Source organism: Pyrus communis, chromosome 1, assembly GCF_041283825.1.
Source record: "Pyrus communis isolate YQ-2024b chromosome 1, ASM4128382v1, whole genome shotgun sequence".
Taxonomy (NCBI): Eukaryota; Viridiplantae; Streptophyta; class Magnoliopsida; order Rosales; family Rosaceae; genus Pyrus; species Pyrus communis.
In genome coordinates, this window is record NC_142565.1 from 11,204,349 (window position 1) to 11,324,376 (window position 120,028).

A 120,028-nucleotide genomic window follows, 5' to 3' on the forward strand; every position below is an offset into this window, starting at 1 on the left:
ACATCTTATAAAGTAGAGAATGCGGCATTTCTCTCATTTTCTCCTATCCTTGGATTTGTGGAGGAGATTTCAATAATTTTCTGTAGGATTGGGAGAAGATGAGAGGTGCGGAGGTTTAGTCTAACAGGGAGAGATATTTGGGGGATTTCATGAATCGAATGAAGTTAATGGATTTGGAATTTGGGGGATTTCATGAATCGAATAGAGTTAATGGATTTGGAATTTAACGATCCCAAATTTACGTGGTATGGTCATCGTAACAATCATCTTGTGGAGGCTCGCTTAGATCGTGGCTTAGTCAATAAAGAGTGGATAGAAAGGTGGCCGAATACCATTGTTACCCATGGTACTGTATTGGATTCGAATCATAGTACTGTATTGGATTCGGATCATAATCCAATTACTGTTTAGGTTGAGCCGAGATGCGGAAGAGAGAAAACATAAGAAACACAAGCTTTTCCACAGTTCAAATATTGTAGTTAGGTCTTTAGAGCTATCACTTTCGGCTTTAGGTCTTGGGAGGCGAAAAACCAAGGGGCAACTCAACATATCGTAGCCAACTCGATGACCTACGAGGTTTTAGACGTGCACAAAGGGTCAGAGTAGTTGTTCGTGTGTGTAGGAGTGTGTTAAGGTTCATGCTTTTGTATAAAAGGTACACACATCTTTTCAAATTTATTTATAGTCTTCTAAGAAGTAACCAAATCCGGCAGTGAAATAAGGCTTTTCGGCAATGGCAGAACATCATTTGTTTTACCACTGTAGAGATTTTCAACTGGACTAAAAACAATCCTTGAAGCAGCAGAGAAAACATAAAAATAGACAAGTGGAATGCCGTGCTCATTGCCAATCTCTACAACATAATGAGCAGGGAAGTCGGTTATGATCCAGTCAAGCAATCAATCCCCAATGAACTGCTTGATGGGTTTTTGCAGGAGGTCATATGCAATCTTCAAGTTGTCAAACTTTTCAAAGGGGAGATCCACCGTGGCCTCAGCTCCTTCCGGTAATAAGTTGGGGATCCAACGGTGGAAATGGAATGGGGACTAATTGCACAAAGGGTTGTAAATCTAGAAAGATTTTGGTGAGTCTTTGGATGTTTTTTAAAAATGTAATCTTCATTCTTTTAGTTAATACAAGTTATATTCCTCTCTCTAATATCTCTGTGTTCATCCTTCTGTACATCATTTCTTCTTGATTTTCCGCAATTCCCAAACATTGCAATGTAGTTAACATGGTATCAGAGTCACCAGGCTCACGCCATGGATTCTGGTGGTTTCGTTTTTCACTAGATTTCATCGTTTTCATCGTTTTTTTTCATTAGATTTTATTCAGTGCTTCTTCGATCGTCCTGTAACTTCTCGGTTGATTTTTCTTCTGCGATTTTGAGGTTACTAGTGTGACGTAAATCTTGTTTAAGACACGCCAGTGGATATCCCATGGTTCAAATTTTTTCAAACTCGTAGAGGTGGTCGAGCAGAATGAGAAACCGTAGGTCAAACTGAAGCTGCCATTCTGGTACGACAGCGGCTTCCATGATGTGCAAGCAATTTTGATGTGGCAGCGTGCTTGAACTTCTTTTCGTTGTCGGAGTACGACGAAGACAAAGACTGGTGGATGTAGATCTTATCCATTAGCGAAACGGTTGTTGGTTCTGACTCTGCCATGGATTCTTAGATTGATGAGAGACTTCTGGTTTTCTCTCTCAACGTTCTTGGGTCAAGATTGAAGTTCTTATAAGGTTCTTGATTTCTGGTTTTTACAGTGCACATAATCTGTTTGATTAAATGTTTTAGTAAGAAAATGTTCGTTACACTTTGTTTGTTCATCTTTCTTATGAGTTTTTTCTGAGATATTAGTGTGATATTTGGGATATTTGGCTTGGTGCTATGACTGCACCTACTTTGCTTGTTGTTGTAATCTGTTGCTGCTAAAATTGTATGTTGAGTAGATTCTGATACATTTGATCTTCTTGATCTTGTCTTATATGTTGGTATTGAAGTATACCAGAACTCGAATGAAGAGAATCAATTGCCTGTGTTGTATTAATCCCACTCTGTAATGACAAGGAATTCTTGTTCGCTTGTTGGGGACCCCTGAGAAATGACTGTGGATGCTACTGAAGCATAGATTGTGTTGACTAATGAATGGTAGATTGTTCAGGAGCTAACTGAGGAGCGGTGCAATATTTTCCTTATTACAGCCTACAATGTCGAGTCTAACCAGCTCAGTTGTTAGCATGTATCTATTGTAAGTCCGGTTATATGATGATGTTTGAAGAAGTTGTTAACGGTAAATCCCACGAAGGGTAGAAGAAGTTGTTAACGGTAAATCGCACGAAGGGTAATTCCATGATGAATAGGTAAATCCCACGAAGGGTAATCCTACATAGATGTTGATTTTTTGTTGTTGAAATTGTGAAGGCGGATACTATTGTTAAGAGTAGTTGTTTTTTGGTAAAATTCACAAAGGGCGATCCAGTGATACTATAGTTAAGGCCGATGCCACACTATAGTTTGTTAATTTTTTGTTTTAAAGGCCAAAGCCAATGTTAATTGATATTGTTAATGGTAAATCCCACAAAGGGTAATCCCACAAGAAATTGTGATAATCGGCATGAGGGTGTGTTCCAACGTTATAAGAGGTTGTTCTTTGATTGAAGCCCCTGCAAAAGGCAGAGGAACATTGGACTTTTGGATGTGTGCAGCTTAGCTCATGAAAAGATCGAAATGATTGAGGTACAAGTTACGTATTCAAGTTTTAGCAGTTCAATCACCAGGCTTAAAGAATTGGATCATGGGAAATGAGGGTGGTGTTTCTGTTTATGAAGATACTGTGAAATTGGTTGATTTTATTTTTGATTATAAGAATGTCTCTATTGAGAAGAAAGTTTTTGAATTTAGCGAAAATAATTCTGGGATTGCGAATGATGAGGAAAAGAATGTCGAAATGGAAGATAGGTTCTTCAGGGATGTAGGATATAAAAGGCCGAGATTGGATGAGGAGTCTGTCTCAAGTTATATGCTACTGAATCTGAAGTCTTTGCTGATTCCCTGAAGAAAAGAGAGCACAAGTGCAGGCTTTGCAACAAGGTTTTCGGCACGTATCAGGCACTTGGAAGCCACCAAAGTGTTCACAAATCAACCAACACCACTTATGTGGTAAATATTGAGGATTATGAAGATAGAATTTCGATTAACAAGTTTTTGGAGATGGAGTCCAGTTGCAAGCTTGCCAAGCCTGAATGCAGTCATAATTCAACATGAGAAGAGAAGACAGAAAAAGTTATTGAGAATAAGGGTCACAAGTGCTCCATCTGCTTCAAGGTGTTTGTAACAGGCTAAGCGTTGGGTGGCCACAAGAAAGTTCATTTTGGCAAAGACCCCGAGACAGGTGCAGAAGAGTCCAGGGTGCTGAAGCAGCAGTTTTTCCGACATCTGCCATGCATTTGATCTTAGCCGTCCAATCGAAAATGCTAATGTTGATTTTAAGTCCTGGTGGCCTGGAAATGGACATAAGCAGGAGCTGTTGATGGGTCTGATGGCCAACTGAGAAGTGATTCCATCAAAAGCAGTTTTTGAAGTTTCAAGTGATTACAAGATTGTAGATTGTTCAACTCTGTGTTTTGTTTTTTGGTTTCATAGTAGTGATTGCATATGTTCTTCCAATCTGAAATTGGGTTTCCCTAGTTAAGATTGATGGGGAGTATTAAGGGTACAAATCAGCAATACAGTTAGAAATATAGTTAGCAAGTTTGTTAGTATTTGGTTAGAGTTGTTCGGCTTACTAGTATAAAAACAAAGTATGTAATCTTCATTCTTTTAGTTAATACAAGTTGTATTCCTCTCTTTAATATCTCTGTGTTCATTCTTTTGTACATCCTTTCTTCTTGCTTTTCCCTGCAGTTCTCAAACATTGCAATGTAGTTAACAATTTTTTGGTGTGGATATGAAGGAAACATGAACCTTTTCTTTTGCTAAAGCTATTGAAAGTTGGAAAAAAGGCATCATGTGGCCAAAGGCAGACCATGGGAGCATCACAACACTGAGATGATGATCTTTGTCCATAATTGTATTCTTTCTGAACATGGGATGGAATTTGCAATGAGAGACTTAATATGTAGTTTTGTAGCAGATTGTCGGTGTATTGGACTAAATGACATGCAGTGCCGTTGGCTACTTGTTCGCGTATGGTGTCCCGACCACGACGCGTGTTAAATTCAAAATGCCGATTTAGTCTCTAAACTATAACTTTAGTGAAAATTAGGTTCTTGAATTATTTTTTGGGTAAAATAAGTTTCTAAATTCATTAAAAATTGCTAATTTCATCTCTGCTATTATATTGAAAGCTATTTTATCCAAATTTTCGTCAACTTAAGTCACTTAACACACTTTAAAGTGTAATACCATCATTTTCTCGAATATAAGCCCTTAACATTTCATATAGGTTGTGAATCTAATGTCTAATTTACTCTCCAAACTTAACTCCATATACTATTTCTTTATGAAAAATTACCAATCAACCCTCTAATGTGTATCACATGCAAGTAACGTGACTTAAATTGACTGAAAATTAAATAGAATAGCTTCAAATGTAATATTAGGAATGTAATTGCTAGGTTTTTATAATTCAATGATTGATTTTTCTGAAAAAAAAAATAAAATAAAATTTAGGAACCTAATTTTCACTCAGGTGATAATTCAGGGACTAAATTGGCAATTCATCTTAATTTTTTTAATTTTCAAAAATTTAAAAATTAAAATCTTGTTTGGTTATTACTTTCAAATAAAAACTGAAAACTACTTTCTTGTTGTGAATCTAATTCTAGCAATTGTGTAATCATTAGTAGATTGTATTTAGGATACTAGAAGATCAGTTTTGTATTGCTTAAAAGGTAAAAAATCGTCATTTGTTACTATAAATAAAGGCACAAGGTATATGGGATACCACCAAGAATTTCTCAAGTCTATTCTCCATCTCTCTTTCTGTCTATGCCGCACATCACCCGCTCTTTCTCTCATATAGAATAGGTCACAACATCAACATTCCTTGAATTTTAAAAAAAAAATTCTTTAGTTTTCACTTTTTGATTTTCAGTTTGTATGTTTTGAAACTTGAAAATTAAAAGTAACTACCAAATAAGATTTTAATTTTTAGTTTTCAAAATAGTGAAAACTAAAAACTGAAAACAAAATGTTTATCAAATGGCCCCTTATTAAATTTCATCATGTCATAATATATGTATTTAATTATTGACGTTATACTCTAAGTTGGAAAAGTGCCGCCTCTATTACTGTTATATTATTATATGTAATTAGTAATACCAGGTGACGATGTAATATAAACATTTTGCATTAAGAGAACTCATAGGGGAAAAAAAAAACTAAAATGTATTTTATTAGATGCTTAGTTTGGTTTTAGAAATTTGTAAAAGTTCTATCCAAAATTAGTTAGGAAATGAAAAGTAATGGTAGGGAGAGTACTTATTTAAAGCATATTGGTGTGCCATCCAATTTGCCAAGTGATGCATATACAATCATTACCCAATGAAATAAATTTATTAATTACCATGGCATATACACATCACTTACCCAATCAGATGGTACACCATGTAATAAAAATGTGATTTCTTCAGGGGCCGTTTGATAACCATTTTGTCTTCACTTTTCAATTTTCAGGTTTTCGTTTTGGTTTTTAGTTTTTAGTTTTTGAAAACTGAAAACTTGTTTGGTAACTACTTTAAGTTTTCAGTTTTAAGAAAAATGAAAACTAAAAACCAAAAAGTGAAAACTTAAGGTCAAATGTTAAAAACTCAATAAAGTAATTAATAAAATTTCAGTTTTTAGTTTTCAAAAAAGCAAAAACTAAAAACGAAATAGTTATGAAAAAAAAAAAAAAAAAAAACACCATAATTGATTGTTTGCTGGACTTACTAGAAGTTGAATGCAAAAGAACCTCTTTTGTTGATGTGCTTTTTTCCTTAACAATAACGTGTTCTTGATAGCATTATTCAAATTCAAATGGGGTGTTCTTGATAACATTATTCTAATTCAAATGGGGTTCGGTTTCACCATTGGCCGGCCCCCTCTTTACCGACTTTTTCTTTCCTTTATTCTTCTCAAGGAAATGATTTTTGCACTTTTTCTCCCCTTTGTATAAATGTGTTTAATTATTACTCTTCAACGGATTCTGCGGTTGTTTTACACGAAAAGTCCGTAATTATTTTGATTCTCTTTCGTATGAAAAGACATAACCAATCATAATTGCATGACAATATTTGGTTAGACTTGTGAAACCCGATTTACGCAAGACTATTGAGTGGTCATATCTTGGTAGGTGCTGCCCACCTTAGCACCGTGCTCCTTAATTATCTGAGCTGACCGTAGAATAATCTCTTCATCGGTAGAGTATAGCTCTCCTTTGCTCTATAATCACAAAACAAACATTGAAGCAGATGCTGAAGCAATCAGAGTAGTAAGAATATTGGAGGGAATAGGGCTTACCATATGTTTGAGGTTATCCAAGAATCAATTCTGCAAATAAACTATCTAATCGAAACAGAGAATAGCAGTAAGGGGCCTCCTTATTGTTTGAGTGTGTATGTGATTATATAGTACAGTAAAATTCGTATCAACATTTCTGTAGTTCGGCATTAAGGTTGTTAATGACAGTTGTTACTAGGATTTTGGTTGCAGAATTTGTAGGCTTCAATGATGACTTTTATTATGGTTATCTTTTACTGATTTTGTGTACAAATTTATTGATACTCAAGTGGGAGAATGTAAGGATTACTGTGAGTATCAATAACTTGTCAATCAATCACTTGATTCTCGAGAAACTTATTATTTAAGTGACTTGATATTCAAGTAATCATGCAGCTCCAATATGGCTAGAATAATAGAGTCTTAACTCTGATTAACTAATTACGTAATCCTATTTGGTGAGACTTATTATGGTAGGACAACAATTTGACTTAATAGTGATTTGGTGTATCTCTCTATTAACTATAATATGCGGTTTTAGAGGAACCCTAATCACTACACATAGGATTGTCCCTGCTCTTACAATGTGTGTTCTATTACGTTTTCTATTACGTTTTAAAGCTTCTTCGTAGCAAGAATATGTAATTTAGAGAGAGTAAAAGACATTCTTATTTGCCCAATTAGGTTTTCTGAGTGCCCAAAGAAAAGGGAGTTCTGATAGCTCCAGCCCATGAGCTATCTCAAAGACTTGCTCTTTACTCAACTTACACTCACTCCCAAACCCTACAAATACAACTGACCTGGTTTTTTGCTTATCGAGCCATTCAAAGATCCCATCATAAGTGGAAATTTCCCTTTTAACCCCTTTTGCAGATATCTCAGGAGGAAGCAAACCAGTGGGAATCACAAATTACCCCGTTGACTTAGAAGTAACCAAATCCGGCGGCAAAGTAAGGGTTTTCGGCGACCGCAGAACATCATTTGTATTACGACTTGAGAGGTTTTGAGCTGAACTAACAAAGGCCCTTGTAGCAGCAGAGAAAACAGAAAAATAGACAAGTGGAACAACGTACTCTTTGCCAATCTCTACGGCCGAATGAGCAGCAGAGTCGATTATGATCCAATCAGGCAATTGATCCACAATGAACTGCTTTGATGGGTTTTTGCAGGATCGGAGGTCGTATGCAATCTTCAAGTTGTCAATGTTTTCAGAGGGGAGGTCCACCGTGGCCTCAGCTCCTTCCGGCAATAAGTCGTGATGCAACGGTGGAAATGGAATGGGGACTGACTAATTGCAAAAAGGGTTGTAAAGCTGGTAAGATATTGGGAAGCCTTTGGATGTTTTTTGGTGTGGATATGAAGGAGACGTGAACTTTTGCTTTTGCTAAAGCTATTGAAAGTTGAAAAAAGGCATCATGTGGCCAAAGGCAGACCATGGCAGCATCACAACACTTAGATGATCATCTTTTTCCATAAATGTATTCTTTCTGGGGGAGGGACTTTTGCAATGAGAGAATTAATATGTGGTTTTGTAACAGATTGTGTTTTGTACCAGTAATGATAGAGAAACTAAATTTGTAAACTAAATGATGTGTCACCAATAGAAATGAGCACGTTTATCAACGTTTAAGTAATAAACCAATCATCAATTTACATGTCCTTTAGTTTTCAAAATTTGGTTTACAAATTTAGTCTCTCTAACATTTCCCTGTTACTCAATGACATTCTGTAATGTATTCTGTAATGTTGGGAATTGTACTCCTCCAGTCCTCTTGCCACATGTTCGCTTAGGTGTCCCAGCCAGCCATGCGTGTTGGATTGTTTGGTAGCAATTGGTTTCATTTTTTATTTTTATTTTTTTAAATTGAAATATTTTTCGGTAACTACTCTTAAGTGAAAATTGAAAACTCCTTGAGTTCACTTTTTAGTTTTTACTTTTTGAAAGCACACAAAGTAATTACCATACAAGATTTTAGTTTTCAAAATAATAAAAACTGAAAACTAAAAGCTGAAAACGAAATATTTATCAAATGGCTCCTTAGTAGTTTCATTATATTATAATATGTATTTAAATATTGGGGTTATACTCTAAGTTGGAAAAGTGCCGCCTCTAATACTCCCTCATTAAATTAATAACACAAAGTGACAATTGATATTAACATTTAAGAATGAAAAGTCCAAAGAAATGTGACCACGTTTGTCATAGATTTGACACTCCTGGATGTTAGAATTGGAATTGGGACTCCTGTAAAAACAGTTTGGAGTTGTGTGACCCCTCATTTGGCAAATTTGACACTCTGGTTGCGTATTCTGTCTTGTATTGGTATTCCCAGAAGTTAAATTCCTTTCCCTGTTGTAAAAGGACCTGTATCCACCTCTTTGTTGTCCTGAATTTCCTCTCTGATTAGTATAAGATCGTGAACCAGAATTAAAGTTTGAAGGTGCACTGCCAGTATATCCATAGCCATGACCATATGAAGGCGGTGGCTGCAATTGAACTTGCTGAGGCATTGGAGAAGAGGGCTGAGGTGGAAGCTGTGAGGGCATTGTATTGGGATGGGAAGAACTAGGAGAAATTATGCCAACAGTAGCAGAAGACAAGCCATAATTCTAATGAATTTAAGAACCAGCAGACCCATGTTGAGAAAAAGAACCAGCAAACCTATTTTGAGAAGAAAAACATTGCATATATATTGCAGCCATTGAGTGTGACAAAGAATTCTCAGGACTTTCAATATCCCTTGCAGTATTGAGAAGTTGAGCTCTAAACACTTTAGAGAAATAGTTGTTTCCCTATCCAAAATAACAGTTCACAGAATGGCAGCATACTCTCTTGGCAAACCAACTAATGCAGCAATTATCATGTAATTATCAAAAACTACTTCACCAGCAGCAATGAGTTGATCGCTAATGGATTTAAACGAGACAAGTACTTATCAATGGTATTTGAACCCGTTTGCAAGGTCTGAAATTCAGTCTTCAATATATTGATCATGGACTTAAATACAGTAGTATACATATCCTCGAGAAAAGACCAAGCTTCATGGGCAGTCTTACACCCAAGAACCTGATTAATTTCATCCAAGGTTCTAAAAGACGCCAGGCGCTAGTCGGGCAGCGGGCTGGGGCCTAGCGCCTGGGCGGATTTAAGTAAATCTATTATATTTCGTGTAAATAAATGTTTGTTTATACTTAAAAACAGATTAAAAACAGAGGTCCTGCGTCTTTCCTTTCTCAACCATGCTTAGACCTACTAAGCCTCCAGCGCTTGCCTATTCTCTTCTTCGATTTTCCTCCTGATTTGGGGCGGATGACCACCGTGTAGCGCCTAGGCCGATTTTTAGAACATTGATTTCATCATCTGACAATGTAGCCATTAGAAGACTAAGAAATGCCAGATTAGTTAGTTCCCACTCCTAATGGGCAACAATGATCTCTTTAGTAACTCCTGTATTAGTGTTAATAACAAACTTTGGAGGATAAACTGAAGTACCATCAAAATGATCAAACAACTTATAACCCCTGGCACAGATCGAAACTGATATGCCCATTTTGAGTAATTTGTATCCCCAAGCCTAATGGTTAACATTCCCAAGATACTTTCAACCTTGATCTGTGAACTAGCCATCTTATAGCAACAGCAATGTAAATCTTTTATGCAAGATAACAACTTGACAAACAATCACTGATTGAACCAACAAAACAGAAACACTGGCAATTGGCCTTGATACCGACAAAAGAACGCAGAAAGAAGCACTATATGGCTTTGACCTTCAGAACAATTTAGGCATCGACCTTCATTCAGATTCTTAAAAATTCAATCACAACGACGCATTGGCCTTAACGAATCAAATCATTCAACCTCCATGTATATAATAGAGAACAAGATTCAAGAAATCATCAGAAAAAGTAAAAACCCAAAAATTTCAGATCTGAAGCACCGCCTTTGTTAAATCGAACAAGGTGGTGAATAATGCAGCAAGAAATTGAACACAATGAATCACAAGAAACATGCAACTCAACCTCCAAAAAATTTACAAACCTTCGCAGTGAATTAAACAAAGAGCCCTTCGATCAAGAACTTAAAAATTCCACATGCGAATCACAAGCTCTAGATAACATTATAACAGAGTTGGAAGCTTAGCAACTAAGAAATCTCAAGAACTTTAAAACGAAAGAGAGCTAAAGCCCAGAGAAAGAACCAAAGTTTCTAATTCTTATTAACCTCTTGTGTAACAATACATTTGCAGGTATCACTCTACCACAGTGGTGAAGAGAAGTGTTTCCCTTGCATCATTGCATGAGTTCAAATATCGTCAGCTCTCTAATCTAGTATCTAGTCTTACAAATCTCTTGTTTGACAAAAAAATAAAAAAATAAAAAAAAAACTCATGACTACCCGACTTAACTTGTACTTATCCTGTTTGTAACCTTTGATGGGAGAGATTCGGACCGGATCTCTTCCCATTAATATGCACCTATAGATAAATTTTGTGTACCTATACATATGAACCTATGTGTAGTGTACCTATATACATTCATGTACCTTTATAGTGTATATTGTTTATTGTGTCTCTCATATTATTATGTATTTGGTATTGTGATTGTGTACAAAATTTTATATACAGGTTAATTCTCATTAATAAAATGTTTTTTTAAATAAAATTCATTTTAAATTGCTAAATTTGATCTGTAGAAACAAAAATTCCTATTTTTAAGGCCTAATTGATTATTAAATTAAGAATTTTAGAAAGAAAATTTGAAAATAATAAAAGTGGGCAGCGCAGGCGTATTCAATAAAAGTCCAGCATATATTTATCACCACAAAAATCACTTGAAAGCTTATAGAAACACACGGGATCAGTAATTCATATCCAACATTAATCCAGCATCTCCAATGCTGTGAAATTTTTGGTGCCATTCCAAATTATTAGCTAATATAATTGGGAAATCTAAAAACAGGAGGACCTTTTTGTAGTGTCGTTTTTAAGAAAGTTGACAAACTGGCCAATGTAGTGCTCTTGGTGCAGCTTGTGATCTCCAAAAACAGTTGCAGCGCTCCTAGCATTGGATCTCAACTGCTCTCCTTCCTCCTCCACCATCGCGTGCTGGAGTGTTTTGGCTATGTCATCTTTACTAAACGACCCATCTCCGCGTCGTTTCACTTCGACAGCCATACCCTTCTCCTCCAAAAGCCTTGCATTCAGAGGCTGATCAAGAATGCATGGTAGCACAACAAGAACATGCCCAAATTGCAGAGTCTCAATTATTGATCCCCATCCAGAGTGAAAGAGAGAACCCCCAACCGATGGGTGTGCCAAGATTTCCATTTGGGGCACCCATCCGAGGCAAACAAGCCCCTTCTCTGATACACGGTCAACAAACCCTAGAGGCAGAGCATCGGCTTCACTATTTGCCCAATTGGGTTTTCTGAGTGCCCAAAGAAAGGGGAGTTCTGATAGCTCCAGCCCATGAGCTATCTCAAAGACTTGCTCTTTACTCAACTTACACTCACTCCCAAACCCTACAAACACAACTGACCTGGTTTTTTGCTTATCGAGCCATGCAAAGATCCCATCATCAGTGGAAATTTCCCTTTTTACCCCTTTTGCAGGTATCTCAGGAGGAAGCAAACCAGTGGGAATCACAAGCTTCCCAGAGTTGTTCATGTATGCCTCCAAGTACTCTTCTTCAAACTCATAGCAACTCCGAATGGCGAAAACTTGACAAGCTGATAGAATCTTGGCGTGCCTTTCGGCATCACTTATCCCGGAATCATTCACTCCGTAAAGGCCCGCGTGAAAATCGACCGCCTCGTTCTCTCGGAATGCGACCGTTGACTGAGAAGTAACCAGATCCGGCGGCGAAGTAAGGCTTTCCGGCGATGGCAGAGTATCATCTGTATTACCACTAGAGGGATTTTCAGCTGAACTTATAACGACAATTGTAGCAGCAGAGAATACAGAAAAATAGACAAGTGGAACGCCGTACTCTTTGCCAATCTCTACGACCCAATGAGCAGCAAAGTCGGTTATGATCCAATCAGGCAATCGATCCCCAATGAACTGCTTGATGGGTGTTTGCAGGAGGTCGTATGCAATCTTCAAGTTGTCGGTATTTTCAAAGGGGAGGTCCACTGTGGCCTCAGCTCCTTCCGGCAACAAGTCGGGATCCAACGGTGGAAATGGAATGGGGACTAATTGCACAAAGGGTTGTAAATCTGGTAAGATTTTGGGGAGTCTTTGGATGTTTTTTGGTGTGGATATGAAGGAGACATGAACTTTCGCTTTTGCTAAAGCTATTGAAAGTTGGAAAAAAGGCATCATGTGGCCAAAGGCAGACCATGGCAGCATCACAACGCTAAGATGATCATCTTTTTCCATAATTGTATTGTATTCTTTCTGTCGGATCGAAATTGCAATGAGAGAATTAACATGTAGTTTTGTACCAGATTGTCGGTTTATTGGACTAAATGACATGCTGTACCGCTGGCCACGTGTTCGCGTACGGTGTTCCGGCCACAACACGTGTTGAATTGCTTAGTAACGTCCCGTGTTGGTTTTAATCATCTTTTCATTTTTAGATTTTAATTTATTTTTTTTTTAATTTTCAAAAATGCAAAAATTGAAATCTGTAGAATGAAGGTAAAAAATCGTTATTGATTTATTATGAATAAAGGCACAAGGTATACAGAATTTCTCAAGTGTGTTCTTTGTCTCTCATTTTCTGTCTATGCTGCACTGCACCATCTCTTTCTCTCAAATAAAGTAAGTCACAACATTCCTTTATTTTTCAAAAATTTTCCTTTAATGAGAACTCCTATACTTTGTGGACGTAGCTATTCTGGGTGAACCACGTACATCTTGTGTTTGCTTCCCTATCTCTGTCCATTTACATACGTATCTACACTCATGATTGGAGCAATTTGGTGAAGGTCACAAACTTGACAATTTCTGTTATACTAAAGTTCTCGCTGATTTTGTGCATCAACATTTGGTGCCTTCTATAGGAAACAGACTTATTCCTACTCTCTTCAACTTTGTTAAGCTAGTTTCCAACATTCGTACACTCTCTTTTGACCAGACATCCCTTTTCAACATGAGGAGCGAAGGAAGCCACAACACACAGAACAACACCCCCTCGCGCCTAGTGTGAGACAACGAAAGAAGTTAGCTTTTTAAACTAAAGTCAAAGAGCTGGAGGCTCAAAACAACAAGATAACAATGAATAATGAGGTCCTCCAGGAGCAGTATGAGAAGTTCTTCGAGATGCTTCATGAGGCTAGGCATACTTAAACACACGAGCTCATCACCCCCGTGGAAGTCCACCATCAATTGGGTGCCCCCCAACACGGAGGGTCACCGGTGTTCGACATGGTTGTTCCTAATGAGGAGTGAGCTAATCATCAAGGTGTTGATCAACATGAGGCCTCTCTCAACCCAGCTGCTTCAACCTGAAGCAGGAGAAGTGGAGGAAGGCACCTCCTTGCAGAGGGAACGGAAGGATCGAAAGCTGTTTATTGCGACTGTCAAGACTTCTTGAGACAACGTCGAGAGAATCCATCCACATAAGCTCGAAGATCAATGACCCAAGGGTTTCTGAAAGACTCGGTCCCCTCCCATGACTTAGACGAACTGCCAATCTAGGGAAGGAACGACAGGTCCCAGAGGAACATGAAGGTACAAGGGACTTGGAAGGATTCCGACAGACTCGCTCTAGAAGTCAATATAGCGAGTCCAAGGAAATATCACACCCTCTTGATCAAACTTTCCTACTTCCAAGAGGCAATGGAGACTTACAGAAGAAAACTCCAGTAGTACATGACTCCACTCAGGACCCCTTTGTCCTTCGGCTCCTTGAGGAAGTAAACAAGTTCAAGGCTGAACGTCAAGCCGAGATACCTGACTGGAACCAACCCAAGCCTGGCCCTCTTACAAGGAAGATCCTCAACACCCCATTCAAGCAAAGGCAAAACAGAAGCTTGGCTTACAACTCTATGTTGGAAGGGATGATCCGATTGAACACCTTAATCTCTTTGAGTTCACCATGGTGTACCGAATGCATACCGATGAAGATCGATGTCTCCCTTCTCCTCCACCCTCTTTGGTAGAGCTCTAAACTGGTATTGTCATCTTCCACCTGAGACGGTAGACGTATTTAAGGAATTGAGGAAATTGTTTGTCTTTCAACACATCTTCTAGATTGATCGCTTGAATTCTGCAGATGACTTGTACACTATTTGCCAGAAGCCGGACGAGTCACTGCGAAAGTATGTTGGCCGCTTCAACCATGAGTATTCTCGCTGTGCTGAGGCAGATGATAAGATCGCCCTTAAGGCCTATGTGACTGTTTCTTCAAGTACATGATCAATGCCAACACTTAGAAGACTTACTTTGAAGTGATGGCACAAGCTTATAACCAAGCCTCTACCGAGGTAATGACATATCAAGGGAAACCCTCTACAGCCACCCCTTATCAGCAAATGGGGAGTGGAAGCCAGATCCAGCCAAATAAAAAGACCTCAACCTTCTAAATGGCAACGGCGCCCCTTGCCTTATTTAATGTTTCACCAAGTCAACAGACATATCAATCTTAAGGTAAGAGGAAAGATTTCCATCCTCACCAATCTCATTTTAGTAAAAAGAGTAAGGGGCACTATCGCGATAACCAGGGATATCACCACGATAATGCCCACCCCTAGGCAGTCAACGCAGTGGGCCAAGCGTGTGTTAAGACAGACCCTACCCCGAGGTATAAGACGTACACACTTTTGAACACCACATGCGCGGCTATTTACCTCAGTATAGCTCACCTGATACCGAAGCCAAAGCCGAGGCAACCAGATTACAAGTCCACGAAGAACATGGGCATGTTTTGCTGTTACCATGAGTATAACGACTATGGTGACAAGAAGTGTATCACCCTTCGTGATCATATTGAAGTTTTGGCACGTGAAGGAAAAATTGATTAATTCCTCCTTCACCCTCCAAGAAATAATCGTAACCAACGCCAAGTGAATATGATATATTCCATAAGCGGTGGCATATCCATATCTGAATCTTCCAACAGGGCCATAAAAAACAGTGAATGAACTTTGAGGCCTGGCGACCAAGTGTTTCACGTGGAAGGCATCAGGGGAGGCAAGTATCAAAAGCTTAACTGGGATCCATTATGTTTCTACCCTGAGGAAGAAAGAGGTATCACCTACCCTCACAATGACCCCTAATCGTGGAGGCTCACATAGCTAACTTTGACATACGACGAATCCCGGTAGACACATGGGCTTCGGTTAATATCATGTTTGTTGAAGCTTTCAGGGCACTTAATGTAGCTGAACACTTGCTCGATCATTCAGTTTCTCCTTTGATAAGTTTTTCCAGTGATGTCGTGCAACCTTTAGGGAGCATACACTTACCCTTCACCATCAGTACAGGCCCTTACACAGCCATCATCACCACTAACTTCCTGGTGGTTGACTGCCTAACGGCATACAATGTTATCTTTGGGCGCACGGGCATCAATGATCTCAAGGCCATGGTATCCACACATACGTTATTGATGAAATTTCCAACCCCATATGGCAACGGTTACATCAAAGGAGATCAGCTTAGTGCAAGATCATGTTACAACACTTCAGTCAAACAACAACATTTGCCTGTGCCCAAAGAAACACTTTCTAAACATGACCAAGTCATAAAGACCAGCTCGAACGATGCCAACTTGGATCTTCATGGTGGTAATAGTCAACCTGACGCTCCCCTTAAGATGACTCTTTCACCCAGCAAGCACAACCTGCTAAAAAGTTGGAGAAGGTCTCTATCTCAAAAGATTATCCGAACTGCATAGTGAAGATTGGCACCACCTTGTCATTACCTTGTCACCACCTTGACGGTTGGCATTGATCTCTTTTTTGCAAGAGAACATTGAAGTCTTCGCCTAGTCATACAAAGACATGCCAGACATCTCTCCCGATATCATCTGTCATCGCTTGAGTATTTATCCCAAGACCAAGCCGGCGAGACAGAAGTGAAGATCTTATGACGCTGAATGATACAAGGCAATGAAGGCAGAAGTTGAAAAACTCAAAAGCATAAGCTTCGTTCGTGAAGTCCATTATCCAATGTGGCTAGCAAATGTGGTCCTTGTTAAGAAAAATCCGACCAAGGAAAGTCTCTTGCTTCAAAAGATCTTGTGGAGAATATGTGTTGACTACATCGACTTAAACAAAGGATGCCCGACTGATAGCTTTCCCCTTCCTCTCATTGATAGACTTATAGACTCTACAGTAGGGTGTAAACTCTTGAGCTTCATAGATGCTTACTCAAGGTAAAACCAAATCCTCATGAACCTTTTGGACCAAGAACACACAGCCTTCATTACTGACAGAGGACTATATTACTATAAAGTCATGCCATTTGACCTAAAGAATGCAGGGGCGACTTATAAGAGATTAGAAAATTCAATGTTCGCTAAACAAATTGGGAAGAACATGGAAGTTTATGTTGATGATATGTTAGTCAAAAGCAAACATGCAGACCAACACATCACTAACATGTCTGAAACCTTTAGCATCTTAAAAAGGTATCGAATAAGGTTGAACCCCAACAAATGTGCCTTCGGCGTGGATTCTGGAAAATTCTTGGGTTTCATGATTAGCCAACAAGGTATTGAAGCTAACCCTGAGAAGATTAAAGCAATCATTGACATGAAACAACCAATAACTTCAAAAGACATCCAGAGCCTTACTGGCTAGGTGGCAACCTTAACCAGGTTCATCTCTAAGGCCATAGACAAATGCATTCCTTTTTTTCAAAGCACTTAACAGAAGTAAAAAGTACATTATGTGGACTGATGAATGTGCTGAAGCATTGAAGAACCTCAAAGAGTACATGAGTAAAGCCCCTTTACTTTCCAAACATGAAGTTGGTGACACCCTCATTATCTATCTGTCTATTTCAGCCTCAGCAGTCAGTTTCGTTTTTATTCGAATAGATGGTAGTGTCAAACGGCATGTCTACTATGCTAGGAAGACTCTACAAGATGTGGAGACACGATACTCTAACATTGAGAAACTAGCTCTAGCATTAGTCATATATGCTCGGAAACTTCGCCCCTACTTCCAAGCACACTACATCATCGCACTTACCAACCACCCCCTTTGATAGATACTTCAGAATCCTGACATTTCGGGGTGAATCATCAAATGGACGATAGCACTGGGTGAGTTTGACATCTCCTACCAACCGAAGCTAGCTAAGAAGGGCTAAGCAGTTGTAGATTTCATCTGCAAATTCACTTATCCTGTTGATGTTGCTTCTACACCTAAACCAGTGGCTTCATTACCCCCGGAAGCTCGAAAGGTAAAACCAACATTCCCAGTATGGACTCTATATGTTGATGGCTCATCCAACCAACAGGGTTGTGGAGCAGGACTAGTATTGACTACCCTCGACAAAGTGGCAATAAAGTATACTTTTCGTTTCAAATTCAAGGCATCAAACAATGAGGCTGAGTATGAAGCCCTTCTAGCAGCCTTACGTTTGGCCAAACATCTTGGAGCTAAACAAATTAATATCTTCAGTGACTCTTAATTAGTGGTTAACTAGGTCACGAACAACTTTGATGCTAATGATAGCTCCCTGGCAGCATATCTTGTGCAAATACAACTTTTGCTCAAGCACTTCCACTACCAGATCATCTAAGTTCCTCAAGCGGCAAACAGTCATGCAGATGCCTTAGATCGCCTTACTTCAGCAGTGGAAGACAAGATTGGGAGTAAAATTCATGTCGAATTGATGGCAGCACTAAACACCATGGCCGCAAAAGTGGGTAACGTACAACAGGGGGATAGTTGGATCACCTCGATTTATAAATTCCTCGCTCATGGCACCCTCCCAAATGATAAAGTCCAAGCTAAGCAGATTCAATACAAGTCTACCCGCTACCTGATTATTAATGACCAACTTTATAAGCGAGGTTTTAACTTACTATACTTAAAATGCCTTACACCTGCGGAGGTGGAAATTGTCCTTCAGGAAATACATGAATGATTGCGGAGGTTATGGTGGATCTCGATCCCTAGCACACAAGGCTTTCTGCTAAGGATATTACTGGCCAACATTCCACCAAGATGTCATCAGAATATCCTGCTCGTATGATAAGTGTCAACGCTACGTAACTATTCCTCACTCCCCTCCCGAGCCTCTCACTTCTATGATCAGCCCTTGGCCCTTGGCCCAATGGGGATTTGATTTGATCATTCCAATACCTGCAGGGAAGGGCAAGGTCTGTTATGCAATTGTTGCAATTGACTACTTCACAAAGTGGGCTGAAATAGAACCCTTGGCAACCATTATTGAGACAAAAATAGAAGACTTCATACGGAAAAACATCTTTTGCAGATTCGGCATTCCCAATGCGATAGTCATTGACAATGGACGATAGTTCAACAACAAGAAGTTCAGGATGTTCTGCTCTAAGTTCAACTATTTTGCCTCCCCAACTCATCCCCAGTTTAATGGACAGGATGAGGCATCAACAAGATAATCAAGCGCACTTTGAAAACCAGCTTGGACAAGACTAAAGGTTGTTGGCCAGAATTTGTACCCTAAGTTCTTTGGTCATACCGCACTTTATATCGGACTTCAACAGGAGAAACTCCATTCTCACTTGCCTTTGGCACAGAGGCAGTTGTCCCAGTTTAGCTTGAGCAAGCAACGTTTCGAGTCCAAAACTACATGCAAAGTGAAAATGACAAACAACTCACCTTCAACTTGGGTCTAGTCGAGGAACATAGAAACCAGACTCACTTGAGAAATGTCGCCTACAAGTAACGCATCTCCAACTACTACGACTCAAGGGTCAAACCTCGCTCTTTCAAAGTGGGGGACTGGTATTGAAGAAAAGATTACTCTGCGATATAATCTCGAGTGAAGGCACACTCAGTCCAAATTAGGATGGGCCGTTTGAAGTTATTGGCATCAGTCACCCTAGCTCCTACACGCTCAGAAGCTGTAATGGCAAGACTTTTGGCCATCCATGGAACATTGATCACTTGAAGTACTATTACAAGTAAACTCACATTGTACAAGTGTTAAGCTATAGCCGTTCGGAATCCTATGTAACGAATACCATTTAGCATGAATTCAATAAAGAGGTGATTTAGACAACTTGGTCCTAATTCTTTTACATTCCTAACAATGAAACACTCGGGTTTGGAGCTTCAACATGAATGCTCCCAACATGAAATAAAGGCTAAGTATATGTCAACAAGACTATACCAATAAACGAACAGCTCCATAGTATATTCGTTCAATCATACCCAAGTCATGGCTTATATCCAAACAAATGATCTATTCAAACATAACCAAACATTCATCAATGATGGTGCAAACACTTGGAAATTAACATCAGATTATACGGTGCAAAGTCATAAACATCCATAAACAAAAAGCTCTCAAGCTTATAATATGGCATATGCTATGCAAACAACAAACTAGTATATCCAGAATATATGTAGAAAATGAAGGCACTACTAGTCATCCTCATCTGAGGTCGAACCCTTTACAATATCACTGTGTTCCACCACCATCCTCTGCATCTCCAAGATCATCCTCACCCTGTTGAGTCTGCTTATTAACTCTAGCCTTATCATCAGACTTATTTTCACTACTGGGATTGACTATGAGGACGAAAGTTTCACCCTTTTGTCGATATTCATCTATCTCCTCACGATACTTTCGAATAATGCTTCCATCGTCATAACGCTCAAGGACAACCATCCATTTCCTTTTCTCAAAGTGAACCTCCCGGGTGCAGTGAGGTATAATGGCACTGTGAAAGGCCTGGGAACCCAATAACTCCTGTATGGTAACTTCCCTCTCAGTTGGGATACTCCCCTTTAGCTCAGAAACCTCGACCAAGGCACCATTCAACTCCTTCCTGACTTGCTTCTTAGTCACCTCAAACAGTTTTTTGAGCCTTACGTTCTTACCATTTCGCCTTGTCAACCTTTCCATGGTTTGGTCCTTGAGCTGGATGGCCTCAGTCAAAATTTTCTTATTCTTCTTCGCATCATCCACAAGCTGCTTATTCTTTTTCAATTTTATCTTATACCGCTCAGCCTCTCGTAGTATGTCGTCGTACTCAGTCATGACCTACATGACAAGATGATTATCACTACCAAAAAAAAAAAAAAAAATATAAAGAAGAGAAAGTAAGGAAATGGCAAAGTAACACTCATATAAGAAGATAGTTTCAACATCCGGTCGCGATCTGGTTCATTCTTAGCTATTGGCTTTCCAAGCTCATCAAAAGTGAATCGACGCCCTACCAGGCAATTGTTGACATACCCAAAGCTCTTTCGCTGTATAGCAACTTTCAAGTCCTTCCAAGGGATGCTGCTAGCCTCTTCCTTGTCATTTCTCTTGCGGTTGGAACCATGATCACTTTCCTGGCCAGTGTGCTCCATAGCTGGAAGGAAGAAGGGATCAATAGTAGGAAGATGAGGCAACAATCGCCTCTCTTCCCCTACAACTATGGCAGCAACACATCTGATAGCCTCAACTTTAGCTTTCCTCAAGGCAGCAATCTTGAGGACCTTTTCTTGAGACTTAGGTCTAATGGCTGGTCTCACCCAATGCTTGTGAGCTTCCTTGTGAAACAGAATGTCTTCTGAGGGAATTAACATAGGTGCCTTCCTTTTCTTAATGCTAGTCTCCATTTTCTTGCTCACATTCTCCACTGAACAAGGAAAATCAAAGTAAGGAATACAACTTTATAAAAAAAGAAAGAAGAACAAAGGTCAAGTGAAGGATATAACTTACTCGCTCGTCTCTGACACTTGGAAACTAAGAGCTGGAAACCTTACTGTCAAAATAAGGGTCATAGCTTGCCCAAGTGTCTACCCTCAACACCTTCTCTACGTTAGCTAGCTCATATCTGGACAGCTTGATGGTGCCTCGCATCACTGCATGAAGAAAAATGTTAGAAGCAAGAGAAAATCACAACAAATAGCAAATAATGCGAGAACAATGGATACATTACAACCTACAGTCTGAAAGTGAGTAGGAACACGTCGCTCAGGTATGACACCCTTAGCATGTTCCCAGTCATTATAAAGAAAGCTCCAACAATTTTTCCATGTGTAGTACGTCTTTTTCTTACTAAAGACAATATGTTATCTCTTGCTCCGACATGCACACTCAGCATAACCTGTGCATGATTTCACCGGGCGCATCTTATAGCAGTAACGCCACTAATGGAAGGAAGGCTCACCCAACCCACGCTCCATCCAAATGATATAAAACCTAATCAAGGTATCCCAGAAACCAAGGTTGAGTTGGCCAGGCACATATCCGATAAAAGATAACATCCGTTGCAACCACGGGTGCAAAGGTAGCTTCACCCCTAAGGTCACTAGTATTTGGGTATAGAACATAACATGACCCTTGGGCAGCTCAGATGACAATTCTTCACAATGCACCAAACATATTCCTACACTAAAGGGGATACTATATGATTGCCTTAGGGCCTCAAGATGATTTTCACTATCTAACAAATTGTTCTCTAAATGGTCCACTGTGAACTCAGAGCGAAATATGGGTATGGCGTTAAAAACAACCCCATCACCTACGGACATGAAAAAGGAAGAACCAACATTGGCTAAGGTTTGATAGTTGTGAAGATCATCCAACGTTTCTTTTGTACAAGACTCTAACAAAGGCCCTGAAGGCTCTAACATTGCAGGCTCAAACCTAGAGCTAGAGCTAGCCTTCATCACTAGGACTTAAAGGCTTTGACATCTACAACAAATAGAAACAAACTCTATCACTACACGAAGGATCGAAACATAAGGTAGTCCTTAGGGCATGAAGAAAAGCTTAATCAATTCATCATGTTCTCAACCAAATACATGAACACTCAAACAATTCAACAAGAATGAAAGCATCTGATCTAGTAAAGAAGACTACCAGCCTGAAGATGGTGGAAAACAGTGCCAGAATTCCTCTTAACTAGAGAACACTGTCTTAAAAAATTACTACAAAATGAGCAGATGAAGGCTAGGTAAAGAGTGGAAACTTATCATTTTTATATAGTTCAACCGGGCCAAAGAAATTAAATTCAAATTCAAACCATAAGAAAGCCCCACATGGAAAGTCTTCAAACTTCCACACAAGCTAGGGAGTTTCAAATTTCAAATTTTCATTTCCCCCCACTCCAAAAATAAAAAAAATAAAAAAATAAGGAAGGGGGAACACAGAAGCTTCATCAATAAAGGGCAACCACAAATCTCAATAAAGGGCAACCACAAATCTCAAAAGCTTCACCCACTCTTCATCAAGATAGTGTGAAGCAAAACCAATTTATGGTGCCAACAAAAGCTTCAACAAATGAAGGACAACTACAAATGTCAAAAGCCTCACACTCTTGATCAAGATAGTGTGAAGCAAAACCAATTTATGATGACCAACAAAAAGCTTAAACCACAAAGCTTCACCTACAAAGCTTCAACCACAAAGCTTCAAAGCTTCAACCATAAAGCTTCACCTACAAAGCTTCAACCACAAAGCTTCACCTACAAAGCTCCACTACAAAACTTCAACACTAAAACATGTAAAAGCTTCACACACTCTTGATCAAGATAGTGTGAAGCTAAATCAAGTTTTATGTCCTAAAAATAGCTTCAACTATTCAAGCGATATACCCAAATAAAAAAACCTACAACCAATAAACCTTACCCATCAAACTATTTTCCAAACACAAAACCTTGTTGCAAATAAACAAATTTTGTTCACAAAACCCAAGATTTTTGGCAATTTGTGCAACAACAATTGTGTGAACAAAAAACAAATTCCCTTATCCTTTCTCCCCATTCACAAGTTCCTTGTTACATATTATATAATTATTTGTGTACAACTTCAATCATAAACAAAAGCACAATTAAATATTCCAATAGAGAAGTGTTGAACCTCTTAAGCTTGTAGACCCACAAATTACCCAACTCCTCTACAACCTTCAATCCAGTTAAAAGTCACAGCTATTGTCTTGAAAATCAAAGCAACCACCCACGACTTTTGGGCTACCAGTTAGAAAAGAAAAGGGGGAAGTTTTATTAATTTGGAAACTCGACTACTAGCAAGACACCTCCTTTGTTAACTCCCTCAATTGGAGACTTGGGGGACTCCTACCATATGCTACTACACCTCGGTACTCAGAAGTTTCACAACTACTTAGTGACTTGGATCTTTCAAGTCCCCAATCGAGAAGCTTTCCTTACTCGGGAAATTAAGAGAGTAATGTTTCAATCTACAGGATGCACCCACGAAGTTTCAACATGAAAAATTCAACAAAAGAAAAAATTCAAAGAACTTAGTGAATGATGCCTTAGTGTATTTAGCACAATACGCTGAATGAAGTAAAGCTTGTTTATTAATATCTCCGATAAATTACAGATATATGCATACACATGAATCAAAACAAATGAACATAAGGGAGCCTTCACAAAGGTTGCTCATGACTCTCTGTACGTACTTTTTGCACACAATTGGTGCCCCTATAAAAGAAAGGGCAACATGGCCATTTGTTCAAAAATCGAAGAGGCACCACTCTCCGGATTTTGAGAAGCAAGATTTTCCTGAGTAAAATTTGTCGACAATCTCCACATGCAACATCAGCTTCTCGGATACCACAGGAAACTTTACCAAAGATCTCTGACAAAGTTAAGACACGTAAATTTTGAAGGTTCAACTACCCTACTATTACCCATAAGGGTAAAGGAACAACATCACTGCTTGATAACTGGAAAATCCCGATGTGTGTCAACCTCCATGCTCCGTGGCAAAGCAGACTTGCAAAAATGCCCAACCTTTCCTCACATCCGAGAAAGCACTCCCTACAAGATTGATTGCTCAAAAATCGAAGAGGCACCACTTTCCGAGTCTTGAGAACCAAATCCCTAGCAGGATTGTCTGTTCCAAAAATTAAAGAAGCACCGCTCTCCGAACCTCAAGAGCCGAATTTTCCTGGGTAAAAATTGTCAACACTTTTCACACGTAATGTCAGCTTTCCAGGTAACGTGAACAACTTTGTCAAAGATTTCTGACAAAGTTAAAACACGTGAACCTTGCAGCTCCCTCTACATTGCTATGACCGAGAAGGGTAAAGGAACAACATTACTACTTATTGTTGGGGGAATTCCTATATATGTTAACCTCCATCCTCAACGGCTAGGCAGACCTGCAAAAATGCTCAACCCTTCCTCATATCTGAAAAGGCACTCCTAACATAGCCTCTCGAAATACTCCGCTTTCTTCCCTCTCGATAATACCTCTACCAACCAGCTACACCAGAGCAAGAATATATCATATCATCAGGGTTGAAAGCAAGAGTATCTTATATCATGCTTTTTCCCTACCTTTTCCCTTGCCCTTGCTCTTACCTGCAGAACAAGGAGAAAGAACGCTATCAGTCGGAACCTGAAATCAAACTTTTGATTTGGAACTGATTGCCCAGAACCTTTGCCTGGTTGCGTACATAGCATTGCTCTCGAGTACTCATCCTCAACTGTTGTCAAGGTCACGAATTCTTTCAGCAATTGCCTCAGAATAATTGATATGATGGTGGCCCTTTACACTGAAGCTACCAAGTGTGGATGACTTGTCAATAAGTGATGCTCTGAAGGACCATCCAAATGCAAAGGTTGCGCACCACTTCTGCTATGCACAAGATTGAAGCATAAGGTTCAACGATGAACTAGAACATATCACTACAGCACGATGCCCTTCCTGTAGAGCCGCACAATTCAGACGGAGGAGTCTAAGTCAAATCCAAGCTCGGCATCGTTGCTCTAATTGAAGAGCTTGAGAAGCTTCAACAGTATTTTGCTAGCACCGTCGTCGAAGAACAAAGCCTCGCCATACCATATCCATTACTTTTTCAACAGCAGAAGTATCCCATATCATCAGGATCGAACGTACTCTAGATTTGACGGATTTGTTTTGACCCTCAAATTCTTGAGTCGACTCGCTCATTTGGAGGAGACCAGAAAACCCTCCAGCCCAATTTAAGAGTAAGCCTGTGGAAAGTCAACAAGTACAACAAAACATATGCCAATTCATTTGTTACTTCTTCAAAAGAAAAAGTATCTCATATCATCTATTCTCCATGTCATTTTCTTTGTCCTTATTACAGTCTGCAAAACAAAGAGAAGGAGAACAATCAGCCAGAACCAGAAATAAAACTTCCAATCTAAGACTGATTGCTTGGAATTCTGATTGCTTACCTTGTCTGTTACCTTTTTTGGCAGATTTTCGCTCAGAGACTTGGGGGACTCCTACTATAGGGTTTGTATTGCACTTGACCAAGCCCAAAACTACAAGTAAGCTTCAAATGAAAATGATACATTACCTTGTGCATCAACATCAGCTAAAGATACCATTCCTGGATGGAGGAAAAACACTTCCAGAAAAGGGGCCACATCTACCAATGGGGCAGAGGCAAGTTAAATGATATCACACTTTGGTACTTAGAAGTTTCGTGATTACTTGGTGGCTTGGATCTTGCAAGTCCTCAACCGAGGAGATTCCCTCACTCGAGAACTTAGGGGAACATTGTTTATACCATACTTAACCAATCCCAAAACTACTTAGCACCAGTTAACATTATACCGTTAAGGACCCACAAGAGTTTCTCTCCAACCAAGAGGCCAATCATAACTCGACACGTGTTGATATCAGAGGCCAATCACAACTCGACACGTGTCAACATCATAGGTCAACCACAGCATAACACCTGCCAATGTCAGAACAAAGCTAGAAACTCTCTTCTATAAAAGGGAATCATTCTCCCACAATAATCCCTAATGTCATTTGTACTAAATCATTCACTAGAACTCACTAAATGAGAGCTTGAACCTATGTATTTGTGTAAACCCTTCATAATTAATGAGAACTCCTCTACTCCGTGAACGTAGCCATTTTGGGTGAACCACGTACATCTTGTGTTTGCTTCCCTGTCTCTGTCCATTTACATACGTATCTACACTCGTGACCGGAGCAATCTGGTGAAAGTCACAAACTTGACACTTTCTGTTGTACCAAAGTCCTCGCTAATTTTGTGCATCAACAACTATAAATAAAAACACATAGTATACAGAATAACACACATAATTTCTCAAGGGTATTCTTCATCTTTTTCTTTTTTTTTTTTATCTATGCCGCACTACACCATCTCTTTCTCTCAAATAAAATAAGTCACAACATTTGTATATTTAGAAGGCTTTTAAGTCAAAATGGTCCACGAGATTTGCATAACTCATCACTTTGGTCCCTAAGATTTGAAATCAGCAGAAGTGGTCCCTGAGTTTGTCCACCATCAATCATTTTTTCAAGCAATGACCAAAATGATTGATGGTGGACAAACTCAGGGACCACTTTTATTGATTTTAAATCTTAGGGACCAAAGTGATGAGTTATGCAAATCTAAGAGACTATTTTTACCAAAGAAACCTATTTACATTAATAATACCAAGCGACAATTGATGCTAACATTGATCTTTTTCAATTTCTTTGATGTTAACATAGAACTTAGCTGTTAACATATATTTTTTATTGTGCGTGAATTTTTCTATATATATGCATATATTATGTACTTATGTATGTTTAGATACTATAGTACGTACTGATACATTCGTACCAAAATTTACGTACTGACATTATGTACCTATGAGTAAAATAAGGTACCAAAATTTATTTACCAATACATTCGTACCGAAACTAACGTACCAGTACTTATGTACCTATAAGTACAATAAGGTACCAAAAGTTATGTACCGATACAAATTGTTTTTGTTTTATTGTTGAATTTTTTTAATAATAAGAATTTGCATAAAAAATACATTAATTGTAGATGAGCAGAGAATTTTGATTGGTACGTCTATAAATAATAAGTGTGCTATAATTACTTAAATACAATAAGTTTTAAAAATAAAGACTTATATTAGATATTGAAAACTATTCGGTTAAAATCTAAAAACAATCTTATTAAAGTCCTAAAATCTAAAAGCATTATATAAACCCTACAAATTAGTGAGCTGGTATAAATTTACAGATTATTACAGGCACTCACGCATAAAATTTCTATCATAACTTTTATCTGAAAAGTTATTATCCAAGAAACACAACTGACTAACGACGATGACAACCCTTCCTGCAATTATGACGAACTAACTGTTCTAGAAAATTAAGGACTTGTTTGGTACTCTACTTGAATCCAATTTTTTAGCCTAAAAAACAATTTTCAAGTTTTAGGCCTTAAAAACTTGTTTGGTAGGACTATTTTCAAAAACTGAATTCAAGACTAACTCAAAAATATAGTCTATTCTCTAAAAACATAAAAAATAAATAAATAAAAAATAAAAAAAAAGAGTTTTTAGAGTTTTAAAATTTAAACTCACTCCTTTCTTTTCTCTCCCTCCTCCCCTCTCACTCCAATTCTATATCTCTCTCTTTTCTTCTTTCTCTCTCCCTTTTTTTTTTTTTTTACCTTTCTCGTCTCTCCTTAAATCTGCTCTCTTCATTCTCTTAATTCTTTCTCGCACTCTTGTGACAACCCATCCCTCATTTTCTATGTAATTTCTCCCCGAGCATGTGAATTGACATTTATGCCCTTGTTGGCGAGTGACGTGGACATATTTATCTGCTTTTAAATTATTATTCTTGCTATTGTAATTAAATTGCACTCGTTGTTACGAGTGTTCGTTAATTTTATCAGTGTTAGAAACACTGTTTTGGATAGAATTTCTATTTTGCTTATACTGTAAGAAATTTGAAAACCTTATCCCTAGTTTCTTTAAAACCAGACCCGTGCCCTTTCCTTTTACCCACCAATCAATTTTCTTCCCACTTTCCTGCACCCAATCAAATCAGTATTTCTCTCTCTCTCATCTCTCTCTCTTCCTCACCAACCTCTCTCTTCTCTGTAACAACAAAGACCTTCATCAATCTTCACAGATCGAGCTCGCAAGCACCATGATCATACTTCTCTCGACCTCACAAGCACAACTATACCACTAGATCACGAGTTGACCGAGTTTTGGACGTCGAACTTGGAAGGTCCGAACGCAGTGAGTTTGAGTTCAACATTTTCAGATTGAGTTGAGGAGTTTTGAAGGTCAAAGAAGCTCTCTTACAACTCCCCAAGACTCCTAGACTAGTTTTGGTGAAGAGTTAATGTCAAAAACACGAGGTTTCGAAGAGTTGAGTTTTGGCCGTACCTTTCGAGGCATTTTCAGGCCACCTTCGTCCACTTTTGGACTCCAAAAATTTATTAGGTCCATGACATCGAGTAGATCGATTTCATGTATTTAAACCCTAGGTTTGAGCAAACTATGGGGGCTTTATTTAAGTTTCCGTATATGTGTTTTAATTAATTTAAAAATAGTTATTTCACATATAGGGGAAACATATCTCGAGAACTTAAAGGGTCAGGCAAGGCTTGGGGGCTTCAATCCGACAATGTATTTGCGAGTGGGTAGTTTGTTTTTATATCTATACATAATTATAGTTTCCATAAATGCGTATTTACTTCATTTTTACACTTATATTGTCAAGTATCGTTATTGTGATATTAATTGTGATAAATGTTGCTATATGGTTGGGATATTACTGTCATGACATTCATACATAGTTGTACATACTCATCTTGCTACACCCCGATGTTAGTACTCGCCCTAGGGCCAGGGCCAGTCCTTCACATGCATGTCCATATCTGCACTGTTCGCTCGCCTTGGATACAAGTTAGGTGCCAATCCTGTTGTACAGATTTCATTAGGCAATCCCGACTCGTATGTGACCGTGCTTCTGCACCAACCTTTATGTGATCGTAGTACTAGAGCGTATTAGTTACACCAGTCATGTTCATATTAGAATTTATATGTACGAACTCATGTGTTAGCTTAGATGGATGAGCACTTAGTTATACATGATTATCACATGATTATATTACTGCGGCATTTGATATATCGTGACTTGGCATATTTCTGGTTATATTGTTGTTGTATTGTTATTTACATACTTACGTAGTATGTTTTTAAGGAAACTATATTTGTTTTACAGTGAGGGGTTACTATGTTCAAAAATAAAGGTTTTCTTACAAACGTTGTTTTGTTGACTGACTCAACTTTGTTTTTCACCCCTCCATGATCTAGATAGCTGCACTCTTCGTGGCATTCGAGGAATTTTCGGCAATTCTGACATTATCTCTATTTAGAAGTATGAACTTAACCACTGTTGTGTAATAAGTGTACTTTAGCTACTTTGACTACTTTACTGTAGTCGTACTGTTTATTTTGCTCTTAATAATTGTAGTGGGTTCTTCCCACGACTGTGCACTCTTTCACTGTTTAGTTTAAATTAGTTCTAGTTTGGTTTTAATTTATTCACTTTTTCACATCACTTACCCTTATGGTTATGTCACCTCACGGTGACGCCCATCATGCTTCGACCTTCATCGGTCGGGGTGTGTCAACTCCTCTTCCTCTGTATCTCGTCCGATCCCCTCTCTTCTTTCTCTTTCCTTCAATCATCTCTTACTTTCCTTCCTCCTCTCTCCTATTTCTCCCTCTCTTGTGATCCTTTCTTTTTAGATCTCTTTGTCTAGTTTAAGTCGTAAAATTTAAAAGTTTTAAATCGCAAACCAATCAAGTTTTTGAGTCTTAAAGAAAATTGTTTTCAAGAAATGTTTTCAGAAATGATAAAAAAAATTTCAAATAGGATACCAAACAGATCCTAAAAACTTTCAGAAATCGGTGCAGGTTTCCCAACCACACTTACGTGGCTGATATTTCCAAATTTTAAAACAGTATATCTGACTGATTTCACAAGCTATGCATGTCTTCCATGAGATCGATCTTCCAAATAAAGACTTTCAATAACCGTATCCGGTGTCCCATCTTTCCATATATTAACATGGAAAGATTGCAATCAATTATTCAAATATATCATTGTTTCATATTCTTATAGTCACAATAATGTACAGCAAAATCAAATTATATCCAAAGATAGAGGAGGACATGCATAAGACACTATGCCAAATTGCTTACAAATCAAACTGGCCATGATAATTTTTATATAGGTCTGTCAAGCAAAGAGATAACTAAATAACTTTTCATAATCCTTCAAATCTTGTTTTCTAACAATTGCATATAAGAGAAATTTCTGTCTTTAGAAATTTGGAGCAATATTAGAAATTATGAAAATAATACAAGAATTTCAATAATGATAATTATAAAGAAAATTACAACATTACTTATGTATAAGATCAATATAAACAATTAAAGAGAAAGTTAGAAAAAATTGACAAACTTAGAGATTGAGGCTTCCAGAATGCAATGTCCTAAAGACAGAATTTTTCCCATACTCTTGTGTTCGTAGCTCGGTAGGCGTCTGTCTCCTAGGATTCAATAATCTATAACCCGAAGTTGAAGCATCGCAATCTTCAGATTCTGGCGAATCTTATAGATTCTGTACTCTCAAAATACGATTCAAAATTTGACTAACAAAGAATAAATGACATTGGAGAAAACTCTACTCTTATTCTCTTAGACGGGTGGGATGCTTGAGTTTATGTAGAACCCAAACCACCCCTTTTAAAATATTGTGATTGTTGCCTATGGTTTAGCTGTAGAGATATCATGTACATACTTTTGTATATGCTTTATTTGTTACTTCCAAACTAATCTTGCAGGAAATATGTAAGACACATAGTTTTGAAGAAAAAAAATTAGTTTGAATCACTATTGTTATTTATCAATACTAAACTGATAAATAAAATACGACTAGATTCATATTTAAGAATGGTTAATGAGTATATTCTGCTCAAAAGTGTTTTCCGTTTTTTTTTTTTTTTTTTTTTTTTTTTTTTTTTTTTTTTGCGCAAGAAATTGAACTTGTGATTTATATGTTATTGATGGAGAATTAATCTGCTTGAAAGTGTTTTCTTGTTCAGCCTAACTGTCACATCTCGGCCCGGGGGGACCACTTCCCGAGCCCGCTCCACTACCGCAGCATGATATTGTCCTCTTTGGGCCCCGACCATGCCCTCACGGTTTTGTTTCTGGGAACTCACATGAGAACTTCCCAGTGGATCACCATCATGAGAGTGTTCTCGCGCGCTACTCGCTTAACTTCGGAGTTCCTACGGAACCCGAAGCCAGTGAACTCCCAAAAGGCCTCGTGCTAGGTAGGGATGAGAATATACATATAAGGATCACTTCCTTGAACGATGTGGGATGTCACACTAACTATATATCAATGTACAGTGAAATACGGAATTAACAAGATTGGTATGTAATTCATTTGCTCAAAGTGTTAAAGCTACATATGAATGTCCTTGTGTTTAATGTATTAGCTATGAAAAACTTAATATAATCAGTTTCCGTTTGAAAATGATCGTGGAATTATAAACTTTTGTTACAATAAAAAAAATATTTAGATAAAATTTTCCGCATCTGTCAAATATTTGATTAGCAAAATTAACAATCATTTTTTATAGTTTTTCAGTCATGAATCACTTTCCTGCATGTATCTGTATAGAGTTAAAATTAGAAAGTTAGCAATTGATGTTGATGTTGAGTAGACCTGGCATTCGTGTCATGTTTTCCGTGTTCGTATCGTTTTCGTGTCATACCTGATATCTTAACGGGTCGTGTCATGTAACACCCGTTAAAATAAATGGGTAAAATGACCCAACCCAAAATCGACCCGATAATATTAACATGTAATATGATCCCGACCCGTTACCTGTTAAGGAAAATATACTTTAAACCAATAAATAATCAAATGAAAAAAATAATACTAAATAAGTATATACATACCATATTGTCACATCCAAACCATCAAAAACACAATTTTCTTTTAAATATATTTTCGCTTACCTAAATTGATCAAATGGTAAAATTGGAAAATATTGGAATAGAGAAGGGGATTTTTCGTCCAAAAAAGTTCTAATAATATAAGTAAAATAGAATCCAACTGTACATATTTACTCTCATTTATCTTACGGCTGTTATTTAAGTAAAGTCTTTAATAATTTTTTAATTAATGTAGAAGTGTAAAAAATATAGAAAAAAAAAATATATATATATATATATATATAAACGCTTGTGATGACAATCTTTACAACTTTCATGAAGAGCTTAACTTCGAAATTCACCACTATAATCATATAAATCATAGATCAAAATTTAACCGTTAATTGTTGTTTACATTTACACTTCATTGTTTTCATCAAATTTTGTTTTTTCAAATTTTATTTTTTGAAAACATGATTTATTGAAGGATGCAAGAACATGAACGGTTTGGATTGTTGATATTATATTCAGAGTTTTACGGTTAGTGAAAATATTGCTTGATGTTTATAAAGTTTCTACAAACTATATGACATCGACTCATATTTCAGTTAACCATAAATATCAAAACGTGATATCAAATATTTGAACCGTTCATCTTCTTACATCCGCCAAATGATCATATTTTCAAAAAAGAAAATTAAAAAAATGAAATTCAGTAAAAAGAATAAAGCGTAAATGACAATCGACGGTTAAACATAAATTTAAGGTTTATGGATTATAGTGTTAGATTTCGAAGTTGACCCCCTCATGAAAGTTGTAAAGCTTGTCACTATGAGTGATTGTATATTTTTTTTTAACATTTTTTACAATTCTACAATAATTTTTATTAATTTTATTAATTTTTCCCTCAAATAAAAAACATTATTCATGAGGGTTTGGAGGATTTTAAAAATCTAAACGATAATGTAAGTGTAACCATTATCTACTTGTGGAGGAATAATGATGAATCACGAGTGTTTATATATTCTTTCACATTTTTCATACTTGGTCTTCTTAGTTCTTGCCTATACAAATACTATACTAGTTTATTTTAATTTTGGACAACAACATGTTAAGGAAAATTTATTCTAATAATGATAATAAGGAACTCTCATAATAAAAATAAATAATGACTAAAACTTTTTCTTTTTTTAACTTATATAGAATAATAATGCAAAACTATATATTTAATCTAGAATATATTGTATATATTAATATGGCTATTGTATTTTATAATAAATCTTTTAGTAATTAAACTTTAAAATTATCAAAATAATTTTTTTCTTAAGAGGTCAAAACGGGTTACCCAAATGTATACCCATTAAGAACTTCTTATTAACGGGTTCTTAACGGGTCACCTGATGATGACCCGATTAGTTATCGTGTTGACCCAAAACTCGTTATTTTCGTGTTGTTTTGATGTCGTTTCAAAAACTGTCGGGTCTAATTTTGAGCTCACAAATTTTATGATCCCATGACTAATACTTTGCTAGTGGGGTATTTGAATGGCCTTCGCTTCATTTTACAGGGGATCATAAATTTTGACTCTTTCAATCAATGGGAGCAATAGTTTGTCTATGTGATTTTGTCTCTATTAATTAGTAGGAGTAATAGATTACCTTTTATATATTGAAAATTGAAGTGTTACTGACTGATATTTTAATAGTGAATTTCAGTTAAGTTTTGCTCATAAATTTTTTTATAAGAGATACTAACTTTGTAATGGTATATTGTATTGTACCGTGCTCTTATCCTAATATCAAATTTTGAATTGACTGAGAAGTTGGATTCCTTACCAACTTGTGAGCTACTTTGTTTTAAAAGATTAGTGTAATTAAACAATATCTTTGATGCCGTAATGTTGTCGGCAACATATTTAATTTGAGTGTGCATGTTGTCGGCAACAATATCTTTGATACATTAGAATTCTCATAGACACTTCTATATTTTTGCATACCCAGCATATTTTTTACATGATCTTTTAAATCAACCCAAAATGTCACAAAAATAATAGGTTTTGAGTTAAAATCGTTAACTATTTGAGTCGTTATCGGGTCATACGCTAAGAAACAGGTGCTTAACAAGTTTACCTGCGGATAATTACCCATTTCAACTCGATAAGAAAATGTTAGTTTGATAATTTTAAAATACTAAAAAACTTTACTACAATAGCCATAGTATTTAATCTCACAATTTAAAAAAATTCCAAAATACATTAAAAATACCAAAGCAATGTTAAAATACCAAAGCACATCGTCGTTTAGATTTTTAAAACACTACAAACCCTTGTGAATAGTGTTTTAGTCGGAGTTAAAAATAAATAAAAATTCATAATCATTAATGTAAAAGTGTGAAAATGTGAAAATAATATATAAATGCTTGTGATTGCATCCTCTATGCTTAGACGATGGCTAAATCGTCGTTTAGATTTTTAAACCCTTTAAACCCTCATAATAGTTTTTATTGTTTGATTGTAAAATTAATAAAAATTAATGTAGAAGTGTGAAAAATGTAATATATGTACACACACACACAATCACTTGTGATAACAAACTTTACAACTTTCGGTAAAGAGGCCAAATCCAAAATTCAACACCATAATATGTTGATATGTGCTGCATAAATTCAAAAAGTAAGGAACAATATTACACTAGTAGGAAAAACTACTTGTGCGACAGAATTAAAGCGACAAAGCATATTCCGTCGCACAATGATACCTTGCACAACGATGAACAAATCTTCGTTGCGCAAAAAAGCACGTCGTTGCAGAAATCCAATAAGAAAAACGTGGTTTTTTTGTTTTTTTTTTTGGCAAGAAAATAAACACGCGACGAAACTTTTCCCATTGAAGCTTTGTGCGACAAAGTGTTCGTCATGCAAAGCTTGTTCAGTTTCTAGGGTAGAACATTCAACGCTTGGGAAACCGAGGAACATTTGTGCAACAAAGGCTTCGTCGCGCAAGTTACAGTCAGTTTTCAGTCAGAGCATTCAGTGCATGTGAATCAACACAAATCTGCATTGTATTTTGTGAGGGCCTTTGCACGACGAAGCCTTCCTATAAATATGCGTTGCTGCTCTCCTTACTTTCCACAATTATATCCTCCTATTCTTCACAAGTCTATTTATGCTAAGATAGAGGATAAAAACAAGGATCAGAGTGTGACCGACGCTGACCCAAATGATTTGAGGCAACATTTTCAATTCGCGCATGCGATTGCTGTAGCCATGGGGAACAATTGTCTTACTGCTGAGTGACGTTCTTGGAAAGATGTGCCCGAAAATGCGAAGAAGGTGGTGATGAATGAATAAGTATACTGTTGATGGATTAATAATTAATTTTGTGAAATTTTTTGTTATATGTTAGAATTAATTATTTGCATATATGTGTAACAATGTAAGTATACTCTTGATGATGATAACAGTTGATGAAGTTGATGGAGGATGCGTTGGAGGGAGGTTACAATAGGTGGCGTTATGAAGTCCAACGGAATGGAGGACCATCGAAATAATAGTTTTAAATTTATGTTTTGTATGACAATATTTAAATTTAAGGTTTATATATATATATATATATATATATATATATGTATATATATATAAGTTATGTATTTGGACTTAATTATGTTTTAATTCATGTTTGGTTGTATTAATAATTAATTGAATTGAATGTAAATTTCTTCCTCTAATTCTCCATTTAAAAAAGCTGTTTTAACATCCATTTGATGCACAACAAGGTCATACAAAGAAGCTAATGCAAATATAATTCGAATAGATGTAATTCTAGTGACAGGCATTCTCTCCTTGCCTAAAACCTTCAGCTACTAACCTAACTTTAAACTTGTCCATTGTACCATCAGATTTTAGCTTTTTCTTCAGTACCTATTTGCAGCCAATGGTTTTGCATCCTGGGGGTAGATCAACCAAGTGCCATGTCCTATTTGATTCCAATGAATCAAATTCATCATTTATGGCTTTTTGCCATGAATCTACATCCAAAGAAGTCGAAGCCTCTTGGAGTGTTGCAAGATCTTCTTCCAGTTTATAAGCCTGGAAGTCAGTCCCAAAGTCCTTAGCCACTTTGGTTCTCTTACTCTATCTTGGTTCGAAACTAGTTTCGACCGAATCCTTGAGGGCATTGTTGCTCCTTCCAGACAACGTAATATTAGGTTTGGTTGAACCCCAACGATTGCATGACTTAAAAGTGAACTTGTTCTCAAAGAAACCAGCATCATTAGATTCAACACTAACATGGTTTTTTAAATCATAAAACCTATATACTTTACTATTGAATGCATAGCCAATAAAAACACACCCAAAAGCCCTACTTGCTAGTTTTGACCTTTTAGGGTCAGGTTTTCGTACATAGGCTAAGCAATCTCATATTTTTTAAATAGGACACATTAGGCTTCATATTCTTTCAAAATTCATACAGGGGGATTTTTCTTTTTTGAAGAGGCTTAGCAAGTGGTGCATACGGTGAGATTTTTGTTTAGAACATAACAGACAATTAGCAAGATTTCCCCCCACCAGTATGAAGCACAACCAAAATTAAAAAGCACAGCCACAGTGAGTTCACAAAATGTCCTATTTTTTCTTTCAGCCTTACCATTCATTTCTGGGGAGTAAGGTGTAGTGGTTTCTTGTAGAATGACTAGGTTTTTACAGTGTTCATTGAAAGCACTAGACTCATATTCAAGTCCCATATAGCTACGAAACCTTTTAACCCTTTGATTAAACTGATTCTCCACTTCAGTTAAGAAAAGTTTGAATATGTCAAGAGTTTCACTCTTGTTTCACATACAATAAACAACACAATAATTTGAACAATCATCTATAAAGGTGATGAAGTAACGTTTCCCATTTCTTGTGATTCCACCATCAAATTCACATATATTAGAGTGGATTAAATCAAGTAGTTCAGTTTCTCTAATCACTGATTTATTCATAACATCAACATGTAAGCAGAAGCAACAGTTTTATTCATAACATCAACATTCAGTTTGAACATTCCATCTGTAGCATACCCTTTTTCAATAAAGGCACCATTCTTTGTGAGAGTATACTTGTCAGTCCCAATTGTTTGAGTGAACCCAGCTTTGTTGATCAGGTAACCAGAAACCAAATTCTTCCTAATCTCTGGAACATGCAGCTCTTCCTTCAATATCAGTCTTCCCTGAGATGAACTTAAGCTCGACTCCCCCGACTCCAGTAATATGAGTTGAGTGAGAGTCAACTAACAAAATCCTTCTGTCTTCCGCCTCACTGTAGCACTTAAAAAAGCCCGCGATCATATAGGAGATATGGCACTAAGCGCTAGTGTCCACCCACCACCCCTCAGACCTCTGACACCATAGCAATAAGTTGATCTTCTGAGAGATTGGCTTGAGGAGCAATTCTTCGTTTGTTGCGACAATTACGAGCTAGGAGTCTAGGTTTGTCACAGTGATAGCAAGAATATATAATGGAGAGAGTAGAAAACATTCTTATGCACACGCCAATTTCTCTTCTACAGATAAGTTGAATGTAATTGGTTTATTGTAATTCGGCTAATTGAATATGTGATCCTAATGTCTTGTTGTTCTTGTGATATTAGAATATATCTAACAAGACAAGCATCATAAAATTAGTCCAGCTTATATTGATCACCACAAAAATGACTTGAAGGCTTATAGAAACACACAGGTTAATTAAGTAATTCATATCCAAAATTAATCCCGCATCTCCAATGCTGTGAAATTTTTGGCGTCATTCTAAATTATTAGCTAATATAATTGGGATATCTAAGAACAGGATGACCTTTCTGTAGTGTTGTTTTTGAGAAAGCTGACAAATCGGCCAATGTAGTGGTCTTGGTGCAGCTTGTGATCTCCAAAAACAGTTGCAGCTTTCCTAGCATTGGATCTCAACTGCTCTCCTTCCTCTTCCACCATCGCATGCCGCAGTGTTTTGGCTATGTCATCTCTACTAAACGACCCATCTTCGAGTCGTTTCACTTCGACAGCCATACTCTTCTCCTCCAAAAGCCTTGCATTGAGAGGCTGATCAATAATGAATGGTAGCACAACAAGAACATGCCCAAATTGCAGAGTCTCAATTATTGATCCCCATCCAGAGTGAAACAAAGAACCCCCAACTGATGGGTGTGCCAAGATTTCCATTTGGGGCACCCATCCGAAGCAAACAAGCCCCTTATCTGATATACGGTCAACAAACCCTAGAGGCAAAGCATCAGCTTCATTGGTTGCCCAATTGGGTTTTCTGAGTGCCCAAAGAAAAGGGAGTTCTGATAGCTCCAGCCCACGAGCTATCTCAAAGACTTGCTCTTTACTCAACTTACACTCACTCCCAAACCCTACAAACACAACTGACCTGGTTTTTTGCTTATCGAGCCATTCAAGGATCCCATCGTCACTGGAAATCTCCCTTTCTACCCCTTTAGCAGGTATCTCAGGAGGAAGCAAACCTGTGGGAATCACAAGCTTCCTAGAGTTGTTCTTGTACGCCTCCAAGTACTCTCCTTCAAACTCATCGCAGCTCCGAATGGCGTGAACTTGACAAGCTGATAGAATCTTGGCTTTTCTTTCGGCATCACTTATCCCGGACTCATTCACTCCATAAAAGCCTGCGTGTATATGGACCGCCTCGTGCTCTCGGAACGCGACTGTTGACTGAGAAGTAACCAAATCCGGCGGCGAAGTAAGGCTTTCCGGCGATGGCAGAACATCAGTTGTATTACAACTGTAGAGATTTTCAGCTGGACTATAAACGATCCTTGAAGCAGCAGAGAAAACAGAAAAATAGACAAGTGGAACGCCGTACTCTTTGCCAATATCTGCAACCCAATGAGCAACAAAGTCGGTTATGATCCAATCAGGCAATCGATCCCCAATGAACTGCTTGATGGGTGTTTGCAGGAGGTCGTACGCAATCTTCAAGTTGTCAGTATTTTCAAAGGGGAGGTCCACCGTGGCCTCAGCTCCTTCCGGCAATAAGTCGGGATCCAACGGTGGAAATGGAATGGGGACTAATTGCACAAAGGGTTGTAAATCTGGTAAGATTTTGGGGAGTCTTTGGATGTTTTTTGGTGTGGATATGAAGGAGACATGAACTTTCGCTTTTGCTAAAGCTATTGAAAGTTGTAAAAAAGGCATCATGTGGCCAAAGGCAGACCATGGCAGCATCACAACGCTAAGATGATCATCTTTTTCCATAATTGTACTGTATTCTTTCTGTGGGATGGAATTTGCAATGAAAGAGTTAACATGTAGTTTTGAACCGGATTGTCGGTTTATTGGACTAAATGCCATGCTGTACCGCAGGCCACGTGTTCGCGTACGGTGTTCTGGCCACAACATTTGTTGTATTGCTTAGTAACGTCCCTTGTCGGTTTTGATCATCTTTTCATTTTTAGATTTTAATTTTTTTTTTTAATTTTCAAAAATTAAAAAATTGAAATCTTATTTGGTTTCTATTTTCAAATAAAAACTAAAACTACTATCTTGTTGTGAATATAATTCTAGCAATAGTGTAAATCATTTGTAGATTGTATATAGGATACTAGAAGATTTTTTTGTATTACTTACAAGGTAAAAAATCGTCATTGGTTTATTATAAATAAAGACAGAAGGTACAGAGAATAAGACATAGTATTTCTCAAGCATATTCTTCATCTCTCTTTTTCGGTCTATGCCACACTGCACCCTCTCTCTCAAATAAAATAAGTCACAACATTCCTTTATTTTTATTTTTTTTTTTAAATTCTTTTAATTTTCACTTTTTAGTTTTTTAGTTTGTATTTTTTAAAACTTGAAAATTAAAAGTAATTACCAAATAAGATTTTAATTTTCAATTTTCAAAAGAGTGAAAATAAAAAATTAAAAACAAAATACTTATCAAATGGCTTCTTAAGAATTTCATTATGTTATAATATATGTATTTAATTATTGACTTTATACTCTAAGTTGGAAAAGTGCCGCTTCTATACTCTCATATTATTATATGTAATTAACACCAAGTGAGGATGTAATATAAACATTCTAAATTAAGAGAGGTAAAAAAAAACCTAAAACGTGTTTTATTTGCTGCTTAGTTTGGTTTTAGTGAAAAAAAATCTTTTTTTTTCTTTAGAAATTTATAAAAGTTCCTTCCAAAATTAGTTAGGAAATAAAAAGTAATGGTAGGGAGACTACTTATTTAAATCATATTGATGTATCATTTAATGTGCCAAGTGATACATATACAACTGCCACTCAATGAAATAAATTTATTAATATCCGTGGCATGTGCACATCACTTATCCAATCTGATGGTATAACCAATGTAATTGACTGTGTGTTGGACTTGCTAGAAGTTGAATGCAAAAGAACCTCTGTTGTTGATGTGTTTCTTTTCTTACAGTAATGTGTTCTTGATAGTATTATTCTAGTCCAAATGGGGTTAGGTTTCACCATTGGCCGCCCCCCCCCCCCTCCCCCCTCTTTACCCACTTTTTCTTCCCTTCTTTCCTTTATTCTCCTTTAGGAAATAATTGCTGCACTTTTTCTCTCCTTTCTATAGACATGTTTAATTATTACTCTTCAGTGGAATTTGCGGTTATCTTGCACGAAAAGTCCGCAGTTGTTTTGATTCTCTTTTGTATGAAAAGACTTAACCAATCATAATTGCATGAGAATGTGTGGTTAGACTTGTGAAACCTGATTTATGCAACATTCCAATCTCACCCCCATACATTGAATGATGATCCCGAAATAATTTTTTACAACACATAACAGGTTTAACCTTAGATCAAAGAGTAAAAAAGAAAGGTTTAACGTTGAGACTTGTGTTAACAAAAAAGTCAGTGTCGACTTTTCTACATGTACTACATAGCAATGGAAACCTCACAATGGATCATAGTTTCATCTCTCTTCTCAACTCAACAAAACCTATGACAAACTAGCGTGACTCGTATTTTCATGAAAATTCTTTTCTGTACTGAAATGCAGCGTTCCAAAATATAATTTTCGAGACTATTGAGTGGTCATATCTTAGCACCGTGCTCCTTAATTATTTGAGCCGACCGCAGAATAATCTCTTCTTCAGTAGTGTATAACTCTCCTTTGCTCTATGATCACAAAGGAAACATTGAAGCATATGCTAAAAGCAATATGTGTAATAAGAATATTGGAGGGAACAGGGCTTACCATATGTTTGAGTTACATCCTAGAGTCAATTCTGCAAATAAACTTTCTAATCAAAACAGGAAACAGTAAGGGGCCTCCTTACTATTTGAGTGTGTATGTGATTATAGAGTATTGATACATTACAATTCATATCAAAATTTATGTAGTTCTACATTAAGGTTATTAATGACATCACATGTTCTCTCTTTTAGAACGTCATTGGTTTACAGATCTATTTTGCTCCCTTCCACTCTTCATCTCGAACCTTGTGTGCGGATGCAAATTTCTGCTGTCTTCAGTCTTGACGAAAATGCACCTGCAAAACAATCAACACCTTTGATCAAAGACCTAAGCCTCACGCGTCCACGAGGTTGGGGGGGGGGGGTTAGGTCAACGGATCTCCGATGCCTAAAGTTAGTTTCTCTAATAGAGTAAAGTGTTTAAAGCTTTTTAGGGTTGCAAAATGCCTTTTAATTTGATAGAATGTGGGGTATTTATAGGACTAGGGCTGGCCATATAAGATTTAATGGAGAAATATTCTCTAAATATTCCCAAGATATATAATAGGAGATAATAGGGTAATAATCCTTAATTGAATTAAATTAGGATTACTTACTTGATTGGAGTCAATCTTCAATTAGGAATGTATTAAAGATAGGATTTAGATAATTAATCCTTATCTTTAATTATTTGCCAAAGGCAGGTAAGCTGTGGGCAATTGTGTTCAGCTGCTAAATCTTTCAAGGATGTGAGCTGCGCGTGGGTGCATCTGAGAAGTTTGCCCATTTATTTAGGGCAATCTTGTCCTTCTTGAATAAAAGTTCACGTGTCGCCTCTAGAATTTTTGGGATTATTTTAGGCTCCACAAATGCTCCCATACCTACTGTGCTGCTCCCATGGAAATGGCAATAAGTGTAGAAATCCCAAGCTGCTTAGGTTTGTGGAGTTGTTACCCAATTTGAACTTGATATTCTTCCTTGATTTAGAGATAAACTTCTTCTAGGAAAAAGGAAAATAATTGCCCCCAATACCTATTTAATTCTACCTTAAGCAAGGGATTAAATAAATTTGGAGAACAATCATTATTCCAACAAGAAAGAAAAACCAGAGGATATTTTTTCTTCCCCTTCCCCTAGCGTTCTTCTTTTCTTTCCCTTGCGAAGAGTCGTTTCTCGTTGTTCTTCTTCTTTTCCGTGTCGCACCAAGGTAAGAAAAAATTGAATTTTTTCTTCTTCTTGAATTTTTGGGAGCCTTGGGGCTTGAAAAATTGGCTTGGTGGGTGCCAAGGATGCATGAATGGCGTGGCAGGGAGGCCATGGGCTACAGGTGGTGCGGTAGGGTTGGCAGGTGCGCGGGGGCGTTGGGCTGGGCAAGCCGTGAGGCTCTAGCCCCTGTAAATCAGCTTGGCACAAGCCAAGCTTCATGGTGCAGACTCGGGTCTGCAGTGGCTGGCGAGAAGAAGCAAAAAAGGATTAGGCTATCAGGCCTTTTGGCTTACTTAGAGCGCGCTGTGCGCAGAAGGAGAAAGGGGAAGAAGTCACAGACCCCTAATTCTGGGCTATGACGTCTTGGGCTGCGAGGTGCCTGGTGACTTCGGGCCTTGCTGCTTCTTGTACACACACACACACACACACACACACGTATATGTTTTTATTTTTTTTTGCAAGCTGCCTTCTAAATATTTTTCCTTCGTGCTTTTTGTAGAGACCTTGAGATGTCTTCCTCTAATTGCAAAAGTGACGAATATCCTCCACCTTTGTTTCGTCAAGGTGGTTATTTCGGCAAGGTGGGTTACTTCAAGGTTGCGCATGTCAAGATTAATTCCAACGAGCTGTTTCGAGATTTTCTTGAGGCGTACAAGCATGCGATTTCGTGTAGGGTTCGCGTCAAGCGAGTGAAAGATGATAGCGGCCATGAACCATGTGGAGAGACCTCTACCAGGAAGAGAGCTATCAAATTCCATCCATATTGCTTTGTGTTATGATTTACTTTTCCCATGCTGCGTCTTTTCCAGGAGGTGATTTGCTCCATAAAATGTGCGCCTGCTCAGTGCTCCTTAAATGCAGTTCGTGCGATTGTGGGATTCTCAAACTTGAGCAGGTTCTTTGAGCTTGGCTTGACCATAAATGAGTTTTGGTACTTCTTTGAGATCGGCCACAAGGAGGGCATGGGGCAACTGAGATCTTGCTATAGGCTGGTCGATGCGTCTAGCAAAGGTGACCATGAGTGGACGAGAGATACCTTAGAGGTGAGTGGAGAGTAGAAGTCTAACTCTTATCCTAAGATACGTGTCTTGACTACCTTTATCAGTGGTAAGTGAACTGCTTTATTCCCGTCCTGCTTGAATTTTCGATAAGCTGCTTCATCTCTTCAATTTATTGATCGTATTTCTTACTTTGTGTAGATTCAAAGTTTGGCTCAACTCCAAGGACTTCGGCAAATATGAAGAAAGTGCACATTACCTTGGGCATTCCAGCTAAGTGTCGTGAGTGGCGCTGGCTGTTCAGCCCTCTTCGCCCAATTGCTACTGTAAAGCTTGCTGCCAATGGTGTGGGAAAAAGAGGTTTTCCTCACCTGCTTATGAGCCTTCGGTTGAGAAGAAGCTAATGACTTCTTCTACTGCTCATAGGAGCTCGTCTGTTGCCGAGAAGCTTGTCATTGATCAAACTTCCCCCAAGGGGGTGAAGATGACCATTGAGCCTGAGCCTGTGAAACCTGCTACTCCAAAGGTGACCGCATCCATTGTTGAGAGACTTGCTCAGTGGAAGAGTTCAGTGATATCTCCGGTGTCCGGGTTTGTATCGAATCGTTCGTCGGGACCTAAGTCTGGCTCTGCTTCTGAGAGGCTCACCTCTATGAAGAGTGGGAAAGTGGATTCTACTGCTAAGGTGGCGTATGGGCCTGTTCTTCCTTCTGGCGTGACTAAATCGTCTACTGAGAAGGGGAAATCTACTCGCACGAGTAGTTGTGAGAGATCCACTGAGTCTAAAGCTGGAAAGTTTCCCGAAGTTTATGTGCTGCTGAAAGCTGACCTGCTTAAGGACGTTGATGCATGCACCAAGTTTGTTGATAGTGTTAGGAAAGTTGTCGTCTGTTCAGACTCTTTTGCGAAGCATCCTGTCTACTCGATGAAGTTTTCCCTAATTGCTACAATGCTAAGACTTTGATCCTGGCAGTTGAGTCTATGCGCGTTGATCAGGATGCTATCAAATGTGCTAAGGATGTCGAAGTGGTGTTGGTGGCTCAGCTTCACTTGGCTGCTGAAAAGATCGAGAAGCTCGAATCTGAACCCGCCGTTTTGAAGGGGTCTGATGTCTTTGCCCCCACTTCTTTGCAATTGGAGATCACTCATGAGGAGGCTGCCCATTTGAATGCTAGGCTTAGTTCGACTCAGGCGATGTTGGAAGCTGCAGAGAAGGAAATCAGTCGTGTTTCTCCGGTGGTCGAGAACCTTGAGCGTGTCGATTTGGAGCTACGATCTGCTTGTTTTTCTAAAGACGAGGAGCTTATCTTCATGCATGCTGAAGTGTCTCATCTCAAGGAGATTGCAAGTAAGCTTGAGTCCAAGGAAATTGATCTACAAGGTGCGCTGTCTGCTAGCGTGAACCTGAAAAAAGAGATGGATGAGCTGCAGGGTGCTCATACTGGGCTTGTTGAGGAGAATGCGCAGCTGAAAAATGAGAAAGTTGGTCATGAAATGGCACTTGCTTCATGTCAGGCCGATTTCTACAAGCTAGTGGTTGCATAAGCTGCCAAGGAGTAATCTTTTTGCTTAGACTTAGGAGTTTTCTTATTTTCCTTTTTGTTTTGTTTTGCTTGGACTTTGTTGGCCTTCGAGCCGGTTTATCAATTTGTTAGAAATTTAATAAACAATTTTCCTTGTTTTTGCTTCATCCTCCTATTTCACCATGTCTTTTGCAAAACTTTACCGTAGGACGGGCCACTGGATGAACTTACTTCAATGAAGCAATTCATCCCACGTCATCACTTAGGTTTCAGTTTCTGCTTCGAGGCTTCGGGAGCCTTGCCTGCTTGAGGCGTCTTGCAAAACTTTATCGTAGGATGGGCAGTCGAATGGGCTACTCCGATGGAGCAGTTGACTCGCGCAGTCACTTTAGGCTTCAGTTTTAGCTTTAGGGCTTCTAAAGCTTTACCTGCAAAATGAAGAAATGCGGGATTTCCAACTTATAGAGTCGACGGCTAAACTCGTTGTCTCCATAAGAGGTAGGCGGCCGAACTCGTTGTCTCCAAGGTAAAGGTGGTGCTCCGTGGCAGTAGGGCTCCTCCTGCTGTCGCATTGAGCCTTGAGGATCTTCGTCGTGGGGTTATGTCCTTGTCTCCACTATTCGGTCCAAATCCTTCCATGTATAGGGTTCCGTTTGTCGTAGTTTTTGAATTTCCTACCATTGTATCCTTTCTCTAAGGATTGATCAAGAAAATTTTCTAGGAAAAATTAATTGATACGACGTGTGAGAAATTCAACGTAATAGAAAATTCAAGAAACTAATGCGAAAGGCTTCTTCAAGTATTTTGAATCAACTTTCAATGAAAGCACCAATTGGTGGATGCAAATTTCCGCCGCCTTCAGTCTTGACGAAAATGCACCTGTAAAACAATCAACACCTTTGATCAACGACCTAAGCCTTACGCGCCCACATGGTGGGGGGGGGTTGGGTCAACGGATCTTCAATGCCTAAGTTAGTTTATCTGAGAGAGTAAAGTGTTTAAGGCTTCTTAGGGTTGCAAAAGCCCTTTTAATTTGATAGAATGTAGGGTATTTATTGGGCTAGGGCCAGCCATATAGGGTTTAATGGAGAAATATTCTCTGAATATTCCCAAGATATTTAATAGGAGATAATATCTTAAGATAATAGGGTAATAATCCTTAATTGAATTAAATTAGGATTACTTACTTTATTGGAATCAATCTTCAATTAGGAATGTATTAAAGATAGGATTTGGATAATTAATCCTTATCTTTAATTCCTTGCCAAGGGCAGCTAAGTTATGGACAGTTGTGTTCAGCTGCTAAATATTTCAAGGATGTGAGCTACGCGTGGGTGCATCTGAGATGTTTGCCCATTTATTAAGGGCAATCTTGTCTTTCTTGAATAAAAGTCCACGTGTCGCCTTTAGAATTTTTGGGATTATTGTAGGCTCCACACTGGGTTTTTGGTTGTGTGGCATATGTCCATCTTCACAAAAATCAAAGATGCAAGCTTGATCCCTGTGTGGAGCGGTGTGTGTTCCTTGTCTTTGGTCCTCAACAAAACGGGTATCGATGTTATCATTCATCTACTTGACATACGTACGTCACCATAGATGTTACATTCTCTGAAGATGAATTATGTTTTCCTCCCAGCCATACTCTTTAGAGGAAACAACCTTAATTGATGATTATGGCGAGTTTGGTATAGGGAAGATTTCTTTTGCAGGCTCTTCTGCTAGCCCAAGTGGGCTGCCTAATCAAGACTGTGATAGCAGCAATAACCATGTTGCACCGAGGGACACCCAAGATGGAATATCAAGAAACAAAGGCCCAAATGGCCTAAACAGTGACAACCTAACTGGTCCATGCAATCTATGTGATTGCCCAAACCTTGACAACCCAAATGGCTCAGATCATGACAACACAAGTATGCCATGCAATCCATGTGATTTCTCAAACCATGATAGCCTAAGTCGGCTATGTAATTGTCCCAATATTGGCATCTCAAGTGGGCGTGACCAGTTAGCAACAACCATCCCAAATACTCAGGCATCTTGGGTAATTAATGTGGGCCCAAATGGGCCAGACTTGATATTCCCAGCCGCAAGCCCAAGTGATGTGTATCTAGAACTAAGTGGATATATGCGTAGCTCTATTGAAGCAGAACACATCAACCTCAACTCTTCTCATACTCCTCAATTACACATTCATGATCCAATGGGTATCCTTAAGGTAAGTTCTTGCTCAGATATTGTGAAACATCTTATATGTTGATCCTCGAAAAAATCGAGGAAAACCACTAGATAGATACCCTCCAGAAGAAAAGGTGTGTTACCCCATTACAAACTATGTATCCACTCATCGACTCTCATCGAAATACTATGCACTTGAAAGATCCAAAATGGACAGAAGCAATGCAAGTTGAGATGGAAGCATTACAAAAAAATAATACATGGAATGTGGTTACGCTTCCTAATGGGAACAAATCAAAAGGGTGCAAATGGATGTTCACTATAAAGTATAATGCGGATGGAACAATTGATCAGTACAAAAGCAAGGTTAGTAGCCAAAGGGTTTACCCAGACTTTTGAGGTAGACTACCAGGAAACATTTGCTACTATGGCAAAAATGAATATCATTAGAGTTTTATTGTCTCTTGCTACTAATCTTAACTGGCCTTTGCGACAGTTTGATGTAAAAAATGCATTTCTGCATGGAGATTTAAAGGAAGAAGTGTACATGGGTTTACCACCAGGATACGACATTGCAAACTCTAGTTGGAAAGTGTGTAGACTTCAGAAGGCACTGTATGGTCTTAAACAATCACCTAGAGCATGGTTTAGGCAGTTCACTCAGGCAATAAAAAAGTACGAGTATCGACAGGGTAACTTTGATCATCAAACGCAAAAATGGCATAGTAACATTGCTCATTATATATATAGATGATATGATTGTCACATGTGATAATACAATGGAAATTGAACGATTGTAAGGATACTTGTCTTCTGAGTTTGAGATGAAAGACTTTGGGGGACTTAAATACTTCCTAGGGATTGAAGTTGCTAGGCCTCATGAAGGAATATACTTGTCACAACGCAATATATATTGGATCTTCTGTCTGAAACTGGCATGTTAGGGTGTAAACCAGTGGATACACTTATTGTGGAGAATCATCACCTTGCAATCTATCCAGATCAAGTCCCAACAAATAGGGAAAGGTACCAAAGGTTAGTGGGACAATTGATTTACCTATCACTCACAAGGTCAAATATTGCTTACGCAGTAAGTGTGGTGAGTCAATTTACACATGCACCTAGTAAGGATCACATGCCAGCAGTAATGCGAATATTGAGTTACTTGAAGGGAACTCCATGGAAATGACTAATGTACAAAAAACATAGACATATGGAAGTGAAATGATACATGGATGCAGACTGGGCTGGAAATATTATTGATCGGCTATCCACTTCAGGCTACTTAATTTTTGTAACTGGTAATCTTGTAACCTGGAGAAGTAAGAAGCAGAATGTGGTTGTGAGGTCTTTGGCAGAAGCTGAGTACAGAGGAATGGCACATGGTATGATAGGATTTAAGCCTAAAAAACCTATGTTGTTGTACTGTGATAATCAAGCAGCACGAGAGATAACAAACAATCCTGTGTAGCATGATAGGACCAAGCATATTGAGGTAGATAGGCACTTCATAAAAAAGAAACTGGATATTAAGTTGTTGACATTCTGTTTGTAAAGACAGATGAACAGTTGGTAGTTATTTTGACACATGCAGCCTCAACTAAGAGGTTTCAAGACTCACTCGACAAGTTGGACCTAGGAGATATCTATGCTCCAACTTGAGGGGAAGTGTTGGCGGAGTCAAAGGTTTGGGTGGAATATGAATGTGTTTATGTTTCCTAGTTTGGTTATAATTCTCTTTAATATTCCTTGTGAACAAGGTGATGTTGTGTGTGTGCGTGTGTGTGTGTGTGCGCGTGTGTGTGTGTGTGTGTTTTATATATATTACCTAGGAGAAGAATAATATAGAAAAAGAATATTTGAAATCCTAAAACTACTTTTATCTGTTGTTACAAGGATTTTTGTTACAGAATTTGTAGACTCGATGACAGTTTTTATTCTGTTTATTTTGGTTGCTTTTGTGTACAAATTTATTGATACTCAAGAGGGAGAATGTAAGAATTACTGAGAATATTAATAACTTGTTAATCAATCACTTGATTCTCGAGTAACTTATTATTTAAGTGACTTGATATTCAAGTAATCATGAAGCTCCAATACGGCTAGAATAATAAAGTCTTAACTCTTATTAACTAATTACATAATCCTATTCGGTAAGACGTATTATGGTAAGACAAAAATTTGATTTAATAGAGATTTGATATCTCTCTCTATTAACTATATTATGAGGTTTTAGAGGAACCCTAATCACTACACATAGGATTGCCCCTGCTCTCACAATATGTGTTCTATTATGTTCTAAAGCTTATTCATAGCAAGAATATGTAATTTGGAGAGAGTAATAGACATTCTTATGCATGCGCCAATTCTTTCTTGTAAAATAAGTTAAATGTATTGGTTTAGTGTAATTTGGTTTATTGAATCTATGATCCTAATATCTAGTTGTTCTTGTTTTAGAATATATCTTACAAGACAAGGCTGACAAGCATCATAAAACTTGTCTTATATTGACCACCACAAAAATGACTTGAAAGCTTATAGAAACACACAGGTTAATTAAGTAATTCACATCCAAAAGTAATCCAGCATCTCCAATGCTGTGAAAATTTTGGCGCCATTCTAAATTATTAGCTAATATAATTGGGACATCTAAAAACAGGATGACCTTTCTGTAGTGTTGTTTTTGAGAAAGTTGACAAACTGGCCAATGTAGTGGTCTTGGTGCAGCTTGTGATTTCCAAAAACTGTTCCAGCTTTCCTCGCATTGGATCTTAACTGCTCTCCTCCCTCTTCCACCATCGCGTGCCGGAGTCTTTTGGCTATGTCATCTCTACTAAACGATCCATCTCCGCGTCGTTTCACTTCGACAGCCATACCCTTCTCCTCCAAAAGCCTTGCATTCAGAGGCTGATCAATAATGAATGGTAGCAAAACAAGAACATGCCCAAATTGCAGAGTCTCAATTATTGATCCCCATCCAGAGTGCAACAAAGAGCCGCCAACTGCTGGGTGTGCCAAGATTTCCATTTGGGGCACCCACCCCAAGCAAACAAGCCCTTTCTCTGATGTACGGTCAACAAACCCTAGAGGCAGAGCATCAGCTTCACTATTTGCCCCGTTGGGTTTTCTTAGTGCCCATATAAAAGGGAGTTCTGATAGCTCCAGCCCATGAGCTATCTCAAAGACTTGCTCTTTACTCAACTTACACTCACTCCCAAACCCTACGAACACAACTGACCTGGATTTTTGCTTATCGAGCCATTCAAAGATCCCATCATCAGTGGAAATTTCTCCTTTTACCCCTTTTGCAGGTATCTCAGGAGGAAGCAAACCAGTGGGAATCACAAGCTTCCCAGAGTTGTTCTTGTATGCCTCCAAGTACTCCCCTTCAAACTCATCGCAACTCCGAATGGCGAGAACTTGACACGCTGATAGAATCTTGGCGTTCCTTTCTGCATCACTTATCCCGGACTCATTCCCTCCATAAAAGCCCGCATGCATACGGACCGCCTCGTGCTCTCGGAATGCGACCGTTGACTGATAAGTAACCAAATCCGGCGGCAAAGTCAGGCTTTCCAACGACGGCAGAACATCATTTGTATTACAACTGGAGAGATTTCCAGACGACCCAAAAATGAGCCTTGTCGCAGCAGAGAATACAGAAAAATAGACAAGTGGAACGCCGTACTCTCTGCCAATCTCTACGACCCAATGAGCGGCAAAGTCGGTTATGATCCAATCAGGCAATCGATCCGCAATAAACTGCTTGATGGGTTTTTCCAGGAGGTCGTATGCAATCTTCAAGTTGTCAGTGTTCTCAAAGGGGAGGTCTACGGTGGCCTCAGCTCCTTCCGGCAATAAATCGGGATCCAACGGTGGAAATGGAATGGGGACTAATTGCACAAAGGGTTGTAAATCTGGTAAGATTTTGGGGAGTCTATGGATGTTTTTTGGTGTGGATATGAAGGAGACATGAACTTTCGCTTTTGCTAAAGCTATTGAAAGTTGGAAAAAAGGCATCATGTGGCCAAAGGCAGACCATGGCAGCATCACAACGCTAAGATGATCATCTTTTTCCATAATTGTATTGTATTCTTTCTGTCGGATCGAAATTGCAATGAGAGAATTAACATGTAGTTTTGAAACAGATTGTCGGTTTATTGGACTAAATGACATGCTGTACCGCTGGCCACGTGTTCGCGTACGGTGTTCCGGCCACAACACGTGTTGAATTGCTTAGTAACGTCCCGTGTTGGTTTTAATCATCTTTTCATTTTTAGATTTTAATTTTTTTTTTTTAATTTTCAAAAATGCAAAAATTGAAATCTGTAGAATGAAGGTAAAAAATCGTTGTTGATTTACTATGAATAAAGGCACAAGGTATACAGAATTTCTCAAGTGTGTTTGTCTCTCATTTTCTATCTATGCCGCACTGCACCATCTCTTTCTTTCAAATAAAATAAGTCACAACATTCCTTTATTTTTCAAAAATTTTCCTTTAATTTTCATTTTTTAGTTTTTTAGTTTGTATTTTTTGAAACTTGAAAATTAAAAGTAATTACCAAATAAGATTTTAATTTTAATTTTTCAAAACAGTGAAAACTGAAAACGAAATATTTATCAAACCGCTTTTTAATAATTTCATTGTGTTATAATATATGTATTTAATTATTAACGTTATACTTTAAGTTGGAAAAGTGCCGCCTCTATAAGTGAGGATGTAATATAAACATTCTGCATTAAGAGAGAAAGAAAAAAAATAAAAACCCTTAAAACGTGTTTTATTTGCTGCTTAGTTTGGTTTTAGTGAAAAAAAAAAAAAATCTTTTTTTTTTCTTTAGAAATTTATAAAAGTTCTATCCAAAATTAGTTAGCAAATAAAATGTAATGGTAGGAAGCCTACTTATTTAAATCATATTGATGTATCATCTAATGTGCCAAGTGTTACATATGCAACTACCACTCAATGAAATAAATTTATTAATTATCGTGGCATGTGCACATTACTTACCCAATCAGATGGTATACCAATGTAATAAAAATGTGATTTCCTTAGGGGCCGTTTTTCATCTTCAGTTTTCAGCTTTCCATTTCAAATTTTGGTTTTCAATTTTTATTTTTTTGAAAAATGAAAATTTATTTGGTAACTGTTTTAAGTTTTTAGTTTAAAAAAAAATAAAAATTGAAAACAAAAAAAGTGAAAACTTAAGGTCAAATTTTGAAAACTATTAAAGTAATTACCAAATAAGATTTCAATTTTCAATTTTAAAAAATGTAAAACTAAAAATGAAATAATTATCAAAAAACACCATAATTGACTGTCTGTTGGACTTGCTAGAAGTTGAATGCAAAAGAACCTCTGTTGTTAATGTGCTTCTTTTCATACAATAGCGTGTTCTTGATAGTATTATTCTAACCCAAATGGGGTTGGGTTTCCCCGTTGGTCGCCCCCCTCTTTACCCACTTTTTCTTTCCTTCTTTCCTTTATTCTCCTTTAGGAAATGATTGCGGCACTTTTTCTCTCCTTCCTATAGACATGTTTGATTATTACTCTTCAGCAGAATTTGCGGTTATCTTACATGAAAAGTCCGTAGTTGTTTTGATTCTCTTTTGTATAAAAAAGACTTAACCAATCATAATTGCATGACAATGTGTGGTTAGACTTGTGAAACCCGATTTACGCAACATTCCAATCTCATCCCCACACAATGAATGATTATCCCCAAATAATTTTTTACAACACATAAGAGGTTTAACCTTGGATCAAAGAGTAAAAACGAAAGGTTTAACGTTGAGACTTTTGTTAACGAAGAAGTCAGCGTCAACGTTTCTACATGTACCACATAGCAATGGATACCTCACAATGGATCCTAGTTTCAGCTCTCTTCTCAACTCAACAAAACCTTTGACAAACTAATGTGACTCATATTTTCATGAAAAACTCGTCTCTGTACTGAAATGCCGCGTTCCAAAATATAGTTTTCGAGACTGAGTGGGTCATATCTTAGCACCGTGCTCCTTAATTATCTGAGCCCTTTTGAGTTTTTGCTCTTTACTCAATTTACACTCACTCCCAAACCCTACAAACACAACTCACCTGGTTTTTTTGCTTATCGAGCCATTCAAAGATCCCATCATCAGTGGAAACTTCCCTTTTTTCCCCTTTTGCAGGTATCTCAGGAGGAAGCACACCAGTGGGAATCACAAGTTTCCCGGAGTTGTTCTTGTGTGCCTCCAAGTGAGTCCTTCAAACTCCTCGCAACTCCGAATGGCGTGAACTGGGACAAGAAGATAGAATAATCGTGGTCTTCCCTTTGGCATCACTTATCCCGGAATCATTCACTCCATAAAAGCCAGCCTCCTGCCCTCGGAACGCGCGCGGCCGTTGACTTAAAATAACCAAATCCGGCGGCAAAGTAAGGGTTTTCGGCGACGGCAGAACATCATTTGTATGACCACTCGAGAGGTTTTGAGCTGAACTAACAAAGGCCCTTGTAGCAGCAGAGAAAACAGAAAAATAGACAAGTGGAACATCGTACTCTTTGCCAGTCTCTACGACCCAATGAGCAGCTAAGTCGGTTATGATCCAATCAGGCAATCGATCCGCAATGAACTGGTTGATGGGTTTTTGCAGGAGGTCGTATGCAATCTTCAAGTTGTCAGTTTTTTTCAAAGGGGAGGTTCACCGTGGCCTCAGCTCCTTCCAGCAATAAGCCGGGATCCAACGGTGGAAATGGAATCGGGAATAATTGCACAGGATTGTAAATCTGGTAAGATTTTAGGGAGTCTTTGGATGTTTTTTGGTGTGGATATGAAGGAGACATGAACTTTTGCTTTTGCTAAAGCTAGTAAGCTATTGAAAGTTGGAAAAAAGGCATCATGTGGCCAAAGGCAGACCATGGCAGCATCACAACACTTCTATCATCTTTATTCTTTCTGTGGGATGGAATTTGTAATCAGGGAACTAATATGTAGTTTTGTACCAGGTTATCATTATATAATATACCGTATATTGGATTAGATGAGATTCTGTACTGTTGGCCACGTGATCACGCATGGTGTCCTCGCCACAACGCGTGTTAAATTGTTTGGTAGCTATTTCGTGTCAGTTTTGTTAATTCTTTCGTTTTTAGTTTTCAATTTTTGTTATGAATGTTTTAAAATTAAAAATCGCAGTCTTGTTTAGTTATTACTTTAAAAGAAGAGCAACTACTTCCTTGAGTTTTATCCCCCTCTGTTACTCTCATGTTATATGTAAATTAGTAAAGCCAAGTCACCATGTAATGTAAAACATTTTGCATTAAGAGAACTCACGGACAAAAAAAAAAAAAAAAAAAAAAAACCTAAAACGTATTTTATTTGCTGCTTAGTTTGGTTGTAGTGAAAAAATTCTTTTTTTCTTTAGAAATTTATAAAACGCTCTATCCAAAATTAGTTAGACAATAAAACATAATGGTAGAGAGGCCACATAATGAAGCATATTGGTGGACTATATAATGTGTCAAGTGATGAATAAATATATTTATTATTAATGTGGAATGTACACATTAATTATCATATTAAATGGTACACCAATGTAATAAAAAATGTGATTTTCTTATGGGCTGTTTGATAACCATTTCATCTTTAATTTTTCATTTTGGTTTTGAATATTTTTTTTTTTAAATTGAAAACTTGTATGGTAACTATATTAGATCCCACATCGCCTAGGGAAGTAGATCCTTTATGCTTTATATGTACATGTCCACCTTCTATAACACGAGACCTTTTGGGAGCTCACTGACTTCAGAGTTCATCGGAACTCTGAAGTTAAGCAAGTTCGCGCGAGAGCAATCCAAGAATGGGTGATCCACTGGGAAGTTCTCATATGAGTTCCCAGAAACAAAACCGTGAGGGCGTGGTCGGGACCCAAAGCGGACAATATCGTGTTATGGCGGAGTCGAGTCCGGGATGCGGTGGAGCTCGGGTCGGGATGTGACAAACTACTTTTAATTTTCAATTTTCAAAAACAATGAAAATTGAAAAAAAAAAAAATTAAAAACTCAAGGTCAAATTTTGGAAACACAATAAGGTAGTTTTCACTTTTCACTTTTTTATAAACTGAAAATTTGAAAATAGTTACAAAACAAGATTTCAAAAAAATAAAACTAAAAACAAAATAATTATCAAACACCACTTATTATTATTCAAGAATAATATAAATCATATAAACTCTTTGTGATCTGGTATAAAAACCACAAAATCTTTAGCATGTGCGTGCACAGATTGAGAGGTGAAGTTGACTGTCTCCTGGACTTGCTAGAAGTTGGATGCAAAAGAACAATTATCTCCCCTTCTAATCTCTCTTTCATTTCATTTCTTCTTATTTGAACGAACAGTTAAGTCATGTTAACATTTTATATTGATTTTTTTATAAAGACAATAAGACAAAAAGTAAAGTGTGAGAAGATGAGAGGGAAAAGAATAAGAATAGAATGGAAGAAAATCCTGCTCTCAAAAGAACCTCTTGGTTTTTAACAAGTGATACTATTGACATTAAAGACGTGGGAGAGTGGGCTAAACTTCACAATAGACGAACCATAATAATATGGTTCAAATTCATCTTTGGTGAGAATCAAACATAAAATCTCTTACATACAAAATAAAAATAAAATATTATTAGACCGTATTATTAAATGGCTAGAATTTTTTTTTTTTTTTATGACGTGTGTTTCTTTTCATACAAAATCGTGTTCTTATGGTATATTCTAATTCAAATGGGATTAATTGCCCCTCTATACCCACTTTTTATTCCCCCGTGTTCTTATGGTATTATTCTAATTCAAATGGGGTTAATTTCCCCTCTATACCCACTTTTTATTCCCCCGTGTTCTTAAGGTATTATTCTAATTCAAATGGGGTTAATTTCCCCTCTATACCCACTTTTTATTCCCCCTTTCTTTTCTTTTAGGAAATGATTCCAACACTTTCTCTCCATTCTATGCACGTTTAATCATTAACTTTCAGCGGATTTTTGCTGATATCTTATGCAAAAGATCCTTATTAAATGATCTAAATATTAGGAACACAAGAGTGTACAGAAAAAGGGGTTTGGATCCATGATCCTTACATTTTATTTATTTATCGTATATTGTGCGATCATAAATTATTTTAAATTTTTTATTTAATATTAAACATAATACCTAATAAAATATGACCGTACAATATATGATGAACAGATATGATACGAAAGTTTTTAGAATTCTAAAGAGAATCCGGAGGACATCCTCAAAGGAAGTCTGAATTTTACTACCTTTTAGGGGAAACTTGACAATGGATCCCAGTTTCAGCTCTCTTCTCAACTCAACAAAAACTACGAGAAACTAGTGTGAGGTGTGAGATTTAGCAACATATTTTCAGGAAAAACTATTCTCTGTATGGTGGCAGACAAATATATCTAGAAAGAAATGTATCGAAATGAAAGGTTCCAAAATATAATTTTTGAGATAATTGAGTGGTCATATCTTGGTAGGTGCTGCCCAGCTTAGCACCGTGCTCCTTAATTATCTGAGCCGACTGCAATAATTTCTTCTTCGGTAAAGTGTAGCTCTCCTTTGCTCTATAATCGCAAAACAGACATTGAAGCAGATGTTGAAGCAATCAGAGTAAAAAGAATATTGGAGGAACAGGGCTTATACCATATATTTGAGGTTACATCCAAGAGTTAATTCTGCAAATGAACTTTCTAATCGAGGCAGGAAACAGTAAGGGGCCTCATTTCCCAAGAACACCTTCGAGTGTGACCTTAGAATGCTCTTTATGTCAGTTGATATCTGGGGAATCTTATCCAAATCGTTAATTTGCAGGGGAATTTTGGTGATGATGGCATGCCATTGCGCACGTGACGTGTGTACAATTACCTATCAAGTTTACATGAAACTCTCTGAGATATTGTAGAAAGAAAAAAGTCTAACTGGATAGATCAAGCCGCTATCTTAGAGCAGTTCCATCGGGGGTGGGAAAGGCCATCACTTAACCAAAAAACCAGCCCGGCACCCAGCGAAACCACTCCAGCCCAGCATTTTGACCGGCACCTAGTCCAAGCTAGTCTTCATGCCAGCCCAAAATCGACAGAGGCATGAGCCAGCCTGTATGACGCCATGCTGACGCTAGCGTGACGTCGTGGGCCTTTTTTTTATTTTTTTTATTTCTACAATCTCCACCTACACCCTCACCGCAATCTCCACCTCCATCACTCTCCATCGCGCCTCTGACGCCTCCCGATCCTTGGAACCCCATTTGATACACCCGTACGCCTTCTTCATCTACACCCCATCTCAAATCCCTCATTCCTCTTCCCGATTTCCACTTCGCCAATCCTGGGGCTCTAGTTGCTTCCCGCAAGGACCGCGCATAGATAGCTCTCTCTGATTTGAGGAACAAGAAGAAAGACCTGCTGGTCTTTTGATCCAAATGAAATCAGGTGCATAATCCGCTTCCTCATTTGAAGAAGAAAACATGGAGAAAAAGGGGAGAAAAAAAAGAGTGGAGAGAGAGACAGTTGGTCGGAGAAATAAGGGGAGAAAGGACCGGAGAAGGAATGGAAGCAGTGGGAAGGAAACAAAAATGGTAGACCTTTCGAGAGAAAGGAAGAAAAAAGAACAAATAAATTAAATGGTAAAATATTAATTGATATGAATAAAATAATATAATATTAGATGGGCTGGGTGCTAGCGGATTTTTAGGGGTGGAAATGTTTTAGCCTATTACTGTACATTGAAGTCTATTACTATTCATTTGAGTGGATAAATGAGTTGGGTGCTGGCGCAAAATCTTTAAGGATGGAATTGTTCTTAATGTTAAACCATTCCCAGGCTGACACTTGTATGATGAACTTAGGTCATTTCAACCTTACATGATTGATGGTTTACAGCATAATAGGTGCCCGTCTCTAAGGAGTTTTTCTTTCTTTTTTCTTCTTCTTTTCTTGTCACTGGGAGATGATCAGTGGAAAATGAGGAGAGACACGGCCTGTATATAAAGAAATCTGAGACCGATTCAGTTTTGATTTATGAATTAACTTCTGCTCCTGGATCATTAGCAGAGATAGGCTCTTTATTTGTTTTGTTCAAGACTAAGTCTAAAGACTTGTGATATATATATATATAAGCATTATTTGTTAGCACTAATGAGAGTCTTTCTTTCTTTTTTTTCCTTTTTTTTTTTTAATTTTTTTTCAGGCTTTTTAGAATAAGATGATTTCACACTATACTAAGATGATTTCAAATCATGATTTTGAAATCATTCGGTTTGAAATCTTTTGGCAAACTAAACGTTCAAATGGTTAGATTCAATCCCTGAAAATTAAAAATGAGTGGTATAAGATTTGAGAAATGTAGGGTCTATGCATAGAATATAAGATGTATATTGAGAATGTGGGGTGTGGGGGTATTATGGGAAAATATGTAGGGTCTATTAAGATAATTTTTAAGTGAAAAAGCAAATGTGGGGTGTATTAAGTATGTGGAGTTTATTCAACAATTTGTGGGGTGTTAATATAAATAGCCAATTTTTTTCCTTTTTTTTTTTATTAAAAAAAATTCCATTTTATCCTATAACTTCTATTTCACAAAATTTGTTTCATATTTTTTTTTAAATTTTATTTTTTCCTATAACTTCTATTTTACAAAATTTGTTTCATATATTTTTTTTAAATTCCATTTTTTCCTATATGACACACCCCGATCGAGATCAGGGCGTGCTGGTCGTCACGTGGAAGTGACGTAACCATGTGCACAGTGCGGAAGCTAATAAAATAATGATGGAAATAGTAATACGAATAAATAAAAACTGGTTTTACATAAAGTAATAACAAGTGCAACGTAAGTGCGACGCCTAGATCAGAGCATAAAGCCTAAGCAGTCCAAAACAAAATGATGCGACAACAGTACACCCGAAGGTGGCCCTACGCTGGTGATCGTCTGTCAGAAATGCCGGGAAAGTCCTCTGGGAAGCCACCAAACCTGCTAATCAACTAGAACCTGGAGGGGCGCAAAACAAAAGCGTTAGTGGGCAAAAACAAAGCTTTTCGAAAACCATTTAATAAATACGTTCTAACCCCTCGCCGTAAAACCTGTATACTTCCCAGAAAATAGACATATATATATATATATATATATATATATATATATATATATATATATATATATACACCAATCATGCCCAAGAATATGCCATGCCAAAACCTCATAATGAAATGCAAGTGCTCAGGTATAATTCATATCAATAACATATAATCTGGCAGCCGGAGTCACCTAACGTGACCTGTACGGCTGAATCTAGAGCTCAAATCTCAATCTCACTAGCTGGACCTGCACACGAGTCGGAACCACCTAAAGTGGTCTGTACGACAGGCCTGGGTGTAACATATATATACGCTCAAGTGCTACGATCACGTGAAGGCTGGGCGAATAATCACGGGTCACCTACGAGTCGGAACCACCTAAAGTGGTCTGTACGACAGGACTGTGCACCTAACTTGGATCCAAGCTGAGCGTGTGGTGCGGGAGGTGAACATCACGTGAAGGATTGTGCCCAACTCTGGGCGAGAGCACTAACACCGGGGGTGCAGGTTATGAGTTCTCTAAGCATCTCAAATCACTACTGAATGTAAACATGAATTACACTTACCTGGCACTTACCTGTGCGTCCGCAGCACCAATACACACACAAATATATAAATGCAATAATCATGCATAGCCAATGGCAATCTAATGTATGGCATATAACGAAATAACAATTCAAATCAGTTTCTGGGAAAATATAAGTATATAGGTATATACGGAAAACTAAAAGCACACTCACTGATATATGGAAGGGTCGTAGCCCCCCTGCCTCGAGTGACCACGCTCGTCCTCGGGATAGGTATCACCTATATGCGAAACAACTACAAAAATGTCAATTTTAAAGTACATAACCAACCTTTAGAAATAACTTCTCATACAATGCTCAAATGGGGTATATGAATACACCAACGTGACCTACTCAACCTCAGGAACATCCCCATATTTTTAAAATAATTTTTCACTGTCGCACGTGCCTGGCACGCTGACGGCGTCAGTTGACGCCGTCAGGAATATTCCGTCAGTTTTAACAGATTCCGTTAACGGCGTCAGGAATATTCTGTCAGACTTGACGGAATATTCCGTCGTCTTCTCCGGCGAGCCTCCGGCGCCGTCGCCGGCGCCGGGAAATCGGGAAAACTTCAAAATTCGATATCTTCTTCGTTTTTCAACCAAATTTAACAAAATTGGTACCAAAATGAAGCTTACAACGAGAGGAACACAATCATACCACTTTCAAGTGCTAAAAACCACGAAATCTCACATGAAAAATCACCCCAATTCTGGCCAACCTCGAAACTCGTGATCCCAACGTCCAAAACCTTCAAACGAACCACCCCGATCCTCCTAGGGACCTCACCAAGCTTCCTACAAGCTTGAAATTCCCTAAAACGTGAGAAATCACGTGTGCATGAACAGTACCAAAATCGGGCATCGTGAGTTCGACGTGAAAACGACGGTATTCTTACCTGAAATGGGTATGGTTGGACTCCTACAAGCCTCATAAGCTCGAATATGTGCTTGGATTCCACGATCTGTGAAGGTTTGATGGGTTTTGGGTGTGGTCCGTACAAGGATATGAAAAATGGGAAAGGGAAAGGCACGGGGGAGGTGCAGGGATAGGGAGAAAGGGTGTGGGGTGTATGGTAGTGTGTGTGTGGCACAAAACATGCCAACAAAAACCCAAACACACACACACACAACGTAAAATAACGCTAGGGGCAAAATCGTCTTTTCACACGTACGTTTTTAAAATTTCTCGGGACGGGCTGTCACATATAACTTCTATTTCACAAAATTTGTTTCATAATTTTTTTTTAATTCTATTTTTTTTCTGTAACTTCTATTTTACAAAATTTGTTTCACATTTTTTTTTAATTCTATTTTTTTCCTATAACTTCTATTTTACAAAATTTGTTTCATATATTTTTTTTAAATTCTATTTTTTTCCTATAACTTCCTAAGTCATTATACAACATCATGTTGTAGTTTTTAAATAACAAATAATAGAATTTAAAAAATGAGCCCTATGGCCCTTTGGTCCTCGGTTGGAGACTGTTTTTTTGTGACAGGGCTAAAACAAGCCCTATGGTCCTCAGTTGGAAATGGAGGCAAATATCACTAGTAGAAAAACATGTTTGCGCGACGGAATCTTGCGCGACGGAGAAAATTTTGTCGCGCAAAGTCCGTTTGCGCGACGTATAACACAAAACGTCGCGCAAACGGACTTTGCGCGACGACGAAGGCGTTGCTCAAAACGCCTTTGCGCGACATAGGTGAACATACGTCGCGCAAAGCAGTTTTGCGCGACGCCGTCATTCGTCGCCAAACTTTTGGCGCCAACTTTCGTTGACTTTGCGCGACGCAGGTGGGTTTACGTCGCGCAAAGATGTTTTGCGCGACGTATGACCACCTGCGTCGCGCAAAACATCTTTGCGCGACGTATGCCCACCTGCGTCGCGCAAAGTCAACAACTTTTTTTATTTCATTTGATTAGTTTGGGAGGCAGAAACTGCAAACCCAGTTGCAGCAGCTACCTCCGTCTTCCATCTCTCTCTTCAAAATCGTCTACCAGATCAGGTTTGAATTGATATTAATTCTTTATGTTTTTTCGATTGCAATCCTTCCCTTGCTCTTAAACATGATGTAAACTGAATTAATAATATGTAGATCCTTCATGTGATTCATTTACGAAATTGAAATTGTAAAATCAAGGGAGATAACTATCTTGTTGATTTTCTTTTTCTCTATACACCAGGTAGTTCCAACAATACTTTAACTAGTAAATGTGCTTTGAAAAATATTGTGTTACTAACCTTGTTTCTACTAGTGCTCTTAGCATATGAGTATTTCTAGGATCCTTTCCATGCTGTTAATACCAAAAATTAAGGAAATTATCTACCAGAAAGTAGTCATAGTATATGAGATAGACATTCATTTGATGCATATAAAAACTATGAACTTAATACAAATATTGTGTTCTTATATTAAATAAAAATGCTGAAAAAATGAATTTAAGGAGGAAACATGTAACATTATATATTATCAATCGTGTGTGGCTTAGAAGCTTCTTTAGCTTACATACAGAAAGTTGAGCTAAAACATTATCACCTAACTAACATTGTTGTTGATTTTTGCTATATATGTTGCTATTTGCAAGTGTTAGTGTTGTGGTGGGAAAAGATATGAGAGTTGATTGGACAAAACCAACGAATTTAAATTTGAATGCAAATATAATTGCTTAACCCGGATTGAACATTGGACAAATACATATGACGACTGGAGAAGTTTGAACTCTAGCAACCAAAGGCGCTACAAGAATCTTATGCATACGTTATATTTTTGGAAAGTGATTTCTACGCACATTATAAACTCCTATTTATTTATGGCCAATTATAAACTGAATAAATTAGAAAATTTTCAAACTAATCATATAATACTCAATTGTAAACCATAAGGCACATAGTTCTACTTCCTCATGATTGAGAGTTGAGATACATATAAACACTAACTCATCTTTTAAACTTCCATTTCCAATTTGTTAATTTATGTATACGTTCATATATTTGTCTCGTTACTTGATCTCTGAATGTTTGTTTTTTGCAATTTTTGGTGTATGCGATCTCGAAGCATATATAAACAAATTTGACGGTTGGATCGTTGAAATTAGTTTCGTAGGATGTGTATCACATCAAAACGATAGATTCACTAACACTTAAGAGTTTATTTACACTTTCATCAAGTATAACATAAGATTTTGTGGTATCTACTAGTGTAAATATTTTAAATAGAAGATCGAATTCATTCATTGTATTTGTTTAGGGTCAAGGAGTGTAGCTGTAAAAAATCATCAAAATCGGAGTTAAAATAACCGTTAAATCGTGATTTTTCATTTATAACCGTCGAAAAGTTTTGTCTTATTACTTGATCTCAGAATGTTTGTTTTTTGCAATTTTTGGCGTATGCGATCTTGAAACATATATAAACAAGTTTGACGGTTGGATCGTTGAAATTAGTTTCTAAGCTGCATATCCCATCAAAACGATAGATTCACTAACACTTAAGAGTTTATTTATACTTTCATCAAGTATAACATAAGATTTTGTGGTATCCACTAGTGTAAATATTTTAAATTGAAGATCGAATTCATTCATTGTATTTATATAAGGTCAATGAGTGTAGCTGTAAAAAATCATCAAAATCAAAGTTAAAATAACCGTTAAATCGTGATTTTTCATTTATAACCGTCGAAAAGTTTTGTCTCGTTACTTGATCTCTGAATGTTTGTTTTTTGCAATTTTTGGTGTACATGATCTCGAAGCATATACAAACAACTTTGACGGTTGGATCGTTAAAACTAGTTTCGTACAATGCGTATCACATCAAAACATTAGATTCACTAACATTTGGAGTTTATTTATACTTTCATCAAGTATAACATAAGATTTTGTGGTATCCACTTGTGCAAACATTTTAAATTGACGATCAAATTTGTTTATTGTATTCATATAGGATCAAGGAGTGTAGCTGTAAAAAATCATCAAAATTGGAGTTAAAATAACCGTTAAATCGTGCTTTTTCGTTTATAGTCGTCAAAAAGTTTTGTCCCGTTACTTGATCTCTGCATATTTATTTTTTGCGATTTTTGGCTGATGCGATCTCGAAGCATATAGAAACAAGTTTGACGGTTGGATCTTTGAAACTAGTTTCATACGATGCTTTTCTTATGAAGTTCAACCGTATATATATTTACTAAGTAGATTTTAATTTATTTATTTATTTCGTACTTATAATACTTAAGAGATTGACTGATATATATGAAAAAAAAAAAATATTGTGGGTTTTTGTTAGAAAAATATATTATTGTGGGGTTTATGTTTAAAAAAATTTGAATTTGAAAGGAGGAAAGTCACATTTTCGGCAATTTTCATAATACTTTTTTTTTCCAATTAAATACTTTGCGTGACGCCTTAGTATGATCGTCGTGCAAAACAACTTTGCGCAACGTCGAATTAAACACCTACGTCGCGCAAGGTGTGATAATTTTGGCGGTATAATAGTGAAAAATAGGCGCTTTTTTTCAAATTTTCCAAAATTTTCCACTTTGCCCTCTTTATCTCCCTCAATTCGAACCCAAATGACAGCCCTTCTTTATCTCCCTCTCCTCCTTCTATTCAAACCTAACCCAACTGAACCCTCCTCCTTCTATTCGAACATAACCCAGAAATCTTGAACCATCCCTCTTTATCTCCCTCTTTCCTCTTCACAAATCTTGAACCCAGAATCCTGTCCCCTTTCTTTTCCCGTAGACCCCAGATCTCCTTCTCTCCTCCCAACTGAACCCTCCTCCTTCTATTCGAACATAACCCAGAAATCTTGAACCATCCCTCTTTATCTCCCTCTTTCCTCTTCACAAATCTTGAACCCAAAATCCCGTCCCCTTTCTTTTCCCGTAGACCCCAGATCTCTTTCTCTCCTCTTCACGCAAATCTCGAAGCCGACGCGAATCAAGTCCCAAAATCAAGGTAAGGGTTTCTGATTTTCAATGGGTTTTTGTTATTTAGGGTTTAGGCTCAAATTGCAAGTTGATTTCTGAGTATTTTGTTGATGTATGTGTGTTTTGTGTATGAACATGAAATTGGCTTTTATTAATCTGATTTTAATTAAGGATGCATATGCCGTGTTAATTAAGGACCTTTTTAACAGGCCGGCGGCTGATGAACTTAAAATGCCTTCAATGACAAGTACAAGATGATGTTTATTAGGTACATGTTTATAGTTTTATCATATTCTGTTTATAGTTTTATGCATCACGGAATTTGTCTTCACCCATTAAAGCAAGTCTGCATTTCTCTTTGAGTAGAAGTGGTGTTTTATCGTTGGATCGTGCAGATGCTGTTATTGAAGTGTCAGAATGGGTGGAAGTTCCTAAGAAGAATCTGAGTGTGTAGAATTCAACTAATGTTGCACCGAACATTTCGACTGAAACTGGTGCTCAGAACTCTTCAGAAGACAGCAATGGCAATACTAATGATGGTGGAAATAGTAACACTTCCAACTCTACTGTAGAAGCGGATGTTGTTATTGAAAAAAAGCTGAAAAAGCGGACCTTTAGGATTCCACTGAAGGTATACGTTAGTTAATTTTCTTAAAGTTCTTTCATGCTTCTCAACAGCTCATTAGAAGCTCGTATTTTCTCAAATCTCCTTTTCATATTGTAGATTGTTGAGAAAACAGTCGGACCTGCAATGTCTCCTTCAGAAGAATCTCTTGCTGAAGCAAAGCGTAAATTAGAAGAATTAGACAAGAAGGATGCAGAGCGGAGGAGAACGGCAGAGTTGAAAAATAACTTGGAAGGATACATATATGGTACTAAAGAAAAGGTGTGTAGGTGCAATCAAATATTTTTTTCTTCTCGGCATAAGAAAACCATCTTCATTGCATGATATATTTTTTTATGAATATTTACGATGTTTCCAAATATTTCTGGATTTTTCCGTGATATTATGCCTTGCAATTGTTGTTTGATAAAGTTATTAATGTAGTTTGTTTTGTATATTTTTTGTCACATCATTCATTTGAGGATATTGCATTGACTTGCTTTGTATTGAATCTGATGTTATTTCTCCTTTTTGTGTCTTTTGCTTTGATAGGCTAAATTATTTTGTTCTAGTGCTAGTTTCCCTATTTAAAAATGTTTTTGGCCATAACAATTTGTTCTTGTTTCAACCTTTTAATGAATTCTTTCGTATACCAGTTTGAAACATCCGAGGAATTTGAAAAAATTTCAACTAGCGAGGAATGCCAATCCTTTATTGGAAAGCTAGATGACGTAGACATTTCTTTATTCAACCCAAAATTCAGCTTCATCATATCTCTGTCCTAAGTTTTCCATTTAACCTGTTGTCTTTTTCTTAGGTGCAAGAGTGGCTTTACACCGATGGTGAAGATGCTACTGCTTCAGAGTTTCAGGAACGCCTAGAGATGCTAAAAGCTATTGGTGATCCAATATTCTTCAGGTATATTCCAGTTTAGTTTGTTTGGTTTAAGTTTAATTGAGGGTAATACTGCATTCACCAAGAAAAAAGAATTGGGCAGTGATGTATAATATTCAGATGTAATTTCTACAATTTAAGTCCTGTGTCAAGTCAATGCAATGTATCTGATCTGATGATTTTAGCTTCATTAGGTACATGTTTATCATATTCTGTTTATAGCTTCATTAGGTACATGTTTATAGTTTTATCATATTCTGTTTCACTTTCATAGAACCAAAGATCAAGATGACGTTTATAGTTTAAATTATGGGAAGAAAATTTAAATTTTGTGCACTGGAGAAGCACGCTACTTTTTCAGACGATACTTTGACAGATAGCTTGGTTTTGACGAGTGTCCCTTTGGTTTTGGAATTGCTTGCCATCCGTTTTCTTTTTCTTTTTCAGACGATACCTTGACTGCATAAGCAGCAACAACTTCACTGGTATTTTTCCTTGATGGTTTTTACCTTATTAAGTGTTCTGTGTCTGTGTTATAGAAATCTCACTGTTTTCGATCAGGATTTTGCTTACTTTCTTGCTTTTTATCTTCATAATTTCAGAAAAAAGACTAATTATTTGGAAAAATTAGAGGCGACCTCATACAACATTTTGATTCCTTTAATGATTTATTTGGAAAATTTTAAGAACTAAAATGTATAAACTTTTGGTTCAGGGCTGAAAAGTTTCTAACAATGTTCTAAAATCCAACTAAGACCAGCCATGTGATACCCTGGCTTTTCCTATATAAATGGAGTATCCACCTACATGCACAGGGTGACCTAATTTATTAAGTTTTGGTCAGTTATATAAAGTCAATAACATTTATAAGGAAATATGGCTAATAACGTAGCCATATCATAATAAGCCTCATGGTCAAAATTTTCTCCAATGTTTTGTAATGATATATATATATATATATATATATATATATATATATATATATCTAGTTGTTCTGTATTTATGTAGTTGTGACAAGATTGGGACACTTATATATAGATATATATATATATATATATATATCTAGTTGTTCTGTATTTATGTATGTATGTATGTATCTAGTTGTTCTGTATTTATGTACTAACATTATCTGTTGCATTTAAGAAAAATGTTGTAGGATTAGTTTCTAATGTTATATTTTTATGGTTGAATAAGTGTATAGATGTCGCAGTTGATCACTCGTCGTCGGAGTGTGACCAATGCACCTCCTGCATTATCAGCATCTACGGCTCCAGCCGTGAGTGCTCCATTGATTAGCTTCCCCTGGAGACCCCGATTGAGGACATCACGATACCTGAGGATGTAGGTTTTCAGATCATGACTGATGTCCTGGATCAGAACTTAGGTCGTCGTCGTGGCAAGGTTGTTCGGTGTATGGGGAAAGCACAGATTCGTGAAACGGGTGCCTCATGTTCCAGATCAAACGCAGAGGTAGATGCATTGAAGGAGGAAGTGACAACCCTAAAGGCCCAGGCCGAGCTGATGAAGGAGCAGCTGAGGGCCCAGGGCGAGGAGATGAGGTCATATGGCGGGGCGTGGAGAGACTTTGTACAAGCCATACAGATGTCCGGCCTTCAAATCTCACTACCAGCACTTCATCTTGGTCCACCTTCGACCTCAGAGCCACCTCGCCTTGCTGATACCTAATAGCTTGATGTATTAAACCTAGTTCACTTTTAGTTTTTTCTTTTTTGTTCGGATCTTGTATGTACATTTTCATATATTTTATAATTAAATACTTTTGCTTGGTTAATTAATTATTCTTTCGAATTTAATTACAATATTTATCAAGAATTAAAAAAAAAAAAAAAAAAAGTTTGACCAAAACTACTCCCCACTTTGCACGACGCATGGCTTCGTCGCGCAAACCCACTTTGCGCGACGTACGCATGAGTCACGCAAAGTGGGTTTGCGTGACGCACAAAGTGAGTAGTGCAAAGTGGGTTTGCGCGACGACCAACGAAGTGCGTCGTGCAAAGTGAGTTTGCGCGACGCACTCCGTTGGTCACGCAAAGTTGGTTTGCGTGACGCACTCTGTTGGTCGCGCAAACCCACTTTGCGTGACGCACTCCGTGGCCGTCGCGCAAACCCACTTTGCGCGACGCACGACCCGTGGGCCGTCGCGCAAACCCTAGCGTCTCAGACTTTGCGCGACGATTAAGGCGCGACGAAGGTTGCGTCGCGCAAACCCTTAGGCAACGATTTTTTACTTTGCGCGACGAAAGTACCTACGTCACGCAAAGTGTTTTTTTACTAGTGTATGACCATGTACTGTTCATTAAAATATTAATATCTTAGAAGGCCAGATGGCTAAAACGAGCCCTCTAGCCAGCCCTCAGTTGGAGATGGCCTGAAGCCGATGGCTACATAAGTGAAAAGATGAAGAGTCGCAACACAAGAATGCTTTAAGTTTTTTTATTGGGAAAGTAGAGGTTAGAAGGTGAGATGATTGGATAAATGACTAGGAATAAAATATAAAGTGCATATATAATGATAATAATACATAAATATATATATATATATATATATATGAACAAATAAATGATATAATATTAATAGTAGTGGTACGGTACGGTATACCACTAGTAATGATTTTGAATACTATTACCGTACCGAAAATGCATGGTGCAGTAGAAATACTGTACCAGTACTAATGGTACAAATTTTTTGGCACAACTTTGGTATGATACGGTTGGTAATTCAGTTGGAATGGTAATTTGACAAACAATTCCACCCCTATATAAAATAAATATTTAGACAGACATAAAGTGTGAAAGTGCGAGGCCTATTTGCCCAATAAAATCCATGGCATAATAAAGTCAAAAACCTTTTTCAAGTAAACCAAAAGTGTAGATGTATGGAAATCCGCCGGTGATTATGAACAAAAGTCAGTTGTGTTTTAGCAGTCTTTAGATTTCTTTTCCAGATATACCAACCACATGGCTCAATTATCCACTAGCTAGTTGACTGTGACGGTCCAACTCTTGCTTTTTGTTTCTCTTTAAAATTCTACCAAGTTAGAAAAATCGATCAAAATATGTGACTTCTTCTCTTCTCTTTTCTTCTTTCCTCTCTTAGAAATTGTGAACCAAAACCCAAACGTTTGAGCCTCTCTCCGCCATGAGAATCAATCCGAAAGATCCAGCTGAAAGCCTCTACCCATGGACCTCCACCAAGATCACAATATGTTTCTTGCTTGTGATCTCCTTTACCTATATCTCTTACTCTCTAAAATCTGTCTTACCTTCTAATCTTTGTAGGGAACAATATTCTGTCACGTCCCATCTCCAATCCGAGGCTCCCGCCACCCCATCTCAGCCGATATCCCCACCGGCACCGGCACCCCTGGAACCCCAAGAGCCCAAAACTAACTTATCCCACATAGTTTTTGGCATTGCAGCTTCAGCCAATCTGTGGGGAAATAGAAAAAAATACGTGAAGCTATGGTGGAGGCCGGACCAAATGAGAGGCAATGTTTGGATGGATCAGCCGGTAAAAGTTGAACCGGAGGATGAACACCTTTTGCCGCCAATAAAGATATCTAGTGACACTTCCAAGTTTGCATACACTCACCGGAAAGGCCACCGGTCGGCCATCCGCTTGTCACGTATTGTTACGGAGAATTTCAGGCAAGGCATGGAGAATGTTAGGTGGTTTGTGATGGGGGATGATGACACAGTTTTTGTTCCAGAAAATCTGGTTAGAGTTTTGCAGAAATATGACCATAACCAATTTTATTACATCGGAAGCTCATCGGAGAGCCACTTGCAGAACATTTATTTTTCACATAATATGGCTTATGGAGGAGGTGGGATTGCTATAAGTTACCCTCTAGCCAGAGCCCTAGAGAAAACGCAAGACAAGTGCATTGCTCGGTATACTGGATTGTACGGCTCGGATGATAGGCTTCAGGCTTGTATGGCTGAGCTTGGTGTTCCTCTCACCAAAGAACAAGGGTTTCACCAGGTTAGTCTAATGTCACTATCTTTTCTTTTCTTGTTTTTTGTTTGGTTACCGAGAAAATAGAGAGTAGTGAAGGAAAATCTATGGCATGTTTTCTTGATGATTTGGACTGGTATAATAATTACAAATGTCGAAATTGCTAATCTTTTTTGTTTGTGAAAAAATGCAAACCAAATTTATGGTTGAATCAAAACTTTTCTGTTTTAAACCCTTTTGTTAGTTCATAAGGCTTATCATCAATTAATGGTTAGTTTCTTTTGGGATTACACATTCTTAACGTTACTTCCACTCCTCCAAGAGTTTGTTTCAACTTATTTATGTCAAAAAACTAAGAAGTATGTAAAGTGTTGGATTAGGCTAGATCAAGAGTTCGACATTCACTTTAGTTAATTTACTACGTATTGTTTATTTTTCCTTTCTAACGGAACGGAATAGACTATGATTGGAATTTGTTGGTGGTGTTGGGTGACCTAGTACTTCGTCTACCACCGGCCAATAATATATATAATTGACTGTTGACTTATGTTGCATATGCCTTTTGTGGTGTCTTTACATGATTCACTAAACAACATGGACTCCTTTTACCTAATCCTTTGGAAATCCTTCTGAACCATAATCTTATTTCAATCAAGTGTACACAAATTTCCAACGTGAGTTGATGATCCGTTGAAAAATAGAATTTCACGTGACAAAATAATATATAGTTAATATACGAGAGTTTCTAATAGCACCGAGATTTTTTATAATAAAACCCAACACCTAATAATAAGTGATTAAGTTAAGACAATATCAGTAAAATTGGTAGTAAACCTACATGGGCTTATAAAGTTTATCATGAGCCACATGACCATAGTGCAAAGTCATTGTCAATGGTGGGTGAGACTCGATATTCCTAATAAAATAGTGAATTATTGATCATTTCAAGTTTCAAATTATATGTGTGTACATTTGAACAATTTTAGACCAGTCTTTTACTTGATCATTTATACTTTTGTTTTCATTTGTGGAATTGTATTAGTTTGATGTATATGGGAGCGTGTTCGGACTCCTTGCAGCTCATCCGGTCGCGCCCCTTGTGTCACTTCACCACCTAGATGTCGTTGATCCCATATTCCCCAACATGGAACGAGTCCAAGCCCTACAAAGGCTTAACGTTCCCATGAAGATCGACCCGGGCGGACTCGTTCAACAATCCATTTGCTACGACAAGATGCGATCCTGGACTGTATCTGTTTCATGGGGCTATGCGGTTCAAATATTTCGGGGCATTTTCTCTCCTCGTGAAATAGAACAGCCAGCCAGAACGTTCATCAATTGGTACAAGAAAGCTGACTTCATTGGCTACGAATTCAACACTCGTCCCGTCAGTAGACACCCTTGTCAAAAACCATTTGTGTATTACCTGACAAATGCTGTGTACAACAAAAATACAAATCATACAGCAACTGAATATGTTCGTGATCAAGCGCCAAATCCTCAATGCAACTGGAAGATGGCAAATCCCTCTCGCATTGACAGAGTACAAGTCTACAAAGCATATGATCCGCATATATGGGACAAGGTAATCAATCTAAAGAAAATATTAGTGTTAGTTTTTCAGCACAAAACGCGTGAGGCGTTGATTGATGTGAGGTTAATTTTTTTCTTCACATCTAATTTATTTCATTCAGTTAGTTGGCACCCATTACTAAAGAATGTATATTCTTGTAATTTGAACAGTCTCCAAGGAGAAACTGTTGCAGAATCTTGCCAAGTAAAAAGAAGAAAGGTACCATGGCCATTGAGGTAGGAGCATGCAATGAAGATGAAGTGGTTGAACTGAGGTAAAGTTTATATGATTTTTAAGAGCCTTCCCCAGTCACAATTTTGTTCATTTTTTCTATACAAAAAAAAAAAAAAAAAAAAAAAATGAAAATTTAGTTATCATACATGCCCTTGTATTCGAATATTTATGCTGATTAGAAAATGTAGTTTAGTATAAAATAAAAATAAATAAATAAAGGTTGAATTTACATTCAACTATACCTTCATATTAAATTATCATTCATGCATGTTGCAACTACATATTTGCTCTCTTAAGGTCTTTATTTTGAGGACCTGTGAGGATTAGATGCACTTTAGTTATAAAATTATATTAGTTTAGATTTAAAGGCTTAAAATATTTGACAATATAATCTTATGGCTAATATGCATTTGGTCCTAACAGGTTCTCAAAATGAGGACTTTAAGAGAGTTGCATGTGAGTTGTCAAGATGGATAAAATGTCAATTTTGGGCTTTTTTTGTTGTTGTTAATTATAAATTTGTAAGTTGTGGTTATGTATGAGGCTGGAAATTATAATTGTGTTCATTTCGGATAGATAATTTTTCTTGTTCTAGGAGGAAAACCATTTTGTTATCTAAAATCCTTACATACTCGAAGACAAAGTGAGCGATTACTTCATGATCAAAAGAATCATTTCCACATTTAGATTCATTTCCACAATCAAATTCGTTGCCACAAAAACTCTCAAATTATAATTCCATAGAGTATGATGCTCATGGAGTTTAACCGCATTCTCTAAAGAAGTAAAATCCAAAATTAGCAAACTTCTAATCAGTTTGTAGTAATTAACCAACCTAAATGGACAAAACAGTGACCCCGTCACAGTCTCCCGATTTCCAAAGAGAGTCATAGCACCATACCGGCTATCTGTATTTTCGTACTGTCTAAATCCAAACTTGACACAATTAATTCAACTTTCTTTCACCCCTTGCAACTCCAAATCAATATCAAAAGTGACAACATGAGCCAATTCTTTGTTTTAGTTGTGTGCGTTAACCCATGGTTTCATACTGTCTAAAATCAAACTTGACGCAATTAATTCAACTTTCTTCCATGCCTTACAACTCCAAATCGATATCTAAAGTAACAACATGAGCCAAATCTTTATTTTGGTTATATGCGTGGTCCAAAAGACTCTGAATATTTTGACGACTGCATCATTTTATAGTAGAATTCCATTTTAAAATTAAAATATTTTCTCTCTATTGTTTGAGAAAGTTGCACATATAATTTGGCTATAAGAAACAAGGTTAGTCGACCATCTAAATTCACAACCTATAAATTCCAGGAAGGGTTGATCAATGATGTCGACAAAATTGATCACATACACGCAAAACACAGTTGTGCCGCACCACTTATTAATCCGACGTGGACAAGTCCACCCAAAACCTCCAGCTAATCAGCCCCGAGCGCGTGGGTCCCGCCAACGACTCGGACTTTCCCACCCCTCAAAACGCACACACCCGAAACTCAGGTCTCGTTCTTCCTCTTCCACCATTCCTGAATTCTGCAGACTTCCCCTCTCATGGAGTTTCCGTACAGAAAGCTCCTCTTCTCTCTCTCCCTACTTTCTCTCTCTACCATTTCCGCCCTCTCTCGCTCCTCCTTCTCCCCCATAGACAGCTACCTCGTCGACTGCGGCTCCACCGCGGAATCCACCGTCGACAACCGCCGCTTCGTTCCCGACTCGTCCAAGCCCGACTCCTCCCTGTCCTCCTCAACTCGCTCCATCTCGCTCAGAAATGAAAACCCAGTTCCCAATTCGCCCCAAATCTACAGCACCGCCAGGGCTTTCAGGCGGCCGTCCAAGTACGAGTTCCAGATCCGCGACGCGGGGACCCACATGGTACGCCTCCATTTCCAGACCTTTAATTCTTTGAAATTGGATTGGAATGATGCTCAATTTCATGTTTTGGTCAATGGGTTTGTGGCTTTGACCGACTTTAGAGCTGCAAAAATCCCCATGGTTATGGAGTTTTTGATCTGGGTCGATACCAAAAAGCTTGTAATTGAATTTGTTCCTGCTAAAAAATCGAACTTTGCGTTTGTGAATGCGATTGAGGTGATTTCTGCGCCTAAGGATCTTGTTGCTGATACAGCAAAGTTTGTGAGTGATGACAAATCTGAGAATTTTAACGGGTTAATTAAGCAAGTGCTTCAGGTTGTGTATAGGGTTAACGTGGGAGGTTTGAAAGTGACGCCGTTTAATGATTCTCTGTGGAGGACTTGGGTTACTGATGATGAGTATTTGGAATCGGATTCCGGGTCGGAAAGGGTGTATTTTGGTGGTCGGATTAATTATCAGGATGGAGGGGCTAGCAGGGAAGTTGGTCCTGATAATGTGTATAATACTGCCCGGCTGATTCATAGTTCGAATGCTTCGATTCCGAATGTCAATATGACATGGGTTTTTCCTGCTGTTGGAGGATATAAGTATCTTGTTCGGTTGCATTTTTGTGACATTGCTAGCATTTCGATTGGATTGCTGTATTTCAATGTTTATGTGAATGGGAAATTGGCATATGAGAATTTGGATTTGTCTATGGCAACGAATTATATGTTGGCTTCTCCATTCTATGCGGATTTTGTGGTTGATGGAGAGGAATCGGGTGTTTTGTCCGTAAGTGCAGGACCTTCGAATATGAGTATGCCTTATGCAATTGATGGGATTTTGAATGGGATTGAGATCATGAGGTTGAATAACTCCATGGGGAGTCTTGACGGCAAGCACTGTGCCGGGTGGGTTCTGAGGAACTGGCCGAAAGGAAATGTTGGTGCGGCGTTTCCTTTGGTTGCTGCCGCCTGTTTGCTGCTGAGTATTTCATTGGTCATGCGTAGGAGGATGAGCGGGAAGGAATTTGTGGGATGGTCGAAACTGCCCACAAGTGTTTCAGAAGTTAATCTCAAGCATGGAAACACACAGCTTTCGGTTAAATAGAACAGCAGTATAGGATCAATAAACACCAGCTGATAAGTTTGAGTTTGAATATGAATGTTGTATTGTGTATTCTATAGGTAATAGGTTGTATGAAACATTATGAAATGTAAACAATTCACGTTTGCGTATGTAACCAAATCAATGGTTCTGGTTCACGATCTAGCAGCAAAACATGTTATGCGGTTTGGCAAGAGAATATTTCCTGATAATGCAACGCTCTAAGTTGTATCAATTTCTAGCCACATTTCCTGTAGTTTCACACTGGAGGCCCAGCGATTGCTCAGTTGGGTGGCTTGGCATACTTTCAGTTCTCACTGCAACAGCTTTTTGCAGTTTTATCTGCTCTTATTTTGGTTTGTATGCAGTGGGTAATTTTGTTATAATTGTTGATAAGGTATTTCTATTTACTTTAGCATGTTAATATGCATGTCTCAGTTTTGTGTGTACTGGATAATTTTGTTAAACTAATAATCCTAAAAATAGTCATTTAGTATTACGGTGTGGTGGTATTACTTATCATTTGTAAGTGAGTGGTCTTAGGTTCGATTCTCGTCAAAAGCGAATTTGAATTATATTATTGCTAGCCCATTGTGAGGTTTAGCCCATTTTTTTACCCCATTAGTTTAGATAATATCATTTGTTCAAGAAAAATAAATAACCTACTAATAATTTTTACGGCAAAACTGAAAAAAAAAAAAAAAAAAAAGATAAATTAGGGTTTAGAGTAAAAAATTTGGTCTTTAATAAATATGAGAAAAATAATCCTACGATCTGGTGATATTCTTCTTCACTTGTAAGTTAGAGGCCTTAGACTTGAATCTCGTAGATGATAAATTTAATACCAAATTATATTATCCATTGTGTGGCTTGAGTACTTTCATTGTGGGCAATAGCCTTGTGTATTGGCTCCAAATTAATTCCAACCCCTCCAGCCAACCTTGGGCAATTAGGCTACGGGGAGCCCAACCAAGAGGTCAAGTGGAAATCCAAGGTTGGAGCGTTTGGATTGATGTGACGTCAGGCTGTTGGCCACGTTCTAGAAAAATTGACGTCAAGCACGAGGACAACACGTGAGCATGGGGCACGTCTCTGACAACATTTTAGACGGTGAGGCCCGCGTGGCAGCCCACTTAGTTATGGTGAGAGGATTAAACATATAGGTCGATTGGGTTTATAGCTTTAGTGGTAAGTTACTTGCTTTCCCGTTTATGGTATGAGTTCAAGTAAACGTACATAGGTTGACTGGGTTTATAGCTTCAGTATTATGGTACTTCCCACATTTACGGTAAGAGTTATACTCTCGATTTTCTTTTGATAAAACTCCTTAAAATAGGAGATATATTTAACTTTTGATACTATTCATGATCTGATTTTCTTGACATAGAAAAAGTAAAAAGTAAAATTTCTAATAACATGGAAATTAAGGTGTATAATGAAGAAATTTCATAACCGCATTGATCAGCCCAGATTTTATTTGTAACAAGACACAGTCAACAGTTTAGGAATGTTTAATCCACGAGGAAAATATAGTTGCCATATATTTGGCATGCAAGCAACCCACACACAAAAGCCACAAGCTTGCCTACGAATATTGCAACTAGTCACGCGGCCACAAACTTTCTACCTTAGTAATGTTATAATACACGTTTGCTTATTAATACTATAATCTAAAATTTAAATTAACGTTCATTCATACTATAACACGTAAATTAATAATGTCAATATCCCGTCACATACATTTTTCCGAAATTTTTTCTTTATTATGCAATGAATCATCATAAAAAATGTTGCTTGATCTTTGCATGTGTGTGGTTGACTTGAAAATCAGCTTTTGTCATCAGCCCCTCCAACTTGACAAGTGCCACAGTGCCAACGAATCCAAGGCATAGATTCTATACTCCTTTATTATTTACTACATAAATATAATTTATTCCCTCCTGCAATTACATTCCATAAACAATATTCTCAATTAAAGTCACAGAGAGAATATAACCAACAAAAAAACAAAAATCAGTGAGAGAATTGCAGAGAGATGGATGCAGTGCAGATTGTGAAAAGTTCACCATCTCCTTCCCATGACGGAATTCGTATTGTGAGGGGAGCAATAAGGCTGTTTGCAGTATTTGTAGTGTTTTTGGGCACTCTTTTTATTTGGTTCATGATGCCTACCAACACTTTTAAGCAGACTTGGCGACCTCAAATCAGACGAAAGGCTAACTCAAGTACCTTTTTGGGATCAGCAGGTTCAAATAATTGATTAATCTTGATTAAATTCTTTTGAATGATTTTGTTAAATGTTTTCTGATTATGTTATGTATTTTTTTTTTTTATTACAAACGATATTATATACTAATTATTTGTTCTGTATTTATATAAGCAGGTGCAAATCTTCTGGTGTACACATTTCCCATTTTGTTCATTGCGGTGTTGGGTTGTGTCTATCTTCACCTGGGAAACCAGTTGAATGATCGTAAAATGGAAAGGTGCGTGACATAAGTGAATCAGTAGGAAAAATGTTTTTTTTTTTTTTAATCAGTTGATGCTTATATTGTTAGACTGTGAATTGAAGATTAGATTATTGATTTTTGTCAAAATGTGTAATTCATATTCACAGTCTCACAACATAAACGATGATTTATTGACGATAGAAAATTGGCATAACATTTTTCTTGTTGTTTGATTTCGATTATTAGCAGAAGCAATGACAGAAAGAAGAAGCGATTTGCAGTATGGAAACAGCCTATTTTGGTAAAAGGCCCCTTAGGAATTGTTTCTGGGATAGAGCTGGCCTTCTTCGCCATGTTCGTTGCACTCCTGATTTGGTCATTCTCAATGTATTTGCAGAGCAGTTTTGCTAAAATCTCAGCAGCAAGGCACCCCGATGAACAAATGTAAGACCAATCTACTAATGCCCTAGCTTCTGTCGCACTCCTACAGCTATGAATTATGCACCCCTCCCCCAATCCAAAGCCCTTGAAAATTATAAAGAACAATTTGGAGTCCTAATCTACACTAAGGTTAAGCTCATCCCTTCCCTTTAATATACATAATAACGATTGTTAAAAAAAAAAATTAGAGTGCCAAGATGTAAACTAGAATGAACGGATTAAAGCACAAATTTTTCTCTTTTTACATACTCCTATTTATTTTTATTCATTGGTGCATTTTTAATATTTATTTTTTCTAGTCAAAGGCTAAAAATAAACACAAACATACCGAGAGAGAGAAAAAAGTGTGCAGAAGCTGCTTCTCATCCGGAATTGTGGTAAAACTTGACATTAATTAAATAAAATAGTACATTTAATAAGGATTAACTAATTTTTTGTGTGATAATGTTGCCAGATGGAAACCTAAATTGGAGAGTGCAGCATTGATGCTAGGGCTTGTGGGGAACATATGCCTCGCCTTTCTCTTCTTTCCCGTGGCACGTGGCTCTTCGGTTCTGGCACTGTTTGGACTCACTGCTGAATGTAGCATCAAGTACCATATATGGCTTGGACACATAGGCATGACACTCTTCACAGCTCATGGCCTTTGTTACATCATCTACTGGGCTGCTACTAATCAAATTTCCCAGGTAATTTGTTCACACTATATAGTCTATATTCACTTAGTTGTTTTCTTTTTCTTTTTCTTTTTGAGAAAATATAAGAGAACATTGAAATTGAAAATTTTGATTCCAAGTGAGATTTGTGCCAAGTAACCTTTTTTGCTAGAGTTTATTTGTTTCTTATTTGGAATATTAATTTTGATTTGAAATGGTCAAGATAGTATTGATCTATACAAAGTAAACAGACTGATTTATTAACAGATTTTGATGGTAAATGGCAAAATGAAACATAATTGAGTTTGAAGTAGTCAAGTGAGACTCGTTTAAGAGGATATTAATGTGATTAAGCCTTTTAAATTGTCTCATGTAAATAATTTCGATGCATTTTTAAAAGATTTAACTTTCAATTAGTACCCAATAGTTTTTATAAATACTGTAGCCAAATCCTTTTTTCTTGGACGGATCTTGGCAAACGTATTTTTATGACGAGATAATTTATCAACAACAAAATTATCCTATCACAAAAAAAAAAAAATTAAGAAAAATTAAGAAAAAAAAAATTTTCAACTAAACATTGAACTCATTACAAATATATTGTCCTAGTATTCAAATGAGAACGAAGGTTGACCAAAATGCTAGGACGCGAAAGTGATACCAAACTGGTTTATAAGATTAAAGAATGGTGGTTTGACTTTGTCCATGCGCCCAAGAGCTTTGGTAAATGATTTTGCTCATAAAAAGTTGTAAATAAAATAAAGTAAAAGAGAAAGAGAAAGAGAAAGAGAAATGATTAATGTACTATGGACCTATGTTTTTCTCCTTTTGCAGTACTTCTCTTTTCTACATTGCATACATGTTCTTGACCATCACTAAGGTGTTGTGATCTGTTTTGTTTTAATGCAGATGATAAGATGGGATAAAATTGGTGTATCAAACCTAGCTGGGGAGCTGTCTTTGCTCCCTGGACTGATCATGTGGGCAACTACCATCCCTCGCATTAGGCGTCAAATGTTTGAGCTCTTCTTCTACACTCATTATCTTTACATCCTCTTCATGATCTTCTTTATCCTTCACGTTGGCATTACCTATACTTGCATTATGCTCCCCGGTTTCTACCTTTTCCTGGTCGATCGTTTCTTGAGATTCTTACAATCCCAAACAAGAGTGCGATTAGTCTCTGCACGTGTTTTACCAGGCGAAACCATAGAGCTCAACTTGGCCAAGACCCCAGGTAACACTTTTGAAGTACTTATGCAAAAATGTAAACAAAAAGTCTAACATGTTATATTGCCAGAGAACGAAGATTTTTATTTGACTTTGTAGTCCAGATTAATAGACAGATATGCTTACAATGAAGAAATCTGATTTCTTATGAATACTTAGTCTCGTTTTCCCCATGTTCTTTTATATGGTTAGGGCTGAAATATAATCCAACAAGCATCATGTTCATAAATGTACCTAGTATTTCCAAGATGCAGTGGCATCCTTTCACTATTACTTCCAACAGTAGTTTGGAACCAGAAACGATCAGCACCGTTGTCAAAAGTGAAGGAAGTTGGACAAAGAAGCTTTGTCAAATGGTTTCATCCCCTTTTCCAACCGATCAGATTGGGGTCGCCGTAGAAGGGCCTTATGGACCTGCTTCAACTCAGTTTTTAAGGTTTGTAACACAACGAAACAAATAATTCCCTAATTCTACTTTCTAAATTTCAGTCTTTTACAAATATTAACGAGTACAAAGTTAATGAATGAGATCTATTCTGTAGGCATGACACCCTTGTGATGGTGAGTGGAGGCAGCGGCATTACCCCATTCATATCCATAATCCGAGAGCTCCTCCTGCTGAGCACATCATTCAAATGCAAAGTTTCGAACGTGATCCTAATTTGTGCATTCAAAAACTCATTGGACCTCACCATGCTAGACCTCATTCTTCCAATGTTCAGCACCTCAATCGACATGTCCAACCTGAACCTCCAAATCCAGGCCTATGTGACAAGAGAGACAGAACCAAAAACAGATGGCTCGAAGCCCGTTCAATCCATATGGTTCAAACCAAATGCAACAGATGCACCTGTATCACCAATTTTGGGAACAAATAACTGGCTCTGGCTAGCCTTCATCATCACATCTTCCTTCATCATGTTCCTCATCTTGATTGGGATTATTACGCGATACTACATTTACCCCATTGATCACAATTCGAACAAGATATTTCCCTATTCTATAAGAGCTGTGCTTAACATGTTGGTTATATGTGTTGCTATAGCCTCAACAGCTAGTGGAGTAGTTTTATGGAACAAGAAAAAGAATGCTACGGAAAATAAGCAGATTCAGAACATGGAAGGGCCATCACGAATGGGGACACCACAGTCACTGTTTTACAATGCTGGTAGAGAGTTGGAAAGCCTTCCCCAACAGTCTCTTGCACAAGCAACAAATGTGCACTATGGTGAAAGACCAGACCTGAAGAGTAAGTCATTTTACTGTCACACTTATATACTCAAAAAGAAAACCAGACCTCAAGGGGGCTCGAATTTGGATGTATGAAGTGGCACACTATCCAGGCCAACTAGCCTAACCCACGTTTGCTTTATTTTAATTTTGGTTTTGCAGAGTTGATATTTGAGTGCAACGGATCAAGTATTGGAGTTCTTGCGAGTGGTCCAAAGACATTGAGGCATGAAGTTGCAACTATTTGTTCATCAGGTTTGGCAGAAAATCTGCATTTCGAGTCAATCAGCTTTAGCTGGTGATCGACTAAAAGCATTTCTACGCATAAAATAAAAGTATAGTTGAAACTTTTGTGTATTTTTTTTATGCATATGTCCTAATTTTTTTTGGGATTTCAAAACTGTCATGGTAAATGTACAAAGTAGCAGTATAGCAATGAAAAAAAATGTTCTGGTGTTGTTTATTTGTCTTTCTTCCTTATTAATGTTGAACGAGTGAAAATTACAGTTTTAACAAAAATGGACAGCGTAAACTCATGCATTGAATAAATTAACCGTAAATTGAGGATATTTTGACATGAACTGAATTACTTCAGTTGAGTTGACACAAGATACTTGTAACTCAAATAGTTCAACACTTTTACATCTAGCTACACCAAAAGTTATGTAAAAGCGTAAAAAACTTATTTGTTCGTATTCCCTTTGTGCTTTTGATTAAAATTTCACTTTGCCCGTATACATTCATTTGTGTCTCATGTTGTGTTATTTTGCCAAATTGGTCACGAAAATCATTAGCTTGGCTGATGTAGAATTGATGCGGAGTAGACTAAACGCAATTCATTTTATCACATGTTCTGAGTTTAGTGGGAGGTTCCATAGTAACTGCCCACATAGATCTTACAAAAACGCAATGGATCCACAAACTCACCAACCAAAATGGAGGATGATTTTCTCATCTCCTAATCTATCTCTCATTTTCTCTCATCCTACTTGAATGGTTACAATTAAATCACGTTAGCATCTTATATTGATTTTTTTTTTTATAACGACAATAAGACAAAAAACAAAGTGTGAGAGGAATTAAGAGAATCCTACTCCAACCAAAATTGCTCAATGTCAAATGTAACAATGTTGAAGGGGAAAGGCAAAATTGGCAAAACATACAAGATAATGGAATATCAAATTTTCCCTTCATTAGAATTTCAGAATGTTAAAATTTATTAGTTAAGGTTAAAATAGTAATTCAAACATTTTGAATAACTTACCTCAAAAAAAAAACCATTTTGAATAATTAATTAAGATAGCTGTTAAACCACCCCTTTATCTTATGTTTTTTTCTCTCACCCTATATCGCCGCCCACCATTAAAAAAATGCAAAAAAACCTAATCCTCTCTTCCAACCAACTGTAATTCCCAAACTATCCCTATTTTTTAAATTTAAAACAAAAACAGAACATGGAGAAAAGAAGCACAAATTCAAGCATCCGCGTAGTCAATTGGATGGTGTGTGCTGACAAGACATGATATAAAAAACGGAAGAGAATTTCCTCCAAATTCACTTTATGAGGATCCTAAGGAAATCAAATAATTTCTGACCGCACAATGTACGATGAATGATTAAGATGTGAGAATCCCTATGATCTTCACAATTTAAATCTGGATGGGATCCAAATCCATAAAAAACAACTCTTGTAACAATCGATGAAACCTGCTTTGGGAAAAGAAGGGGAAAAGAACTCATAGCGTGGAAGGTTTGCCTTTACCTCTTCCCAAGAACAGACTTATCAAACATGGGAAAAGAAGAGAATTTCCTTGCTCAAGTCTTTTTCCTTGGGACACAGATCCTCTCTGGATTTGAGCCTAAGGATTAATAGATTCGGGCCATTGAAATTTGATCTAACGGCTACAAATAGAGGGTCTCTCTAAAAGTTATAATAATTATAACCATTTGTTCAAAGTTCAATGGTTCGGATCTATTGATCCCTAGGCTCAAATCCGGAGAGGATCCGTGTCCCTTTTCTTGCCAACCATGCATTAAATAATATCACTTTATTAAAAGAAATTGTTATTAGCATTTCAAAATTTTCATTTTACATTTTTTCAAATTTGTTTTTCTTTTGGATAATTTTATTTGAACTCATATAACCTCTTTTTACACTCAGCTTACTCTCTACACCCATCTTATTTTCAATTAAGCTATTAATATCTCTTTAAACCCTAGTTTACTATTTAAACTACCCTCACGAACTCAATTCAATATGTAAATTTATTTTTACACCGATTTATATAAAAAAAAAACTCAAAATCAAAACATATGTTCTCTCGTCTGACATTCTATCCTTCCGACCAGTTTGTTGTCTTCCCTTTTAATTCTTCATGATTTAACATAAACCGATATTGAAATTAATAATAATTAGTCAGAATTAATTTATCGTTTAGGTTTATAGGAGGATGGCATAAAGCCATCCTTTATGCAATTACCATGTTGGAAAAGCTTGATAACACCCTATTTGCTCGCTTTTTGATGCTTTTATGAGCAATTTGGGGGCAAGAAATTCAAGGTTATGGAATAAGAATACTGTGCAGCCCAACTTAAATTGTGAGTTATTATAGCTATTGGACTAGTTAGTTTCTTATAGGTTTAACTCCTACTGCGGTAGGACTAATGAATATCTGTAGAAGTCGTGGAAATGCAACCGAAATTAGCTGTTTGAATCTGGTGCTACTGCGATAAGGCTGTTAACATATACAGAAACCAGAGAATCTAATGAAACGCTCGAATGACAAAAGGAAGAAGAAAGAAGAATTCTAGAGAGAAGGAATGAATGTTTAGAGAGAAACTTTGTATTGCTCAAACTTAGCAATTACAATGATGTAGCTACATCTTATATAGCTTGCACCGGTTACATTAGTCGGTTATAACAACCTAACTAACATAACTGCCAATAATCTATTTAGCTAAGCTAAGCTGGCAGTGCCAGCTGTTATTACTGTAAACATCCCCCCTCAATCTAAGCTTGGGTTACCAAGCTTCAGATTGTAGCAGTGTCGTATGAATGCAGGACTATGGAGACCCTTTGTAAGAATATTTGTAGTTTGCTCGTCAGTAGGAACATATGTCACTTCAAGATCTCCTTTTTGTACCCTCTCCCTTACAAAATGATAATCTGTATCCAAATGTTTTATTCTTGAATGAAACACCGGATTCTAACTTAATGCAATGGCAAACATGTTATCACAATGAATCACATGTGGTTGAGGTAAGATACACTTCAAATTTCTCAAAGTTTGTCTAACCCAAGTTATATCAGCAGCTGTATGAGCAAGGGCTTTGTATTCAACTTCTGTAGAGCTTTTGGATATTGAAGTTTGTTTCTTTGACTGCCATGAGATAGGATTTTCGCTAAGGAAAAAAATGAAACCCGTTACTGATCTTCTGGTATTAAGGTCAGCAACCCAATCAGAATCAGAGAAAGTTTTGAGGTGTATATGTGATTGTGAGGAATAAACTATGCCTTGTTGCATTGTACCCTAAAGATACCTAAGAATCCTTTTTACAGGACCAAAATGAATCTCAGTTGGTGAATGCATGTGTTGACTTACTGCATTCACAGCAAATGCAATATCCAGTCTTGTAAAAGTAAGATACTAAAGGACCCAACAATGCTTCTGTATGAACTTAGATCTGGAAGTAACTCCCCCTCTGTCATCAGCATTTGATTATGTGGTTTACATGGTGTATTAGTAAGTTTGCAAGATTCCATACCAGCCTTATGAAGTAAGTCCTTTATATATTTCGATTGATTTACAAAAATGTCTCCATTTGGTTTATATTGAATCTGTAAACCAAGGAAATATGTCAGGTTCCCCAAGTCCTTCAAATCAAACATAGAAGAAAGCTCTTGGACCACCAATTGTACTTTAGTCACACTTGATCCAGTCAAGATTATATCATCAACATAGAACAATAATATGATGATATCATTGTTATCAGTTTTTATGAACAAACTGGTATTAGATACTAATGCAGTAAACCCCATTGTCAACAAGTAGCTTGTAAACTTTGAATTCCAAGCCCTTGAGCTTGTTTGAGTCCATATAATGACTTCAAGAGTTTGCATACATAATTTGGATGACTTGGATCAATAAATCCTTCAGGCTGTTTCATATAAACTTCTTCTTGCAGTTCACCATGCAAAAAGGCATTCTTTACATCGAGTTGTTTCAATTCCCACTTATTCATTGCAGCCAAAGCAAGAATGAGTCTCATAGTTGTATGTCTCACAACTGGACTAAAGGTATCTGAATAATTGACTCCATGCTCTTGAGAAAATCCTTGAGCAACTAGTCTTGCTTTATACCTCGAAATACTCCCATCAGGATTCCTTTTCACCTTATACACCCATTTGCTCCCTATTATTGATCTGTGATCTGGTGCAAGTACCAAAACCTAAGTACCTTGAATTCGAAGGGAATCATACTCCTCTTGCATTGCATTTTGCCAATGTGTGATAGATGCTACTTTTCTAAAACATGTAGGTTCTAATGAGTTTGTAATCTCTAAAATAAAAGAAAATCCTCCCATAAAAGGATCATCATCCGTTATCTGCAAAGTATCTAAGTCAGGAAAAGTTGTAGCTAATGCTGCATAATTTTTCTTTTGAATAGCACCAGACTTCAATCTTGTCACCATTGAATGTTCACTAACATTCTGTACATTAAGTGGAACATCAACATTCGATTCAAGTAATGGAGCAAGTGGTAGAACTACCTCCAGTTGTGAAGGATTTTCAATAGGCAACATATATGATCTTGTATCTGAATTACTTAAGTGATGGTGATGAGAAGATGGAGCTTGAACATTAGAATCCTAAATTACTGCAGAATCAGAGTGTTGAGATACCAATGTGTCTGAATTTTCTGAAACTAATGAATCTGACCCTTGGGAATGTGAAAGCACTTCTGTAGCTGGTGCATATCCTCTATCTTGATGCACTAGAGATGAACTAGTTACATCCCTTGGTAATTGGAACACAATAGGCCTTGAATTCTGTGAATATAAGGATCCAAATTGTTGTAATTGAGACACTTGTACATTCTTATAAGGAAACATCTTTTCATCATGTATAACATGTCTGGAAAGAATTAACTTCCTTGAACTGATGTTATAACACATTACTCCCTTATATCCCATCATATATCCCAAAAATACACACTGAGTTGTTCGTGGCTATAATTTATTGTCATTATAAAGCCTCATGAATGGATAAACTGCTGAACCAAAGATCTTCAGATTTTGGACATCAGGTTCTTGTCCAATGAGCACCTGATATGGTGATTGCATATTTAATATTCTACATGGCATTCTGTTTACTAGAAATGCAGCATGTGAACATGCATGGAACCAAAACTGAAGTGGTAAACTTGTTTCTGTCATGAGTGTCATTGCTGTCTCAACCATATGTTGTGCTTCCTCTCAGCAAGTCCACTTTGCTGAGGGGTATAAGGACATGAAATCATATGCTTTATACCTTTTGTATCTAAAAAATCAGCAAACATCTTACTTGTATATTCTCCCCCTCCAACAAATTGCAAACACTTAATTGATGTACTGAATTGAGTTTGTATGAATGCACAGAACTTAACAAATATGAAAAATACTTCAGACTTGTTATTCATTGGAAAACTCCACAGAAATCTAGAGTATTCATCTACAAAACTTACATAGTACCTATAACCTTGTACAGACACCATTGGAGATAGTCCTTATACATCAGTATGTACTTTCTCAAACAAACATGTAGCAGTATTCTGTCTTACAGAGAATGATTGTCTTCTCATTTTACCATTCATACAAGAAGAACAGATTGACTCACAACTATCTACTTTGACATTATTAGTATAATTCTTCAACATTGCAGCAAGCACCTCTTCTGATGGATGGCTTAACCGTTTATGCCACTTTGACACTTGAATCTTCTTGCCAATAAAACCAACACATTGCTCCAACTTTGCAGCAAAAGACTTTGCAAATACATTCACTAGTATTGTAAACAGCTCCCCGCCATCACTCTTTCCTTGGTACAGTATCTTCCTTGTTGCTTTATCCTGTATGAAGAAGATAAGATCATCACATATAAACCAACATCCATTATCTCTGCATAATTTCTTAACAGAAAGTAAATTCACAGTGATTTTAGGTACACAAAGCACATTTCTTAAAACTAACGAGGTATTTGATGTGGGAATGCTTGTGGAACCAATGTGTGTCACTGCTAAACCAGTACCATTCCCAATAGTAATTGTTCCATCACCATGATATGGAGTAATATGATTGAGGTAGGTGTCTATCTAGTCAGAATTTAAAGAACTTTCCTTTGAAATGAAGTCCGGTCAATCACTCTTACTTTCATCCCCGTGTCCTTTCTACCCAACAGAGTAAAAGCTGCGGTGATTTAAATTTGTACTCATGTGATGAGTTACACCTGAATCTAAGATCCAATTTTCTTTTGCAGTAAAACCAACACCAGAACCTCCAGTTTGAGTTACATTAGCTTGAGCTGTCATTGCTGCAATTGATGGTGGTGGGGGAGGATTTCCCTGATATGCAAAGTTGTTCCTGTGAAAGCATTCAAGAGTTATGTGCCCTCTCTTTCCACATATCTGACAGACCAAGAAATCAGAAGATTATGAACCTTCATTCTCAGTACTTAGAATTGGTATTACCATTCCAATTTGACATTCAGGTGATACTGAGTACTTAGAATTGGTATTACCATTCCAATTTGACTTATGTGTGCCTTGTCCAGTAGATGAGTTATTTGAGCTAAACCCATTACACACAGATTCATGTCCTGCAACACTTTTACCACTTCTAGAGTAACCATTATCCCCATTTCTGTTATTAAACCCTGATGAAAAGCTGGAATTGTCATTCCCACCTCCAAACCTTCTATTATTAAAGCTTCCTCTCTGTGAAGACTGAAAATCTCTACTGCCAGTGCCATTTCTAACTCCTGAAAAACCATTTCCTCCTTGAAAATTAGTCCTACATTGATCATTACTGAGACTTGCCTGAGATCTCTGAGAACTAGAACTCTCACCATGTTCATACCCTTGAAAATCTTGTAAATTTGACCCTTCTCCTTGAACAACCATTGTAGACATACAATTGGATAAATAGTGCATTCTAGATTTAATGTTTTCTTCAGCTACAAGCAATTGTGCTCAAAAAACTTTTAGAGACATAGGTGAGTCTCTTGCCAATATGACAGTCTTAATCATCTCAAAATCAGCAGGCAAACCAGATAGCACAACAATAGTCAAATCATTATCAATAACCTTTTCACTTGCAGATACCAATTGATCTCTTATACCCTTTAGTCACATTAAGAATTTATCAACAGATTCACCACCTTTCTGAGCAGTGTGTAATTCAGTTTTGAGTTGATTTACGCGAACCATTGAGATAAAGGCAAATCTTTCTTGCAAACATTTCCAAGCTTCATGAGATGTCTTACATCCAATCACATGTTCCATAGCATCATCCAAAAGAGTTGCAATTAGCAAACTTAACAAAGCTAAATCCTTTTTCACCCAACTTTTGTAAGCAGCGGTAATTTCATTTGTGACCCCCAATTATGTATCAAGCACATACTTAGGTGGACATGGTGATTCTCCAGTGAAGAAATCAAACAAATCATACCCCCTCAACACAGATGAAAATTGATTACTCCATTTAACAAAATTATCGTCTTGCAGTTTTACTGTCAACATCCCTAACAAACCTTAACATCCGATTCAGCCATCTTGACAGAAATACAAGAAATACAAGAATTAGTAATCAAGATTTCAACAAGAACTACACTCCGGCAATTGACCTTAATGAATTTGCACACAATAACAACAAACAATACTTTCCAAGAACTTTACTCCGGCTATCGGCCTTGTGGAGGAAACTTACACCGAGATAATGGCTTTGGCCTTATATCCCAAATCAAGAATGCAGAAAGATGGCATCGGCATTGTTTTCTTTCGCACAAAAATCAACAAACCCAAAGCAAATAATCTTGAAACATTTTCACAAACACATAGAGTGCAGAAAACAGAAAAACTCGAGAAACCTGACTAGCATAACTGCCAATAGCCTATTTAGCTAAGCTGAGCTGGCAGTGCCAACTGTTATTACTGTAAACAAGGGCTACTAGATTGAATCATCCATAATGAAACCATCCATTTACTTCACATTTTTTTGCTAACCACAACCAGCTCTTAGTTGAAATGAGTTCATTCGTTTATATATAGAACGAACTACAGCTTTAGACAAGAAAATTTACAACAGCATATAGGGCATGATAAAACTACTTACTTGGCCCACTAGGCTTCAATTCAAAACTTGGTTGAAGAATCCAAAACTTCAAAGTTACCATCCATTCGTAAAAAAGAGCTTGCTCTCGTCTTAGGGTGTTAGCAAAATAGAACGTTCGAAAATGATTGCTTTATGGTAAATGTTTAATGATTGAGTGTGGGTTTATTGATAAATTTTAGTTTTATTGTTAATTTCATTTTGTACTTGATGGTAATTATGCAATAGAGTAAAAAAGATAATTCGTATTTAAAGTTTAAGTTAGGTGAAGAAAGAAGTTACATGTGTTCAAATAAAATTTCTCTTTTCATTTTAAATATAGAAAGTTTGGAGTGCAAAATAAGATTTTTAGAATGCCAATAACAATTCTCTTATTAAAAAAATAATATAATCTTTTCAAATTTGTTTTTATAACTACCCTTTTATTTTTCCATCCTAAGAAAAAAACAATGGTTTATTTAAGTAGGACCAAAATAAGAGTCCCTAATAATTGAACTTTTAAATAAGACTCTCCTATTTTTCTTTTGAGTAATGCTAGATAGATCAAAATTTTAAATCAAATGATGTATCACCAATAGAAATATGCATATTAATAACATTTAGATAATAATTCAATCATAAATAATCACATCATTTGGTTTTCAAATTTGGTTTAAAATTTTGGGAGCTTCATATATAGAGACAAAAACTTTCACTATATTTCAAAGAACTCCATTAGTTTTTAAATATGTCAAGGAGAGACAATAACATAAAAACAACTAAAGCCCAACCAAAAAACATAGAAACAACATTTAAAATACCAGCTATACCCCTAAGACTTTAGGGCTGTTAATAAAACTCAACATTCACAACTCCAACAAAATTAATATATGCCATAAGCTCAACTTGTTATCAACTATTTCTGCAGAATCAGTTTTAAAATTATATGTAGAATCAGTTTGTATCCTTTATTACTAGAATCAGTTCAACTCGTCCTCGACGATTTTTGTAAAATTAGTTCAACTCATCCTTGACCATTTTTGCAGAACCAATTCAACCCATCCTTAATTATTTTTGCAGAATCAATTCAACCCGTCCTCGACCATGTTTGCAGAAGCAATATAATCAGTCTTCGACCATTTTTACATAATCAGTTCAACCCGTCCTCGACCATTTTTGAAGAATCAGTTCAACCCGTCCTCGACCATTTTTGCAAAATTAGTTTAACCGTCCTTAACCATTTTTGCATAATTAGTTCAACTAGTCCTCGATCATTTTTGCAGAACCAATTCAACATTTCCTCGATCTATTTGCAGAATCAGTTCAACCCATCCTCTACCATTTTTTGTAGAATCAATTCAATTAGTCATTGACCATTTTTGTAGAATTAGTTTAACTCGCCTTCAACCATTTTTGCAGAATCAGTTCAATGAGTTATCGATCATTTTTGCAGAATCAATTCAATCTGTCCTCGATCATTTTTGTGGAATTAGTTCAACCCGTCATCGACCATTTCTGCAAAATCAATTTCAAATACATGTAGAATCAATTTTGCATACTTTTTAGTGGAATCAGTTTGTATAATTTAGTATAATCAGTTTGTAGGTTTTGTATGATATGGAACAGTGGGTGCATCGATGCATGCATGCATGTGTAAAAAAGTTTGATTGTAGTAGTCTCAATAGGGTGGGGGTGTGTGTGGGGTTGGATTGTGTGTGTGGTTGGAGAAATTATAAGGTTTGGTTGCTTGTACGGATTTAAATTGGGAAGGTGAGAGAAAAAAGGTAAATAATGGTTTTCATATAAAGACATAAGAAGAAAATAGATATTTAGCTGTGCAAGTAACTGAAAAGTTTTGCATTCACTGTTTGAAAGCTCTTCTTACAGATGTTAGTACAAATTGAGAGAGAGAGAGAGAGAGAGAGAGAGAGAGAGAGAGATGTTAGTCTAGCCTTAACGGTCTATTTTGATGAAGGAGACAGACATGCATACTGGGAAGTTGGTGTATATATGCACCTCAAAAACACCAGAGGATGACCTTTCACAACAGTTGTAGTGAAGCTTGATTTGAGAAGCAGCTTTGATGAAGAAGATCATGAATACCTCAGTTTCGATGAAGAAAATCATGAATACCTCTCTGATTTGAATTCTGGGTAATGGGCATGAGAGAGAAAAGCACAACTGCACCAAGAAGATGAAATAGAAAGAGAGAGAAGCACGACAGCTAACAAAAAATAAAGAGATGGTTCAAACACAAGGGGTAACATCGTAATGTAAAAAAGCAAGTTTAAAAAGTTATGACATCATTTCTCAAGTGAAATAATTGTCTCTTTTTGAAATGTTTAAAAAGTGTTGTCTTAACAAAAAATTAAGTATTAAAAGTATATTTTATGTATAATTTTTTCTAAAATTTTACTCTTACTCTTTTCTTTTTATTATAAGCGATATTCAATTATAATCTATATTATGGAGGAGGGAAGTGTTTGAACCCGAGACATATAGAGTTGAATAAAAATGTCATAATCATCAAGATAATTCATCACTTGCAATAGTCTCTAATATTATTAAATTAGAGACGAAGTATAACAATATCATCATGTTATCTTACGAATTCAATTATTATATAACATGTAAATAAGTGTATATTAATATTACATACAAAAATAAAACCTATAATTCACACATATTATAGTACGTTAATTGATATTGAACAATACTAATAATTTCGTCACACTTTACAACTTTTCCAGGATATTTTTCTTTGTTTGTTAGTTATGAATGGTTATCATCAATCATCAAGCCATGTTGCATGATCCTTGCATGTGTGGTTGACTTCATTAAAAAAAAAATAAAAAACAAAACAAAACAAAACAAAACAAAAATTAGAAAAAAAAACAGAAAACAAAATAAACAGTTATTTTCATGATCCTCCAACTTGGTATGCGAGTGCCTCGTGTAAAGAAATCTAGCATTGGAGGAAGCTGCAGGGGCATGAACCATGCTGTTTTCCATAAGTCCAAAGCCTTACATTCTATAGCCATTACTATACAATATAATTCATTCCCTCCTATAAATACACAAAATTCCATTAACATTCTTAATTACAACACAGAAGTGTAATTAAGCCACCAATAGAATTTGCAGAGATGGATGCAGTGCAGGTTGTGAAAAGTTCATCACCTCCTTCCCATGAAGGAATTCATATTGCGAGGGCAGCAATAAGGCTTCTAGCAATATTTGTAGTGTTTCTGGGGACTCTTTTAATTTGGCTCATGATGCCTACCAATACATATCGGCAAATTTGGCTGCCTCAAATCAGACTAAAGGCTAGCTCAAGTACCTATTTGGGAGCTGAAGGTTCCATTAATCTTGATTAACTTTTTGAATGCTTTTAGTTAAATTTGTAATAAGAAGGTTTTCTAATTATTTTTTGGATATAATGTTGCTATGCAGGTGGAACAATTCTGGTGTACACATTTCCCATTTTGTTCATTGCGGTGTTGGGTTGTTTATATCTTCATCTGGGAAAGAAGTTGAATAACCATGAACTGAAAAGGTGCGTGGCATATGTGAATTAGGGATAATGTTTTTTTTTTTTTTTTTTTTAACCATATAGTCTTGTAACATGAGATGTTTATGTCATTGGACTGTGAAGTGAGAATACGTTAATTTTTGTTTGAGTGTGATTCATATTTAAGTCTAACAACGTAAGTTACTTATTTGACAATAGAACACAACTCCGAAAATGAGCTGGGATCTTAAATATATACTCTCAACCCACATCTCGACATACATCCTTGGCATAATGTATTGTCTCTTTCTTGTTGGATTTTGCCACTATCTGGTAGCATATGATGTTTATATTGATATAGTAGATTGATTTTTGCTCGAGTGTCGATTCAGATTCATATGGTGCGACATAAGTATTTATTTGACAAAAGAAAATTAGCGTACGTAGCATAATATTAACATTTTTGTAGTTGGATTTCGATTATCAGCAGCAGCAGCAGCAGTGGAACAAAGAAGAATCGGTTTGCTGTATGGAAACAACCTATGCTGGTGAAAGGCCCCTTAGGAATTGTTTCTGGGATAGAGCTGGCCTTTTTCGTGATGTTCATTACACTCCTGGTGTGGTCTTTGTCAACATATTTGCACAACAGGTTTAAGAACATCACCACACAATCAGCAGCAAAACACCACGAACAAGTGTAAGATCATTCTCCTAATAATACCCTAAAAATAAAGGGCATGCTGTGATTTGGAAAACGATTTTCACATATCTTTCTCCTCGATCTGCACACCTTAGTCTACTGATTTAGTTTTTAGTTTGTTTTTATCAATTTAAAAACTAAAAATAAACAAAATACAAAAGAAAAAAAAAAAAGTGCGAAAATCATTTTCCAAACTGAATTGTGATAAAATTTGAGATTGACTAAATAAAATAGCACAAGTAATTAGGATTAATCAATTTTGTGTCTGATAATTATGGCAGATGGGAATCTAAATTGGATAGTGCAGCATTGGTGCTAGGGCTTGTGGGGAACATATGCCTTGCATTTCTCTTCTTTCCTGTGGCACGTGGCTCTTCGGTTCTGGCACTGTTTGGTCTCACCTCTGAAGGTAGCATCAAGTACCATATCTGGCTTGGACACATAGTCCTGGCATTCCTCACTGCTCATGGCCTTTGTTACATCATTTACTGGGCTGCTACTGAACAAATTTCCCAGGTAACCAGTCAACTATTTTTATTCAGTTGATTTGAATATGTAATGTTGTGTGGAAATCTAAGAGAAATTTCAAATGAAAACTTTTGAGTTGATTGATTGGGAACTAGATTTATAGCCATGCAGGTTTGTTTTTCATGCATATAAAAACATATATTATTCTGGAAAAAGATTTCAGAAAACAAGAAAACAAACAACTAAACAACAAAAAGAGATCTTAAATTGGAGTATTGTATTTGTCACAAAATGGGACAGTTGGACCCATTTTCGTGAGAAATGATTCAAGAGAGCGAACTCATAACACAGCTTTTTGATGCATTTAAAAAAAACAAAATTGACTTGGTACCCTATAATTATGTAAGGACCTTCCACAATACATAGTTTAATGCGAGTTCTCTCTAATAATTGTGTGACCATTTACTCTCGTTTTCACCCTCTCAAATGGTTGATCATTTATTTATGAGATTAAAATCATGAGTTTAATATATTGAATTCAATAATTAAAATCACTCTTATGCTTTCCGACTAAATTAGAAACATAATAAAAAAAAAAAATTCACCCCATTGTAAAAGGCCTAAATGCGTTCTTTTTCTTTAAAGCTATATTTTGTTTAAAAAGTATAAAATAGAAAGTACATGAAGTTATGAGAAATGAAAATAGATTTTCGCACTCTCATTTTCCTTTTTTATAATACTCTTTTGTTACACTACATACATACTCCCTTCTTGACTGTGACTGATGTGTTAATGTTTTTTTTTTTTTTTTTTTTAATGCAGATGGTAATATGGGATAAGGTTGGCGTTTCAAATGTAGCTGGAGAGCTGGCTTTGCTCTCTGGACTGATCATGTGGGCGACTGCCATCCCTCGCATTAGACGTAAAATGTTTGAGCTCTTCTTCTACACTCATTACCTTTACATCCTCTTCATGTTCTTCTTTATCCTTCACGTTGGCATCGCCTATGCTTGCATTGCGCTCCCCAGTTTCTACCTCTTCTTGGTTGATCGTTACCTAAGATTCTTACAATCCCGAACAAGCACGCGATTAATCTTTGCACGTATTTTGCCATGCGAAACCCTAGAGCTCAACTTGGCCAAGACCCCAGGTAACACTTTGGAAGTACTTATACATTGCTTTCTAGACTGACATAACAATGAAAACTTTCATTTGATTGTAAGATTCAGATTAACAGTCTTATGGCATAACATATTAGACTATTCCTCTAAAAGAAAATTACGTAATATATAATTACTGACATATGAGAAAATGATCAGTGTATGCCTAAAATGATTAATTATGACTTATTACAAGAAACTAATGATTTTTGTTTTTATGTTTTTTGTATTGGCAGGGCTGAAATATAATCCAACAAGCGTCATGTTCATAAACGTTCCTAGTATTTCTAAGATGCAGTGGCATCCTTTTACTGTTACTTCCAACAGTAGCTTGGAACCAGAAAAGATTAGCATCGTCGTCAAAGGTGAAGGAAGTTGGAGCAAGAAGCTATACCAAATGCTTTCATCCCCTTCTCCAACCGATCGGATTGAGGTCGCCGTTGAAGGGCCTTATGGACCTGCTTCAACACATTTTCTAAGGTTTGCACCATAACGAAACAAATAGTTCCCTCATTAGTATTAATACGATGTATCCTATTCTCAACTTAATCACCTTTTAAAGTTTCAAGTGTCGATCTTTACCAGAATTAGTATTTAATAAATTAATCTAACCTTAGTACCTTAATGTGACAAACATTAATGGATGATATCTTTTTGTAGGCATGAAACCCTTGTAATGGTGAGTGGAGGCAGCGGAATTACCCCATTCATCTCCATAATCCGAGAGCTCCTCCTGCTGAGCACATCATTCAGCTGCAAAGTTCCGAAAGTGGTCTTAATCTGTGCATTTAAAAACTCTTTGGACCTCACCATGCTAGACCTAACTCTTCCAATGTCCAGCACCTCAATCGACTTGTCCAACCTGAATCTCCAAATCGAGGCTTACGTGACAAGAGAGACAGAACCAAAAACAGATGGGTCGAAGCCTGTTAGATCCATATGGTTCAAACCAAATGCAACTGATGCACCTGTATCACCAATTTTGGGCACAAACCACTGGCTCTGGCTTGCCCTCATAATCTCATCTTCCTTCGTCGTATTCCTTATCTTGATCGGGATCATTACGCGCTACTACATTTACCCTATTGATCACAATTCGAACACGATATTTTCGTATTCTCTAAGAGCTGTGCTTAACATATTGGTGATATGTGTTTCCATAGCCTCAACAGCTAGTGGAGCAGTTTTATGGAACAAGAAAAAGAACGCTATGGAAAATAAGCAGATTCAGAACATGGAAGGGCCATCTCCAATGGGGACACCACAGTCACTGTATTACAATGCTGATAGAGAGTTGGAAAGCCTTCCCCAACAGTCTCTTGCACAAGCAACAAATGTGCACTATGGTGAAAGACCAGACCTCAAGAGTAAGTCATCAGATTGTCACACTTGCATACTTAAAAACAAATTAACCTTTTTTTTTTATTTTTACTAGACGATATTATGACCTAGTTTAATTTACGGAGAAGGGGACTCGAACTTTGGTGCACAAAGGACGAGCACACTACCTGACCAACTGACCTAACTCACATCTGCTTTAGTTTAACTATTTTAAGTTTTGGTTTTGCAGAGGTGATATTTGAGTGCAAAGGATCAAGCATTGGAGTTCTTGCGAGTGGTCCGAAGAAAATGAGGCATGAAGTTGCAACCATTTGTTCGTCGGGTTTGGCAGAAAATCTGCATTTTGAGTCCATTAGTTTTAGCTGGTGATCGACTCAAATCATCTATGCATACAATAAAAGTATAGGTAAACCTTGTATGGTGGGGTGGGTTTGTTTCACATGTTCTTTTAATTTTCTGAGATTTCACTACTGTGATCATTAATGTGTAAAGTGGCAGTATAGCAATAAAAAATTGTTCTGGTTTTGTAATTGGGCTCTTTCTTCCTTACTTGAAGTATATCTTTTGAATGTTAAAGAATAGAAAGTCACCACTTACACAACATGTACAGCATTTGACCCATAAAACTCAACCCTGATTAAATTAACTGCAAATTGAGGATATCTTAAATCTGCAAGAGCCTTATAGCGCAAGTGGTTAAAAGAATTTATCCTTTCATTTGAGATTTTATGTTCGATTTCTTCTCCCCCACCATTGCTTGTATCAAACAACAAAATCTTGTACTAGTTTAAAATACCTGTGAGACATCTAGTTTCACAGATAATGCCCCATAATATAGTTTAAATGGGCGAAACTTTTCGAGAATCAAGAGCCAAGGAAAGATGGTTGAACAATATTTACGCTCAATAGTTAATATAAAAGGCTTCATTGTTTTTTTTTTTCGGGAAAAAAAAAAAAATTCCTTCATTTTCTTCCACTAAATTTCTTGGCTACTTCAATTTGTGAATTCTTTTTACTCAGAGAGCTTATAGCTCAAGTGATTAAGGGTATTTTAATTTAAGAATTCAGTATTTACCTCCAAACCAGAGATCATGTGTTTGATTCCCCATCTCTAATGTCGCCTTCCTAAATGACTTCAATCAACTTTTATGCAACAAACTTGTAGCTCAAACGATAACCGGGAGAGGTCATTCACATCCACACCAGTGGTCTAGCGTTCCCCTTCCCTAGTTTTCTGGGTTCGATTCCTCCCTTCCCAATGTCACTTTGTATAAAGGAGAAAAAGGCCAACATTCCCTTCAATATTTTCAACTACTAAATATTTTGCATCACTTATTCGAAACGGTGCAAAATTTTGAGAGGAAACGAATCTGCTTAAATATGCAAAAAAACTGGTCATGTAGCTCGTACAAACAGCCTTTATAATACTACCCGAAAAGTAATTATACAAAATGTGACAAGTGAAGAAAACAAAAGGCTGAGCATAAGTTCCCAGCTCTCTACAAGAATATCAAATTCCCAGTAATTTGTTTATTGTAATAAATAAAAAAATTGTATCTGAGTGGACCTTCGATGTTGCCTCAGTTCCCTTTTCAGCAGTGTGAGTCAGTTGCTTGTTGATCTTTACATGATCCGACGGACATTCATTATTTCGCAAACAGAAATGTTCATGGAAAAACGACTGAACGAGCACCATTTGTTGCCAAGCAGGATACAGGATTTACAGGTCCAACTATAACCTCATTTCTCTTCAAAAGTTTCAGTGGATGAAAGTCTCTCGTCCAAATCTCCCAGTAGATCATGGGATTCAGTAAATGCAGGATGTGACTGAAAAGCATATATCAATAGAGGACAACATTAATCTAGAGACACACGAAGGAAAGGAATGTGGACGCTGGTTTTTTGGTCGAATGTGGACACGGCTTAAAGCAATAAATACCTGCAGGGTGATGCTATATGCTTTCCACAACCGCATGTCGTGCTGGAAGAGATCGAATAGAACCTGTGCAAATTTCACAAAATAAATGCCTGGTCAGACAACATGTAAGTTTCAAGATTTTCTACTCTGGAACAGAGAGGCAAATGCAGAAGTGATAAAGCACTGGTTGTTTCATTTAAACCGCATTTTCACTCACAACAAAAACTGTGCAAGACTCGTAATTATACCGAGGAAAGTTCTAATTAATCTTTCTAAGGAAAAAACTTACGTCAAAAGTGAAAGGAAAAGATAAGAAACTGAAGCAGAATAATAATCTGTTCAATATCTTACAAGTATATAGCAGGCAGCAGTCCGGTACCATCTACGTTGGAAGCATTCCTCAAACAACCTGAAAATTGAAAGCAGAAAACATTGTTAATTTAAAATCTGACAGCAGCACACTGAATAAAACATTAAAATGTAAAACTTTAATTACAGGTCAGTTAGCCAATTACATATCAAGTGGATCATATGAAGGAGCAACCACTGAATGTTTGTGAGGCAGTAGGTCAGCAGTTGGTATTTATGATGGTATAAACCTATCCAAAGAAAGTTCAAAGATCCTTAAATCAAATTCATTTTCCAGGGTTCTGTAATTTGTGGAGGTTTTCCTTTTCTAAAGGAAAAAATTAAAAACAGCATCCATGGTCTCTGAAATAGACATCAGATAAAGGACATTTCAAATATGAAGTTGACTTTCATTACTAAAATTTCACTTTCATGCATGACAATGATGCAAGACTTCTGTATTGCATCAGTATCCTTGTTACAGAAGTTCTAGGTATATTTGTTTTATACACAGCAAATGAAAAGCAATGTTATTTCAAATCAAAAGGCAAAAGAAAAGAAAATAATATAACAAGAGGAGCAAAGAAAAAGTACTCTGTTGATCTCCCAGCAGCAGAGAACAAATCCGCCCAATGTCGACATCAGTTTTTCTTGCGACACTGACGACCACATCAAAATATTCTGGAAATTTTCTGAGCAAATCACAGGTCTTCTCTAAGAGTGTTGGACTCTTTGCAAATCTAGGGACAGAGTTCTGATTCTTGTTTACATTTTTCCTGGAAATAGGCATACACAGTAACTAACATATAGATGGAATAATTACATATAAAAGTAGAATTGACTACTGACAATTTAGAGTGGAATTTGAACTTCAGAATGTGATCATGCACGAAGAAATGATGAACGAATTGCAAAAGGAACGCAGAGTTTATCCTGATTATGATATTTGATTAGTACAGGACACCAGTGGGAACACCCAAGTACCCGAATTCACTAAAACACCAAGAACAATTCATTTCTCAATTATCAATCATCTCAGTTTACCAAGTTCAATGCAGATATGATTTTGTTTTCCCTAATTAGGCATTCCTGGATATTTTCACATCCAAAACATAACAGATACTAATTTATTTCCCTCATTAGACATATCCGGATATATCTGCATCAAACACAGTAAAGAGAAGCCACTCCAGACAATGAGAAAAATGAGGCTTTTCTGCTGATAACTGGGCCAACCTTAAAGCTTTCTCGCTTTTGTCCCTCTAGCAGACAGAAACAAAACAACCAGGAAGAATGTTTCAAAACCAAGCACAGGACCATATGCATCACACTCAAGCTTGTCAAAAGAATATTTCATTGGTACTGACCATGTAACAAACATACAACTCCAATACTCCTATGGCCTTTAAACTTGATATAACTACAAGTCTCTAGGCACTGACCATGTACGGATCATGTAGATTTCATAAAGTCTACCCAATTGCCTAGTTTGTTAACACATGATCAGTATTGCAAAGCAAGCACAGATCACACACCCATTACAACCTATTTGCAGATGCATATATTACACAATAAAACAAATCAGATTCAAGCCACCTTTTACTACACAAGAAAATCATGGCAAAGACCATGTAGATATCATAAAGTCTACCCAATTGCCTACCTTGTTAACACACAATCAGTATTGCAAAGCAAGCATAGATCACACGCCCTTTACAACCTATTTGCAGATTATGATTTGCAGATGCATATATTACACAATAAAACAAACCAGATTCAAACCACCTTTTACTACACAAGAAAATCATGGCAAAGGCTAGTAGCCTGTGAGTCCAGAACTCAAGGTAACCTCTGTAAGATGAGATCCAATATGATAAGCACCTTCCACTCGAAATCAAAGAAATAAAAAACAATTAGTACCTGAATAAGGTGCCTCAGAAGGCAATGCAGTATAGTTTGAGCTTGAGGAGTTGGCTCAAAACATGGAAATTCTGTGCTGGCAGAAAATGACATTCTCTGGGAAACGCCAACAACAACACCAGCATTTGGAAGAAGTCCCAGAGGATATACCTCACGATCAAATTCAAGTTCTGGATCCAACTACAAAATTATGCTGAGTCATTTAACCAATCAGAGTAAAAAGACAGGCCAAAATATATCAAGTTCCACTAAGCTTTAAGGGAAGACAAGTTATCAAATATAAAAGTCTTCAAAGTAAGGCCATACAAACAGACATTGAAACGGCGTGTAAAGACACAATATACAGAACCTCCCAGAAAAAGAATATAAGCATACAACTTTAATGAAACATAAAAATTTACACCATCTGCTCAATGAGAAACACACTGTTTCTTGAATGCATACATACCTGTAAGAAATCCTCCTGCTTAAAAGGGTCAACCCCCAGAGATGGATACCAAACCTGTAAAAATACACTTCCAACCAGAATAAATATCATAGTACAAACTACTGTGCTTAGAGCACAAAATGGTAAAGCTATACACAATATCATATCAAAGTCGTACTATGAAACCTCAGCAGTCCATTACCTGCATTCCTTGGTGGCCGTAATCTAACCTTGAAACTTCGTCAATATGATTTGTTTTCTCCTCTGATTGACCACATGTAACCCAAAATAATTAAATAGAATCAGTAAGCTTCCTCTCACGTCCATCATCCAAATCAAGAAGTGAAAGCTCCCCATTAACCCTCTGTATCAAACACCTAGAAAAACATGCATTCATTCAGAGGCATGTGTCTGCTGATAGATCTCTACAGACTACATTTTGGAGAGCACATACCTCGCAGGCTCCTTTGATAAAGGATCTGAATTAGAAATGTGATTGTTTGAAATGCCCTCTCTTGGAAGCTGATCAGGTACAAAACGCATTGCTGCAGGATGGCTCTTTGCAGTCATAATTGAGAGTTCTTGTACTGTAGAAAGCTGTTTGTCATTTTATCACTTAAAACGCATGAAGAATAATTTTCACTAAATTATTCTCATTTAGTGTGCAAATTAAATCACAAGTGCTCAACTATCTGTAAATACTACCATATTCTATAAAGTTAGAATTATTACAAAAAAAGCTAGCAAACATTCCATTACCTGTAAATTTGGAGTGGTGAAAGGTGTCAATTCACCAAAGAACTTGACATGGAATATGTGTACATCAAATAGGCGATATGTGACAAGTATATACTCTTGATAGACATCCATCACCATTGGTTTAGCCAGCAATGGTTTTCGACAAAGTAGCGAGCTCTGATCAAGATGATATCTTGGATAGAAAAGCAATTCGTACCTGCAATTTTACATCAGTTTGACCCTTATGAATATCCAACAGTACATAATAAAACAACTAAAAATTCAATTTTACCAACAGAAAGGATAGAATGCAGACTTAAAATTCTAGACATAAACTGGACTAAAAGTATGAATGGCATAATAGTGTAGGTGCCTAGGCATTTAACCACCAAATCAAACTATGACATTGCTGAAGACAAAAACTATCGGAGGGTAAACTAATATGGGTAGGAATCTCACGTGTTAGAAGAATCAATGCAGTTGCAGACAACAACAATCTTCCCATCCATAACAAACCTTTGCACTGAATCTTTTGTTCCTGAGTAATGTCTCCAAACACTCGCCACTTCTTCCATCGTATATCATATATGATTAACGCACGGAGACCAGCAACTGTCAAGTACATTCCATCCTTGCTAGCAGCTACATGTTGAACTGGCCAATTGTGGGAGATATAAGAAACCTGAACCAAAATTAAAAGAGAAGAAAAAGAAAATTAAACACTCATCAGAAACAACTTCAGATGAGAATAACATATCAAGTATGTGATGTAAAGACATAACTGGAAGGTTAAGATGTAGCATTTTAAGTTCATCAGTATCTTCAGACTGCACAACAAGCAATCGATCATCACCACATATCACTTGACGAACATATGTCATTCCTGAGACTCCTCTGTTAAGGCAACATTTTCCAAAGGAAAATGCAAGAACCCTCTCCAAAAATCGTTCTTCAATAGCATAAAGCCTATATCTATATTCATCCTACTGCATCAGTGAGGTGCCAGTCATCAAAGGTTCATATTTACATTCGTGGATTGGCTTAACCATTGGAGAAGATACTGAACTTAAACCTATTTGACGGATTGTTGACATCAAACGACAACCAGAGACAGACCAAACTGTAAGTCCTCTTAACTTCCACCCAACTACAAAAGCAGAATTATCAGGTGTCCACGCAATGCAACTGACAGGTCCAGTGTCTTCCATTGAGTATCTGAAAATAAGAATGCCGGGTCATATATCATACATTTTTAGATCTGAAATTTACAACATAATTCAAGTTTTGAACTGTTTGGTAAATAACCGCGGCCAGAATAATTGAAAATTTGAAAATATCTGGCCCTGATAAGTTGAAACTCAAATCTACCAAAATACAGTTTACTCAGATCCCACACTTACCCCCAGTCATAAAGAGAGACGGATCGAATCAGTGATGCAGATTCTGCAAGGTCATATAACTCCACAAGCCCTCTTTTGGTACCAACAGCAAGGATTTGTTGCTCTGATGCTACTGAAGCACATACAGCATCACCAACCCCCAACCTTTTCTCAGCTTTAATATAGATTCAACATGTTTTAAACCTTTCTTACTTATAGAACATGACACTAATTGTCCATCAGAATACAACACAAATAGAAACCTCAATGGAAGGCAAAGCTCTAGCTGGATAATAGCAGACTTCCGGGAGATGCCAATCGTTCCTTGAACCCCTTTAGAAGCAACACCATTATCTAAGGAATGTGGTGACGGGATAACTTCACTGCCATCACGTGGAAATGGATCAAGTTCGAAAGTCCCATAGAACTGTACATGAAAGGAAAATCTCACTCAACAACTTGGTCAACAAGAGGATAATATATCAGCTCCCTACAGAAAGACATTAGATAGACTACAGTAAGAACAGCTTATGCATATCAATATTTTCTTTTACCTCTCCTTTCCAGGGGATACTATATAGTCCTACATTAGAAAGTCCAACTAGTATATGTTTGCTATCGCTTACAATATTGCTCCTGAAAAAGAAAAGCCACATTAGAAGAAAAACAGTTATAGCAACAGTAAGAATATCTTGCAAGATTGCTTAATTTGAAAAAGAAATAAATAAATGGATTCACGTGCTGTCCTAGGAACATTACATACCCAAAAATAAATGCAAAATTAAATGTAACTCTGAGAAATAAAGTCAGAACGAATATGAAACTCAAGAACTGAAAAATAAATTTATTTACAATACAAGTTCAGCATGTTAGAACATATTCCCATTGGCACAAAATCTTGTTTATTATAAATACTTTTGTTTGGGGAGTACAGAGTGAAAGGTGTTAACTGTATTCAAGCATCTAGAACCTGCCTGAGGTTATTTAGTTGCGGTTAGTTAAAATGTCTATGAAATATCCGACTCATTTCATTTGATCAACACCTAAATCCTTTAAAATTTGGTGAATAAACTATATGGACTCAAAATTTTATATGTTATCCAAAGGCAACGACACTTCCATATTAAAACTCCAGTTTTCTAAACATATTCAGGAGAATACTTACACTGCCAAGTCATTTTCTGCAAATGGCACCTCCTCACTGAGAAGAAGAGATATAGAAGCAAGAAACAAACCAGAGGGTTGCTTCCCTCCTAGTTGTATTTTTTTTTTCTCAGTAAACTGGACCTTGAAAAGGTGAAGAAAGAAAGACGATGTCTGCCAACAAAAACAAAAACAAACATCTACAATAAGTTGAAACAACTACATGTAGTTTTAAAGTTCAATGTGGACAACGAAAAAATAGCACATAAAATCACATTTCTCTCACAAATCACTCTTCATGCCTCTTCTCACGACAATTATCCTTTCAGATCATAATCAATAATTCTTCACCTTAAAAGATTCATTTAAACAACAAATAACAGAGGACAAAAGTAAAGTGCACTTATGACAAAACATATTTCGGAAATGGGATTAACAGTTCAAAATATACTCAAACTTCTACTGAAATTTATTGACTTTAGGTAAAATTTGATGTCCACCAAATTGACATTGATCAGTTAAACCATTTTGCATTCATTTCCTCTTATATGGTTAAGTGTGGACATGCAAACTCAAGTTACTCAACAAATCCCAGTCACTGCACAAGTAGTGATGACCATGAAGGAGCTACCCTTGCATGCATAAATAGACACGTTGTATAACTTGTTCATGCATTTGCATACACACTTACATAAGAAAGAACATGAATTTGGTATAAAGTACCTACAAAACTAAGATTACATGCAAAATCAATGAAATACTTACAAGAACGGCAATCAATTTGGCATCAAGGCTCCAAACAGCTTGCAAATTCTCACCTTCCCTCTGCACTGAATCTGAATCCCTCCTGTACTTCCCCAGTCTAACTTTATGCTGAATCCCACCAGTCCAAATACACAGAATAAAATGTCAAACACCTTACTAACAAAACCCACATCAAACAAAAGCTCAAATATATACCCACGCACATACATCATTCATATATAGTTGCATAAGTGCATGCATGTACCTGCCAAATTCACAACACCCACATCAACAAATAACAAAATACACCAAACCCCCAGAAACCCATCTCAATTAAACAAATGCACTCTGCCCATTTGATCACTGCACATTCATATCTCCCTAACACCAACATCAATTTCCAAAACCCACAAATACTCATCAAAGTACAAAGCAAACACAGGCGAACCCACATCACGAATTACATAAAACACACACATACATATAAATAAAAAATAAAATAGAAGTATACCTGAGAAGAGCTCCAGAGCTCAAGGTGAGAGGGAGAGATGACAAGCAGCAAGCGATTGATGACCTTGAAGTATATGATCTTTTGGGAAGAAGGGCATTGACCCTGTTCGAGTGGGATGACATGCGGCCATCCATATGCCATATACATCTTCTTCTTCCTCCTCTTTATTCTTCTTCTTCTTCTATATCTCTGGATTGAATTGCCAATTCTCTGACTTTTGTGTTCGGCTTTCGTGTAATTTGCAAGAGATATAAGAACGTTAGGGACTGGATCAAAGTGGGATTAGAGTATGTGAGCGAGATCTGAATGCATGGCTTCACCCGTTTCAGGTGTATGGATCTCGACAGAAGAACAAGTTTAAAGCAATTAGTATTTTTTTTTTTTTTTTTTCCATTTTTCCTGTGTTTTTATTTCTTTGTTTTCATTTTATCAACGAATACGACCCTGATTAATATGTCGTTTTCTAGTCCCATTTTTGAATGCTTAAAACAACGGATTTTTCTACTCTTCTATCAAATAACAAGAGTTGAAGAAATTTCAATCAGGAACACATTTAGGTATATTAAGTATAATAATACAATTGATTGAAAAAAAATTCAAGTTTTTGACCAATTGTATTATTACATTTTGTGTATCAAGCCATATTCATAACACACTGAAAATCTTTCTAAGAGCCCGAGTCTTTGATTGAACATATGTTCCTTACTCATTATTCCCTCGAATCGGAATATTTTGTCTATTTCCTCAATGAATTTTTGGACTCTACAGTCGATTTGTTTCCTAAACTTTTTTTAATTAATGTTTTCATTAGTATTATATTTAACAGCATTTATCTTCCTTTTTTTTGTTAAAAAAAATTCACATATCAGTCATTATTTATTTTTAGAAAAAAGAACGTTTGAATTTCATTAAAAGGAATTTATTTGAACCTATACAATCTTTTTTTACACTAAATTTACGCTCTACACTTATATTATTTTTAATTAAAAAACTAGTATCTCTTCAAATCCAAATTTACTATGTAAATTGCCCTAAAAATCTAATTCAAAATGTAAATTTATCTTTTTCATGAAAAAAAATATATAAATTTATCTTTATATCCATTTAGAAAATAAATCGAAAATTGAATAACTTGGTGAAGTTTCTACTTGTTTATGGGAGTGAAGCTTTCTAGAGTTCGACATCTGTGGATCAGTTGAATAATTTGGTGAAGTTTTTACTTGTTTATGGATCTTCCATATTATTGGGGTTCACATAACTTGAACAATGTGGCCCATACTAGCATCCTATACTACAATAGGAGAAACGCCAGGGGCGTCGAATATAACGAGCATCAGATAACACCTTGGATTACTATTTCGTTGACTCTTTGTAACTTTTCTCACTATGCACCCCAAATTGAGAGCAGCTAGGTTGTTTTACGAAAAATCAAAAGGTAAATGCAAATATTCATACACAATTGAAGTTAACATTTTGTTTTTTAAGTGAAACATACATATGCATATTCCCAAAGAACCACTAACCAGTATCAAGAAATTATGCAGTCCAAAATTGTTGTAGCACCTTCAATACAAGGTTGAAGGAACTCTCCAGTTTTAATAGTCTCACCATGCCGAATTATTGTGTTGATGGCATCATTGGTTTGATCCCAAAGGGTTTTAAGGTCTATGTATTCTGCTTATAAAACAACATAAATTGCAACGTGCAACACTTTAAAGAACCAAATAAGTAAAAATCCAGTATTATACACCACAACTATGTTCTTTTACTCAGAAAATGCATAAAGTGGAAGGAAAAAATAAAACTTTTAATCCCAATGGGTTTATTGTTAAATTTTACTTTTATGGTTTATTTGATCTTGTATTTGTTGGTATTTATGCAATACAATTCACATTTAAAGTTTAAATTTGGTGTAAAAATGTTATATGGGTTCAAATAAAATTTCCTTTCCATTAACCAAATCAAAGTACATCAATAGCCAATATAAATACCAAACAAACTCAAAGACACAAAGGTTGTAACTATTGCAATCTTCAAACAACATATTTGTGCATGAAATCATGGGGTTCCTCAATTCAATATCAAGAATTGCCGGCATGAAGTCATGGGGTTCCTTAATTTAATATCAAGAATTGCCAACATAAAAAACACAGCGAGTTTGTGGGAAAGTAACACCATTGGCCTGACGACAAACATGGTTAAAGTTAACTTTAGTGATCTTCGACGTTAGAATTTTGACATCCTTAACTATTAAGGTTTCTTATTGATAGCATGGTTGTGTGTGACGACCCGTCCTGAATTATAATATATGTTATCCTCGAGTGCGCTGAAATGACTATTTTACCTTTATGGGCCTTGTGACGTGGATGTATGTATATAGTCTTCAAATATTTTTCCATCGACGTGAGTAAGTGGTAATTGACCTTACGAGAACGTGGATGCAAATTAGGGCCGAGTCGAGTACGTAATGGAGATGATGTAAAGGAATAAAGGAATTAGGTTGGGTTTAATTGCATGAATCCAAAGCATGCAGCCCAATTAGGGCTTGAGGCCATTTTACTATGGCCAACCTGTGGCCACACACACATGCACATGTGCAACTTGCATCCTCTATCTCTTTCTTGAATTTTCTACCCCGTCCGTACAACCGAGAGCATTCACCCTCAAACTAAACCAAAACTTTATTAATCGAACTTGGTGTTTCCAGATTCTTACTCTTCTCGAACCCTGGAACACGGTGATACCTTTTGTTAAGTGGTTTGACTTCGAAAACTCGAGACTCCATAAGCTCCGGCGAGGGGTGTAATTTTCTCTAACGTGATCGCGAAGGTTTTAGCTAGTTTTGGGACTTAATAAGGTACTATTCTTGCTCCACTAGCACTTTGGAACAATTTTAGAGCAATCTTGACGTTGGGACACTTGGGTTTATCGAGTTGCAAATTTGGCCGGACTATCGAAGAATTTTCCAACCATATACCATTGGTTTTAGGACTCTAAACAGGTAAGAACATGTTCTACTTATTTAGAGCTTCATTTTGGTATAATTTTCATGCAATTTGGTTGAAAAATGAAGAAGATATTAAGGTTTAAGAATTTTCCAGTTTCCGATAACGTAGACGGCGGCCGGCAACAAAATCCGACGAACCACCGGATAAGACAGAGCATATTCTGTCAACTTTGATAGAATGTTCTTAATGGCGTCAGGTATATTTAACGAAATATCCTATTATTTAACGGCATATTCCCCAACAGCATTAGGGCTACCATTAGCGTGCCAGGCACGTGACCGTGCATGGCCGGCGTGTGCGGGCGCGTGGGACGTTGAAAAATTATTCTAAAAATATGGGGATGCTCGGGGTGTTGAGTAGGCCACAATAGTATATTCAAACACCCCAATTGAGTAACGTCTGAGAAGTTATTTCATAGTGATGGTTATGTGCTTAAAAATAACGTTAAAATAGTTGTTTCACATATAGTGAGATGCTTCTAGAGAACGAGTGGGCTTTATATACATATATATGCTTTATGTTTACCAAAAATTGTTTAAATGTTTTTTACGTTTTAAATGTTATGTCATATGCATTGCATATTAGAATATGCTTTAATATAGCTATGCATATGTGGACGCTCAGGTAAGCTTCAGGTGAGTATATAATGATGGTTGTTATGGTAGTGTGTATGATTATGATGAGTTGTGTTGATGCACAAAATCGGCAAGGACTTTGGTACAACAGAAAATGTCAAGTTTGTGACCTTCGCTAGATTGCTCTGGTCATTAGTGTGGATAAGTATGTAAATGAATAGAGACAAGGAAGCAAATGACACAAGATGTACATGGTTCACCCAGATTGGCTACGTCCATGGAGTAGAGGATTTCTCATTAGTTGTGAAGGGTTTACACAAATACATAGGTTCAAGCTCTCTTTTAGTGAGTTCTAGTGAATAGTTTAGTACAAATGACATTAGGGATTATTGTGGAAGAATGATCCCCTTTTATAAAAGAGAGTTTCTAGCTTTATTCTGACATTGACACGTGTCGTGTTGTGATTGGCCTCTGATATCGACACGTGTCGCGCTATGATTGGCCTCTGATACCGACATGTGTCATGTTGTGATTGGCTTCCTGTTGGAGGAAAAGTCTTGTGGGTCCTTGACGGTATGTTGTTGACCGGTGCTTAGTAGTTTCGGGATTAGTCAAGTATGGTACAAACAAGTTGCTTTCAGTGATTTATATCCTGCACCCTGGTGTTAGTGCTCCGCCCGAGGGTAGGGCCTAGCCTTCACGTGATCATTCACCTCCCGCACCATACGCTCCCCTTGGATCCTAGGCAAGTGCCAGCCTATCATATAGACCACATTAGGTGGTTCCGACTCGTAGGTGACTTGCAATACTTCGCACAGCCTTCAAGTGATCGTAGCACTTGAGCGTACTTATTTACACATAGCCTGTCATACAGACCACATAGGTGGTTCCGACTCGTGTGTAGGATTTGATTTGATTGTTGAGTTATAGATTCAGCCGTACAGGTTACGTTCGGTGACTCTGGCTAATATGTCCCTTTATATTAGTGCAATTCACCTGGCTTACTTATTCATGGTTAAGATGATTGTCATGGCATACACATAGTTTGGTTATTCTCGAGTATGGTTTTCATATAAGTTTACAGTATTATTTTCTGGGAAACTTATACGAGTTTTACAGTGAGGGGTTATAACATTTGAAAAGATCAATGGTTGTAAAAGTTTTGTTTTTGCCCACTCATACTTTCTGTTTTACGCCCCTCCAGGTTCTAGATAGAAGTTCGTGTCAGTGGCTCACGAGGACTTCACGGCGGTTTTGATAGACATCCACCAATGTAGGGTTTCTTTTATGATCTGTATAATTGGTAATTAAACTTCTGGACTGCATTCTGATACCTACACTCTGGTTATGTGTGTCATTTACTCTAAACATTTTCACTCGCACTGGCATGTTAGTCTAGTGTAATTACTTAGCAAGTTTTTATTTATCTGTATTTTCATATCACGTTCACTTCCGCACAGCGCTCATGGCTACGTCACCCTCACGTGACGGCTAGCATGTCTCGATTGGGATTGAGGTGTGTCAGTTTGATATCAGAGCCTAGGTTTGGCAGTTCTGCATATTTTGTGAGTATTCTAATTATTTTGATGTCTTATCTCGGAACTATGCTGCCTTGTAAAGAGCCCCGCACGTCGTCTGAGTCTAATTTCCCTGATATTACTCAACTTGGGGAAGTTATTGCTAATGTTATTCAGTCATCCTTTCGTCCTACCCAGTGGACTCCTTTGGAGACAGTATATAATTTGAAGTTGAGTAACTTTGTTGGTACTGAGGGGCACGAGGGAGTTGAGCGTTGGCTCAATCATGTCGCGAAAACTTATCGAATGATGCAGAGGCAGGGAAATTTCCCTGAAGATAGGTGGGTTAAGACGACTACCTGGTTTTTAGGTGTGGAACCTGCATCCTGGTGGAGGCAGGAATCTTTTTAGTTGACATTGGAGGAAGCTGCAAACTGGGATATTTTTAAGCAGTTATTTCAGAAGAGGTTTGTACCCCTAACATATATAGACAGTAAGAAGCAAGAATTTACGTGTTTAAAGCAAAGAAAGATGTCAGCTAATAAGTATTATCGGAAGTTTACTGATTTGTCTCATTATTGTCTGGAGATTGCTAAGAATCCCGTAGATATGCTTCGATGTTTTAAGTTGGGTACTAGAAAGAAATGACGCTCAATGGCGACTACGACTCCCTGTTTGGCATACCCGGAGTTTTATGAGATTTTATTGAGGATTGAGGATTTTGAAAATACGCCTAGTGACAGTGATCTGGAGGAAGAAAAAGATAATAGTGAGAAGAAAAATGATAGTTAAGATAAAGGTCAGTCATCTCTAGGACCTCACACGACACAAAGTTTTAAGAGAGGTGGTACTAGTTCTAGTTCTTCTAGTGGGGGTTTGAGTGCCACTACGTCGCGGAGGGGCGGCCGTTCAGGCGGTTCCCACTTTCAGGGTCAGAGAGGTTCTAGTAGTTTTGGTGGTCCATTTTGCCGTATATGTAATAATTGACATTTTAGGGAATGCAAGCAAGGTAACAGAGGATGTTTTACTTGTGGCCAGATGGAACAATGGGCTATTCAATGTCCACGAAACCAGCAGAAATCCCAATCATCTGCCTTGCCACCACCAGTTCCTATCCAGCAAATTTCAGGGTCTAGTGGTTATAACCAGACGAGTTATGGTGGAGCATATCATTATCAGGGAAATATAACCCCATATTCTGGAGAACCGTATCAGTACCCACACAATTCGTTTTAGCAGAGTGGTTACGCTTAGTATTCAGGAGGTTACGCACCATATCCGCCAGATCCAGCTGATGGATCACAGTGGTATTCCAGGGACCATCCCAGAATGTTGAAGTTACTTCCAATAGTGCCGGATCATCAAGGTAGCTTAACCAGCCTGGTCAGGGACGAGGTACACAGGGACGTGGAAACCAATGTAACATAGGTCATGGACAACGACAACAGACACAGGGCCGTGTTCATCATATTACTCTGCATGATGCTCAAAACAATCCCGATCTAATTATGGGTACGTTAAATATTCTTGGCTATTTTGCTAGAGTATTGATTGATTATGGTGCCATACATTCTGTTATTTCTCATACGTTTGCTCAGACGACACAACCATACCCCACACCTCTTGGTTACGAGTTAGAGTTTTTGATACCTAGAGGTGAGACATGTTATGTTAGCTAGGGTATATTAAGCGTGCCCTATTTTAGTAGAAGATGTTGTGTTGCCAACTAATCTCGTTCCACTGGATATTGTTTATTTTGATGTGATTCTGGGCATGGATTGGCTACACTACAATCATGCTCAGTTGGATTGTTATGAGAAAACGGTTACATAATCCAGGCTTGCTTGTGGTTACATTCGTGGGCTAGCGAGGTAGACTGAGACACAGCATTATCTCTGTTGTGAGAGCTAGAAAGTTGTTAAGGAAAGGTTGTCAGGGGTATTTTAGCTCACATAGTATTGAATGAAGATACTCATGTTCGAGTAGAAGATATTCGAGTAGTTAGGCATTTCCCTGATGTGTTTCCCGAGGATTTGCTTGGATTACCACCAGACAAAGAAGTCGAGTTCACCATTGATTTACTTCCAGGTATTGATCCTATTTCCCTAACTCTGTACCGAATGACTGTTGCTGAGTTAAGGGAATTGAAAGCCCAGTTGCAGGAATTGGTTGATAAAGGTTTTATTCAGCCTAGTACTTCACCTTGGGGAGCTCCAGTTTTATTTGTTTAGAAGAAAGACGGGACTTTGAGGCTGTGTATTGATTATCGACAGCTGAATCTGGTAATGATTAAAAACCGTTATCTGTTGCCACGTATAGATGATTTATTTGATCAGCTTCGAGGTGCCTGCGTGTTTTCCAAGATTGATTTGAGGTCTGGGTATTATCAATTAAAAATCAGAAGTGAAGATGTTCCTAAGACGACTTTTAGGACTCGGTAAAGTCATTACGAGTTCCTCGTAATGCCATTCGGATTAACTGATGCACCTGCAGCTTTTATGGGTCTGATAAATCGGGTATTCAAGCCATACCTTGACAGGTTCCTCATTGTTTTTATCGATGACATCGTGGTGTATTCCAAGTCTAAGGCAGAGCACGTTCGACATCTCACTTTGATTTTGAAGAAATTGAGAGAACATCAATTGTATGCTAAGTTTAGCAAATGCCAATTTTGGTTAGATCAAGTGGCATTTTTTGGGGCATGTAATATTGGCCTAGGGTATTCAGGTGGACCCTCAAAAAGTAGTTGTCGTTGAAAATTAAGAGCAGCCACGAACTGTCACTGAGGTACGAAGTTTTCTGGGCTTGGCAGGTTATTATAAACTATTTGTTAAAGATTTCTCAGTTATAGCATTACCACTGACAAAGTTGACGAGGAAAGATGTTAAATTTGAGTGGGACGATAATTGTGAACGGAGTTTCCAGCAGCCTAAGTATTGTCTCACTCATGCACATGTTTTGGCACTTCTAGACGACAGTGGTAACTTTGAGAATTATAGTGATGCTTCCTTGAATGGATTAGGATGTGTGTTGATGCAGCATGGTAGGGTGATTACTTACACTTCGCGACACTTGAAGCCACACAAGATGAACTACCTTACCCATGATTTCGAGTTAGTAGCCATCATTTTCGCCCTGAAGATTTGGAGACATTACTTATATGGAGAAAAGTACAAGATTTTCACAGATCATAAAAGTCTCCAATACTTATTCACTTAGAAGATCTTAACCTTCGACAGCGAAGATAAATAAAATTACTCAGTGATTATGATTGCACGATTGAGTATTATCCTGGTCGTGCAAATGTAATGGCAGACACACTTAATGGGAAATCCCAAGGCCGAATTAATACTTTACAAGCTTGCCGTATTCCTCTTCTCACAGATTTAAGGTCTATTGGAGTGAAGTTAGGGGTGGAATATCGAGAAAAAGCTTTACTTGCTAACTTTCATGTTAGGCCGATTTTGATTGATCGTGTACTTGAGGCTCAGGTAAATGATGAAGAAATTCAGGAATTAATTGAAGCAGTGTTAAGAGGGAAAAAGAAAGATCTTAGAATTCGAGAATCTGATGACATGCATCCAGGAAAAACGGATGTACGTGCCGAATATTACTGAACTAAAGAAAAATATCCTTGATGAAGCACATATATCGGCCTATGCAATGCATCTTAGGAGTACTAAGATGTATCACACTATTCGACCTTTCTACTATTGGCCTGGCATGAAAAGAGAAATTGTTGAATATGTGAGTCGATGTGCAATTTGTCAGTAGGTTAAAGCAAAGAGAAATAAGCCTTTTGGGTTAATGCAGTCACTTCCCGTTCCCCAGTGGAATGGGGAAAATATTACCATGAATTTCGTGTACAAGTTTCCCAGCACGCAAAATGGATATGATGGCATATGGATAATAGTAGATTGGCTTACTAAGTTAGCACACTTCATACCAGTTCGGGAAAACTATTCCTTAAGCTGATTAGCTAAGTTGTTTATCTCAAGAATTGTTAAATACCACGGGGTTCCGGTTAATATCATTTTTGATAGGGATCCTAGGTTTACTTCTAAGTTTTGGGTGGCATTTCAGGAGGCACTTGGTTCGAGATTGCTTTATTGTACGCCATATCACCCCCAAACTGACAGACAATCCGAGAGGACTATCCAGACATTAGAGGATATGTTGAGATCTTCGATACTACAGTTTGGTGATACTTGGCATAAGCGTTTAGATTTGATAAAGTTTGCTTATAATAATAACTATCATTCTAGCATCGGGATGTCACCTTTCGAGGCACTCTATGAAAAATCCTGTCATACTCTTCTATGTTGGTCAGAAGTTGGTGAGAGGGCATTAGTAGGCCCAGAGATAGTTGACAAGACTACCCAGAATATTCAGGTAATTAAAGCTAACCTAAAAGCAGCCCAGGATCGACAGAAGAGTCTAACTGACAGGGCATACACAGTTGGAGATTGGGTATTTTTGAAATTATCCTCATGGAAAGGCGTAGTGCGGAATGGTAAGCTAAGTCCTCACTACATTGGACCTTACCAGATCACCGAGCGAGTCAGTGAAGTTGCCTACAGACTTGAGTTACCTCTAGAACTAGCGGAAGTGCACAATGTCTTTCATGTTCCTATGCTTCGCCATTATGTTTCTAATCCGTCAATTGTGTTACCTCCTCAACCATTAGAAATTAATCCAGATTTGACATATAACGAGGAGCCAATAATGATTTTAAATTGGAAAGACAAGGTTCTGAGGAACAAAACTGTGCGCATGGTGAAAGTTTTGTGGATGAACCACTCGGTGGAAGAAGTCACCTGGGAGACAGAGGATTGTATGCGAGATATGTATCCACGCTTGTTTTATGGATATTAATAGTTGTTATGTTAATGTATGAAATTTCGAGGACGAAATTTTCTTAAGGAGGGTAGGCTGTGATGACCCGTCCCGAATTATAATATATTTTATCCTTGAGTGCGCTGAAATGACTATTTTGCCCTTGTGGGCCTTATGACATGGATGTATGTATATAGTCTTTAATCATTTTTCCATCGACGTGAATAAGTGGTATTCGACGTTATGAGAACGTGGATGCAAATTAGAGTCAAGTCGAGTACGTAATAGAGATGTTGTAAAGGAATAAAGGAATTAGGTTGGGTTTAATTGCATGAATCCAAAGCATGCAGCCCAATTAGGGCTTGAGGCCATTTTACTATGGCCAACCTCTGGCCACACACACATGCACATGTGCAACTTGCATCCTCTATCTCTTTCTTGAATTTTCTACCTTGTCCGTACAACCGAGAGTATTCACCCTCAAACTAAACCAAAACTCTATGAATCGAACTTGATGTTTCTAAATTCTTACTCTTCTCAAACCCTAGAACACGATGATACCTTTTGTTAAGTGGTTTGACTTTGAAAACCGGAGACTCCATAAGCTCCGGCAAGGGGTGTAATTTTCTCCAATATGATCGCGAAGGTTTTAGCTAGTTTTGGGACTTAATAAGGTAGTATTCTTGCTCCACTAGCACTTTGGAACAATTTTAAAGCAGTCTTGACGTTGGGACACTCGGGTTTATTGAGTTGCAGATTTGGCTGGACTATCGAAGAATTTTCTGATTATTTACCGTTGGTTTTAGAACTCTAAATAGGTAAGAACATGTTCTACTCGTTTAGAGCTTCATTTTGGCATAATTTTCATGAAATTTGGTTGAAAAACGAAGAAGATATTGAGGTTTAAGAATTTTCCAGTACGCAGACGGCGACCGACGACGAAATCTAACGAACCACCGAAGAAGATAGAGCGTATTCCGTCAACTTTGACAGAATATTCTTAACGGCGTTAGGTATATTTAATGGAATATCCTATTATTTAACGGCATATTCCCTAAATGCATTAGGGTTACCGTCAGCATGACAGGCAAGTGACCGTGTGTGGCCGGCGCGTATAGCCCTGCCTTGGCTGGCATATGGGGGTGCGTAGGACGGTGAAAAATTATTCTAAAAATATGGGGATGCTCGGGGTGTTGAGTAGGCCACGATAGTATATTCAAACACCCCAATTGAGCAACGTATGAGAAGTTATTTTATAGTGATGGTTATGTGCTTAAAAATAACGTTAAAATAGTTGTTTCACATATAGGTAAGACGTTTCCAGAGGATAAGCGCAACCAGGTGAGACTTGAGGGTTACGACCCGGCTACATACCAGTGAGTAGGCTTTATATACATATATATATGCCTTATGTTTCCCAGAAACTATTTAAATGGTTTTTAAGTTTTAAATGCCATGTCGTATGCATTACATATTAGAATATGCTTTAATATAGCTATGCATATTACTGCTCGACGCTGTGGACGCTCAGGTAAGCTTCAGGTGAGTATATAGCAATGGTTGTGATGGTAGTGTGTATGATTATGATGAGTTGCTTTCAGTGATTTATATCCTTCACGTTATCGTTCACCTCCCGCACCATATGTTCACCTTAGATCTAAGGCAGGTGCCAGCCTGTCGTATAGACCACATTAGGTGGTTCCAACTCGTAGGTGACTTGCGATACTTCGCACAACCTTCACGTGATCGTAGCACTTAAGCGTACTTTTTTACACCTAGCCTGTCGTACATACCACATAGGTGATTCCGACTCGTGTGCAGGATTTGATTTGATTGTTGAGTCGTAGATTCAACCATACAGGTCACGTTAGGTGACTCTGGCTGATATGTCCCTCTATATTAGTGCAGTTCACCTGGCTTACTTATTCATGGTTAAGATGATTGTCATGGCATACACATGGTCTAGTTATTCTCGAGTATAGTTTTCATATATATTTACAGTATTATTTTCTGGGAAACTTATACGGGTTTTACATGGAGGGGTTATTACATTTGAAAAGATAAATGGTTTTAAAAGTTTTGTTTTTGGCCACTCACACTTTCTATTTTATGCCCCTCCAAGGTCTAGATAGAAGTTCGTGTCGATGGCTCACGAGGACTTTACGGCGATTCTGACAGACATTCACCAATGTAGGCTTTCTTTTATGATCTGTATAATTGGTAATTAAACTTCTGGACTGCCTTCTGATACCTACGCTCTGGTTATGTGTGTCCTTTACTCTAAATATTTTCACTCACATTGACATGTTAGTCTAGTGTAATTAGTTAGCAAGTTTTTATTTATCCGTATTTTCATATCACCTTCATTTCCGCACAGCGTTCATGGGTACATCACCTTCACGTGATGGCCAGCATGCCTCGATTGGGGTCGGGTTTGTCATTGTGAGTGATCGCAACTATCAAAGTTTATTATTTTAAGTATTGCGGTAAATAAAATAGTGAGTCATTAGAGTAGCCTTCTACATTTAAAGTGAATAGCATCATAATGATATCATTATTCACTAGGGTAATAGAATTATAGTAATAATAAATCGATAATATTAGGGAGGCCATATTATATGGACATACTGCTAAAAGAGTCAATGTAAGAAGTCATTTATCTTTCAATGATGACTTTGCCACACAAGTATTATAATTAGAACTAATTATTTTTTAGTAATGCTAGAGAGACCAACTTATTTGAATTATCTTTTTAATTAATCAATATTTTAGTTGAAATTTGTTATTGACACCTGCATATATATGTACTAAAAAATAATTGCTAGTCCATTGTGAGGTTAAAGCCCACCCCTCTCCTTAGGGGCATTTGTTGCACCGAAATATCTCGAATTGAACTTGTTTCATAGACTAAGCTAGACTAACTTAGACTAGACTAAGCTGGTCTGACTTAGTGAAACATTTGATGCAGTGTCGGACTAAGAAAGAGTACGATGAAAATCAGTGAAATATCGATCGTATTTGAACAATCACAACAAAGTAATTCCATACAACATCATAAACTAATTCACAATCAAATTCTAAATTGAAAATTACACAAGAAAATAACTATGCACAAAATATCAACAAAAACCTAAATCAGGTTTTATTGAGATGCAGATTAACTATACTTAGTGATTGGTGAAACACCTCTTGACGGACCTGGTTTTCTTAGGACACAAATCAAGGAGAATGAGCTTCTTGTTCCTGTAGACTTCTCTAAGAGCCGCCCAAATCACAAACACAAACCAACAAAATTGAACAAAATTGAACAAATCAATTCATCAATCAACAACATTAGAGAGAGCTACCCACCGTGCTGAGCTCGTGGACCTTAATCCTCGCAATTACATATAAAAATTAAGAAAAATAAATAAAAAATTAGACCAACCCATATTCAAGTTCAGAAGAAATTAAATGAGGAAGATGATACTTTAGCAAATGGTAACGCGGATGATAATTTAGCAAATGGTAACGCGGATGAAGCAAATAACGTAGGTTGCCAACGCAAACTACTCAGACAAAGCAGTGCAAGGTTCTTAACAGTCCGGTGATATTTGAGAGACCTAGCTAAGAGAGTCGGGTTTACTCCCACTAAACTTAATCCTTGTACCTAACAAACATGGGACAACACCACTAACTAGTCTCTAATGAAAGTTAAGGAACCCTAAACAAACACACCCTTAGTGTAGATAACCATGAAACTCGTAGAACATTGCAAAAAATTATGAAACACTTGAAAGAATTTTTTTTTATTTATTTTCGCCGTTAGATTTAAATTCAGACCATTAAATATTTTTTTTTTTTTTTACCATTGGATTTGATCATATTAGATCCTAGTCTTTTGATTCAATAAATTTATAAATATAAAACTAAACAAAAGTACACATATATAGTGGCCCGGTCCACTAACCCAAGCAAAATCCTGGCATAAATTTGCCACATAAATGATTTTTTGGTTAACTCATATTTGCCCCAAAGGTTAGAGCAAGTTGAGATGAGTTTAGAATCTAAATTTTGAGTTTTACTTCGAAAGTTAAAGTAGGTCCTAAAGAGTCATTCTTATTAAAAAATTAAAAATAAATATTAATACATCTGCTTAACTATAG

At 37.2% G+C, this 120,028-nt stretch overlaps 6 protein-coding genes and 6 pseudogenes across 13 annotated transcripts; 5 read left to right on the forward strand and 7 right to left on the reverse strand.

Annotated features, from left to right (window-relative positions):
• Positions 1-7,152: 7,152 nt before the first annotated feature.
• On the reverse strand, positions 7,153-7,975 carry LOC148699150 (UDP-glycosyltransferase 91C1-like; annotated as a pseudogene).
• Positions 7,976-11,342: 3,367 nt separating this feature from the next.
• LOC148699151 (soyasaponin III rhamnosyltransferase pseudogene) lies at positions 11,343-12,924 on the reverse strand (annotated as a pseudogene). Its single transcript, XR_015964348.1, has one exon. The product of XR_015964348.1 is annotated as a soyasaponin III rhamnosyltransferase pseudogene (transcript).
• Positions 12,925-20,016: 7,092 nt separating this feature from the next.
• On the reverse strand, positions 20,017-20,952 carry LOC148699152 (uncharacterized; annotated as a pseudogene).
• Positions 20,953-37,328: 16,376 nt separating this feature from the next.
• Positions 37,329-39,635, reverse strand: LOC137721500 (putative UDP-rhamnose:rhamnosyltransferase 1). Its single transcript, XM_068460594.2, has one exon. The coding sequence runs from the start codon at positions 39,579-39,581 to the stop codon at positions 38,151-38,153; it is 1,431 nt and encodes a 476-aa protein (XP_068316695.2). The 5' UTR covers positions 39,582-39,635; the 3' UTR covers positions 37,329-38,150.
• A 10,283-nt stretch (positions 39,636-49,918) lies between these two features.
• LOC148699153 (soyasaponin III rhamnosyltransferase pseudogene) lies at positions 49,919-51,573 on the reverse strand (annotated as a pseudogene). Its single transcript, XR_015964349.1, has one exon. The product of XR_015964349.1 is annotated as a soyasaponin III rhamnosyltransferase pseudogene (transcript).
• A 1,495-nt stretch (positions 51,574-53,068) lies between these two features.
• LOC148699154 (putative UDP-rhamnose:rhamnosyltransferase 1) lies at positions 53,069-57,736 on the reverse strand (annotated as a pseudogene).
• Positions 57,737-64,645: 6,909 nt separating this feature from the next.
• On the forward strand, positions 64,646-68,320 carry LOC137714646 (heat shock 70 kDa protein 17). Of its 3 annotated transcripts, XM_088697200.1 has the most exons (8): positions 64,646-65,058; positions 65,226-65,298; positions 65,397-65,661; positions 65,755-65,916; positions 66,291-66,365; positions 66,452-66,552; positions 66,976-67,013; positions 67,723-68,320. In XM_088697200.1, the coding sequence occupies exons 4-8, from the start codon at positions 65,782-65,784 to the stop codon at positions 67,740-67,742; spliced, it is 369 nt and encodes a 122-aa protein (XP_088553326.1). In that variant the 5' UTR covers positions 64,646-65,058; positions 65,226-65,298; positions 65,397-65,661; positions 65,755-65,781; the 3' UTR covers positions 67,743-68,320. The 3 variants fall into 3 exon arrangements, with proteins under 3 accessions (XP_088553326.1, XP_088553329.1, XP_088553333.1); XM_088697203.1 differs by lacking the exon at positions 66,976-67,013 and having other exon boundaries at positions 64,649-65,058; positions 65,240-65,298; positions 65,426-65,661; positions 67,730-68,320; XM_088697207.1 differs by lacking the exon at positions 66,976-67,013 and having other exon boundaries at positions 64,650-65,058; positions 65,240-65,298; positions 65,426-65,661.
• Positions 68,321-69,516: 1,196 nt separating this feature from the next.
• Positions 69,517-72,562, forward strand: LOC137720435 (uncharacterized). Its single transcript, XM_068459502.2, has 3 exons — positions 69,517-70,533; positions 71,549-72,091; positions 72,250-72,562. The coding sequence occupies exons 1-3, from the start codon at positions 69,688-69,690 to the stop codon at positions 72,355-72,357; spliced, it is 1,497 nt and encodes a 498-aa protein (XP_068315603.2). The 5' UTR covers positions 69,517-69,687; the 3' UTR covers positions 72,358-72,562.
• A 1,103-nt stretch (positions 72,563-73,665) lies between these two features.
• Positions 73,666-75,524, forward strand: LOC137720434 (receptor-like kinase). The gene has a single exon (XM_068459501.2). It carries the CDS (start codon positions 73,880-73,882, stop codon positions 75,290-75,292), a length of 1,413 nt encoding a protein of 470 aa, XP_068315602.2. The 5' UTR covers positions 73,666-73,879; the 3' UTR covers positions 75,293-75,524.
• Positions 75,525-77,254: 1,730 nt separating this feature from the next.
• LOC137719426 (ferric reduction oxidase 2-like) lies at positions 77,255-81,759 on the forward strand. Of its 2 annotated transcripts, none has more exons than XM_068458463.2 (8): positions 77,255-77,535; positions 77,673-77,775; positions 77,986-78,183; positions 78,635-78,869; positions 79,746-80,073; positions 80,259-80,502; positions 80,609-81,315; positions 81,459-81,759. In XM_068458463.2, the coding sequence occupies exons 1-8, from the start codon at positions 77,325-77,327 to the stop codon at positions 81,596-81,598; spliced, it is 2,166 nt and encodes a 721-aa protein (XP_068314564.2). In that variant the 5' UTR covers positions 77,255-77,324; the 3' UTR covers positions 81,599-81,759. The 2 variants fall into 2 exon arrangements, with proteins under 2 accessions (XP_068314564.2, XP_068314565.2); XM_068458464.2 differs by having other exon boundaries at positions 77,989-78,183.
• A 10,985-nt stretch (positions 81,760-92,744) lies between these two features.
• Positions 92,745-97,349, forward strand: LOC137719451 (ferric reduction oxidase 2-like). 2 transcript variants are annotated; one of them, XM_088681574.1, is made up of 8 exons: positions 92,745-92,996; positions 93,093-93,195; positions 93,638-93,847; positions 94,132-94,366; positions 95,141-95,468; positions 95,715-95,958; positions 96,139-96,845; positions 97,049-97,349. In XM_088681574.1, the coding sequence occupies exons 1-8, from the start codon at positions 92,786-92,788 to the stop codon at positions 97,186-97,188; spliced, it is 2,178 nt and encodes a 725-aa protein (XP_088537700.1). In that variant the 5' UTR covers positions 92,745-92,785; the 3' UTR covers positions 97,189-97,349. The 2 variants fall into 2 exon arrangements, with proteins under 2 accessions (XP_088537700.1, XP_088537724.1); XM_088681598.1 differs by having other exon boundaries at positions 92,749-92,996; positions 93,641-93,847.
• Positions 97,350-99,874: 2,525 nt separating this feature from the next.
• LOC137720778 (uncharacterized) lies at positions 99,875-106,356 on the reverse strand (annotated as a pseudogene). The gene is made up of 14 exons (XR_015964352.1): positions 105,948-106,356; positions 105,665-105,701; positions 105,458-105,565; positions 104,715-104,866; positions 104,104-104,185; positions 103,571-103,976; positions 102,953-103,385; positions 102,630-102,852; positions 102,192-102,387; positions 101,887-102,029; positions 101,635-101,809; positions 101,454-101,507; positions 101,006-101,185; positions 99,875-100,347 (listed from the first exon to the last, which is right to left on the reverse strand). The product of XR_015964352.1 is annotated as an uncharacterized LOC137720778 (transcript).
• Between the last annotated feature and the right edge of the window lie 13,672 nt (positions 106,357-120,028).

Coding starts and splice junctions, on each gene's coding strand:
- LOC137720434 (XM_068459501.2), top strand. CDS start 73,880: ATGGAGTTTCCGTACAGAAAGCTCCTCTTCTCTCTCTCCCTACTTTCT.
- LOC137714646 (XM_088697200.1), top strand. CDS start 65,782: ATGTCTCCTTCAGAAGAATCTCTTGCTGAAGCAAAGCGTAAATTAGAA. Junction 66,366..66,451: donor TTATTGGAAAGCTAGATGAC/GTAGACATTTCT, acceptor TCTTTTTCTTAG/GTGCAAGAGTGGCTTTACAC. Junction 66,553..66,975: donor GGTGATCCAATATTCTTCAG/GTATATTCCAGT, acceptor TTTCTTTTTCAG/ACGATACCTTGACTGCATAA.
- LOC137721500 (XM_068460594.2), bottom strand. CDS start 39,581: ATGGAAAAAGATGATCATCTTAGCGTTGTGATGCTGCCATGGTCTGCC.
- LOC137720435 (XM_068459502.2), top strand. CDS start 69,688: ATGAGAATCAATCCGAAAGATCCAGCTGAAAGCCTCTACCCATGGACC. Junction 70,534..71,548: donor AAGAACAAGGGTTTCACCAG/GTTAGTCTAATG, acceptor GAATTGTATTAG/TTTGATGTATATGGGAGCGT. Junction 72,092..72,249: donor ATCCGCATATATGGGACAAG/GTAATCAATCTA, acceptor TAATTTGAACAG/TCTCCAAGGAGAAACTGTTG.
- LOC137719426 (XM_068458463.2), top strand. CDS start 77,325: ATGGATGCAGTGCAGATTGTGAAAAGTTCACCATCTCCTTCCCATGAC. Junction 78,184..78,634: donor AGGCACCCCGATGAACAAAT/GTAAGACCAATC, acceptor TAATGTTGCCAG/ATGGAAACCTAAATTGGAGA. Junction 78,870..79,745: donor CTACTAATCAAATTTCCCAG/GTAATTTGTTCA, acceptor GTTTTAATGCAG/ATGATAAGATGGGATAAAAT.
- LOC137719451 (XM_088681574.1), top strand. CDS start 92,786: ATGGATGCAGTGCAGGTTGTGAAAAGTTCATCACCTCCTTCCCATGAA. Junction 92,997..93,092: donor TACCTATTTGGGAGCTGAAG/GTTCCATTAATC, acceptor GTTGCTATGCAG/GTGGAACAATTCTGGTGTAC. Junction 96,846..97,048: donor TGAAAGACCAGACCTCAAGA/GTAAGTCATCAG, acceptor TTGGTTTTGCAG/AGGTGATATTTGAGTGCAAA.